The sequence below is a fragment of the Pleurodeles waltl genome, chromosome 7 (genome assembly GCF_031143425.1).
Source record: "Pleurodeles waltl isolate 20211129_DDA chromosome 7, aPleWal1.hap1.20221129, whole genome shotgun sequence".
In the NCBI taxonomy this organism is placed as follows: domain Eukaryota; kingdom Metazoa; phylum Chordata; class Amphibia; order Caudata; family Salamandridae; genus Pleurodeles; species Pleurodeles waltl.
In genome coordinates this window covers 641,254,199-641,398,377 of record NC_090446.1, presented here as the reverse complement: position 1 = coordinate 641,398,377, position 144,179 = coordinate 641,254,199, and positions in this window count along the sequence as shown.

Below are 144,179 nucleotides of genomic sequence, written 5' to 3'. Positions count from 1 at the left end.
TCTGAGAAACATGAACACTGTCATGGCTTCCATTGGTGTGGAAGGAAGGGGATTGCTTCTATCAGCAAACCACAGTATCAAAGCTTCACACAAGAAATCCCACCAGAAGGTGGCGGAAGAGCAGCAATTAACAGCGCTATATGCTCAGCAACCTGTTTCCTTTGTCCTGGAGTACAAAATCCACTCCTAGTCCAAACTATGTTGAACGTATTGGCTCGGGGATGCTAATATTTCCCCTCTTACCCTGACAAGGGGGGAAACCAGAGCCAATTTTAGGGCTGCTCTTTTCAAGGCTCAACCACTTTTTTCATATAGGAGAGATACATCTTCACTTTTTGACCAGGTTACCAATGCTTCTGGATCATGGAGTAACTAGCCAAAACACTTGAAACCCGTCATAGTGACAGAGGCCCAGGTGCTTGTTTTCCTGTCTCAATGTAGTAGGTACCAGCCTATACATATTTTATGTCATTTCTGTTGTTCTTGAATTAGTCTTCCCTGTGCTGCTGTGTCTGATGCTCCCCAGACCAATTTTACAGGTTTCCTGTATTCATGTTTCTCTGTTTTCTTATTTCCTTTTTTCCCACAGTTATCTTTGAGGTTTCTTTCACTAGGGTTTCCTGTTCCCTAATTCCTTGACAGATTGACAACACCCTGCTCGACCCTTCACAAACCGGATTCCGAACCAACCACAGCACTGAAACCGCCCTCATCTCAGTCACAGACGACATCAGAACCCTGATGGACAACGGTGAAACAGTCGCCCTCATCCTCCTCGACCTCCCGGCTGCCTTCGACACCGTCTGTCACCACACCCTAATCAACCGCCTCCGCTCCACCGGGATCCAAGGCCAGGCCCTGGACTGGATCGCCTCCTTCCTCTCAAACCGATCCCAAAGAGTCTACCTCCCTCCGTTTCGCTCAGACCCCACCAAGATCATCTGCGGCGTACCTCAAGGGTCATCGCTCAGCCCGACACTCTTCAATGTCTACATGAGCCCCCTCGCCGACATCGTACGCAAGCATGACATCATCATCACCTCCTACGCCGACGACACCCAACTTATACTCTCCCTCACCAAGGACCCCGCCAGCGCCAAGACCAACCTACAAGAGGGCATGAAGGACGTCGCAGACTGGATGAGGCTCAGCCGCCTAAAGCTGAACTCTGACAAAACGGAAGTCCTCATCCTCGGCAACACCCCGTCTGCTTGGGACGACTCCTGGTGGCCCACGGCCCTCGGCACCGCACCGACCCCCGCAGACCACGCCCGCAATCTCGGCTTCATCTTGGACCCTCTTCTCACCATGACCAAGCAAGTCAACGCCGTGTCCTCCGCCTGCTTCCTCACCCTCCGTATGCTCCACAAGATCTTCTGCTGGATCCCCGCCGACACTAGAAAAACCGTGACCCACGCCCTCGTCACGAGCCGCCTGTACTACGGCAACACCCTCTATGCTGGGACCACCGCCAAGCTCCAAAAACGCCTGCAACGTATTCAAAACGCCTCGGCCCGCCTCATCCTCGACGTACCCCGCAACAGCCACATCTCGGCACACCTGAGACACCTGCATTGGCTGCCAGTCAGCAAAAGGATCACCTTCCGACTTCTCACCCACGCACACAAAGCCCTCCACAACAAGGGACCGGATTACCTCAACCGTCGCCTCAGCTTCTACGCCCCCACCCGTCTCCTCCGTTCCTCGGGCCTCGCGCTCGCTGCCGTCCCTCGCATCTGCCGCTCCACTGCGGGTGGGAGGTCCTTCTCCTTCCTGGCAGCCAAGACCTGGAACTCCCTCCCCACCGGTCTCAGGACCACCCAGGACCACTCCGCATTCTGGAGACTCCTAAAAACCTGGCTTTTCGAGCAGCAGTAACCCCCCCGCCCTTTTTCCCCTAGCGCCTTGAGACCCGCACGGGTGAGTAGCGCGCTTTATAAATGTTAATGATTTGATTTGATTTGATTGACATGAACCAGTCTATCCAACAGGGACATCTTAAGGATTTTGGGGGCCCTGATCAAACATATTTTGAGGGAATCTGTTTCCAACAACTTTGAATTTCTGATCCATTTTCAGATAATTCACGGCCATTAAAATATGCATTAGAATTTCAGAAACACTAAAAGAAAGAAGGCTAATGATGGGCATATATTTATATAAATTCTGCCTGGTCTCACGTATGCTCTTTAAGATCCTGCCTGTTCTTGATCTGACCTTAGACTACCTTGATTCACACATAGCACACCATGGGGCACCATGAGGCAGCCCGTTATGAGACTATAGTATATTTGCAACATTTTACGACCAAAAGACGTTTTTTAGTTTTCAAAATGAGAATTTGCATAACAATGGCATCACAGTAAATTACATCACAAGACATTTAACATGACAATCTGATCACATGAAATGGCTTTATGACACATTACTTGGATAGTGTGGTCTTTGATTTCTGAGAACATCACAAAGAGGTTTGAGGGCTAGGCTAAACTCATAGACATATTTCATTTTGCCCATAGAAACATAGTAGCATATAGGGGCTGCAAGCCCCATCTAGTCCCGTAATTTGCTACCATTGTTTATTTACCAGCCTTAACCATGTCTTTTCCAAAATATTTCTACCCAATACATGTGGGCCATTGGGTGTACCCTTTCCAGTATTTCCTTGATCTCAAACTCTGCTTGGTCTCTGGCTTTAACCGTCTTCATACAAGTACACCAGCTTTATTGTAATTTGCTTGTGACAATAAGAGGAAAGAAAAAAGAAGAGAAAGAAGCAAACAGAGAAACTGATAGAAAGAAGAAGGGTGTAAAAGGAGAGGTAGGATGGAAAGGAGAGTATGGGGCAGAGTAGACAAGCAGAAAAAGAGAGAGAAGTAATTGAAGAAAGCAAAGTGCGAAAGGAAAGAAGAACAAGGATAATGAGAGAAGGAAGGGTAGATGAAAAAGCATTAAACAGGGTAGGAACTAAGTGAAGAACCTTTGGTGACCACATAAAATGAGATGTAGAGGGAAGAGTGAGAGGCGAGGTGAAGGAAAAATTTAAGTAAGAACGAGGGGGGAAAGTATAGAATGAACATGGGTGTACAAAAAAGGAGGGATGAGGATGATAAGAAATGGGAGAAAGGATGAGGAAGCATAAAAAGTGAGTAAAATCAGAAGGCAAAAGAAAGTCTTGAAAAGGGAGCATTAAGGAAGAGTAAAGTTTCAGGGAGAGTGTAAGTATGAGGAGCAGAAGTGGAAAGATAGGAAAGATAGTGTGGAAGTAGAGAGAGAAAGGACTACTGAGGGAAACAAGGATGATCTATAGAGAAACTGTGAAGAATAGAGAGAAGGTGGAGAGGGGGATAAATAAATAGAAATGAATAGAAATGTGGAATAGAAGTAGAAATGTGATTGTTAAGAGTTTGAAGCCATGTGCCAAATTGTTACTGTTTCGTCCAGACCTCTGATAAAGAAAAATCCTGCTTCTTAGGGAATCAGGGTATGCATGTTGTTCATGCGCTCTACGTACATAGTAATTGTGAAGTGTACTGCTTGTGGTATATGCCCAGTGCCTGTATACTGAGCTCCAACCAATATCTTCCTACAATATAGGAACCATCAATATAGAAATACCTGTGTTATCATAAAGGGAAGACTTCACAGCTGCCTGAAATTCAGATTGCACTGTGAACATTAAGAAAACTGGGCCCAGATGTACAAAGCTATTGAAATTTGCCTTTTGCGACTGCAAAAATGCATTGTAGCATGTACCATCCTTATTTTGTGAGGCAGTAACCTGTTACCGATCTGCAAAATAGGGATTGTGACTCACTATTAGGAAGGGATGTTCCAAGGGCGACCCTTCCTAATAGGAACTCACAGGCCCTTGTATGATTGTTTTGTGATGGTGAATGCGTCGCAAAACAATCGCAGTTATCACCAATTTCAATTTCAACTTGGTGGTAACCCATTTGCAAACAGCACTCAGAGCATTATCGCAGTCACTTACTTGTTTGCTCATTTGTTTACTCGGTCAATACTGTAATACATAACATGCCTTTATATTGGTCTTTGGTCAATGGTGCCAGTTAAGAGATATATTCCTATCTAAGTGCACGTTTGCAAAGTGATCCGAATTACAAGTTGTGTGATAATTATGACACCTTTGCTGTGTTCCCCTGATAAATTCCAGCAGGTCAATCCTTCCGAAATTCCCTGAAAAAAGCAAACGCATAACTCTATGGCGGTCATTCTGACCCTGGCGGTCATGGACCGCCAGGGCCGGGGACCGCGGGAGCACCGCCAACAGGCTGGCGGTGCTCCCAAGGGCATTCTGACCGCGGCGGTATGCCCGCGGTCAGAGACGGAAAACCGGCGGTCTCCCGCCGGTTTTCCGCTGTCCTGTGGAATCCTCCATGGCGGCGCAGCTTGCTGCGCCGCCATGGGGATTCCGACCCCCTCACCGCCATCCTGTTCCTTGCGGTTGTGACCGCCAGGAACAGGATGGCGGTGAGGGGTGTCGTGGGGCCCCTGGGGGCCCCTGGGGGCCCCTGCAGTGCCCATGCCAATGGCATGGGCACTGCAGGGGCCCCCGTAAGAGGGCCCCACAAAGATTTTCAGTGTCTGCCATGCAGACACTGAAAATCGCGACGGGTGCTACTGCACCCGTCGCACCCTTTCCCACTCCGCCGGCTCCATTCGGAGCCGGCTTCCTCGTGGGAAGGGGTTTCCCGCTGGGCTGGCGGGCGGCCTTCTGGCGGTCGCCCGCCAGCCCAGCGGGAAACACAGAATAACCGCGGCGGTCTTCTGACCGCGCAGCGGTATTCTGGCAGCTCCCGCCGGCACCGCGGTTACCGCGGCCGGCGGGAGTCAGAATGACCCCCTATGTGTTAAAAACCAAATCTATATGTAATTGCCCCATTTTCCATGAAAAAAAATCAAAACTGGAGGTGTTTACCACACGTGGTAAATTCTGCACCCTGTGTATTGGTATTTATTAAGTGTGGTAAATAACCCACTCTATTACAACAAACCTGTAATGAAGACCTTAGTATTTGGACTTTGCATTGTCATAAATTTGATTGTAATGTGCTAGGGTGACAGAATCTTCATATGCTTCTATGCAGTGTAACGTGGGGAAAAATGCTGTTTCTCTGCATGGCAGGCCTTCCCTACCAGCAAACATGCTATGCTTTTCACACTGTATAGTGCCACTGTGGGGATTCTTCTTCATACTTAAAGAATACTAAAACACCCAAGTTGTTAAACTGATTACCGAATGTGCTTAAAGTAGCTAGTTTATAATAGACTGATGTACAGCACCACCTGTCTAATTCAGATACTGAGATTTTTGCAAATGCTTTCTTTTAAACAATATTCCCATACATTCTTTTCTTGTTATTTTAATTTTTGTATGCAGTAGTAGTCAGCTTAATCTTCAATTCCACCTCAGCCATTCTCTGTTACTGCCACTCACTAACAATGTCTGCAGCAGGCACCATTCTCCCATTTATTAGTCAAGCACTTCTTCAAAGTCAAATTCAAAGTCAAATTACTTTATTTGCCAAGCACCCCATAACTGAAAGGATCTCCGAGGCTCCCACACAATATATAACAAGAAACAATGTTTTTTGTTGCAGTTCTACACTTTGAACCACCATTAGTTTTAAGCATTACATAAATAGGTGGTTGCATTTAAACATCTGTGGAGCAATCTGAACTTTCATTGAAAACACTAAGGGCCTGATTACAACCTTGGCGGAGGGGATTACTCTGTCCCAAATGTGACAGATATTCCCCCCTTATTACAAGTCCCATTATATCCAATGGAACTTGTACTGCGGCGGACGAGATATCCGTCACAATTGGGACAAAGTAATCCCTTCTGCCAAGGTCATAATCAGGCCCTAAATATTAAAATGTACAATCCAGATTGTACCTGATTAAGCTTGTTTGGCATTTACTTTTGTTTGACATTATGACTTGGATAAGATGATGAAAGGCTGGGAGAAGTTGCCAGTCCCTCAATATGGATGGTTGTGTATTTTTTATCCAGTTGTTCTTCTTTTTGAAAAAGAAGATGTTTTAAAAAAGCATGGGTAGAAGCCAGATAAAGATATTTTCAATTTGGCTGAAAGTACTTGCTCAATTATTGAGGGGCTCCTTTGAAAGGTGGGGCCCTGGGCCAGAGCCCACTTTTCCCATACCTTAAATCATTTCTGCTACTCAGGGATATGTTAGAGGAGCAAGGCTTAGCTCAGCTGCTTGTAACTAATGATAGATAGTTCTGCTGTGAAAACATGTGCTGTCTGCGACATGTGAGATATAGTTTTGCTTTTTGTATTGAGAAACATATCAGCCAGTAGAGCAAGAAAATAATTTGCCAAATGTGAAAGATATGTCACCCATCATAGGCAACTTAACTGTAGCTGTGTTGACTGTGGCAAGTTGGAAGTAGTTCTCCTGTCAATGGCAGGTCAGCGATAACTTTGCTGTATGTGATAAATGAGGACTAAGCCAGCTAGAGAACAGATGACTCTGCTGTTAGTGGGAGGTACACAATTGGGGTATCTCACATTCCTCTGAGCAAGGGACAGTCTATTCCGTGCCACAGAGCTTATATATTCTTAGATCTCTGCTTATGATGACTGCAAGGACAGAGAGGCAAAGAAGCTCACTTTTACTGGTGGAGACTTTTAGGAGCAGATTTAAGAGCCCCTAGTGCCTCCCTGCACCACATTTGCATCACTTTTTATGCTAATGTGGCCCAACGAGGCCAAATTTGCCCGCAAAATTTACAAAGTAGGGCAATGCATGCCTGACCCAGGGATAATGTATGCAAAGGGGGTGTTCCCCCATTAAGGGGGCTGAAAACAAAGAGCAAAGAAATCTAAGCGATTTCTTTGGGTCATTTTTTCCAACACTTTTAATGCCTGCTCAGAGCAGGTGTTAAAAGGAGGCACACCTTTTTTTACAATGGGCCTCAATGGGCTTTGCAGGATTGATGTAAACAAAAATTAAGCTCATGCTGCAAAGCTCTGAACTAGCACCAAAACATTTGACGCTAGTTCCCTAATTACCACCACGGTGCGCCGGCGCAAACATGGTGGTGTTAAGGAGAGCAAGAGAAGTGGCCCTTACATTCTCCACCAGGTCTCCTTGCTGTCTCCTGTGAATTTACACATTTATCTGTACAGCACAAAGTTGCAGAGACAGGTGAAACTCGTATAAATTAGGAGAACACGGTCAATCATTTCCCAAAAGAATTTCGGCTTGTGGAATGAGAGGGAAACCACAGTGTCAAATAATTAAGAAATGACAAAACCATGAAGTTAGTATTCATGTTTACTTAAACGCTATAGCTTTGGAAGGTATGATGGTTCTTTTTCTTCATTTTTAAAGCTTAGGGCCCCCTTAGACTTGAATGAACCAAAGCTATCTTGTCAAGTTTTGTTCACCATTGAAATAGTCTAACTGTCCCTCTATTTCATCCCCGTTTTGCTATCTAGGTTTCTGGCCAGAGGAATTAGGGAGAATGCCTAATTTCATTTCATGTGTGAAAAATCTTGGAGCCAAGATTGTCAGTGTTTTTTCTCTGTCTCAACAAATTGAGACAGTGATAAAATCTTGTCTCTTTCAGCTATATTTTATTTAAAGTATATTATTTTCCTGTTTAATGTCACAAAAATCCTTAATGCATTTGTGTCCTCTTGTCATGAATTATGCAATTCAATTTTTTGGTTCTCCCACAATATCAAATTCAGAAATTAAAATATCCAAAATTCTGTCTTATGGTTAGCTTTAGGTTTGAAAGCCATATACAATTTGTTTGGTGCTCTTGCTTCCTTGCATTGTCCTCCTTTCAAGCAACTGGTCTTCATTACATTAATGTGCTTGATCCATAAGATCCTACATAACCCCCTGTCTATCTTGCTGTACTCAAAGATATGTCTATATGTAGCTTTCAAAGCCCTAAGATCTGGTAATCAAATGCTCTTTGTAGTACCTACAGCAAGATGCAAGACCGAAGGTGGCAGAGCATTCTCAGTGGCAGCTTCGAAACATGGACCACACTATTATTAAAGTTATGTTTAGAAACCAATCTTCTTGTTTTTCTCAAAGCTCTGAAGACCTGACTGTAAATGCTAAACAGTTTTTCACCTTTATTCTATCCTTCTGTGTAGCTCAAATATTTGTCAATTCTATAAGCTCCAACAGACCCAACATTTAATGTATGTTTACCTGCACTGGCTCCCAGTCAACAAGAGAATCACCTTCAAACTCCTCACCCACGCTCACAAAGCACTGCACAACACTGGACCAGGATACCTCAACAGACGACTCTCCTTCTACACCCTGACCCATCATCTCCGCTCCGCTGACCTCACCCTCTCAACCGTCCCACGCATCCGCAGAACAACAACCGGCGGTAGATCATTTTTGCACCTCGCTGCCAAAACGTGGAACACTCTTCTACCCACCTGCACCAGACCAAAGACCTCCTTACCTTCAGGAAACTTCTCAAGATCTGGCTGTTCGAGCAGTAGCAGCACCATCCCACCCTCCTTTCTCCCCCTCCCCTCCTCAGCACCTTGAGACCCTCACAGGTGAGTAGTGCGCTTTACAAATTCCTGGTTGATTGATTTACGATTTACTAAACGTCAAATGAATAAATAAATTAAATGTACTGGATTTGATTATACCCCCAGTTGAGATTCAATTAATGCAGACCTTACAAACCATTTTTCACAGGTTTACTCTGTTTTCTTGTTGCACATTTAGGAAAGAATGTAAAGTATGTGGTAATTAGCTAGTTTGTGATATTATTTACTATTTACTTTCTATATTTATTATTATTTACTTTCCAATTCAACACTTTATTTGTGCTGGAAAACTGCCTGAATATAATGCCTTATGTTTGCCTTACTTTGTGTCAAGGAGGTGATATATGAAAGCTCCTATGATTTTGGACACAAAGCACTAGCTACTAACATTTATAGACAGGGCTTTGAGGTGGGTACAAAGGAGGATAAGATATTTTTCTCTCTAACCTTTCAAACTTTGCACCTGTGCTGCACTGTATGGCACACATAAAAAGTGAGAACAGTTTCAAAGTATGTGTCAGCATAGTTTTTTGTACTAGATGAGTAATATTCCTGCACAACACATATACTAGAATTCACACACAAAGACACCTTTGCACAATGGCTCAAAGGTGTGTGTATGATGGAAGGCAGCTGAAAGTGAGCTACTGCTTGGGAAGAGAACAGCAGTGCCACATCTTAGGACATATGGCACTTTCCAATTCCTTCCCTCTTATGTAATGCAGATTACTGTGCAACTTTGCATGGCATTAATAAATCTGACTCTACATGTTTTATGACTTGGCTACGTGTTTTATGGCCTTTTTTGCAGTTTTATGGAGCACGATCGTGACCGAAAGTATTAAAGCACTCACAAGAGAACTATTTACCTTACACAAGGGCACATTCTTCTGTTTTTTTAAGGCAGGGAAAGATTAATTTGTTTGGATGTTGGGCCATGCGAGACTGGATCCTAGTTTGCCAGTTCCAAAGTCAGCAGCTCTGGCCATATCGCCACGTCCTCCACTGACAGAAAATAAAGATTTGCTAGTGATAGACAATTGCAGAAAGTGAATGTGGACTGGCTTTTGTAGTGCCTGGGGACCTCCTAGTATCTCTGATAAATTTCTAGGACTTTGGTGGAATTAGTCACATCTGATGCACCAGCACTTCATGTGACCATCACTACCACATTCCCACAGGCACCAAACGATAGGGCAGTACCTCTGTTCTCTTTCTGGCAGAAAATCAACGTACCCTTGTGCATTTAGATGTTCTTTTAATATCAACCCACGCCGAGCGTTTGAAACCCACAGTGCTGAAATGCTGTCTATTTTGTCTGCACAAGTGGCTTCCATTTTGGCACATCTCCACAGCAAACAACCCTTCAGGGCGTGAAATGACTGCCCAGAGCAGTGCACACAAAAACATCTCTATATAAAATCCGAACAGAGGTTAACACTACTGAGTCACGTCATTGTCTCGTCTGGAGCTCACTCCTTATCTCAGCATCGCTGCAATGCAAGCAGATGCCACGAGTCAATGTCGTTTACTCTATTTTTTTTAATTGTGCAAGGGAAGTTTTGTTTCAGCTTCCTAGGAGCATCAGTAACTAATTACGTTGTTTCACAGCACCTCACGGCATAACATTAATTTACAGCTCCTGGTGTGAAAACGCAACTGTTTTTCTCTCTCAGCGGAGTTGGACAGCTCCAGCCAAGTTATGTAGATTAGGAACTGTGTAGTCAGGCCTATTTTTGGGACCAAAAGTCAACATCTCTATCGACTAATAGCGAGTTTGGTTGGTTATAAGCGCACCTTACCCAGTTTGCCGTCTAACACGGTTACCAAGTATCCTATTATGAAAGAGTCTGGTTGAGCGGAAGAAAAATCTTCACAAGGTATGCGAAATTGCAACGCTTCCATGGTAATTGTTCTAAAATTTAAAAAACTCAAAATATCTACTTCCTGTTAAAACAAAATGATCTGGCAGAGTACTAGGCCAGTTGGAGTAGAAGGTACATAAGAGAGAGTCAAAGCTCTTTGGATAGCTCGTAGTCAAGACACCATCTCCCCAGAGACGTTTTTAAGGATTTAAGGAATGAGCAAAGTGGGCAATTGCCCAGGAGAAACAGCCTTTACCGGGAGGGCCGGACCTCGCGCTGCAATTAGAACCCAGTCATTACATCAGATGCGTCTTTACCACGCATTTCTTTACCACGCATGTCGTTACAACAACATGCCTTAGGGAAAGCAGCATTGGGCTTTAAAGTCCAACGATTTCCCTACTGTTGCATAGACTGGAGATGGAATAGTAAATTTTTCTGCTCCAAAGTCCAGCTCTTTCCCTAAGACATGTTGCTGTAATGATATGCGTGGTAAAGAAAGGCATGTGAAAGACCCATTCATTGTAATGACTGCGGAGTAACGGCATGCGTTCAGGGGCCACACCTTCCTTGGACTCCGTGAAAATGATTTTTTTCTGTGTCTGATGGCTGTCTATTCCTCTATCCCAACCTTTAATGTATAAGTAAATATTGTTTGGCACTATGGGGTTTGAATACTAGAAAATGGATAGTAAATCTAAAAGTTGTTCTAAACAAGGGCCCCAAAATATTTCTTGCCCCGGTCAGCCAAAATCCTTAAGAGGAAACTGTTTCTCCCTCGTCTGCAGTAAAATAAGACCATGAGCCATCTGCAGACCTTCAAAGTGCCAGCGGCTTGAAGTCAATCAAATGGTTAATGCAAAGGGTGGCATGAATAAATAGAACTAAAAGGGGGTCCTTGCAAAACCATACTCCCTGACCCATTTGCACCAGTGAAGGATTTTGAGACCATGCCACAAGAGCAGTGGATGGCACTGAAAAAATTCAAGAACATTGGGGAATTGTGGCCGGCCAAATATGTCCATTTGGGCGCATGTCAGAATAGTGAGCATAAAAAATCTGTGCTATCAAAACATCATCCCCTAAATAGTGACTTCTAAAATATCATGAGGGTATTTATCTATAGGTTTACTGTTCTTAACTCCACATCCATGTATAGTGAGGATAAGGATATTGTCAAGGACTACAGATAAAGAGTTAAGTATAGGAAATATATAGTTACCTACATACATGTACCTTCACAATATTTTGGTATTTGTATTCTGGCTACAGTAATTTGGTAGTACAATATTTAAAACTAGATATTCAGGTAGTTTACCATTCCTTTTGTGGTAGCTGAGCAACAATGACAGGTGGTGCAGAATTTACATGACAAACAATGTTTCAAAGGACAACCACACTCTGGAGAAGGACCTATGCAACATCACTAAAGTGGTATCTTTCGACTATGCAGAATTTCTCCGACATCTTACATTTTTCACAAGACAATATCAAATAGGCGTTATATTTAAGATTTAAATCACTGTGTCCCCCACAGCAGTTGCCGGTGCCATCAGAGTTACACCTTTTTATTGTTTACATGAATAGTTCAGCAGCTGAATTCTCTATGTGAAAGACTGGAAGAAAGCATGCTGAAAATGGCATAGAAACCCCAATTCCTGCCTATGATTCCCTCAAAACGTGTAATTACCAGTAAGGGTAGTTCCGGAGTGGGGAAACAAAAGAGATTGATCAGAGGCACTTGTAATTGAAGCTATAGATTGTGCCATTCTTGTGTATTTCCAAAGATAATACTTTAAAAAAAGACACTGATTGGTGGGAGAGGCTACTATTTTGGAGTTTTTTTCAAAAATGTTTTGAAAAAGAAATGCCCCGCAAAGCATTATGGGACGTATTTCCCAAGTGCAGTAAATATTGTACAATCGGCTCTCCTGCTGTGCCGAGAGAGCCATGTTGAGGATTTCTGTGTTTTTTTCTGTTTTAAATGCACCAGTTTGAATATTTTTCAACTGCTTAACTTGTCTGTAAGTGATACTCATGTAAAGCGCTAACCCAATCAAGTTTCCTCTATATGAACCTTTATGTATGTCAGTGGTACTCATGTAAAGCGCTCCCCTGATTGAGTTTGCTCTATATGAAACTTCAAAAATAAATTAAATAAATAAAAAAGACCCCCACCTCTCCAGCTTGGAGCGTTTGGGCGCAGACACCACAAAGAAACAGGGGCATGCTCACAAACAAGGAAGAGGAAGAAACAACATTCAGCCATGGAACACATAGCGGAGAGGCAAAAGAAAAAAGTAGTGCGCCACACTAAGGTATATTGTCGATCGTGCAATAATTCATGTAACAGGGTCAGTCTCCAAGTCAATAACAAAGCATCCTAAATGCGGGACAAGCGTGAGCATTTACCTATGAAAATCAAGGGAATTTTGAAAGGGAGGCAAAGGAATAAATTAAAGTGATGGGCGTGGTGAAAGCCCACAGAATTAAATTACAACATGCCGAGAGTCAGCATTTGCGCGCTGCCTAGGCTCGACCTAAAAACAGAGGCAGTTAAAAACAAGCATTTGCAATGGACCTTTCTTGGCACATAAATTGAAAATTAAAAGTAAACAGTTGAAATAAGCAAATCAATTCAAAGCGCTACCGCCGCCATGAGGGTGAGCGCACAGGAGAGACACAAATGAAAAAAGAAAGTCGCTCGCAGTCAAACATATCGGCAAACCTGTAACTACCCATGTAACAGGGTCGGTTCCCAAGGCGGTAACAAAACCGCCCAAAGGCGGGACGAACGTAAAGCATTTACCAATGGCATTAAAGGCAAGCCCACCAACGAGTGATAGTGATGAGCGTGAGGTGGGCGTGGTTAAAAGCCCATATAGATACCAACATGTCAGAAAAGCAGCGGTTGCTCGCTGCAATGCTCGACCTAAAGATCAGCGGCAGCATCTGCTTGATCTCCCTCAAATTTTTTGGGACGAGACCCCAATTTGTGGAACATTTCTGGCTAAGCGAAGGATGGAGATACTCCTCTCGTACCCACACTCTGGCACTACTATGGGCCATGCAAATAAACACCCCATTGTGTGGACACGGGAAGCTGCCATTGGTTTGTAAATATTTATAGTTTGGAACTGAGTCTACACTACAGCAATAGTGCCCAGTGATTGCCACACAAAGGCATGTAAAGAAAATTATGCAAATGTATGTGTGGCACTTTCAGAAAGTTAACTCGCCAGCTTTCGTCTGTAGATTACTATATTTAGACATCTAAAAGTCTGGCTATTTTTTTCAGACTGATAGTGAAGATTCATGGACAGGGAGAAGGGCTTTTGTCTGCAAGAGCAAGCAAAATCCATAAATATGTAAATGCACTTTAGACAGGGTGGAAAGAACAGTTCCTTATTTGTCATGGAAAATTGTGTTTAATTATTTATTTAAATGCACGTTTGCATCTTAGGGAGTGCCTTCAAAACTACAGTTATTTCTGTAGGTCACACGAAGATGAGTCCCACATATGTTGCATGTCTCTCTAATTTCTAAGCTCGTCAATCCTAAAGAGCTTCTAAGTGGGGTATGTACATTTTAACTATAAATGTGCTAAATAGTTCTTTCATGCTGTTACTCAACGGAAGGAGCCTACAGATATTCCAAACAGCAAACACAGTGCACAGCCAAATTTGAAGACAAACGTTCAAACATCCCAGGGACGTGTCAAATAAATGATGCGCACTTGCAAGATGTCTGCACAGCTAGGCGTATTTATGCCAAATTCACGATTGTTGCATATGGACCTTCAATAAAACTGCAGGTCTACGTTTTAAGCAACACAGTATTTCTATTTGTTGATAAATAACATTTGAAGTTGAGTTTACTGGGAGTGTTTGGTCTGCTTTTTCATAAACGTATGTTGTTATGGCAATTATATGTTTTTGTTATTATAGCAGTAAAATGTGGAATAGCTACTTAATAATTCCAAAGAAAGTTTCGGACTTCCCTTTAAGTTGTATAATATACCTCATTATTAGCCTGTCTCAGATGCATAAAGTGCCTGTTCGTAACATAATTCAGTAAACTCTGCCACACAGTTTAGATATCTTCTGCTATATGGTGATCCTCTGACAGTATGTGGGATTTGTCGACTTCGGGGGAGAGTTCAGTTATAACAAATCACCAAATCCAGGCAGAGGGGTTCTTACTAACTGTTCTGGGGAGGATTGCTCTCACAGTCGGGTAAGAGAGCTTAGCAAGTTGTGACCGCGCTGCTTAGTGGGTAGCAGCTTGCAAGTTCAAGTTCCACCTAGGTGATCTCGGCCTCTCATCCTTCCACGGTCGATGCAATGAGCACCTCTTGAATTTTTACATGTTAGATTATTGTCTAACCTCTATTTGATCCTTCTTCCTCTACTTTATTTCCTCTTTATAACTCACCTTTTAAGTACCTCATCTCTCTCTTTCTCTTTCTCTCACTCGATGTCTTTGTTCGATTCCATATATGTCTCTGCACATCTCTCTTGCTATCCCACTATAATTTCTCTCCCCATCTCAGTATTTCTCCCTCCATTCTTTCTATGCTCTACCTCTCTCTCTAGCTGCATCATCTTTCCCTCATGCTATCTTTACTCTAAATCTCTCTTTACACCTTTTATTTTTATCTCAAACCTCAAGCTCTTCCTCTCCTTTCTTACTTTCTCTCTACTTCACATCTCTTTCTCACTCCTTCACCACCACTATCTCAGCCTCAACTCTCTCCCCTTTGCCCTTTTTCTGTAGATCACATTCCCTCCCTCTTTATCCCATGCACATTTCTCTTGCCCTCTCTGTGTACTACTTCAAAACGTCTCCCTACCATTCATCTCTGAGCCTCATCTCTCAATTTACCTCATATCTCATTCTTTCTCCACTTCCCTCTACCTTTTCCTTTTCTCCCTCACCTCTCTCCGTCATCTCTAGCTACCTCACAACATTTTCCCCACTTCAACTATCTGTACCTCTCTTCCTCTATACACTTCTTCCTGTCTGCATCACTCTATCACCCTTGCATTCTCTCTCCTCTCCAGTTTTCGTACATCGCTCACCGTAACGCACCTCTGTTTCTCTGTCTCACCTCTCTATTGTCTGATTGTACATTCATATCTGCAATTCACTTTTACCTGCCCTTAACACTCTCTTCCTGACACTACCTTTCCTCACTCTCAACTTCACCACTATTAAACTCGCCTCTCTCATGACCTCATCTCTCTCTACCTCTTGTGCGTATCTCTACAGCTGTACCTCTCTCCCACCTCTTCTTTCATGCTTTCACGTGTTTTTTCGTTCTAACGTCCTCTGCCTATTTTAGTTGCAGCCATCTTCTTCACTCTTCCTCTTTTTTGTTGTGCCTTCGCCAGCTACCTTTTGCGCCTTCTTTACTTCTCATCCTTATTTTATCTTCTGCTTTCTTTTTTCTGTATCCTTTGTTTTCATTCTTGTTTGTTTCATTTTTGTTTTCTATCTCATTATTTCTGTTATCTTTCCATTAATGTAGTTCTTTCCTCTTTCCATCTCCATTCTTTATTTTCATTTCTTGTTTCCTTCACTTTTCATTATCTCTCCATTAGATTCTCTATTCTTTTCTTTCATTTCAGTTCCTTAAATTTTTATTTTTATTCTCTCATGCTTTCGCCTGTCTTTCTTTCTTCTTCTTCCTTTTTTCTCTCATCCATACTTTATTTCCTCTCATTGTTTCTTTGTCTTCTGAATCTATTTCTAGTACATTTTGCATGTTTTAGAAGTTTTTTTTCCTCTTACGTTCATTCTTTAATTTTCTGATTTATTTTTTCATATTTGTCCTTGTCCTTTTCTTCTTGCTTTGATTCCTTCTTTCCACTCTTTTTTTACTGTTTTCTTTGTTCGCAATATTTCTTTTTTTGCCTTTATATTTTTTTCTCATACTATCCTTTCTTCTAATTACCTTTCCCTTCATTCTTTCTTTTGCTTGGCGTTCTTGCTGTCATATTCTCCTTTTTATTTGCTTTTTTCTGTCTTTTGTTTTTCTCTCACAACTCTTCATTGTTTTTTTTCTCTTTTTTACTCACTCTTGCTTCATTACTTTCATCCTTTCTTATCACATTTAATTGTATTGTTATTAGATACTTCTTCCTCTTTTTTCGCCTTGTTGGATTTCTCTCTTACTTGTTTTGTCTCCCTCTCTCTCTTTCTTTCCATCTTCCTTTTATATGCTCACTCACTTTCTTTAATTCTTTATTTCTTGTCATTGTTTTGTGCATCTTTCTTTCATTTTTTAATTTAGTTATTCACACGACTGACATTTTATTTATTTTCTTCTCTTTGTCTTCTCATCATCCTTTTTTCTTCCATTGCATTTTTTTCCTTCACTGCTCTCACATTTACTATCTTCCTTCTCGTTTTAGTTTTTTTAATTCTCTCTCCTCTATGATTTCCATCTTCCTCCTCCTTCTTTTGCCTTTCTTTGCCTCTTACTTTCGTCTTCCCTTTTATTCTTTTTCTTCCCTTGCTTCACTCTACTCCTGTTTCCTTCTCTCATTTTTTTCACTTACCTTTGTCGCCTCTTTCTTTCTACTAGCCCTATTTTTTTCACCCATCTTTTTCTCTTTATCCTCTCCTTTATTTCTTTTTCTCCTTCCTTTTCATTCTCTTCATCCTCCACGTCCTTATTTCTTGTCGTACGCCTCTCTTTTCTTTCCTTTTTTACTTTCCTTTCACACACTTTTTTGTTTTTAGGGCAAGTCGCAGGTGAGATTGCAAATGATTAATCATATGGCAATTAGTCGAGATACATGCATGCTTAATAAAAAGTTAAGTGCTCTCTCTGGCACTCTGGTAGGTAGCATAACACCCGTTCAGAAGAATCAGTGATTGTACATTCCCCTCACAGTTCCCAAACTAACTATGTTGGACGAGCAAACTTCGGGTCATATTATAAAACCTAAACACAAACTAACTTTAAATTTGCCCTCAATGAATATCAAATCTTAGATGTGAGGTCCGTTGTCTAAGTCACCTTTCTAGCATGATGGTGTAGTACGACCAGTAGAGGGATTATTAGGGTTTTTTTCATATGGCTTTATTGATTTTGCAAAGTATATACGCGATGGTAATTAGTCTACATACATTCAACACTGTTGGGTGGAAACAGCAACACGGGCATCATGTGTCTGTCGCGAGAATTCTATTGATACATGACCGTACACATGAAACCTTTTCAGGAACAAAATCAAACAATAGCAGTAGGACTTGTGTTAATCAAAACTAACACCAGGTAAGCACTATTTCTCCCTGTAGCTCCCACATTACATCCAATATCTTAGCACTAGGAGCGCCTCCCAGCCAACGCATCAGCCATTGCAATTGTGCTACAGCGTAATGCATTTGATAGTTTGGGCCAACCAATCATCCTTCTGTCACTGGGTGCTGCATCCTAGGTACAGGAATTCTCTTCCTGCCAAACCCCCAGAAGGGATACCATGGTATTCCTTGAAATATGCTTTGCATAGTGCACCAGCAGTGTCGCAAAGAAGTACAATAACCACCTTAAATTTACCATTTTAGCTACCCTCACTCGGCCCACGGGGCAAAGGGAGGGCAGTCCAAAAGGGAAGCGACCGACAGATCAATGTGAGGGACCTTCCTAAATTGCCCTCTGCAAGGTCTTTTTCTGCTGTTTATATGTCCACACCTAGGTATTTAAACATACCACAGTGCCATTCCGGCATGGCTTCCATCACATTACCTCTGCGAATGTTCTGTATAGAGCACAGCTGGAACAAGCAGGACTTGGTCCCATTAATTGTAAAACCAGATATTTCTGCAAACTCTTCTAGCAATTCTATATTCTCGTACTTGTCGTGATTAAGTGTGCATAAAGTATGCATGTAGATTCGATAATAGTCAACAAAAGCTGCATTAATGACCTCTTGTTAGTTGACCTCCCTTCCCTCTGAGGATTTAATAGCAACTATTGTGACCTATGCTGTTTAACCTCTCCTTTCCCATCCGCATGGTGTCAGGCTGTGTGTTGCCAATAGTCAAGCTTCCCTATCCTGTCACTTAGCTCTGTGCAGTTTCTGCTAAGGTCTGAAAGTAGCACCACCTTCCACCTGGTCCGCCTGTGCTGGTGTTATGACTTCAGTCTGTTGGCTATCCGTTTAATGTCAAAGCTAACCCATGTTGGCACCTCAGGTAGTGTTGATGCAGAGGCCCAGTGCATCCACTTTAAAGACCCCCCACTCCATCAACCTGGTCGGGGTTAAGCCCTCATTTTGGGTTAGGTATTGTGTAATATGGGCTCTTAGGGAGTCTCTAAGCGTTGCAAACTGTAATGCCTCTCTTGGCGCCTCCAGGTAAGTATCACTGCTCGCCCTCTCCCCCACTGCATCACCATTTCAATGGGCAGTGATCAAAGATGCTGCTGGCCAAATACTCTGCATCAATTCGTTTTGAGCAAAGTGTTTCACTACAAAATACCAGGTCTATTCTTGTGTGAAGATAATGTACTAGAGAGTAGAATGAATACTCTCTTTTAGTGGGATGCCTCAGTCTCGAAATATCACGTAGCTGCCTGCTGTCTATCCAGCGTTGAAAGGGCTGTGTCATTCTACAGCATGTAGCTTCCAACAGAGGAGAGGGAGCTCTATCCATCTCTATATCGGACACACAGTTAAAGTGGCCTCCCCATTTGCATGGCACCCACAGGTCATGCATGCGAGCCGGCGCCAACTTGTCTAGAAAGGCTGAGGGGTTAGTGTTAGGTGAGCATATTACTATTAGAGTTAAAGATTTCCCAAATTTTGTCCCCCTGGATCTAGCCTAATGCCCTCCAACATAAATGGGACTCCCAGTGAAATTCATATTAGCATGCCCCTTGCAAACGCTCAGAAGGTCCACCATTAATCTGCCTCCCTCCAATTTTTACACAGGTTCCTGCCTGTGGCAAATGTGTTTCTTGTAAGAAGGGCAAGTTGTTTATGTCTGCACTTAAGATACATCTATACATTATGTTATTTCCTGGCTGTAGCCATACCTCTAGTGTTCCATGTCAAAATATTGTAGGAGTTACATCTCCATTATTCTCTACCACTGTATGTTCTCTACAGGTTTAACATTCTTAATCCAGGTCCAGTGGTCTTAACAACATTTTCCAGCCAGTATATTGCTAGCTGCATCCTTGATTTACCAAGAATGATCTCAACATTGGAATCAACCTTTTCCCCCTGGCTATGAGCTCGGTGGACGTTCTTTTGTATCCCAAATTACACAATACCAGAACAGTGAAACCAAAACAATAACATTTTCAACTTCCATCCCCGTCAAACCATTGTGCATAAATTCTGTTATCACATTTCAAAGATTGCAACTGTGGATCAACATCAACTTTTTCAAAACCGATTTCCAAGCCAGAATTTGGGAGCATGCCACAGCAACTATAATGCTCAAGTGTAGGAGGACCCCGCATGACCAACCATCACTACGAGCAAGCCCCTACAGTGTTACATATTGCCTGTTGAGCATGTTAATGTCAGCAACTGGGTACTGTGCATCACCCTTCGCCTGTCAAGACGTATCATCTGCCAGCCTGAGTGTCAGAATCGGCTCATGCTGTGTCTCTCCTCCAGAGCTGCAGGACCAGTTAGTCCCTGTTTCAGAATCCAAGCCTTGATATGATGCCAACACCTCAAAAGATTTTTACTTTGGTTGTGGAACGGCAACCACCAATTGTGCCCCTTCCAAAGCCGCCTGTTCATCAGTAGTATGACTGATTCTTCAGCCCGCCTACTTCTCAATCAACAACGCTCCCATCCCCCTCCCATTCTCCTCTGGATGTCTCATCACTGCCCCCTCCAACTACAACTAGGACCAGGCTTCCTCGGGTGACTGAAGAAATGTGTCACCTCCCTCTTCACCACTCGTAGCTTTGTAGGGAACAGAAGAGCATATTTCAATCCTATTAGGCACAACTGATACTTAACAGCCATGTAGGAATTAGCCTGCCTAAAAACCATGATGGCAAACACCATGAAACCATGAGCCTTTGGTTCTAAAAAGCTGCAGGAGGAGGTCCCTATCTCTTTTGTTGAGTAGCCTCGCAATTATGGGACACAAACCTACCCCAGGCTGCGGGGTCTGCCCTGGGATCCGATTTGCCCTTTTAATAAAGAATAACATTCTGACCCTGCCTGACAGGATTGTATCCACCAGCCACTGCTCAATGAACAGCTCCATTATCAGCCCCTCTGGGTATTCAGATAAGCCAATCAAGTGAATATTATTATGTGTAGACTATCCCTTGGAGCCTTCTGCTCGAAACTGGAACTCTATCACTTTGGGTTTCAGGTTTGTATTTGGGTTTTTATGTCCTGCGCACATCAAAGTTATCACTGATTCATTGTCATAATCCATATATCCCAGGTTTCTGTGATCCATTCTAAGCAAGTTCACCTCTATTGTGAATGCATCAATCTTCCTTCCACTGTCCCTTTAGTATCAAGGATCGCCTGTAATATCCTGTCAAATTCCCACATGTGAAGATTCTAACTGGCTTAGGGGGGCGCCTCCCCGTGCTAGTGTTGACAGCATTTACATTATATCCTTGGAGATGGGGCGTTGCCTTTCTACTTTAGGTTTAACTATCTTCTAGCATGGGCTGTCAGAGTTGTAAAGCTAAATCATGCAGAGGACACAGTTAAGTGTCAGCTCTAAGGCATTCCTCTTCGACATGTACTTAGCTCTGACCTGTCTTGTTCTCAGGCCCTGCCGGGTGAGAGCTTAAGGAAGCAATATATCCACAGCAGTCAATGTTCCCATCACCACTTTGAGTCCCACTGGGTGGGCCAATGTATCCTAGGTAGACGAGGCAGGAGTCGTTTCTACTCAAGCATCCACTTGGAACCTCCCGCCCTCAGCAAGATGTATGTCAATGGAATGTTCAAAAGAGGGGGGGTTGGTGCCAACTTGGTACGCTCATAGGGGTCTCTCTTGGACCCACTGTTGGTAATATGGGCCCCTATATCAGGTAAAGTGCAGTCCTCAGCAATACAGGAGTGGAGTAAGGCAGGGCAAGCACACTCTCACATTCAGCAGGCCAACTCTGGTCCACCTTGACCACCAACACACATGGGGTCCCAACCCATCATGTGTGTCCAAGCGGCGATGTGCACACTCCTTTTCTAATTACTCAACAGCTTGCGCCAGCTCTCCTGCACCACTGCCCGATTCAGTGATCAGGCCAAGGCCTAGTAACAGCCCTGACAGCTTCTGTGCTATTGGCCTAGCACCAGCAGGTCGCCCTCCGGCACTGCTTCTTTAGGGCTGCACAGTGCGGATTGGGTCTCTTGATTGGTACTGAGGGTGCAGCATGTTGTGCACCTCCTGCAGTCATTGGAAGGGAACCCATGGTAACAGGCTGCCAATGTACAGGATTCTGACAGGATTTTCTGGGGCCTCACCCGGAGCTCAGCACAGTGCGTCTAGTGGAGCCATCATTAGGTTAAGATTTTTATTTTTTCTGGTTCGTATTTTAGTTTTCATTTTTGTGCTCCCTTTTACAATTCTGGATTTATTTTCCTACAAACTAATCTGGTGCATGAGTGTGAAATGCGATAAAATATACACTTAACTGCAAATTTGAAAATCTTATGTTAGTTTTACTGATTTAAAAAAAAAAAAAAAACACAAACTTAATGAAAGCCTTCTGCCGATCTGAGCACCATGTTCTAAACTCCCTTCTACTACACAAATTGTGACCATGATAAGAATCTGGAAAAATGTGATAGTACATATGGATCCTGGTTTAATATGAAGCAAGCTTGTGTGTTTTCATAGATTTTACTGCAGATTGTTCAGCAGTCTCCATACACATCAGTAACATAGACACAAAAGAGCACTGTAAAATCACATTTATACTTTTAGACTATTGAGGCAAATTAACTTTAGAGAGGAGTGCCTTTCTTTAATGAGAGTAAAAATAATTGGGATATTGCACTTGCTACTGATGCATGTCTATCTAACTATCCCACCTATCCAGTTCTGCCTATTAGTGAACGTACGAGCTGGTTTTTGGAGAAAAAATCAAGTTCTAAACATCAGGAGACAGAAATATCGGGAAAAAATATTGTGATACAAAAATATTGTGATGCAGAAATATTGTTGTCAAGAATATTGTTTTTTCAGTAAGTAGTATCTTTGGTAAGAATATTTTTGCTGGTTTTATTTTTTTAAAAACTGGTTTTAATTGTTTTGATACACATAGTACAGACGACAACAATGCCGTAAATAATTGGTGAATAGTCATATGCCACAACAGAAGTATACCATTAAACATGCAGAAATAAGACAATGTTCGGAAGATCCTGAGGGACAAAAATATTGTTGCTGTTAATATTGTTGTCAATAATATAATTGTAAAGAATATAGGGGGTCATTCCAACCCTGGCGGTCGGTGTTAAAGCGGCGGCCAACCCGCAAACAGGCAGGCGGCCCAAAAAATGGAATTCTGACCCTGGAGGGAACCGCCAACACAGACCGCCACTTTAACACTCCGACCGCCATGGCGGGACAAACAAACAGCGCGGCGGTCACCGCCAACAGACAGGCGGCAGACAATGTACCAACCACCCTATCACAACTCACCAATCCGCCACCTTTTCCGGGGCGGGAGCCCCGCCGATAAAAACACGGCGGAAACAGACTACGAACGGGAAAACGCTCACCCTACACACTCCACGAGGAATCTGGACAGCATGGAACCAGAACTACACATCCTACCAGCAATTGTCTACCTGCTCCTCTACCAGGAGCACGAACGCCAGCGCAGAAGACACCGGTGAGTACTGCACCTACGACACAGGGGAGGGGGGAGGAGAAAAGAATACGGGCACACACATACGCGACACACCCCCCCCACCCAACTACCTACACACCAATGCAGAGCAACAACTCAGAGTGACACCCCCCAAACCCCCCGGAAGAATGCAAAGTAAGTCGAACATCCCATAACTATATACACATATGTAAATTGTCCCGTCAAAATTGGCTTTCTGTCATTGTACGTGGGCCAATGGTCCTCAACACATGGGAAAAGCCCACACATGAGACCCAAATCCATTGGAGAGAACACTGCAGGGGCATCAGATAGGAAAACTACAGGCACCTCAGGGGGAAGGGAAGGGGGGGCACCTCAGCCACATGAGTCCATGACGCCAGATCCACGAGGGGCCTCCATGCCCACTGTTCAATCCTGGGGAGTGAAAAGCCACAGTCTCTCAAGTCCCTACAGTGGGTGGCTTGCCCACTGTGCCCTCCTGGGGAGTGCAAAGCCACAGTCTCACAAGTCCCTACAGTGGGTGGCTTGCCCACTGTTCAATCCTGGGGAGTGCAAAGCCACAGTCTCACAAGTCCCTACAGTGGGTGGCTTGCCCACTGTGCCATCCTGGGGAGTGCAAAGCCACAGTCTCACAAGTCCCTACAGTGGGTGGCTTGCCCACTGTGCCATCCTGGGGAGTGCAAAGCCACAGTCTCACAAGTGGATGACAGACTCCAGCGGTACTGGAGGAGTCTTGGTGCCCCGAGTGTATCGTGCAGCCCTGTCCGACACTGATCGCCTGCCCCTTCTGCCAATGTGTCAGCGGTGCTTGAGTTGAAGGGCCCAGCGGAGCGGTGCTTGAGTTGAAGGGCCCAGCGGAGCGGTGCAGAGACGGCGGTGCCCAGCGGAGCGGTGCTTGAGTTGAAGGGCCCAGCGGAGCGGTGCTTGAGAGGAAGTGCCCAGCGGAGCAGTGCTTGAGAGGAAGGGCCCAGCGGAGCGGTGCTTGAGTTGAAGGGCCCAGCGGAGCGGTGCAGAGACGGCGGTACCCAGCGGAGCGGTGCTTGAGTTGAAGGGCCCAGCGGAGCGGTGCTTGAGAGGAAGTGCCCAGCGGAGCGGTGCTTGAGAGGAAGTGCCCAGCGGAGCGGTGCTTGAGTTGAAGGGCCCAGAGGAGCGGTGCTTGAGAGGAAGTGTCCAGCGGAGCGGTGCTTGAGAGGAAGTGCCCAGCGGAGCGGTGCTTGAGAGGAAGGGCCCAGCAGAGCGGTGCTTGTCTTGAAGGGCCCTGTTCAGCGGTGCTTGTCTTGAAGGGCCCTGTTCAGCGGATCTTGAGACGGCGGTGCCCTGTTCAGCGGTGCTTGTCTTGAAGGGCCCTGTTCAGCGGTTCTTGAGACAGCGGTGCCCTGTTCAGCGGTGCTTGTCTTGAAGGGCCCTGTTCAGCGGTTCTTGAGACGGCGGTGCCCTGTTCAGCGGTGCTTGTCTTGAAGGGCCCTGTTCAGCGGTTCTTGAGACGGCAGTGCCCTGTTCAGCGGTGCTTGTCTTGAAAGGCCCTGTTCAGCGGTTCTTGAGACGGCGGTGCCCTGTTCAGCGGTGCTTGTCTTGAAGGCCCCTGTTCAGCGGTTCTTGGGACGGTGGTGCCCTGTTCAGCGGTGCTTGTCTTGAAGGGCCCTGTTCAGCGATTCTTCACATGTGTCTCCAGGGCACCAGATCTGGCCAATATATGGTGTTCACTCGCCATCCGACTTCTCGCTTGCGGGGCCCTCCTGTGCTGGTGTCCCGTGCCCGTGGGTGTACTCCTTCACCCCCGGAATGGGGCTGGTGGGGCCCTCCTGGGCAGCTCGCCTGCTGCCAGACTTGTCAGCCGTGCTGCCCTTGCCATCCTTGCCTGATCCTCTGTGTCCCTTGCCTCCCTTTGGAGATGTGCCAGGTGGCACCCCACTTCCTGACGGTGCCAGGGTGGTGCCTGTGGAGGCTGCCGTCTCTGTCCTCTCGCGCTGGCCCTTGCCTTTTTTGGATTTTTTCCCAGGGGGTGGGCTGGCTGTCCCTTTGCTGCTGGCCGATGTAGCTGCCCTCGAAGGTGGTGGACTCCAATATCCCTGGACTATGGTCCTTGTAGGTCCAGGGCTTGTGGTGGCTGAGGTGCTGATTGGACTTTTACGAGATGGAGGGGGTGGGTCAGGTGATGGAAAGAGGTTAATTTTGGAGAGGAAAAACTTTTTAGGAGCAATGGGAAGGGTAGGTGCAGTGGGTATGGGAGTGGAGGAAGAGGATGTGGTTGTAGGAGAGTCAAGTGTGCTGTCGTTGGGTGCAGGTGCTTGTGACGGAGGCTGTCGTGAGGTGGATGGCTGTTGGGTGGGTGGCTGCCTGCGTTTGTGTGGTTTGGAAGAGGGGGTGACAGACACACTGGGAGAGGACACAGGGGACGTGTAAATGGCAGTGGGGGTGGTGACTGCACGTGTGCGGAGTGTTCTGGTGGGTGTGCTGGTGATGGACGTAGTGGCTGATGAAGTGGTGCATGCAAGTGTGAGTGGAGACGTCACAGGGAGGGAGGAGGGAGACGAGGAGGAGGGGGACAAAGAGGAGGCAGTGGCTGTTGGCATGTCTGCATGTGGATGTTGCTTGTGTGAATGCTTGTGGGATGTGTGGTGCTTATGTTTGGATGAGCTGACCTTGGGTGTTGAGGTGTGTGCAGGCTGGTCTGTAGGTGTGTCTGGGATAGGCAGAGGAACAGGGGAGTGGGACTGGGTGGAGGGAGTTGGAGGAGGGAGGCAGGAGACAGGGACAATGGCTGCCGTCAGTTCTGAGGCCAGAACATTGAACGATCGCTGATGGGCAGCCTGACCCGAATGAATGCCCTCCAGATATGCATTGCTCCGATGCACCTCCCTTTCCACCCCCTGGATGGCATTCAAAAGGGTAGACTGCCCAACAATGAGCGTCCGGAGGAGGTCAATGACCTCCTCACTGAGGGCAGCAGGGGTAACTGGGGCAGGGCCTGAGGTGCCTGGGGCGAAGGAGATGCCCGCCTTGGTGTGCGAGCGGGCACGGGGCGAACGCTGAGGGGCTGCTTGGAGGGCGGAGCTGGTGCGCTGGGTGGCGGCTGTACCTGTTGTTGCGGTGGGCACGGATGTTGCCGCCACCACAAGGGAGCTCCCTTCCGAGGACGTGTCGGTGTCGCTGATGTCTCCACGTGTCCCCGTTGTGGAGCCACCCTCGACCTCCGTCTCACTGGTGAAATCAGAGTCCGTTGCATGGCCCTCCGGGGCCATGTGAGATGCAGCTCCCTCGTGCTCCAATGCCACTTCTCCTCCGCCAGATGATGCTAATGCACACATGAACAGGAAGAGCAGACAAAGAAAGGGGGGGGGAGAAATAAAGACATGTTGAGTACATGCATTGGCAACACAGTTGGCAGAGAGGACAGACACAGAAGCCCCCTGCACTACGCTGCGCACTTGGGGTACACTACTCAATCAGTGAGACTTGGCCTTCAAGCCAGTGGACGACATCTGCACACATAGGTGACACAAGGCCATGGATAGCTGTACTTGGCACCCTACAGAGGTGGAGGGCGGGGGCACAGGGCCATGCCTTACGGAGGGGACTAGCCTACAGAAATCGCCCTGGCCTAGGGATACCCACATCCCTCCTCCCCCACCCAGACACCTCCACTGCGCGCTAAGATAGCAGAATGTGCTTGTACTCACCCCCTTGTGTCTGCTGGGATGTCCTCACGCGCCCATCCAAATCTGGGTAGGCCACCGCCAGGATCCGAGACATCAGGGGGGGGTCAATAGACAAGTGGCACCCCTCCTACGTTGGGAGGCCATCCCCAGCAGAGCCTCCGCGGTCTTTCTGCTCCCGCGGCAGATGTCCTCCCACCTCTTGCGGCAGTGGGTGCCCCGTCTGTTGTGGACCCCCAGGGTCCGGACGTCCTTGGCGATGGCACGCCAAATGTCGACTTTCTGATGGGCGCTGACCTATGTGACACGTACAGGGAGAGAAAATAAAATATCAACATTTTCTGCATGCTCGATGTGAGTGTCCCCCCATCCCCACCCTTGCCATGTGGCATATGCTCTCATCTGTCGTTTGATGCATGCCTCATACGCTCCCCTCCGCACCTTCGTTCATTCACCCCACTCAACCCAGGCATTGCCCACAAAGCATGGTCCCAGTGTACTAACCAGTGCGTCTGGAGGACCGTAGAGTAGCGCATACTGGGGGAGGACCCCATCCACGAGTTTCTCCAATTCTTCAGAAGTGAAGGCAGGGGCCCTTTCCCCAGTCGCAGCAGCCATTGTCTCTTCCAGACCGAGGTCACAGCAGCACTTGCAGTATAGGTCCTCTCCTGTGGATGATCAGGTCTCGAGTGATTAAGCTGATAGAAAATGGCGGTCACGCCCGCGGCGGTGCGTACCGCGGCGGTGCGTATCGCGACCGCCGGCGCACTTCGTCATTGGCTCCTGAAACCCATAGGGTTCTATGTTAACCAATGCGGCTTTGCACCGCGGTCTTCGACCGCCTACCGCCACGGTGTGCCACGCCAGCGCATTGACCTCACATCCCATTGTCACACTTCACAGGTCAGGCAGCCGCCATTTCAATGGCCCACATGGCTTAATTTCTACTGCGTCACACAGGCCTAGGCCTTGCATTGCCACTCATACAAGCCATTCAATGCATAGCGAATCGTGTACTGTGCAAGCTGTGGGAACGTACCTGTGGTTTGCTTGACTCTGTGCTCCATGTTGTCCTTCCTAGGCACCGTCCGCTGGGACTTGCGAGGAGATGGAGGAATGTTCCCGTGTACAGACCGCTGGTGGACCTGTCGACAATGGAAGAAAGACATGTCATACTGACATACAGACTTGACCGAGCCACTATACAGGAACTGTGTGCCCAGCTGGAGCCAGACCTGATGTCACCCATTTGCCAACCCACAGGGATTCCCCCTCTGGTGCAGGTTCTGTCAGTACTCAATTTTTTGGCAAGTGAATCCTTCCAAACAACAGTGGCCATTTCATCAGGGATGTCTCAGCCTATGTTTTCTAAGGTTTTGTCCAGAGTGTTGTCTGCCCTGATGAAATACATGCAGAGCTACATTGTTTTCCCTGAGGTGGGCGATTTGGCTACAGTGAAGGGTGATTTCTATGCCCTTGGACATATTCCCAACATCATTGGTGCCATTGATGGGACCCATGTGGCTTTGGTTCCCCCCAGTGAAAGTGAACATGTGTACAGGAAAAGAAAAAGTTATCATTCTATGAATGTCCAGGTGGTCTGTTTGGCTGACTAGTACATCTCCCATGTAAATGCCAAGTTCCATGGGTCAGTGCATGACGCGTACATCATGCGAAATAGCAGCATCCCTTATGTGATGGAACAGCTACAGAGACACCGTGTGTGGCTAATTGGTGACTCTGGTTACCCCAACCTGTCGTGGCTACTGACCCCAGTGAGGAATCCCCGGACCAGGGCAGAGGAACGGTACAATGAGGCCCATGGGCGGACTAAGAGGGTGATCGAGCGGACCTTCGGCCTCCTGAAGGCCAGGTTTAGGTGCATGCATATGACAGGTGGATCCCTAATGTACTCACCGAAGAAGGTGTGCCAGATCATCGTGGCCTGCTGTATGCTTCACAACCTGGCTTTGCGACGACAGGTGCCTTTCCTGCAGGAGGATGGTCCAGAGGGTGGTGTTGTGTCAGCTGTGGAGCCTGTGGAGAGTGAAGAGGAGGAAGACGACGGGGATGACACAGACAACAGGGACACAGTGATACAACAGTATTTTCAATCACACACAGGTACGAATCAACACCGCCATTTTACATGTACTTACAGTCTCCTGCCTCTCTACTGTCTGAGTTTCCCCCCAGTTTATGTTAACTGAGTTGTGACTTTCCCTTCCGTTTTCAGAGATGTGGGCCCCACTGCGTGACCTCTGCTTTGTTTGCCCATGGACTACAGCTGTGTGACAGTGGTATGTTGTCATCACAATGTAACTGAACATTTTGGCACCGTTATGTCTAATACATGTGTTCAAAATACAAGCAGACTCCAGATAATTTTAGTGCAATAAGTGATTTTATTTAAGTGCTAAATTTAGGGACATGCTTGAAAATCGGTGATGGGTGATGGTGGAGTAATGTCCATGGCAGAGTCCAGATTTTCAGTCTCACAGGTGCATTGTCCATATGCCTGTGGAAGGATGGAGCAGGGGCAGTTCAAGGTTGGACAGGGTGACAATGTGGGACAGTGGGATGACATCAGGGGGTATCCTTTGCTGGCGGGGTCTTGGCATCCTACTCTGTCTTCTTCCTAGATCTCAGATACCGCTTGCGGGGTGGTTCTTCTTCTGCAGGAGGTGGGGTTCTGGTGGCCTGTTGTTGTGTGGGGGCCTCCTGTCCACTAGCGCCGGCGAAGGTGGTAGCCTGTTCTTGGTCCATGCTAGTGACAGGGGCCCTTTGTGGTGCCACATGGTCCCGCAATGTGGTGACAATCTGGTTAAGAGCCACGACGATGGTCCCCATTGCGGAACTAATGGCTCGGAGTTCTTCCCTGAACCCCATGTACTGTTCCTCCTGCAGTACCTGGATCTCCTGGAACCTGGCCAGTACCGTCGCCATCGTCTCCTGGGAGCGGTGGTATGCTCCCATGATGGAGGAGAGGGCCTCGTGGAGAGTGGGTTCCCTGGGCCTGTCCCCCCCCTGTCGCACAGCAGCCCTCCAGTTCCCCTGTTTCCCTGGGCCTCTGTACCCTGGACCGTGTGCCCACTACCACAGCCACCAGGTCCCTGCTGTTGTTGGGGTGGTGGGTCAACCTGGGTGCCCTGTAGTGGTGGACACACCGCTGATTGACGTGTCCTGGAGACAGAGGCATGGGCCCGCTGGGTGGGAGCTGTGCTGGTGTTCGCAGAGGGGGGTAGGTCTGCTGTGGCCTGTGGCTGTGTGAGGGGAACCGACTGTCCCGAGGTCCCCGATGGGCCGGGCTGGTCATCTGGGTCCAGGGAGACAGAGCTGCTGTCATCACTGGGGGCCTCTTCTGGGGGTGGGATGGACATTTCTGGACCCTCGTGGGCGGTGTGGTGGCGTTCGGGTCCTGCAGGGGTATAAGAGTATGGTTATTGCTTCTGTGTGTGCCATAGCGTGCAATGGGTGGGTGGCCATGTACCCCAGTGCTGGCATTCCCTTGTGGGGGCTGTTGTGACGGTGGCTTGTGGGAGAGATGGGTATGTGCAGTGGGCATGCTTTGGTGATGGGTGTCCATGCTTTGTGGACGCATGCAGGGCTTGGTGTTGGGATGGGTGGGTTGTGATGGTGAGCCATTTGCAAGGAGTTGGTGTGATGGGGGTGGGGGTGAGGGTGGGGGTATGATTTGGCATGCAGGTGGGGTGGGGGAATGAAGTAGTGAAGATTTGACTTACCAGAGTCCATTCCTCCAGCTACTCCTGCGAGGCCCTCAGGATGCAGGATGTGCAAGACTTGCTCCTCCCATGCTGTAAATTCTGGGGGAGTAGGTGGGGGTCCGCCGCCAGTCTTCTGCACCGCGATGTTGTGCCTTGATACCATGGAACGCACCTTCCCCCGTAGGTCGTTCCACCGCTTCCTGATATCGTCCCGATTTCGTGGATGCTGTCCCACAGCGTTGACCCTGTCCACTATTCTTTGCCATAGCTCCATCTTCCTGGCAATGGTGGTGTGCTGCACCTGTGTCCCGAAGAGCTGGGGCTCTACCCGAACTATTTCCTCCACCATGACCCTGAGTTCCGCGTCAGAAAACCTGGGGTGTCTTTGGGGTGCCATGGGGTGGTGTGGATGAGGTGTGGGGTGGTGTATGTGTTGTAGAGTGTGGTGAGTGTGGTGGTGTGTGGTGTTTTGTGCGTGGATATTGTGTGGGTGATGTTGTGATTTGCCTCTATGTGATGGTGTACTCTATTCTGTGCTGTCTCTCTCTGGCCTTCAGTCGCAATTGTGGTCGTAAGGGTTTGTGGGTGATGTAGGTGTGTGTTTTATATTGTAATGGGTGTGTGGGAGTGGTGTGTGTATGTGTCTCAGGTGTGTGTATTTTGAATTGTCCAATGTGTCTGTTTTTTGTATATGTGTGTGTATTTTGAGCGCGGCGGTGTGTACCACCAATGGAATACCGCAGTTGAAAGACCGCTGCGGGGATTTGTGGGTCGGAATAGCATGGACGTATTTCTGTTGGCGTGACAGTGGAGGTTTGGTCATCGCCAGTTTTTCGCTGGCCGTTGGTGTGGCGGACTTTGGTTGTTGTCGGGTTTTTGGCGGTTTGCCAGTTGCGGGTCAGAATGACTGTGGCGGTTTACCGCGACCGCGGCGGTGTTATGGCGGTCTTCTGACCGGCGGTAAGCGCCTTTTACCGCCGAGGTCAGAATGGCCCCCATAGTTTTTTTATTATTTTACTGTGATTTCCTATATTCATTTTATGTGTTACAATTATTTGTATAATTGTTCATTTGTTAAAATAAAGCTTGTAATTTTAAGTGATTTAGAATTTTAAATGTAATTGCTAATAGCAACTTATAGTGTTGTAGCGGCTTGTTGGGTTTGTAGAGGGATAGGTTAGAAAGGTAATTAAGTAATAATAAATTATTAACTAGTTAATATTTTTAAGTAAGTATGTGATTGATATCAATAATGTATATTATGTAATACTGATTTAATTTACTTATATTTTATGTGCAGGATGCTATGTTTGTATGTGTATAGGGTGGGAAATTAAGTAGGTATTAATTAATTAACAATTAATTATTTATTAATTTTAGGTGTGGGCTGCTGAGTTTGCAGGGATATAGGATGGGAAGTAATGTGAGTAATAATTCATTGACATTTAATTATGAATGTATTAATGTATTATTAATTATTTAAGTGATTAATAATTATATACATTATGTAATACTGAGTTATTTTAGCTATGTAGTTATGTAGTTGTGTAGTTGTGGGTTGCTAGGTCTTTAGGTTAAAAGGTGTGAAGTTAATTAAGTAAAAAATTAAAAAATGTATAATTATTAATGTAAAATTAAATGTTTGCTTAATAATTATTCAAATTGTGTAGTAATTAATTGTTTTGGTTAAATTTTAGATGTGGTAGTTGGGTTTGTAGGGTTGAATGGTGGGAAGTTAATTATATAATTATTAATTAACAATTAATTATTAATTGTTAAATAATTATGTAATTAATTATCAGTTGTGTAAATTGTTATACTTATTTATGTATTTACATTTTAGGTGAGAGCTGCTAGGTTTGTAAGGGCATAAATAACCATTACTTAAAAAAAAAAAAAAAATGATTACCTTACTTATGAATTTTGTAAATTGGTTATTTAAAAAAATGTTTATTTTATGTTAAGTAATAATTTTTATATTAAATGTTTTACATTTTTTTTTAAATAAATAGGATTATTCAAATAGGTAATGTGTTTGAAGTGAAGTAGTTTACCTACTGTTGGTTAGGTAGGAGTGAGAGTAGCAAATTTAACCCCTCCGAATTCCAATGCTTTCCCTACTGCTGCATAGAGTGAAATGGGAATGGTAAATCTTATTCCTCTGAAGTACAACGCTTTCCCTATTGTTGCACAAACAACTACAGTGGGAATAGTACATTTTACCCCTCTGAAGTCAAGGGCTTGCCCCAAAAGTTGCACAGACTGGAGTGGGAATAGTAACTTTAACTCCTCTGAAGCCCAACGCTTTCCCTACTGTTGCAAAGACTGGAGTGGTAACAATATGTTTCACACCTCCGAATTTCAACGCTGGTCCTACTGTTGGTCAGACTGGAGTAGGAATAGTAAATCATATGCCTCTGAAGTATAATGCTTTCCATATTGTTGCGCAAACTTGCGTGTGAATAGTACATTTAAGATCTCCAAAGGCCAATGCTTTCCCTACTGTTGCACAGACTGCAGTGACAATAGTAAATGTATCCCTCCAAAGTCCAACACTTGGATGGGAATAGTACATCTTACCACCTCCGAAGTCCAACATTTTCCCTACTCTTGCACAGACTGGAGTGGAAATAGTAAATTTAATCCCTCTGAAGCCCAACACTTTCCTTACTATTGCACAGACTGGAGTGGGATCAGTAAATCTTACCCTTTCCAACTATGATAACGCCTTCTTACTGCCATATTAAGATGTTCCCACAGGGCTGGACTGCGCAGACAATGTGGCAGCATTGGCCTTGGCTCTAAGGGAGAGCCGAGGCCAATGCTGCTACATGGTCTGCACCACTAGCACAGTCGGAATGTGCACTGTTGCCATTGCAAACAGTACCCATTCCGACTATGCAGGGGGGCCACTGCACTGCCTACGACATGGGCATGGGTGGTGCAGGGTCCCCCCTGTGACCGTTTCTCTTCCTTTCTGCTGACCTTTTCATGGCAGTGTCCCGTCATGAAAATGTCGGAGGAAGGGCAAGCTGTGATCAGCACGGCGGGGCCGACATAGGCACCGCTGTGATTGACAATGGCTTTCCGCACAGCCACAACCGGGGGATCTATGGTCCTGGCAGTTGCAGGCATCTTGTGTCAGTCCGACCGCCATCCTCCAAATCTGGCGGTCAGACTGCTGAAGATGCCGTGGTCGGACCGCCACTGCGGACACGGTGGCCCCAGGACTGCCGTACTCATAATCAGGCTCTTAGACCAAAAGTCTAACTTTACTCCCAGTAAAGTTAGACTTCAGTTCTAAACTTAGACCTTTAGTCTAAACTTAGACATTTGGTCTAAGTTTACCTTTGTGAATCGGGCCCGATATTTTTGACACAAAATTTGTGTTACACAATATTGTTGTTTCTGATATTGTGTCAATTATCCATGCCAGCTGTCACTCTCTGTTTCAGTTCGTGTTAACCACTCTCTCATTTTGCTTCACTCTTTTTCTTTACTCATCTCTCTTCTTTGTTCTAAATGTGTCTCCTACCTTCCCGTTTGGCCCTATCCTTCCCGTTGGTTTTATCTTTACCTTACAAATACCTCCTTTCAGTTCTCCACTGTCTCCTATATTTTCCTTTTATCACAAAATGTTTCTGAGTCCTTCTTGTAACTCTTGGTCTTCACAGTATCTCCCACACCTGTAACACAATAATTCTCCACCATTCTGTCCTTCTCCCTCTGTCTCCTCACATTCTTTTGCTATACCACATCTATAACGTTATCTTCATTCTTCCCTCTTTTTATTCTATCATTTATTTTTTCACTCTTTTTCTGTCCATTCCATTGTTCCACACCCTATTAAATTTGGAGAGAACTGAGGCTCACTAGTTGGGTGGCCTCACATGGCAGACCCCTACAAGTTGCTGACATTTAAAGGTTAAAACTGACGGCTGGCAAAATTGCATATTTTTCCCATGAAATTTCACAAAATTCCATAAAGTTAAACAAAAATTATACTTCTAGAGCGAAATGTGATTTGTCAGCATCTGTGCACTTAGGGTTCAAACGTTTTAATGTGATACCAGCAGGAAATTCGTTCAAGTAATAAAGCCTCTTGGTGAGATACCGCCTGTGAAAATTAGTCACGCACATGCAAACATTATGCAAAATCATGAATTGAATGGAATTGCGTAATGTGAACTTTCAAGTAAAATCAACAGTTATGCAAGTTTTGCCAGTGTAACTAACATTTCCCCCAGGCCTACTTAAGTCCATCCTTCCAATAAAACTTGAGAGGAAGCCCAACATGCCTATGATTGGGCAGTGATTTGATCTATGGTGTGGTTCTTAGGGCTGTCATCATCATATTTCACATGGGTGCCCTCTCATTTTGCGTTATAGCACATCCTCTTCATCACATCATACTCTTCTTTCTGCTGATTTCGACCCTTTGGTATGCTTCCTACACTTTTGATCATCTCCCTTCCTCTACCACCTATGTCTCTTTCTCCATCTCGCTTCCTATATTGACTTTGTGACCTTTTTTGATAGCTTCTTTGCTCACTTTTTCCATCCCACTTCCAGCAATGTGGGATGTGGTGAGTGGGCATCACAGGGCCCTTGTACAGCCACATGCACCTCTAATCCATGTGATTATGCAGGAGATACTCTCTTATGAGAGAATTAGGTAATAAAAAAAACTGAATATGATCATATCTGAATTAGTAAGAGTGCTAAGCAGTGATGTAGTGTTGTATAGCTATTTTAGCCATATTTTAGACATGTTATTCTAGAAAACTAGGCCTGCCGTTGTGCCCTTTAGCCCAGTTACACTTTATTCAGCATCGCTTTATTTTTCTAGCATTAGCCACATTTGCGATATTGTTTTATTTTTCTCCATATAGTTGTTCTTTCGCCTATAGCATAGGTGGGAAGGATAGATATCACTCCTAGTGACAGTATGGTAGGAATGTTTTTGTGTTTCACTCTCCTTGTCACAATCGTGCTCCTATTGTGTTTTATCATCCTAGTTATTGCAATACATGCCATTTTATCCAAGATGCATTTACTTCAATAAACCCTTGTTGAACTATATTCTGCCTCTGTTTGTCTTTGCCTGCGTGAAACTAATGTAACTGAGAGAAAGGAATGAGATGTTACTTAGCCGTAAAACCCAGATTAGGCAGACAGGCATCACATGGTGTGGAATTGTACTTAGTACCCCACAATCTATGCAATTCTGACACCCAAATTCATTAGCCTCATTAGGATAATGAGAACCTACGTGACAATGTGCCACCAATGTTTGGTCAGGGACTCATTTTCGGATCCTCCTAAGTATCTCAGTCTCGCTAAAAGTTAAAGACACCTTGCTGCTATATACGGAGACGTCGGTGGTATTGAGGAGTTTCCTCCTCAGCTAAGTAGGTAGTACCCATCTAACGCTGTAGGTTGTTCAAGCCTGAACCTTAAAAGGATTAATCTCCAGTTGGTGTCCTCATCTCTGAACAAACACTTTTACCATTAACATGGTGAACACACAACGAGTAGCAATTGCAGTAAATATGCGACGCCACTTACTGGCAAATGACCTAACGGCCCGGGGGGGGGGGTCAAATCACATTTGTTGTTGAGGCTCAGCCAGCCTATAGAACATAAACACTTTATTCTTGGGTCACTTTTCCAGCAGTTGATGGGAACACAAACACATTTCATCACTATACACCTGCAAACATACCTGCAGAATACAGAGCTTAAGCATATTTAGAAATTCCTTTATCTTATCAAGAACATAATAATTGGCTTGATGACGCCTTACCACATACATTATGACCCGTTAGGTTTGGTCCCCTGAGTAATGACTGCTCAACCTGGACTTTATTGGCTACATATACACCACACGCTGATGCAGCAACCTTAGCGGTAGCTGAGGTTCGCCACCTTTATACAGATCTCACTGGAATATAACGACTGTTAGTACATTTTGTAATGCAAACATTAAATACTAATCCAGCATGTACTGCCCCAGTGCAACCACATGCAGTTACACCTGGCATTAACCCTGCAGCGGTACATTTGATCATGGGTAAGGCACCCACCAAGCAAGCGGGAGGAAATTCCATTTTGGTTAGCTCAAAAAATAATTGTGCTGGAAGCAGTCTTTCCCCATACGGGTCCTCAGGACAAACTTAGAATACTCAGTAGGTGCTTGCCATTTGGGATGGTTCCCACAGTAGATAACTGCAACACATGAGGCACGATATTTGCCACGCTGTATACTACTACTTGCCGATCTTCTGAAGGTGTTAAAAAAAATTCAAGATGAATACATGGCTGCCTCAGCCCTGGGTTTAGGGATGCAATTAATGGGCAATTTTGCCACTGTGTCTTCAATCATATTACGTAAGCTTAAAGGGGAAGCAGTTTCACTAGTAGTGTGCATGCGGCTCTGGGATGTTGCTGTACAGGATCAAGAGCGTGAGCTGGCAAATATTATTGCTGAAAACTACTCTAGTATTGGTTGAGATAGTTTGGGAGCCAGACCAATTAAACTACAATTACAAGGTAGATCTAATAAAGATTCTACTAAGCAAGCACCTGAAGTTTTGAAAAAGCGCTGGGATAAAAAAACAACAAACACCTAAAAAAGAAAGGGGAGAATCTCCACATTCAGAGACCCCTCAAAATAGATATAACCTTATAAATGGAGATAATATAAAAACGCCTGACAGATATCAGTATACTTATACACGCCAATCTAGTTCCCTTTCAGGACTCAACAGAGAAATGCAGTGAGAGAGGTGAGCGGTCAGAGCAGTTAACAGAGTACATGAAACCGAGAAAGGACTCACAACGCTCATCTGAAATTTCTGTTAAGAAAGAAGAAAAACTTCCCCAACAAAAACCCCAGTTAAAAAAAAAAAAAGTGGCAGCAATTGCAATATGACATGCCACTCAGGAAGAGGGATTTACTGAAGAACAGGAAGTGGGCACTGGCACTGCTAGAGAGTGCAGAAGAGTTCACTATAGTTCGCTGGAATCTTCAAGAGCATCTGGAGGTAAAAGCAACTGATGACTTCTTACAAGTTGAGACTGCGGACATGCGTGTCTCCACACCCAACAAGGTGTATAAGGTAGCTATATAGTTAGAAGGAGACATTGAACGCACAGTCAAAGCTATCCTTTGAGACCGTGTTGTCACTATTTATGGTATTTTACTGGCCGAAAAAGATTGACCACAAGAATTTGTCTGTAATCTCCCATATGGAGAAGAGATTATTGAAAAACCTTTTGCACCCCTTGTTCCCAGAAAGCTCATAGAAATACATGCTATTGATTGGGCAGTGGCGCAGGCACCTGCTTTATACTGCAACCAGGTAGGGTGGGATAAAGATTCCCCTTAACATGTAATTCCAATTAAATCCCAACCTCAACCCCAATATCCAATTAAACATGAAGCTAAAGCACCCATGAGGGAAATCCTCAAACAAGTAGAATTCTAGGGTGTAATTGAACCCTGCGTCTCACCAACGAACAATCCATTGATCCCTGTCGCTAAACCGACCAGTCCTACAGAATAGTTTTAGACTACAGACATTTAAACAGCCACACTCGCACCTTTTCTATACAAAATGCACACAGCCCAGCACTTATGAACAATATAGGGTGCAAAAAATACAAAACTACCCTAGGTATTTCCAATGGGTTCTTCTGCAAAAATATATCACCTGAAAGTAGGGACTTAACAAGTTTCAGCGCTTTAGGCTCTCAGAAAAAAAATCTGTTGACTCCCACAGGGTACAAGAACAGTGCAGGACTGTTTTCAGCTCATGTTACATCCTTTTTACAAGACATTGACCCTGAGGCATTGTCATATGTGGATGATATCTACCTTACAGACGACGACCTCATGCAACATATAAGAGTGGTAGCCCGCATTGTTGTAGGATTTTCCGAATTTGGCTAGGAATTCAATTTTAAAAAACAAAATTAGCCATCCTTAGTGTCCTGTTGCTGGGATTTGAATTGTCAGAAGAAGGCAAGAGCCTCGAGCCCCAATTTTTTAAATAATGCACATAATTACAACCTCCAAACACAATAAAAAAGCTCCAGTCTTTACTGGGCTTTTTAAATTGTGGCAGAACATGCATTCCAGATTATGCACAATGCATTACACCATTATATGACTTAATACATCCTGACTTTACCAGCAAATACTTGACAGTCGAACAGACACGCATTCTCAGAGCTTTACAAAAAGACATACTCGAATGAAAACACCTACAAACAAAGGACAACAAAAAACACTTGGTCATCAGAGTAATTGCTGGTGCCATTGATTTCACCTATGTAACATTTAATGAGGGTTAGACCATCCCGATTACATACAAATCACATTTGTACTCTACAGAAGAACACCGCTTTGCTCCCACTGAGGAAATTCTCACTGATGTTCAGATGGCTGTCTTCAAAGAGAGACCACTGGCCCAGGGGAAACGCATCATTGTCATATCCCCCATCCCAGCCCTTAAGGCTGTTACCAAAGCTAACGTTCCTAATGCTAAAGCATTACATCCACGTTGGAACCATTGGACAATGTCTCTGATGGCCACTGATGTTGACTATATATTTGACTCAAAATTACAAACCGAAAAGTTTTTGCATTACAAACTTGAATACCCTGTTCCAGCAAACACATTGCCTATTGAACAATATCAAACAATTTTGTATACTGTTGGTTCAGCCCAACCAGCAATAGGCACTAAACATCAATATTCCGCCACTTGCGCAGTTGTGAGTAGGTATATGAAAGATGGCAGGTTCCATCCACAACATACTTCCACGCAGACCTTAGGGAACTGCACCGCACAACTAGCAGAGCTTAAGGCTCTAGTGATGGCACTGGAACTTATTGATCCTGAACAGATGACGCTGATTGTCTGTGATTGGTAGTATTGTGTCCAGTCATTCAATGAATATCTGCATTACTGGTGCCAGAATGCGTTCAGAGATTCAAAAGGAAATACCATTAAACGCAGACTTCTATGTGGGAAAGTAGCGGATCTGAAGGAAACGCTACCTAACGACCACATTGTACATACACTAGGACATCAGCATGTTGAAATACATGTTGCAAGCAACACCTTGGCTGATGAAGCAGCCAAATCAGCAGTAGCTACGGTTTCTCCTGCTGCAGTAACTCGTTCTAGAACAATATTGGATGACGAAACACTGGCAGCTGTGAAAGTTTCGGCTGACGGCACGCTCTTACCAAAAGCATATCCTGCTTAATATTCCTACTCCATATCATCCTTCAGTACAGCCCCAGCAGGAATACCAGGGGTGGGAAATCGTGTGATTCCCAATAAAGACCAAAGACCAGAATTGATCAAAGCAGCACATGAGGGGGTTGCTTCTGCCCATGCTGGTGAGGTGGCTACAATATCATTGTTACAAGCATGTTACTGCCAGGTCGCTACAAACAGACCAAGCTGTATGTCCTTTGTTGTGACATCTGCCAGCAAATAAAATGATCCATCGTCAAACGCCCACCGCAGACACCACTCCTAATATCCAACAAACCATTCCAATTTGTGTACTTGGACCATTGTGGTTCCCTGACACCTGATAGTGCTTACAAATTCATCTTAGTCGCTGTTGATTCATGCTCCATATTTCTATGGGTTTGGCCACAACGCTCGGCTGACACTCGAACTGTTATTTAATATTTGCAAGTCTTTATCGGCACATATGCTGTTGCGGCTTTCCACTCAAACAATGGCCCTGCTTTTGACTCAGGGGCTTTCAGCAACACAATGGCTTCATTAGGGGTCCAACTGCATTACTCGTCTCCAATTCATCCCGAGGGAAATAGTGTTGTGGAGCAACAAAACCGAGATTCGAAGCAATCCTTAACAGCAAGAGTGTTAGGTACAGGTCGTAGTTGGCTTACACACCTGTATGGAGTCCAGAGAGCACTTAACAATCTGCCAAGGAGGTCCCTGGGGGGCATACTTCATATGAATACCTGTTCAGAACACAAATGTATGTTCCAGACCTTGATGGTCCTGGCATGGAGCCGGCAGATACACCTTTTGACATAAATGAACTTGTCACTGTCTTGCAGGACTTACAACAGTTCTGTGATGACAACGCATCTGCCAGTGCCACCTCCTTGGGAATAAGGGATGTACCAATAACATCTACCAGCTGGATTCCAAAAGTTTGGGATCTAGTGTGTGAAAAGATTGCGATTCCAGTCCTGGGAATACACGGTACCAGAACAGTCATTTTACCACCGCTGCCTGGTTCTAAAGAAAATCGCTTTGTCTCCATCGACAATGTCAAGCTACACAATATGGCCGATCCTGCACAGCAGACCAAGAGGACTCCTGGTATCCAAATCCCTCTCACTACATCCAGGATGTTCTTCTACAGGTTTTAAGCAGCAACGCTGAAACCTCTCTGAGCTTGGGGAGAGTGGAAAATGAGCTTTCATTGGTTCCACTAACTTCTACTACTACAAATAACACAAATAATATTGATTGATTTAATTCAAGCTCTACACAAACGGATGGCATAGTCTACTATGAACCACCCAAGGAGACTTCTGCTGGCTCTTTCTTCCAAACAAGGCTCCAGTTTTTGTATGGACTGCTTCTGGATATTTTGCTGACATCAATGACAATTTTACTGACTCATCTGACTCTACTGTAACAGAACTGACAAGAGCATGTAAGCTGATAATTTGGCTCAAAATGAACTATTTCATACTTCCATAGAATTATCTATGGTTCTTATTAACCGCACTTGCCTTTGTCCTTGGAATTGGGTTTGCCATTGTTTTCTTCTTATACATGGTAATTACCTTCTTGAACGCTCTACAGTTGAATGTGTGGATGAGGTCATAAAACCACATTTTCCTTCGCACAAAGTCAGCAGAGCCTTGTCTCTGGTGAACATTTCTGCTATACCAATTCCTGATGGGATTGTTTGGGACAAAGTATTATTTGATATATATGGCCCCATAGAGGTCATTCAAATTCCATATGTATTAAAACTTTCCATGAACTATGTAATTACACCCGGAGTAGTTTCTGATGATTCGAGTTGTGAAAACAATTGATTCTATGATGTCTGATTTGCAATATTATGCCTTATCTGAAAAGGAGGATGATTATCAATCCAAAGAGAATTATGGAGATATGTTCTGTTATAATTATTATGGACATCATTTAATTCACAGAGCAAGTAACCCCCCAAAGACCATTTTTAATTACACACAGTGGGAACAGTGTTCAACTCCACCAGTGGGGAGTTCCAAAACATATACTGAAGAATTTGCATATTTCTCTGGGCATAGTGTTAAAAATGCTGAGTTGTATTATTTTAAATTGCGAGACACAAAATGTATTTATTCTGATTTCTTTGTTTCCCAGTTAGCTATTGAAGGCTATGAATATTGGTTGAAGTGGATAGACTTGAAAAGTGTCTGAGGAGCTAAAAATTGTCAAATAAGGGGAAAGGAAGCTTTGTTTAGAGCATGTCTGATACCTGTTCAAATGATATTTTTAAATGAAACTGTACAACAAACCAGTTGTTTAGGCTTGGCTAAAATTAAGTAATTGAATACACCCAGTATTCCTACACCTGCAAACATTTTACAAATGGCAAAAGTATATAAAGGCATCTGAAGATCAGCTCAATGAATGGATGCAGAATGGAACATTTAATACATCACTTTCACATTCAGGTCAGCAGTTATTGTGGTCTGTAGACATCAATGGATGCCATACACTTTTTTGTAAACTTCATGGGGGGTTTAGAACAAATAGGCCGGACCCCTGCTATGTGTCATCGGAACACTCTGGTATCGTGACAACATATAGTGTAGGAAAATCATGCCAGCAATGGTTGAAAAGTTCCTCACTAGATGCTGTTAAAGAACACCTTAGTCTCCTGTCTAACGAAACAGATTTCCAGGACTTCCTATTAGGCCCCAGAAGACAAAGCAAAGAAACCCTTCTTATATGCAGTATATAATGAAATTTGGAAACTTTCCCAACAAGAATAGGCTGTCCGGTTAAGGCAGATTGATCAGGAAAATTTACAGAAAGCATTAGCTGTTGTAGATAGTGGTATTAACACCTTATCCGTCCGGATATACACTTTAAATAACATTGTACCCTAAGCAATAGACATAGTACAGAGTGACAAGCCATCATTACACCATGGACAGAGTCAGCTAGGTCTACTATGCAGTTAGGTTGGACAGTACAAACACTGAAAGCAGGTGGTGTTCCCTGGCCACACGTTAGCGCAAGGGACATATTTTCAACATTTAATTTAAGGTGACAATAACAAATAATGGCTAAGAAGAAAGCTACTTAAGTCATGCTAAATATTGAAAAATTGGAAAAGTTGCCTTTTACTGGGACAGAAATACCATCTGCTGAATGGCTAATACGCTGTGTTATAAATCTGCCTATTTCAACACTCCAATTCACATCCTGATTGAAACCCATTCCAGTAGGCAGATATAAAAAGCTAGGCAATAGTTACATACATGAGGTGTGGGAGCTTCCCTTTTCGTACAAATGCTTCAGTGGCATGAAAGAGGTCTATCCTTAGAGGTAGTAAATTCAAGACTTCTGTGAGCCATTCGATGGTTTGTAAACAGCTGTCCTTGCACGGGGCATGTAATGCCTCAGCAGCGAACTTGGCTTGTTATCTGAAGGGAGTTCCAGTTCCCTTTATTAGACCTGCGTACCCCGGTGCTCTCAAATGGTAGCTATGTGCTTCTTAACAGTGAGAGCTGTTGTGGAATGCGAGCCGGAATGCTGCTGCCTCAGCAGGAGCTCAGGCTTTGGGTCACGAGTGCTCTATGTTTTTCCTTTGTAACGATTTGGATATTTTACCATCTGAAAATATTTCTTGACTTCAATTGTCCCGAACATAATTGGCAATTTTAAAAATGAAACTGACTTTTGAGGGTTTTTTTTATTTATTTTTATTGGCGCCACTGCTGAAGTTTTCAATAGTCTTTTTTTTCCTTCATGCTCAAGTGTCTTTTAACCTTTCATTATTGGCATTTATGTTTATATGCTTTTATAAATAGTTTTTACTATGCATTATTTTATTTAAGGCTTTAAACCACCTTTGAAGTGGCAAGGGGATGGTGTTGCATAGCTATTTTAGCCATATTTTAGACATGTTAGGCCTGCCATTGTGCACTTTAACCCAGTTACATTTTATTCAGCATTGCTTTATTTTTCTAGCATTAGCCACATTTGTGGTATTGTTTCATTTTTCTCTATCTAATTGTTCTTTCACCCAACAAAGAATTACGTTTTTAACAGGACATTCATTTCACTTTGTGCTTTCCTCAAGGCTGCAGTCAGATAGTGTTGCCGGCAAAAGTGGTATGCTGTGGCTCCAACATTCACATAAACATACACATTGCTACGTGGGACCCTTTCTTAAAATGTCAAATGTTTTATCATAAAAACACTTCTTAATCCCATACACATTAGAGGGAGATTCCAGCCAGATGACCATGACTGCATGCTGATTGCGGATTGCCTTCGCTACAGCTGCTTGCTAAGACTATCGAATCCCTGGCCTATGTGGACTATATGGTGATGGTGTCTCTCTAGACTACAGGCTTCCTTTCTCAGGTATGGGGGATGTCTTCCCAGGGGGGAAACCAGAAGGGCATATTAGGCTCATTAATCTGTGCTCTAACATAGCATAGGTAGAAGAGAGATAAATAACACTCCTAGTGACAGTATGGTGGGACTGTTTTTGTTTCACTCTCCCTGTCACAATCTTGCTCCTATTGTGTTTTATCATCCTAGTTATTGCAATACATGCTGTTTTATCCAAGATGCAGTTACTTCAATAAACCCTTATTGAACTATATTCTGTCTCTGTTTTTCTTTGCTTGTGTGGGACTAATGTAACTCAGAGAAAGGGACGAGATCTGATCGACCACGATTCCCCTGAGGAGTCTTTCTTTTCATGCGCTGGTTGCCACAATTGTCCCTACTCTTGGGCAGAGATGAGGTGCTTCTAGTTAGCTGGAAAACACGGATTAGGCAGATAGGCATCACATAGTGTGGAATTCTACTTAGTACCCCACAGTCTATGCGATTCTGCTGCCCAAATCCAGTAGCCTCATTAGGATAATGAGAACCTACTCAACAGTTGAAAGGGTTCCCTGTGTCATAATGAAAGAAAGGTAAATGACTTCTACTATAATAGTGAAAGACAACTGTAAATGGGGTGCAAAGGGCACACCAAAGCCCTTTGTCCTGGTGCCATGGCACTTGCTGCACACCATTACCCCCGATGTAGTGTTAAGTCCTAAGGTGAAATACATGAATCACGCCAAATTTTGTAATACACAAACTAAATTTCTCACTATTTCACTTCAAAGAGAGCACATTGGGCCCGATTTAGAGTTTCATGGAGGTATACTCCATTGCAAACTTGACAGATATGCCATCCATCTTTTTACAAATGCATTATGACCAGGGCTGCTGGAATTATGCACTTGTGCAGCATTTCTCACATAATTATGGATCTGTTGCATTTGCCACAAAATCCATTATCTTCTGCATCATTTGCAGATTTTAGGAAAAAAAATAGTTTCTAGATCAAACAGTTCCAAAGTCATTAAAACACAGCAACACTTTTTCCTCTGAAGACCCTTTGCAAAGGTTGACAGGGCACATTTTCTTTACTTATGACTATGGTTGGGTGTTAAAAATGTAATAATGAGGGGCAACCATACCCAGACAGTACTAACAAGTGTGAAAAATGATAAAATAATGAAGTTATACTACCAGGAAATGTGCCACATATGCCACATAATTTGATTTTTCTTGGCACACAGTTTTTTCAACCATGCTGCATAATTTAGCCCTGTCCTGCCCCATAATTCCAGTGTCCTCGATTATATTGTATGGCACGTGTAATAGAGCCAGCGGGTTGTCTGTCACATTTGTGATAAATACTTGTCTGCCAAACTCTAAAACAGGTCCAATGTTACTGTTTCTCTTAAGGGCAGTGTACCCGTCTGCCAAACTCCAAATCAGGACCACTATTGCTATTTTTGGAACTAATTTACTTAGCCTGCCATGGATCCAGTTCTCCCAGATATCTCTGAAATAAAACGTATGACACACGTACCTGCCATAGAGAAGTTGGAATCTATTTGAGGATCAGAATCAGTCATTTTCTTTTTTTCACTGCGGAACACTTCATCATGCTAGGTCTAATATAGAAAGCCATGCGTTTTGTGCATAGATTATATTCCTTTATCAGGTTTGCTTTAAGCAGGGAGCCAAGTCTTCGATACAATTTCCTTAATATATTTAGCACTGTTTAGGGACAGCTCTAGCTGTGTTATACTTTTTTGTAATAAATCTCAAATAATATTGATGTTAAAATAAAAAATAAATGTTATACAGTACGCACCTCTGCAGCAGGCACATTTGGCCCTTTACCAATGTTTTTTTCTATTTCTGGCCTACGCGAGAGCAAAACAGATAGCATACCGTTTAAATTTTTTTTGTAATTGTTTAATAAGGTATAAGCCTTTAAAACACAATGCAATATACACTAGTAAAAATAGGATTACAGGCTTAATGCAGTCTAAAAGCCACGCCCACATCTCGTCTAAAAATCTCAATTAAATTAAATTAAAAGAAGGTTCTAATGGGAGTCAACACAATGGCCTAGATTTACTAAGGGTGCCACAGGTGCTCGCTAGACGCTGCTAGATTTTACTGCTCCGTGAGCTTTTTTACGCTTTTACTCAATGCTTTGCGGTGCTTTTTGCCACGTCAGCTTATGTGCAAAACCTTATTAAATAACCAAATATTTTTCAAAAACAAGTCATTAGTTCTGCCTTGCATGCAGTACAACAGAGGACATTCGAATCCCAAATATGGCATCGAGTATTTGCAGTTCGTTTAAAAAACAATCTGTGATATTTTGTATGCCTTAAAGCCCACTTAAAACTCCTAACACACATGGTATTCGAATTAATTTGCGACATGTGATCCGAAGATATTCTCTCTGCTTAGAAGCCTTAGACCCTTGGCTCTGGGTCGCCAGGGTGGAACCAAGGTGCTTTTCGGGGTGGCGTAGAAACCAGATGCCTCAGCGCTGACTCAAGCTCATGCCGATTATTTGTCATTCATTGTTTGAAGTGTCGTTGTTCAATGTAGTCTGCCGCCAATAAAACCACCTCTAGAGCGAGACAGACTGGGCTCGGAAGGGGAATCCCCAGGTGTGATATCCATAACACCTATCATTAGCACTGTTGTAGCGCCCCCTGGCAATTGGCCAAAGAACTGCAGGAAGGTTAAACGCCACGAAATATTTGTAACGTACGCTCATTTTAAGAAATGGTAATTTTAATGTATCAAATCACATTGCATTTTATTAATGACCAGTTTCTTCAACGTTCTATGTTTAATTTGCTTCTCAGTGCTCACAATGTTGGCAGAGCAGGAAACTAACTGGGTGATCGGCAGTTAGGGCAGGAGCAGTGCTTTAAATGGAAATATAGAAGTGCAGGTACTCACTATTTAGAGTACCTGTTTGATCTTTAGTAGTATTGGTACTCTCCCAATAAACCTAATGCAGAGAAGAGCACTTAGGCCCTGATTTATCCTTTTTGTGCCGCATTAGCATCATTTTTTGACGTAAAGCGTCATAAACTTACAAAATACAATGGCATTTTGTAAGTATGCTCCGCTTTTGCATCAAAATACGACGCTAATGCGGCGCAAAAAAAAGTATTAATCAGGACCTTAAGCTCTCTTTCAAATTAGTGACGTGCAAGTACTCAGTTCCCGACAACACCTGCCTAATAAAAATCACTAATCACAAGGAGCAAAGGATTGGGGATCTTTATAAACAACTCTAGGTCCGGGAGTGATTTTAATTCGGCCAGTTTAATCAGAATAGTTTAGTAATTCCGAGTTACTCTCTGAAGCAGAATGACCAATAATTATGCAATTACACCCGCTTTTATGAATAACAGTAATTTGGGGGAGGTAACTAGCACAGAAGCAACAAATTTAGTGAGCTGCTGTTTGTGACGTTTTGTATCTAGCACTTTTGTTGCACAAAATTCATCATAGTGCCCATTTAGTATGTAAGGTGCATTTTGCACTAAGAAACTAGTGCTAATTCCAGGAATACATTGGAGGAAAATCCTACTACAAGAGAACATTTACTGGGCGTAAGCTGCTGCTCATGCTGCTATTTGTGTTCTGTTGTATTTAGTGCTATGTTTAGAGAAAAATTAATCCTCACATTCATTTTGGATGGAGAGGGCAGTTTTGTGCTGAAAGAATCACTCTTTTATCTACACAGAATTCTGTGAGTTACTCCCACCCCTATACAACACATGGCCCTAGCAGTGTGACTTTTAGCCTCTTACCTTGCTGTTCTGCTAGTTTATGTTATCAGAAATATATAGCACCTTTTATCATTAGCTGGGCCACTGGAATTATGCTACTGCACGGCTGCAGCACTTTTTGCATGATTATGTGTGTGCTGCATTTGCCACATAATCATTCATCTGCTGTATATTCTGCAGATTTAGCAAAACAAATTTGTTTCTTTCTGAAACGGGTCAAAGTCACTAAAATTGCAGCAACTCGTGTTCCGGCGCAGGGGAAGGCCATTTGCAAAAGTTGACTGGTCACCTTTTTGTTGCTTATTGCTATGTTTGGGTGTTAAATTGGTACTAATGAAGTGTAACATATGCCCAGACAGTGTTAACAAGTGTAAAAATAACAAAACAAGGAAGTAATACTACCAGAACATGTGCCACATTACGCTGCATAATTTGTCTTTTCTTGCTACATAATTAAATCAACCCGGGTGCATAATTTGGTCCTCTCCTGCTGCATAATTCAAGTAGCCCTATTCATTAGTAAGACATTATAGCACTTTATAAATCTTGGTGGCCCTGAATTTCCATTGGCCAGTTAAATTTGCATAGCATTTTGAACCTTAAAAAGCTAGACATGTGGGGCATGATACACAGAGCAATCAATTTTGCAAATGCAAACTCCAAAATCACTCAAAGGCAGTGCAAATTTATAAAAAAAGAGCCATGGTTCAACGCTTATGATTGTTTGGGCTCCAATTCCATTTGCAAAAATTAAAAGTCAACTGCAATCCCACTATGTAATTCGCTGTTGGCATAGCAAAATTGCAAAGTTAGCATAGAGTGCTAACAACTGCAAAACGTACACAAACTTTGTACCCACCCAACCAAGGTGCAGGAAAAGGCAAAAGTGTTGAAGGTGGACCCCAGTGCATCCCAAATTTAAAAAAAGGCAGTTTCTTACCTGGGGCCATGTGACAAAAGTGACTCTGGATAACCACATAGATTTGCATCCACTGATTGCGCCAAGGCCAATTCAGCATGACTGAAGGAGCAGCAGACGATTGTGTGTGCTTTTCTGAGGTACAGGTAATTTGTGCCTGCATTTTGGGCCCATGCATTCCGGAGGGTGCAACCCCTCATTTGCAGGAGTAAATAGGCGCATGCCATGAGCTAATGCCTTTGCATTTGTTCCTACTCCGAATTACCAGTGTGGGCATAGAGGCCGTCAGACATTTATGGGCGCACAAACTATGCAGTTACATCTAACAAAGGGTGCTCCCATAGTGCGCTTATAAGACGTTGACACAGTGGTTGCTACACGCAGGTGGTTGAAGTTACAAATTACACCTGCTAAGGGCAAGCCAAGCTTTCAGTATGCATGAAGTGGACCCACGCTCAGGGCCCTGCCCTTTAGAGATGCAGCAGCTGCTTCCAATAGTCTCTCTTCGACCTAACTCCAAAAAAAGTGAGCTAAAACAGTTGTTAGGATGACTGCTAGTTCATGTGTCCTCGTATGTTTGGTTTTCTTCTTTTGGAGCTCCTTAACCTTGCCCACCCCATCCACCTTCCTCTTACACTTGCAAAGATTTCAACACATAGAAAACTAAAGAGGAGTGAGAGAATGTGCCAAATTTGGTTTCACCCCGGGCACTAGCGTAGCATAGGCCAGCTCTGGCTAGGGGGATCCTCGTTCCTCTCCTCAAAGTTAGGTGACACAATGCTGCAGTTGAAAGTGGGGTGGTGGTCTTAAAAGGTTGCTCTGTATGTCATTGTTGTGCAGTCCCCTTTGCAGCACTTTTTGCCTTCACTGGAGCCGATGCTTCTTTGTGTGCAGTGGGACAGGCAGTTTCTTTCTGTGTGGGGGCATCTAGTGCAAAGTGATACTGCATGCACCATTAGAGTAATACAGCCCTTGGTGGTAAAACACAAGCACTCACAGACAGCAAAGAATGAGCTGGGAAGTGTAGGAGGCTGGACTGGCTTGTAGTGAGTACCAAGGGGTACTTGCACCTTGCACCAGGCCCAGTTATCCCTTATTAGTGTATAGGGTGTCTAGCAGCTTAGGCTGATAGATAATGGTAGCTTAGCAGAGCAGCTTAGGCTGAACTAGGAGACGTGTGAAGCTACTACAGTACCACTTAGTGTCATATGCACAATATCATAAGAAAACACAATACACAGTTATACTAAAAATAAAGGTACTTTATTTTTATGACAATATGCCAAAGTATCTTAGAGTGTACCCTCAGTGAGAGGATAGGAAATATACACAAGATATATATACACAATAGCAAAAATATGCAGTATAGTCTTAGAAAACAGTGCAAACAATGTATAGTTACAATAGGATGCAATGGGGAAACATAGGGATAGGGGCAACACAAACCATATACTCCAGAAGTGGAATGCGAACCACGAATGGACCCCAAACCTATGTGACCTTGTAGAGGGTCGCTGGGACTATTAGAAAATAGTGAGAGTTAGAAAAATAACCCTCCCCAAGACCCTGAAAAGTGAGTGCAAAGTGCACTAAAGTTCCCCTAAGGACAAAATAGTCGTGTTAGAGGGAAAATGCAAGGAAAACACAAATCAGCAATGCAACAACGATGGATTCCTGACTGAGGGTACCTGTGGAACAAGGGGACCAAGTCCAAAAGTCACAAGCAGCTCGGAGATGGGCAGATGCCCAAGAAATGCCAGCGGTTGGTGCAAAGAAGCTATTACTAGGCTGAAGAACTGTGAATACTGCAGGAACGACAAGGGCTAGAGACTTCCCCTTTGGAGGATGGATCCCCCACGCCTTGGAGAGTTGTGCAGAAGTGTTTTCCCGCCGGATGGACGCCAACAAGCCTTGCTACACGCAAATCGTGCGTTTGGCGTTTTTGGACGCTGCTGGGGCCCAGGAGGGACCAGGAGATCGCAAATTGGACCTGCAGAGAGAGGGGACGTCGAGCAAGACAAAGAGCCCTCACTGAAGCAGGTAGCACCCAGAGAAGTGCCAGAAACAGGCACTACGAGGATGCGTGAAACGGTGCTCGCCGAAGTTGCACAAAGGAGTCCCACGTCGCCGGAGACCAACTTAGAAAGTCGTGCAATGCAGGTTAGAGTGCCGTGGACCCAGGCTTGGCTGTGCATGAAGGATTTCCGCCGGAAGTGCACAGGGGCCGGAGTAGCTTGCAAAGTCGCGGTTCCCAGCAATGCAGCCCAGCGAGGTGAGGCAAGGACTTACCTCCACCAAACTTGGGATGAAGAGTCACTGGACTGTGGGGGTCACTTGGACAGCGTCGCTGGATTCGAGGGACCTCGCTCGTCGTGCTGAGAGGAGACCCAAGGGACCGGTAATGCAGCTTTTTGGTGCCTGCGGTTGCAGGGGGAAGATTCCGTCGACCCACGGGAGATTTCTTCGGAGCTTCTGGTGCAGAGAGGAGGCAGACTACCCCCACAGCATGCACAAGCAGGAAAACAGTCGAGAAGGCGGCAGGATCAGCGTTACAGAGTTGCAGTAGTCGTCTTTGCTACTATGTTGCAGGTTTGCAGGCTTCCAGCGCGGTCAGCGGTCGATTCCTTATCAGAAGGTGAAGAGGGAGATGCAGAGGAACTCGGCTGAGCTCATGCATTCGTTATCTAAAGTTTCCCCAGAGACAGAGACCCTAAATAGCCAGAAAAGAGGGTTTGGCTACCTAGGAGAGAGGAAAGGCTACTACCACCTGAAGGAGCCTATCAGCAGGAGTCTCTGACGTCACCTGGTGGCACTGGCCACTCAGAGCAGTCCAGTGTGCCAGCAGCACCTCTGTTTCCAAGATGGCAGAGGTCTGGAGCACACTGGAGGAGCTCTGGACACCTCCCAGGGGAGGTGCAGGTCAGGGGAGTGGTCACTCCCCTTTCCTTTGTCCAGTTTCGCGCCAGAGCAGGGGCTAAGGGGTCCCTGAACCGGTGTAGACTGGCTTATGCAGAATTGGGCACATCTGTGCCCAACAAAGCATTTCCAGAGGCTGGGGGAGGCTACTCCTCCCCTGCCTTCACACCATTTTCCAAAGGGAGAGGGTGTCACACCCTCTCTCAGAGGAAGTTCTTTCTTCTGCCATCCTGGGCCAGGCCTGGCTGGACCCCAGGAGGGCAGCTGCCTGTCTGAGGGGTTGGCAGCAGCAGCAGCTGCAGAGAAACCCCAGGAAGGGCAGTCTGGCAGTACCAGGGTCTGTGCTACAGACCACTGGGATCATGGAATTGTACCAACAATGCCAGGATGGCATAGAGGGGCAATTCCATGATCATAGACATGTTACATGGCCATATTCGGAGTTACCATGGTGAAGCTACATATAGGTAGTGACCTATATGTAGTGCACGCGTGTAATGGTGTCCCCGCACTCACAAAGTTCAGTGAATTGGCTCTGAACAATGTGGGGGCACCTTGGCTAGTGCCAGGGTGCCCTCACACTAAGTAACTTTGCACCTAACCTTTACCAGGTAAAGGTTAGACATATAGGTGACTTATAAGTTACTTAAGTGCAGTGTAAAATGGCTGTGAAATAACGTGGACGTTATTTCACTCAGGCTGCAGTGGCAGGCCTGTGTAAGAATTGTCAGAGCTCCCTATGGGTGGCAAAAGAAATGCTGCAGCCCATAGGGATCTCCTGGAACCCCAATACCCTGGGTACCTCAGTACCATATACTAGGGAATTATAAGGGTGTTCCAGTAAGCCAATGTAAATTGGTAAAAATGGTCACTAGCCTGTCAGTGACAATTTGGAAAGAAATGAGAGAGCATAACCACTGAGGTTCTGATTAGCAGAGCCTCAGTGAGACAGTTAGTCACTACACAGGTAACACATTGAGGCACACTTATGAGCACTGGGGCCCTGGGTTACCAGGGTCCCAGTGACACATACAACTAAAACAACATATATACAGTGAAAAATGGGGGTAACATGCCAGGCAAGATGGTACTTTCCTACACAACCCCCCCCCAAACGAAGGACAATAAGACTAGCCATTACCTGATGAGTCTTCATTGTCTAAGTGGAAATATCTGGAGAGTCCATCTGCATTGGAGTGGCTACTCCCAGGTCTATGTTCCACTGTATAGTCCATTCCCTGTAGGGATATGGACCACCTCAACAATTTAGGATTTTCACCTTTCATTTGTTTTAGCCAAAGTAGCGGTTTGTGGTCTGTCTGAACAATGAAGTGAGTGCCAAACAGGTATGGCCTCAACTTCTTCAGAGCCCAGACCACAGCAAAGGCCTCCCTCTCAATGGCAGACCAACGCTTTTCTCTAGGGGTCAACCTTCTACTAATAAAAGCAACAGGTTGATCCTGGCCCTCAGAATTAAGTTGTGATAGGACTGCCCCTACTCCTAATTCAGATGCATCAGTTTGGACATAGAATTTTTTAGAGTAACAAGGGCTTTTCAGGACAGGTGCAGAGCACATGGCCTGCTTCAGCTCCTCAAAAGCTTTCTGACAGTTTGCTGTCCATAATACCTTTTTAGGCATTTTCTTGGAAGTGAGGTCATTAAGAGGGGCTGCAATGGAGCCATAGTTCTTAATGAACCTCCTGTAATACCCAGTGAGGCCTAGGAAGGCTCTCACCTGAGTCTGAGTGGTAGGGGGAACCCAATCAATAATTGTTTGGATTTTCCCCTGAAGTGGTGCAATCTGTTCCCCACCAACAAGGTGTCCCAGATAAACCACCTTACCCTGCCCTACCTGGCACTTTGAAGCCTTGATAGTGAGGCCTGCCTTTTGCAGGGCCTCCAAAACTTTCCAAAGGTGGACCAGGTGATCATCCCAGCTGGAGCTAAAGACAGCTATATCATCCAAATATGCTGCACTGAAAGCTTCCAGCCCTTGCAGGACTGTGTTCACCAACCTCTGAAAAGTGGCAGGTGCATTTTTCAAACCAAAAGGCATTACAGTAAACTGGTAATGTCCTCCAATGGTAGAAAATGCAGTCTTAGGTTTAGCATCTTCTGACAATTTGATCTGCCAATACCCTGCAGTCAAATCAAAAGTGCTTAGATACTTGGCAGATGCCAGTGTATCTATGAGCTCATCTGCCCTGGGTATAGGGTGAGCATCAGTTTTGGTTACCAAGTTGAGACCTCTATAGTCTACACAAAACCTCATTTCCTTCTTTCCATCTTTAGAATTGGGTTTTGGTACCAGTACCACAGGAGAAGCCCATGGACTGTCAGAGTGCTCAACCACTCCTAGTTCCAACATTTTCTGAACTTCTTGCTTTATGCAGTCCCTGACATGGTCAGGCTGCCTATAGATCTTACTTTTGACAGGTAAACTGTCTCCAGTATCTATAGTGTGCTCACACCAAGAAGTGGTGCCTGGCACAGTAGAGAAGAGTTCTGAAAATTGTCCTAGGAGATTTATGCAATTATCTTTCTGCTCAGCAGTAAGACAATCAGCCAAAACTACACCTTCCACAAGAGCATCTTGTTCTGTGGAAGAGAAGAGATCAGGTAGAGGATCACTGTCTTCTTCCTGTCCCTCACCTGTTGCCATGAGCAGGGTGAGATCAGCCCTGTCATAGTAGGGTTTCAGGCGGTTGACATGGAGCACCCTAAGGGGACTCCTGGCAGTGCCTAAGTCAACCAAGTAGGTGACTTCACCCTTCTTTTCAACAATTGTGTGGGGTCCACTCCATTTATCTTGGAGTGCTCTTGGGGCCACAGGCTCCAAGACCCACACTTTCTGCCCTGGTTGGTACTGAACCAAAACAGCCTTCTGATCATGCCATTGCTTCTGGAGCTCTTGGCTGGCCTGAAGGTTTTTACTGGCCTTTTTCATGTACTCAGCCATCCTTGATCTGAGGCCAAGTACATAATCCACAATATCCTGCTTAGGAGCTTTTAAAGGTTGTTCCCAACCCTCCTTTACAAGTGTGAGTGGACCCCTGACAGGGTGTCCAAAAAGAAGTTCAAAGGGGCTGAAGCCCACTCCTTTCTGGGGTACCTCCCTGTAGGCAAAAAGGAGGCATGGTAGAAGGATATCCCATCTCCTGCGGAGTTTTTCAGGGAGTCCCATAATCATGCCTTTGAGAGTTTTATTAAATCTCTCCACCAGTCCATTTGTTTGTGGATGATAGGGTGTTGTGAACTTGTAAGTTACACCACACTCCTTCCACATGGCCTTTAAGTATGCAGACATGAAATTGCTTCCTCTGTCTGATACTACTTCCTTTGGGAAGCCCACCCTGGAAAATATTCCCAGGAGGGCCTTTGCCACTGCAGGAGCTGTAGTGGTCCTTAAAGGAATAGCTTCAGGATATCTTGTGGCATGGTCCACTACCACTAAGATAAACCTATTGCCTGAAGCAGTAGGAGGGTCAAGGGGGCCAACTATGTCAACCCCTACCCTTTCAAAGGGAACCCCAACCACAGGCAGTGGGATAAGGGGTGCCTTTGGAGTGCCACCTGTCTTGCCACTGGCTTGACAGGTTTCACAGGACTTACAAAATTCTTTTGTGTCCTCAGACATCCTAGGCCAATGAAACAATGGTACCAATCTGTCCCAAGTTTTCATTTGACCCAGGTGCCCAGCTAAGGGAATGTCATGTGCCAGTGTTAGGAGGAACTTTCTGTACTCCTGGGGAATCACTAATCTCCTGGCAGCTCCAGGTTTAGGATCCCTATGCTCAGTGTATAAGAGGTTGTCCTCCCAGTAAACTCTGTGAGAGTCACTGACATCCCCATTAGCCTGTTTGACAGCTTGCTGTCTGAGACCCTCTAATGTGGGACAGGTTTGCTGTGCCACACTCAGCTCCTCCCTGGCAGGCCCCCCTTCACCCAAAAGCTCAGCAGTGTCTGCTTCCAGCTCCTCTGGTGTAGGTTCTGCACAGGGAGGGAATTCTTCTTCCTCAGAATTAGAATCCACTGTAGAGGGAGGGATAGTAGGAAGTGGTTTGCTTCTACTAGCCCTAGCTTTAGGGAGCACTTGGTCCATTGTTCCAGGATCCAAGCTTCCCTGTCCTTTTTGCTTTTTGGCCTGAGCCCTTGTCAAAGCAAAAATATGCCCTGGAATGCCCAGCATTGCTGCATGGGCCTCCAACTCCACATCTGACCAAGCTGATGTCTCCAAATCATTCCCTAATAGACAGTCTACAGGTAAATCTGAAGCTACCACAACTTTCTTTGGACCAGATACCCCCCCCCAGTTGAGATTTACAACAGCCATGGGGTGGCTTTGTGTTATGTTGTGAGCATTGGTTACTTGGTACTGGTGTCCAAGTATGTGTTGTTCAGGGTGCACCAGTTTCTCAATCACCATTGTGACACTGGCACCTGTGTCCCTGTAGGCCTGGACCTCAACACCATTTATTAGGGTTAGTTGCTTGTACTTCTCCAAGTTATGGGGGCAAGCAACCAAAGTGGCTAAATCAATAGCCCCTTCAGAGACTAAAGTAGCCTCTGTGGTCTCCCTAATCAGACCAACCCCAACTAAATTACCAAAAGTGAGCCCAGCTACTCCCTTGGATTGGCTATTAGTAGGTGTGCTCCCACCACCAATGCTATTAGTAGGGACACTAGGTGTAGCAGTAGGGGTTGTAGTGGTAGGAGCTGTGGTGCCTTTCTTTGGACAACTGGGATCTGTTGTCCAATGGCCTTTTATTTTACATAAATAGCACCATGGTTTCTTTTCCTTGTTCTGATTAAAGGAGGATTTGGACACACCACCCCCACCAGAGTGTTTTTGTGGGCCTGATGAAGACTCATTTTTAGATTTGTCCCCACCCTTGTCAGAAGACTTACCATCCTTCTTTTTGTTGCCATCTTTGTCACCCCCTGTATGAACTTTTCTGTTCACTCTTGTTCTGACCCATTTGTCTGCCTTCTTTCCCAATTCTTGGGGAGAGGTCAGATCAGAGTCCACCAAGTACTGGTGCAACAAATCAGACACACAATTATTAAGAATATGCTCTCTCAGGATCAAGTTATACAGGCTGTCATAATCAGTAACTTTACTGCCATGTAACCACCCCTCCAAGGCCTTCACTGCCTGGTCAATGAAATCAACCCAGTCTTGTGAAGACTCCTTTTTGGTCTCTCTGAACTTTATCCTGTACTGTTCAGTGGTTAAGCCATAACCATCCAGGAGTGCATTCTTAAGAACTTGGAAATTATTAGCATCATTTTCTTTTACAGTAAGGAGCCTATCCCTACCTTTTCCAGTAAATGATAGCCATAGGATAGCAGCCCACTGCTTTTGAGGGACATCCTGTACAGCACAGGCCCTCTCAAGTGCAGCAAACCACTTGTTAATGTCATCCCCCTCCTTATAAGGGGGAACTATCTTGTGCAGATTCATGGAATCATGCTCTTTTGCAGGATGACTATGGGGTATACTGCTGCTGCCACCATGGGTTTCTAAACCCAACTTCTGTCTTTCCCTCTCTACTTCTAAAGACTGTCTATCCAAATCCAGCTGTTGCTTCTTGAGCTTCAGTCTGGTTTGTTCCACTCTCAATCTATTGAGCTCCCTTTCTAACAATCTGTCATCAGGGTGGGTGGGAGGGACATTTCTAGATACAGAGGTATGATGGGAATGAACAGAAGGAGACCTGTCCCTTACAGAGGGCACCCTAACAGCTTGGCTACCAGTATAATGTGAGAGCACACCATTAGTATGGTGTGATTCAACCTCTGTACCAACTATGCTAGACTGTCTAGTAATGGGCAGGCTGAGAAGTTTCTTTCCTGAACCTTTTCCTGGGGGAGTCCCTGGATCAGATTGAGAACCATTAGCTACTTTTTCTACAGATTGGGCACTTATGGCCTTATCCTGTACTCTAAGCATATTAATTAACAGTTCTAAGGAAGGATTCTTCCCTACACTCAAACCTCTTACTATGCAGAGACTCCTTGCTCCTTTCCAGCTAAGGTGATCATATGCAAGTTTGGACAGTTCAACTTTTTGGCCTGTGCCAGACATTTTTTAGAGAGAGTTAAAGTGATAGAAAAAGAGAAAAAAGTTTTCAGAACTTTTTGGAAAGACAGAAAAAAACCTTTTTAAACTTTTAAGAACTTTTCGAAAGTTTAGAAGTACTTTTCAGCACTTAGAAAAGAGTGAAAAGTGGAAATGCAAAACTTTTTGGCTATGTGTATATACACTGACCTCGTTTTGTATATTTTTCTCTTATGAAAAGTACAATGACAAGAGTGGTAAGTAGTCTCAAGCACTTATCCCACCACTGCACAACCAATGTAGGAGGCTGGACTGGCTTGTAGTGAGTACCAAGGGGTACTTGCACCTTGCACCAGGCCCAGTTATCCCTTATTAGTGTATAGGGTGTCTAGCAGCTTAGGCTGATAGATAATGGTAGCTTAGCAGAGCAGCTTAGGCTGAACTAGGAGACGTGTGAAGCTACTACAGTACCACTTAGTGTCATATGCACAATATCATAAGAAAACACAATACACAGTTATACTAAAAATAAAGGTACTTTATTTTTATGACAATATGCCAAAGTATCTTAGAGTGTACCCTCAGTGAGAGGATAGGAAATATACACAAGATATATATACACAATAGCAAAAATATGCAGTATAGTCTTAGAAAACAGTGCAAACAATGTATAGTTACAATAGGATGCAATGGGGAAACATAGGGATAGGGGCAACACAAACCATATACTCCAGAAGTGGAATGCGAACCACGAATGGACCCCAAACCTATGTGACCTTGTAGAGGGTCGCTGGGACTATTAGAAAATAGTGAGAGTTAGAAAAATAACCCTCCCCAAGACCCTGAAAAGTGAGTGCAAAGTGCACTAAAGTTCTCCTAAGGACAAAATAGTCGTGTTAGAGGGAAAATGCAAGGAAAACACAAATCAGCAATGCAACAACGATGGATTCCTGACTGAGGGTACCTGTGGAACAAGGGGACCAAGTCCAAAAGTCACAAGCAGCTCGGAGATGGGCAGATGCCCAAGAAATGCCAGCGGTTGTGCAAAGAAGCTCTTACTAGGCTGAAGAACTGTGAATACTGCAGGAACGACAAGGGCTAGAGACTTCCCCTTTGGAGGATGGATCCCCCACGCCTTGCAGAGTCGTGCAGAAGTGTTTTCAAGCCAGATGGACGCCAACAAGCCTTGCTACATGCAAATCGTGCGTTTGGCGTTTTTGGACGCTGCTGGGGCCCAGGAGGGACCAGGAGGTCGCAAATTGGAACTGCAGAGAGAGGGGACGTCGAGCAAGACAAAGAGCCCTCACTGAAGCAGGTAGCACCTGGAGAAGTGCCAGAAACAGGCACTACGAGGATGTGTGAAACGGTGCTCGCCGAAGTTGCACAAAGGAGTCCCACGTCGCCGGAGACCAACTTAGAAAGTCGTGCAATGCAGGTTAGAGTGCCGTGGACCCAGGCTTGGCTGTGCACGAAGGATTTCTACCGGAAGTGCACAGGGGCCGGAGTAGCTTGCAAAGTCGCGGTTCCCAGCAATGCAGCCCAGCGAGGTGAGGCAAGGACTTACCTCCACCAAACTTGGGATGAAGAGTCACTGGACTGTGGGGGTCACTTGGACAGTGTCGCTGGATTCGAGGGACCTCGCTCGTCGTGCTGAGAGGAGACCCAAGGGACCGGTAATGCAGCTTTTTGGTGCCTGCGGTTGCAGGGGGAAGATTCCGTCGACCCACGGGAGATTTCTTCGGAGCTTCTGGTGCAGAGAGGAGGCAGACTACCCCCACAGCATGCACAAGCAGGAAAACAGTCGAGAAGGCGGCAGGATCAGCGTTACAGAGTTGCAGTAGTCGTCTTTGCTACTATGTTGCAGGTTTGCAGGCTTCCAGCGCGGTCAGCGGTCGATTCCTTATCAGAAGGTGAAGAGGGAGATGCAGAGGAACTCGGCTGAGCTCATGCATTCGTTATCTAAAGTTTCCCCAGAGACAGAGACCCTAAATAGCCAGAAAAGAGGGTTTGGCTACCTAGGAGAGAGGAAAGGCTACTACCACCTGAAGGAGCCTATCAGCAGGAGTCTCTGACGTCACCTGGTGGCACTGGCCACTCAGAGCAGTCCAGTGTGCCAGCAGCACCTCTGTTTCCAAGATGGCAGAGGTCTGGAGCACACTGGAGGAGCTCTGGACACCTCCCAGGGGAGGTGCAGGTCAGGGGAGTGGTCACTCCCCTTTCCTTTGTCCAGTTTCGCGCCAGAGCAGGGGCTAAGGGGTCCCTGAACCGGTGTAGACTGGCTTATGCAGAATTGGGCACATCTGTGCCCAACAAAGCATTTCCAGAGGCTGGGGGAGGCTACTCCTCCCCTGCCTTCACACCATTTTCCAAAGGGAGAGGGTGTCACACCCTCTCTCAGAGGAAGTTCTTTCTTCTGCCATCCTGGGCCAGGCCTGGCTGGACCCCAGGAGGGCAGCTGCCTGTCTGAGGGGTTGGCAGCAGCAGCAGCTGCAGAGAAACCCCAGGAAGGGCAGTCTGGCAGTACCAGGGTCTGTGCTACAGACCACTGGGATCATGGAATTGTACCAACAATGCCAGGATGGCATAGAGGGGGCAATTCCATGATCATAGACATGTTACATGGCCATATTCGGAGTTACCATGGTGAAGCTACATATAGGTAGTGACCTATATGTAGTGCACGCGTGTAATGGTGTCCCCGCACTCACAAAGTTCAGTGAATTGGCTCTGAACAATGTGGGGGCACCTTGGCTAGTGCCAGGGTGCCCTCACACTAAGTAACTTTGCACCTAACCTTTACCAGGTAAAGGTTAGACATATAGGTGACTTATAAGTTACTTAAGTGCAGTGTAAAATGGCTGTGAAATAACGTGGACGTTATTTCACTCAGGCTGCAGTGGCAGGCCTGTGTAAGAATTGTCAGAGCTCCCTATGGGTGGCAAAAGAAATGCTGCAGCCCATAGGGATCTCCTGGAACCCCAATACCCTGGGTACCTCAGTACCATATACTAGGGAATTATAAGGGTGTTCCAGTAAGCCAATGTAAATTGGTAAAAATGGTCACTAGCCTGTCAGTGACAATTTGGAAAGAAATGAGAGAGCATAACCACTGAGGTTCTGATTAGCAGAGCCTCAGTGAGACAGTTAGTCACTACACAGGTAACACATTCAGGCACACTTATGAGCACTGGGGCCCTGGGTTACCAGGGTCCCAGTGACACATACAACTAAAACAACATATATACAGTGAAAAATGGGGGTAACATGCCAGGCAAGATGGTACTTTCCTACAGGAAGGACAAGGGAGAAGATGCATAGGCCAATGGAAGCAATTCCAGCCAAGTGATGAACTAATCCACACACAGATTCGCTAGGGAGGTCTTACTAGAGGTCAGTCAGTTTCTAATTCCATTACAGCAACATGACACAAAGTGAGAACACATGCTACTTCTGCACGTACAAGTACTCACTTCACTCCACCTGGTTGCCTCACATTCACATCTTCTGATGTTGGCAGGTGACACTTTAGAGAGTGCAGTGTTGTGGTTCTGCAACAGATCCTAAGGACCACACTGCAGGACATTGAGAGATACATGGCAGGTGGCACCTTATAGAGTGCAGTCATGTCTTCTCAATAGAGTCCAATGGGTCATCCTTATGAACATTGAGCAGTACATCTACCTCCCTTACACTCAATGATGCATACAGCACGTAAAAGTGAAGTCTGTTAGCACAGCAAAACACACGATTGTAAATGTAGCATAGATGGTTCAAATGTTTCAATATGGTCACCATCAGCCACAAGCACATACATGAGAACAGAAAGTTACAGTGAGCATTGAATATGGAGAACATCACTATCACTTTACGTTCCTGTTCTGGTTAAAGAACGGCAGTCCAAGGGCAAAAACGAAACAAATGTTGTCTCACGTGGAAGGTGGTCCCTAATACCAGACACATTGGTAAATGTCAAGTAATTAGAGGCGTTAATAACAGATTATGATCTGAACTTTTTTAGTGAAGGATCAAGGAAAATATTGTTGGTCAACATACATTTTTTGGCTCTTAATTAATGGACAGCAGGACAGTTGACGAGATTAGCGGTATCATTATCAAACATTTACGGTTCACCTTACTAGGATTAATATTAAACAACAGATTCTAGCAGAGTTACGGCTATGCCTTGTGGGGAGTACAGTCAGAAATTGGCCACATTGTGAGTTGGTATTGGTGTAATGTAAGGGTTGATGAAATCTCAGCGTTGTGTTACAAGTGTACTGTATGTGTTTTGAATAGGGTTTTGCGCTTGCTGTGCTTTAGTTAAAACGCAGTGAAGTGTGATGTCTGAGTGAAGTAGGGAGTTTGCATGCTCCAAGGTAATTGTGAGTGTGGAGTTGGCATAGTCCAAGTAAATGTGGTGCTTTGTGCTCAAACATTGCCCACATGGTTGATGTTGGTAACGGGCTCTGCGTGACCTAAGACTCCAGAGTATTTTACAAGTGGATGGAGACACTTGATTAATTTATTGTCTGCATGTAAGGTGTTGGTCGATTGAGCACTGTCGAAAACACTAGTTACATTTCCCCTGAGTGTGTGTTGTTGTTTAGTATTAGGTGAATCCTGTGTGTACATAGAGGATCCATACTAACCAGAGTGAGCTTTGCGGGTCAAATCTTAATTGCGTTTGTGAGAAAGCCACAGCCAGAAGAGTAGATATTTGTGCGAAAGGCCACAGTTGAAATTTCCATATAGCTTTCGAAGTGTTTGAATCCTACTTGAAGTGAGCAGACAGGTTTTTTGTTTTTGTGCTCGCAATATTTGCATCTAGGTTTTGTGTGAGAGATGTATGAGACGGCTCTGAAGTGAGTCGCAGCTGCAGCATGGAGTGAGTCTGATGTCATTTGGTCCACGCTGGGATAGGTCGGTTAGTGAGAAAAGCTGCGCATGGATTGGTGGACAAGTCTGTGGAGCTATAGGTTGAGAACAGCTTGTGAATAGGATTGTGGGACTGAAATTTACAACCTGGGTTTAGTAGATTTTGTGTTTGTTATTATTATTTGAAATTAGAATTGTGTAAAAATTATTTTTTTCAAAGCTTTCAGGAGTGCGTTGAGTGGAGATGTTTTTATTCCAGTTAGGGAGGGTGAGTCTACTCCACCCAAGGTTACACCAGCATTTGATGTAATGGAAGAGAGAGGAGTTTCAGCATGCCTTTGGGTAAATCAGTGGTGCAAATTAACTGAGAAAGAGGGTAACTTAGCTTTTCCTAGTTATGGAACATTTAATTTGAGAATTTTAGAGAATTTGAGGAGGGTGATGTATGCATCAAAGCCCCTTCCTAGACCTGCACAATTTGAAGCACTTGCTATTCAGGAATTGGTTGTGGGGCAAAAGAGGCTCAAGAATTTGAAAGGAGAATGAGGAAAGCAAAAAAGACACTAGCAGAAGCAGAGAATGTGGAGAGCAGATACATGACAGTGAAGTCATTTCCAGCAATCAGTGAGGAAGGCAATGGATGTGTTAAACCTAAACTAAAAATAAATCTGAGGAAGATACCGAACAGAAATCAGGTGAAAATAAAAGAGCAGCAGGTGCCAAGAGTGATTCAGATGATGAATTTATAACACAGTTATTGCAGAATCATCCCTCATCCTATAATGCAGTTGAATTAGTAGACCAGAATGTAGTCCCGAATGTTGCCACAGCTCCAGTTGTACAAATCCCGATTCAGCTAATTCCAAATGTGCCTACTGCTAATGTTGCACAGGTGCCAGAGGTTTATCTGACAGTTCCAAATGTTAACACAGGTCAGAATATCCCAGCTCAAGTTTTGCCACAGCCGAAAAAACACAACAAAATAAAACGAGCTTTGAGCAAGCTAATAGGCTGCAGTAATGCCTGACATAATGGCTTTAACAATGCTTGTTTGCAAAGTATTCACATCTTGACTTTGTCACATGCTGGTCACATAGCCTAGAAAGTTTAGCTGATGTCCCAGGCGATCAGATTATCTTTCATGAGTCACAGCAGATATTGTTGTGGGTTTCTGCTTCCTGACATCCTGCAAACCGACATTGCTTGAGCTGGTAGCTAAAGGGGTGATGTCCTCTACTGGACGGGTCACCCTGTCATAGCCTTATCCTCCTGCACTAGCGCACAAAATTGGCTTGGAAAAATCACAACTAGGAGCGTCACTTCAGTAACACACAAGGTAAGAAACGCCTCCAAGTATATTTACAGTGCAATAGGTGGGTTGTCACGATGTGTGTATATAAGCAGTTTTGTCTTACCTTACATATGTGTAGGACTACATGTAACAGAATGAATTGCTTTGGTGTTGTTGCAACTTGGACTGCGCACATCATGATGCATTGTGGTCAGTCATAGGAATATTGAGGCTATTGTTGGCTGTATGTGCAAGGACATCAGTACAGATGAGCGAGCCCAAGGCCAGGGTCTGGCAAGGTTCTAAGTACCCGTGCACAAGCCAATCCCTAAAAATTGTTGATACATAAATCCTGCTATAAACATCATGTGAAAAAAATTATAGTATTTTTAAGATTAAAAAAGGGTATGTATTTAACGTGCAGAAGAGTTTCACTTTAATACATCAGATTATTTTTGTACAGTGCACATCCTGAAGGCACTCTTATATGTGGTAATGAAAAAAAAGGGTGTTCTATAAAATAAAATATTTGCTAGGATCGCACAATTTGGTCAAACAGGGAAGGCAGGATTGGCCCCGGGTATTCTATCTTCACATTAGGCAATTGACCCACTAGATGGCTACCTCCTTCTCTCTGTTTTAACACCAAATATTTTTTGTTTTTTTTTAATTGTTGGGGCTTAATGGTAGAGCGTGAGTGGCTGGCCGAAGCCACATTAAAGCTCAGCTCCTTTTGGGCTCTGGGGTCCAACAAGACTTCAATCTGTGGCAGATACAGGGTTCTGGCTTGAGCCTGACTCCAGCGTCAAGTGGCCCCTCTACCTCTAAGGATCAGTAAAAGTACTTACAACTGTTCCTGTACCTCGGTCACTTCTACACAGTGAGTGGCAGCTGTGCACACACCGCTCGACTACACACACCTTCTCCGATGAGTTGAAGTGAGGGGGACTTAGTCAGAGGGACAGCCACGGATACAAGTGTCTTGGTAATCATTAGTTACAAACTCTTCCTTGGTACACCTCTTGATGTCATACCGCATTATTTTCAGCTAATCGATTTACAGCTGCGTCACCTGCCAAAGCATTCAGTTTATCCAGATCTGTCTCTTGGTGCTCTGTAACATATTTACAGCAGAATCGTTAAACATATTTTCATGTCCCTGGTGACCCCTTCCACCAGGAAATTCAATTCTTTCATGCTGTGAATATTACACAGTGTCACTGGGTCCCCCTGATGCCGTGGTGGGACCAGGTAGCAATGGAATCTCTAATCCCACTGCAAATACTACTCTTTGCCTTCTTGCACTCTGGGAGTGACGTCACCATTGCCTAACGTGTGACTTATCAAAACAGCAATTTTAGCGAAATCCCAAATTAGTGATTCCTTAAACTCTTGAGATTCTGTATGAGCTGCCATTTTGAGAAATATACCTCTGTGAATATGTTACAAAGGAATAGATTGGGTAAATCGGAACAGTCGATACTTTAGCAAAAATAAATAATTTTTTGCATATATAATAAAAACTATAGCAACAATAACTAGCACACAAATGTACATAGTAAGGCAAGCAAATCACTAAAACCTTAACTTTAAAAAAAAACCTATTAAACTAGCTAAATAAAATCTATGCTTTGAACCAATTATTTTAGAATTTAAAAATCAGTACTGTGCACAAGCCACTAATTGGGAACATGAAAGGAACTAAGGTTCTGGACAGAATAACTGGTTCTTCTCTCTACATATAATATTTAGGGAGTCTGCACAGTAGATTTTCATCAAACTACTTTTGCATTGACTTTGTGTAGAGGTGTGCTGAGTTGCAAAGATTCATGAATGCAACTCTGTGGTTGTAACAGAATGATCCTTGGGGACCCTAGTGGTATTTCCTTTTAGCATGTGTCATTTTTAGGGTGAGCCTGTGATAGCATGTGCTAGCGCATGTGTCTAGCTTTGAAGGCACTGTTGTTAACAAAAAGGGCTTGGAGCCCGCCCATTGTTTACCATTTGTTGGCTTGTGTGGCACTCTTCTTTACAGCCTCATGATTGGTTACTGAAGGCTTATTATAATTTCTGTTCCTTTCTGTGGAGAAAGGACCAAGCACTGATTAAATCAACTTAGTCAGTGCCAGTCCGCTTCACCTGACTTGATTGAGGTACTATATTGTTCTTTTTAACTTCTGGTGCCCTGCAAATAGAAGGTGTGTGAAGTGCAAAAATGTGCCCAGCAGTACAAACAAAATTGCAAAGTTAACATTATTTTTTTTTTCCAAGTCTTATATTCTCATTTTGCATTCATGTTTTGTTTTATTTTTGCACATGGCTTTTGTTTTCAAAAGATGACGATTATCTTGTTCCAAATATTGCAAAGCAACACTTTTTCTTCCTTATGTGTAATTTCCAAAATTATGCTTTAACACATAATCGAGCAGTACACCCCAATCCACCCCACTGCAATCAAATCTGCCTCTGTCAAATCTACACCAATCCACCCCACCACACACCAATCCACCACATTCAATTCAAACCACTTCACTCAATCCAGCCCACCCCACGTCAGTCTAAACCACTCACCCCAATCTAATCCACTTCAATCCACCACACTCCAATCCAATCCACCTCACATCGGTGTGCCCCACTCCAATCTGCCCCACTTCTGTCACAATCCAAACTGCCACAATCCAATGTGACCCACTCCGAATCCAGTCCAGTCCAACCCTCCTCACCCCACACCAATCCACCCCACTCCAGTCTAATCCGACTGCAGTCCAATCTACCCCACTCAATCCAATCCACCCCACTCCAATTCAAAACAATCCACCCACTCCAATCACGCCCAATCCCATCAACCACACTCCAATCCAATCCACCTCACGCCAATCCAATCCACCGCACTCCATCCCAATTCACCCTACTTCAATCCACCACAATCCACCCCACTCCAATCCAATCCACCTCACGCCAATCCAATCCACCGCACTCCATCCCAATTCACCCTACTTCAATCCACCACAATCCACCCCACTCCAATGCAATCCAACCCACACCAATAAACTCCACACATTCCAATCCAATCTACCCAACTCTCCAGTCTACCCCACTCAAATCCAGGCCAATCCATTCCAATCCAATCCAATGCAAACTACCCCAATCCAATCCACCTGGCCCCAGTCCAACCCACCCACCCACTCCACCCCAATCCATTCTATTGCACCATAATCCACCCAATCCAATCCAATCCACCCAGCACCAATGCAATCCACCCCACTCCATTCCAATCCACTTCACTCCAATTCACCCCACTCCAGTCCAATCCACTTTGCTCCAATTCACCCAACTTCAGTGCAATCTGCCCCAATCCAATCTAATCCATCCCTCTCCAATCCACCCACTTCAACACATCCCATTCCATTCCAATCCAACCCAACCAACCCTAATCCAATCCAACCCAATTCACTCGACTCCAATGCACCATATTCCAGTTTAATCCAATCCACCTCACTCCAACCCACTGTACTCCAAACCACCCACTCAAATACATTCCACCCTATTCCAATACAATCCACCTTCCTCCAATCCAATCCACCACAACCCAATCCATCCCGGTCCAATCCATCCCATTCCAAACCAATCCAGTCCACCTTAATCCGCCCCACTCCAATCCAAACCACTCCAAACTACCTTAATCCACCCACTCCAATCCCTTCCACTACACCAAACTCCAGTCCAATCCACCCCACAACAATCCAATTCACCCCAATCCTATACACCCCATTCCACCCTAATCCTATCCAATCCAACACACTCCTGTCCAATCCACCCCACTCCAATACACCACAACCCACCCCACCAAAATCCAAATTCATTCTATTCCAATCCACCCCAATCAAACTCCCCCAGTCAACCCCCCTTCTCCACACCACTTTAAAAAATCCACCTCACTCCAATGAACCCCAATGCAATCCACACCAATCCAATACACCCCACCCCCATCCAATCTACTCCACTCAAATCCACCACACTTTAGTCCTCCTCACCCCTCCAATCCACTCCATCCCACCACAAGCCAATAAACCCCATCCCAAGCAATCCACCCCATCCTAATCCAATTCATCCCACCCAATCAACCCCACTCCAATCCATTCCAACACCAATCCAATTCACCCACTCAACCAAATCCACCACACTCCAATCCAGTCCACCACACTGCAATCCAAACCAACCTACTCCAATCAACTTCACTGCAATACAATTCAATGTACCCCACTCCACTGCCTAACACCCCACTCCATTTTACCCCATTCCAATTTACCCCACCCCAATCTACCTCACTCCAATCCAATCCAGCCCACTCCAATTCACCCTACTCCAATCCAATCTCCTCCAATTCACTCCACTTCCAATCCACCCCACTCCAACCCAATCCACCTCATTCCACTCCAACCTACTCCAATCTAATCCCCCTCACTCAATCCAATTCATACTACTTTATTCCAATCCACCCCACATCAATGCAGTCCACCCCACACCAATTCACCCCACTCCACTCAACCACTCCCCAATCTGCCCAATCCAATCACTTCACCCCACTCCAATCCATCCCACCCCATTTCAATCCACCCCACTCAATCCACCCCAGCTCACCCCACTGCAATCCAATCCACCCCAGTTCACTCTTCCACCCTACTTTACCTCAATCCAATCCACCCCACTACTTCAATCTACTCCAACCGACTCCACCTTATTCCACACCACTCCACTGCACTCTACACCACTCCACTCTATGACACTGCACTCCACAACACTCAACCACTGAACCCTACTTCCCTCTACTCAAGTCAACAACACTCTACTCCAACAAATCCACTGTAGGACACTCTAATCCCCAATCCACTCTATGACACTAACTTTTAGCTATGCTGAACAGCAGCCACGCTGCTGTACAACATGGCAAACACATATTGCAAAGCCAATAGCTCTCATATAGGTGAGACCCATTAGTTTTGTCAATGCTTGTTTACCTACGTTGATGGGAACATTTACACTAGAAAAGGTAATCTCCTGCACCCTATTCCCTAATGAACCAAATACATTTTACTGGCTTCCTACAAGAACCCAGAGGATCAAAAACAGAAAGACATTTTACATTACAATTTACAAATTGGTACAGTCAAACTGTGACTGCATACCCAAATGTAAACTCCATAATTGCCAATGGGTCACATGACATGCAAGACAACTATAGCCAGCTCTAGATACTTGGTTATGACATTCCGGGACCACACCCTTCTTTCATAGAAGCAGCAGAGTCAGGTGTGCGGCTGTGCTTCAAGAGCCAAAGCATAAGTTCAGCTATCAAAAAACCCATCATGGAAACCACACAGTAAATGACATACAATAAGGTTGCTTCCATTAAAAAAAAAAAATCCTCACATTATTGTTTGACGCTTGTGTTTCAATTTAATGCATTTTAATGAATTATTCATGCTCACACAGCCTAAACAGGTCGCACTTCTTCACCCAGGCTTCAAAACCCTGCTCTACTAATAAATTGTAATCATATTCAATTGCAGATAAACTCCAGGCACTGCTTACATTTGCTCAGGGACGTACTGATTCCAGCCTAGCAAATGCTCAACAATGCTACAGCTACTGTTCTTTCCACTGTGTCATGGGTATGGCTCCTTAATATTGAGTCCAGGATATTGTGAAACACTAATATCTTGGACAAAATATTGAAAGGTAATTATGTATAGATTTTCTATACCTAATACCACATCTATGTACTTGCCAATATATATCAAGTCACCGATCTTGGCTAGTTTTGGCTTATTGACCATTACGCCCCACAACTTACTAGGGAAGCACTCAAATAAGAATTTTGGGGTTGGAAGTGGGAACAAGACTTGAGCATTATGCTTCAAGGATCCCTTTCTGGACCCTTTCTTGATATCAAACCCAATTCTGAATTTCAGCCAATATCTGATTGCACTGGCTGCCAGACAATTTTACCTTAAGTTCTGATATGGTACATTACCTCTTTTATCTTTTTGTTCTAAGTGGAAATCTAATTCCGGTAAAAGTGATGTGTGCTGAGGATGACTGCAGGTGGAAGAATCCTGGCCACATTTTATTTTATTTTGTCCTGGCTATGCCCCACCAAGGAAAGCTGGATTGTCCCGATCTGCAGGCAGATTGGGTGTAGACAGGACCTTCGGATGCTTAGGCTCCTACGCACAGAAACTAGGGAGTTGATTGTCTGTTCTGTTTCTAAATATCTCCACTGTAGCTGGTCTATCAGAGCAAAAGCACTGGGATAGTTTCAAGTGGTGTCTGGTAATACCTAGATCTTCCTTTAGCTATCTTCTTTCATTGCTGCTATACAGACCATCCCATTACAGGAAATACTGGGTTTGGCCTTGTTCTTACTTTTAAACTGTGTGCTTCTGAACCACACAGTGGCACTTATTTTGTTATTACAACATTTTGTGTAATAAGTGTTATTTATGAACAACCTGAAGGTTTCTCTTATAAAATTATTTTAACTATGGGTGTTAAAATTGTTTTATAGTCATGAATGATTATTACATGTATTTATCAGTGCTGTACTGTCTTGTTTTATCAGTTTCCATGGTTATTCAAACAATGTTACCATTAACAAAGCATTTTTCGGCTTGTCTATATCTTTGGCGCCGTTTCACAAATCTTCATAACATTTTCCAAAAAAGAGTTCCAGTGAATCTTGTTGTACATGGAACGTTTTGGGGTGAACCGTCAAGCAAGGGTCCAAGAAAAAGGGAGGGTCAAAAACAAGTGTTTCATATTATAATTCCCATAGGGATTTTAGACACAACTACAGTTCGAACCGGTAGATGGAATTGCACCAAATGTGGGACTGCCACCGCCCCTTGGCTAAAAAATTAAATAAGGGGGCCACCTGGCCCCCCTGCCACCCTGGGGAATGCCACCTCCCAAAAACTAATAAATTAGGGGGCATATTAACTAGAAGTGGTGCAGCGCAGCTGCTGTGCCAAAATTAGCAGCGTCCCACTGCATCACTTATACAATGAAGGAATGCACCTTATTTAAAAAGAGTATGGTACATCCCTGTGTTTCTCCCCTCAAAATCTGTGGGTTGAATGCCATAGCTAAGTCTGGAGAATGCACACGTAAGAGCCCCCTCTGGCCTAGTGGTTAAGATCTCAGACATGCACACTAAAGGTTAAGGATTCTATTCTAGGTGAGTCTGTTGTCATTTCCTGCTTTAGTTTCTTTTCAACTATAAATATTCAAGTTACATACTGAAAGGTGATCTCACTCTTTTTAATTGACAAAAACATTTTTCTTTTAAATTTGTCTGGAAATATCTCGATCTAAGTATAACATTCATCAAAGCCTAAATCACTCTCTCTCACTTTCTCTCTCTCTGTCTCAGGTTTGGGTGCTTAGGGGAGTTGACTGCGGGGGCTGGCTGCAGGCTAGGCACTGCGGCCAACCCCAAAACACATGGTCGAAGGCCTTGCGTGGTAGAAGGATTGGTGTTTATGGGGGTTGACCACTGGCCAGGCCCAGTAGGCAATCGCCACTGTGCACAGCCTACTGCCTACTGGCCACTGCTAGTAGGATATATATATATATATATATATATATATATATATATATATATATACTATATATATATATTATATATATTTATATATATTATATATATATATATTATATATATTTATATATATATATATATATATCTACACCTCCATATATATACATATATATATGAACCGTTTGATTAATCTTCGCAAACTTTTCCCAAAAAAAGTGTTGCAGTTTGCAGTTATTCTTGTTGCAAACAGAAAGTTTCAGTGTAAAGCGGGGGCCGACAAAAAGGGGCGTCAAAAAAATTGGGTTTCACATCTTAATTCTCATAGGACCCTTTAGACCCATCTACAGCCCGAACCACTGGACAGAATTACACCAAATTTGCAAAAAGCTAGTTTTCGGTTCGCAGATTGATCCTCTGCTTATTTGGTGTAAATCCGTTCAGTAGTTTTTGAGAAATTTGGGGAAATCCATATTTGTATATATCTGGCTGTGAAGTATTCATGAAAAAAGACGAGCTTGTGCAGGGAAATGCACAGCTTTGATTGGCTGCCATAACTTCAAACCAGAAAGTGTTGGCAGACAAATAAATGCAAAAATAAAGAAAAGGGGCCAGGGTAGGGACACCATGCCCTGACCACTTAGCTCTGGTGGTGGGGTTCCAGAGGGTACAAAACCATGGAAATTCAACAGGTATAGTTAGAGTTCTTTCAAGCAACTATAACTCGTGCCCTAAGGTACCTATAACTTGTGCCCCCACCAAGCACAGTTTTTTTTCAATAATTTTACTGCTAATGTTTCATTTACTTTTTTAATAACGTTATAGAAGTTGTCATAAGTGCTACAATATATGGGTAATTAGCAGTGCATGACGAGGTTGCAAGTTGTAGTTACCTTATGGCAGGAGATATAGTCGCTTGAAAGAACTCTAACTATAACTACTGAATTTTTATGGGTGTGTACCAGTAAGTTCAGAATCTACCTATAATGGCCCTGTAACCTTAGTTTTTTTCAGTGAATACATATATATATAGTTAATCATAGTAAACCTTTACTTCCTTCTGTGCACTTATTTTTGGATGTTTTGTCCCCAATATTTTGTCCATGATATTAGTGCACCAAGATACTGTTACACTCTGTATTCAAGAGTGCAATCCCTCCCTCTCGCCGGAAGTCCAGAACAGGCTGGTTAGAAACACTTAATGAACCCCCCAAACAAAGAAATATAATTCAAAGGGGCACATTTATAAGGAAGTCATGCATCGTCTTCAATGCACCAGTTTCCTTGCATCGCCCTGTGCCCCCCTAATGCTACCATGGTAGTGCTGTATTTACAATACACTGCACCATGGCACCTGTTAGCACAATGGCATCAGAATTTTGGACGCTATCGTGGTGCTTTGCTGGATTAGCACCAAGCATGCTGACGCTAGTCCTGCAAACCTCAGGGAGACCCACAGGAAATAGTCTAGCATCACTATAACGCCTGCCCTGGGCAGGCGTTAAAAAAATGATGCTAAAATGGCAGAGTGAAATCTTGTAAATTTCACTGCCCACTTTTTTTGGTCCTCCCTGCGGAGGAACGCCCCCTTCAATACATTAAACCTGGAGAAGGTATAATGTGGCTCAAGGGTTTACAAAGTGGTGCAATGCTGTCATTGCACCACTTTGTAAATTTGGCATGGGGTGAGGACCTGTTTAGCGCTGCTGTAGCTTAAAAAAAATGGCACTACAGCAGCGCTAAGGGGTTCAAGGGGCTTGTAAATATGCCCCATAGTTGCTAAACGTAGAAAGATTTAAAATAGAATGCTTGGATTGCTTCCCAATGGACTGAACCAAGAGAAGGCTAGATTTTTGATGTGTACTGTATGAATGGCTAATGTCACATTTGGTGCAACATAACACACTAGTGAAGTATTAGAGACTTTTTTATGGAAAAGGCTGACTATGTGCTGGCCTACCTCTCAAGACGTCCTCATTTTTGGAGTTTTGGACTATGAGGGACACTGATTTGGAGATGTTTGCACAGGATCAAGCACTTTCTTACATGTTTTCTATAGCTTTGCAGTAAGTTCGCACAAACATTTGGCTTAAAGCTTAGAAAATATAGGAGGAAACAGTTTTCTGAGAAAATGAGTTTAATTTTAAAAGGATTTTAACAGGAACAAATGAAGAGCAACACTTTTTTTGCACTATGTTGCAAGTTGCCGAATTGTAACTCTGAGAACTGAAAAATGAAAAGTTTCTCAAGAAGCAAATTGTGGACAGAAATCGTTTTTGTCTAAAGCAAATGTCACTGACATAAGTAACAGGCAAAAATGCCCGACTCGAAAGTTTATCGATTTCTTAAGAGTTCATTGGATCTAAAAGTGAGATTGGTTAGAAAAACAACTCAGTCACATGTTGGGCACTGGCTGGCTTCAGACTTGATGTACCACGACACTTCTAGCCAGTGAGAGGCACTAACAAGTCTGAAAACCCTCAGATTGTTGTGTTAATGACGAATCACAGTTATACAGTAATGGTGGGCTGCATCACAAATGACCACTCCCATTAGAATCACGTCACCATTACCTTTAAGTAATGTTTGTGCATGTTTCCACATTACTAGGCCATCTTTCGGCACATAGAGCACTTGCTGTTGGAGGTGAAACTGTGCTGGGTTTTACCACAATCACTAATTCCTGGGGTGGTGGCAACTATCTAACTGTATTTCTGTTCTGGCTGAAAGCTAAACGTTTTGGCCGAAAATAAATTACAACACAAGGTGTGATGGTGTCCTCGGTGTAATTTTTGTCTTGTCAATAAATACGTTTATTTTGAGCAACATCCTTGCCCGGGAGATCGCACCCGTTGTGAAAAAAAATATCTGTAGTATGAGCACTCTGACCCACCAGGGGAACCAGAAGCCTCCTCTGGATCTTGAGAGTGCCTGTGTCAGGGACATCTCAGGGACATCTGCCAAACGGAACTAGCCTAGGATAAGGAAAAGAAAGGAGGGGACTTACTCTGGCACCCGAGTCTGCGGCCGGCCTGTTTTGTTATGAAACCCGGAAAGTAAGTTGAGATGATAAGAGCTGGGACCTCTTGTCTCTTCCAGGCTTACACTGGGGACTTTAAAGTTAGATAAACAGCAGGTTGGCTGCACCCAAACCCCGGACAAGCAAAAACCGACAACAAACATGTCTGGCTCACAACTGTTAAGTCTAGAGTTTGTTTCCCAATGGCTGCCGTTTTGTAGAAACAGCACTCCTACTATTTATCCCCCAGTTATTGGCCAAGAACGAGGTATGTGAGTTGCAGGAAACTATGTGCCTTTTTAATGAAAACAAAATCCTTCGGCAATCTGCAGCTGCCTTGTAAATAGCACACATAGCAGCAGGCCCCCAATCTATAGTAAAAAAACTGTATATGAACCTTAATTAATGTGGTGGGTCTATTCTGTTCCTGGGTGAAATTTTAAATATGTCAGTGAAATTCATAAAACCTGTGAATTTCCAGTTATGAGAAATTCGTGACTTTATCAATTTTTTTCCCCATTTTACAATCTCAATATTCAGACATACTGGTTTGCAGAGAAAATATTTTACTTGAGAGCCTTTTCTGTGCAAACCATTGCATTGATATTGCATGTAACATTGCAAACTTTCATGAAATTTTACAAGAAAAAACACAATTTTGCACACCCCAAGTCCACTTGAAATAGGGAAGAATTTTTAACAAAGCACACTGTGGAATGATGGGAAATGTTTATCAGCAGTATGGGAAGACAAAGTGAGCCTGAACAGCATTAGACTCCTTGAAAAATGGGAAGGCATTATGGTGGTCATTACAACCCTGGCGGTACAGGACCACCAGGGCTGAAATGACGGAAGCACCGCCAACAGGCTGGCGGTGCTTCCCATAGTATTTCTACTGCGGGGCCGGCGGTTTCCCGCCACAATGGCCCAGGCGGTAGTAATCCGCAAGGGCAGTGCTGCTAGCAGCGCTGCCCAGTGGATTACGAGTCCCCCTACCGCCAGCCTTTTCCTGGTGGTTCAAAGCTGGCGGTACGGTGAGTCGCGGGGCCCCCTGACTGGGCCCCATGCGGCTTTTCACTGTCATTGAAAAGCGCGACGGGTGGAACTGCACCCGTTGCACGGCCGCAGCACCGGCCGTGCCCAGCGGGGATGCAAAATGGGCACCGCAGGAGTGCGGCCACATTGGCGGCCGCGCGGCGGTTACAACTTGGCCGGCGGCGGTTGTCGCCTGCCAATGTTGTAATGAGGGCCTATATTTTTTAAATTAAAGTCAATTACAGTAAAACAAAATGGGGAAAATAATGGTATTACATGTGATTAGCACAAAAAAGCAAAACTGCTGAGTGCAAAACGTTTGGAATTTTAAAGGCATAGAATATAACAGCAGCTTGAGAACAGAAAAGTATCTCTGAGGTTTCCAGGAAAAACAGGAAGGAGAGCAGACACGTAAGCAGAGGAGATAATAGTGAAATCAGTCAAGTCAGACAACGGAACCGCCTTCCTGAAAGGAAGCTAGAGAAAAAAAGAAAGTGCAAAAATGACCTTCGGAAAGAGAGAAAGGGAGAGTGGCGGTACCTTCGGCTGGAGAGAGCATGACCAGGCTCTGCCTGGGAGCGCCTTGGCTGGGTGCTCCCAGACAATCCTAACGCTGCACTGAGCAGTGTCAGGATTGACCGAAGGGCAGGCTGAGAGCCTGTGCCTGCACTGCAAGACGGAGGAGCGGCAGTGCCGCAAGAAGCGGAACAGAGGTACATTTATTTTATTTCTTTTTTTAATTTATTCAAAAAGTCCTTCCCCTCACATCCCACCCCAACCCCTGCGCGCTGCCCCACCCCCTGTAACCCAGGCGAGCCACGACTGGAAATGGAGAAAAATGATCAAAAAATAACTGCAGAGCATTCAGTCCCAATATTGTTGTGTCTGATCACAGTTTATTGCATAGCTATTAAAACTATCCCAATCCATAAAAACCTTAATAATCTTTTAAAATACAACTAAAATAATAATTGAAAAATACTATTGCAAGAAGTGCTAATGAGGTGCATTCCAATGGATACAGTAAGGAAAACATTAAAGTGACGGGTGGAGTGCTTGAATTAATCTGTCACTGACAATTACTCAGGGTCTCTTAACAGACCATAATTTTTCTGCCACCACAGACAGGAACCAGGTGTATACAAATCAGTGTTAGTTGTGCTGACTCTAGCTATACCTCAATAAAAGTGCAAAACTAGGCCGAATTTGGTGGGGTTAAACAGTGCTTTATGTGGGCAGGTTCTGCCCAATACTGAGTATCTGCACTTCTTTAATTTGAAAGGGAGTGTACCCGCACCTCTCAGCACTGCTGCAATATGGTTAACAGGAGGGCACCTGCGCATCTCAGAAGCAAATGGGTGCTCTGTATAGTGAGTACCTGCACTTCTGTGTTTCCACTGAAAGCACAGGGGTTGTGTTACTTGTTTTCCCATTCACAGGGAACCTGGTCTGGCAGTTTGAGCTGGATTATTCCTAATGTACCAGTATCTACGTATGGTTAGTTAATCTTTGAGGAGGCTACGTAGGATAGAACGATAATAGTTCACGTGGCAGAGATTATTTCAAGCATTCCACCCATCACTTTTTGGTTTTATTCTATCAACGAGATACAGAGGTGTGTGCTGATGGAGTTCCTGATTTACTCCCTTTTCCAACGGCCTACAGAAGGCTTGTCTCGGCAGCCTCTTCCCTGAGTGGAAGCGATAACCCTCGCTCCCCACTTAATAGTCTCCTCTCACCTCAACCCCAGATCCCTTCTAATCATGACTTTCATACCTGACTCGCCTGTGATTCATCAGATCCCTCTAGGACTCCCGGACACGCGCTACAAATTCTACTCTTCCCAGATTGTTTTTTTTTTTTGACACCTCAAACTCGAATGCTGATTAGATGAAGGTTTTTGGTCCACTGTCTATGTAATTACCTGCCGGTGCATCTCCTGTTATAATCCCGGGTTTAACTGTAACATTTGCACGCTCGGTGTAAGCGCTTGGCACGCGGCCGACTGTTTGCACAGCTTCCGTTTTCGGCCATTTTGTCAGTCCCCAGGGAAATTCTGCAGGCCGTGCCAGATGCGAAATATCTTTCTGCAGCTTGATAACAGCACATAAACAGAAGAGGGGGCGTTGTTTATTGAAGATGATGTCATGTGGTAGCAGGCGGGGGTGGAGGGAATACAGTAAATTTCATGTCCTGTAAATTCCTCAGTACTGTGGTCCTTGTAAACTGCGGTTTCAAGGACAGAGTGAAAATAACTTTTATAGTGGACCCTTAGCATTTTGAAGGGCTACAAACATTAATAAGACTTAAGCGATGTGAGCAGGGGCAGAACATTGTGGATTTCTTTACAAATGTACTGTACGTGTAACAGACAGGAATTATCCCTGGCAATGCAAATCCATGCAAGTACAATATCTTGCATCTGATTTACAGAAGTAAATCATCTGCCTTACAAAAGTGTTATAGCAGTGTTAGAATAGTGTTCGAAAAGATCTAAAGTTGTCCTCTTTAGCAACCCTATGGCTTGTTATGGACTGTTGAATGCTCAGCAGGACATGACCCCTCCCTGCGCCCCCTAAATCCTTGATCAGCTTTGATGACCATTCCTAGCTCATCTGCTTGGGCTACCAAAGTGCGTCTCACATAGGTGGATTTATTTAGCAGGAAACGGGGAGGTGTTTAAAAAAGTTAGAGGTTGGAAAAAGGGATGGGTAAAATGAGACAACAAGCCTTAGCACCTATAGCCTAACAAAACTATATGTATATTTTACGAAGATGTTGCAACCATAAAACTCATCTTCGTTGGGTGAGGGTATCAGAACCTGATAAAGGATATATAATTACCAGCTTGAATATTGTATTTTTCATATAGGAAAGGTGTTGAAGCATGGCCATAGGATGTCACAGATGAAGAGTGATTAAAGGCAAGTGTTAAATTAGCACATCCTGGCTTGGACACATCGTTGTAGGACTGCACAAAGAACTCCTCACTAATGAGCCAGTTTGTTAAATACATGCTAGGGTAAGAGATTCAAAAGGGAGGCATGAAACATTACTGTAAATAATACAATGGAACAATAAGTAAAACTCAACAAGCCAGAAATCTGCAAATTAGGAGGTAAATTATGCCTTGCTCTGCAAAATCAAAAACAACAATGAAAACGCGTGGTTCATTAGACCCTCATTGTTACCCAAGAAGACCTCACAGAGGACACTGTGAGCTCACCTGCTCCTTAACACAGAATGTTCTTCCATTGGAATGGTATTTACATCAAAGCTTCTTCTTAGTGACTTTTTGGCCCAAGAACAACTCTGTTACAGCTGGCATAGGCTCTGCTACCTTTGTTCTTAGATAAACTGGGTTGTTGGAGTACAGACAAAGGGGTCTGGTACAGACGTCTTGTGCTCATTGCCTGAACAGGGATAGAACTGTTACTTGGACTTTGGTCGTGACACAGCAAGGTTCGGGTCAACCAATGGGCCCTTTGGAACAGGTTACATTAAATAGTTCCTACGTCTTCGGACTAACACACATTTGGGTGGTTTCAGACCCATCATGCATAGTCAAAGAGGACACTCTGCTCATCTTGCTGGCATTCACTTGTCTGTTGTTATTCAGCTCTTGGGCAGCAGCTTCAGTCATTTGAATGATACATATAGCACTCAGTTTCAGTCTAACTCAACAGAACTCTACGATCAATTCCAGAGTAAAGTTGCCGTCTGCCCATTTTTGACAGTTGTATTTCACAATATGGAGTTAATATTGTCATGTCATATTATCGATTCCAGAATATCAGCTACCATTATACTTTGAAGGTACGTATAGAAAGGAAACATATATTTACTTTTTGTAGCTGCACATCTATGCACCCTGAAGTCATTTATTTATTGTCAAGGTACAGATATGTGGAGTTAAATTTTGTAAATTTGCACTTAACTTTAATCACTTATAATCACGAAATTGTGGTAGTTGATATCCGGAAGTCAATGTTTTGTCAGGTTGGTATTAAAAGCTCAATAATCTGATGGAACACTTTTGACTGGGGAGACCGTTTACACTGCAGAATTTGGTTGTCTAGACAGCTTTCCAGTACAAAATAGATGTGTGACTAGTTTTTGAATGAAAGGTCTAATGAACGGCCTCAGCACTGATTTTGCCTCCCGTTGGTGTCAAAAGTCAGCACAACTGGACATTTTGCGTCAAGACTCAGAAGGCAGTGAGGTGAAACAAAGATTCACTTTGACCACAAGTTACTCTAGAAATAGCCAGTTTAAAAAACAGTTCTAGTTTTCAACCTCTGTATGAAATGCAAAGACTTTCTAAAGGGAAAGATCCGCAACAACACGTCCGGAACCACGCCTGCATTGTTCACGCAAGCAGAACAACGCTTGCCTGAACAACGCAGGCCGTTTTCTCTGCCTTAACCACGCATGTGCTGAACAACGCACAAACGTGGTAAAGGCAGAGAAAAAGGAAGATCCATCGGGAGAGGACGCAGTCAGATAAGTGGGGCTGGGGCAGGGATGGGGGTAGTTTTTAGGGGTGGGGCGGGGGGTGAGGTGGTTGGGGTGGTTAGTTTTTTTTTTTTTTTTTAAGGGGCGGAGTTGGGGGGTCGGTACTTTGTTTTTTAGTATGGGTGGGGGGGTCAGGTTATTTTGTTTTTAGGGGTTGGGGTGGGGGGTCAGGGTAATTTTGTATTTAGGGGTGTTGGTGGGTTTGGGTTTTTAGGGTTGGGGGTTAGGGTAATTTTGTATTTAGGGTGGGTGGGGGGTTGGGTTTTTAGGGGCAGGGTTGGGGTCAGGGTAACTTTGTATTTGGGGGTTGGGGTAATTATGTTTTTAGGGCGGGTGGGGAGGTGGGTGGGGTGGGGGTCAGGGTAATTTTTTATTTAGGGCGGGTGGGGGGGTCGGGTTTTTAGGGGCAGAGGTTGGTGGTTGGGGTAATTTCGTTTTTAGGGCGGGTGGATTATTTGGGGTGTGGGTGTCGGGTAATTTTGTATTTAGGGCGGGGTGGGGTTTTAGGGGTCGGGTGGGTGGTCGGGTATTGTTGTATTTAGGGTGGGTGAGAGGGTCAGGTTTTTAGGGGGATGGGGTTTGGGGTAATTTTGTATTCAGGGCAGGTGGGGAGTCAGGTTTTTAGGAGCAGAAGTAGGGGGGTCAGATAATTTTGTTTTTAGGGGTTGGGTTGTTTTATTTTTGGGGTGAGGGTCGGTTTTAGGGCTCAGGGTTGGTGGGGGGTATCAGGGTAGTTTTTAAGGTTGGGGGCTCGGGGTACTTCTGTTTTTAGGGCAGAGCGGTGGCATGCAACAACCACGCATGCCGTTTCCACACATGCCTTTACTAGGCATGCCTTTACAATGAAAAAGCGTTGTAAAGGCATGTGTGGTAAAGGCATGCGTGGAAACAACGCGGTCGTTGTTCCGACTGCGTTGTTCAGGCATGCGTGGTTGCTGCATGCGTGGTTCCATCATACAACCCTTTCTAAACAACATGTCTGTGTTAGTATCAGAAGAATACGGCCAAAATGCAACAATCTCTTGCACCTAGCTGTAATATATGTTGCATCATGTCTTCAATATGTGTAAAGAAAAGAGCATGCTTTTCAATGCAATGCAACATGCATGTTCTATTTATTATAATGTACCATAAGCACGTTTGAGTTTATGTATATTTGTACCATGTACTTCATTTGAGCGGGTTAGGACAGTTTGTATTTATCTGAGAGGCCCTGAATGTCAAAGGTTACAAGTAAACAGAAATTGAAAATAAGGTTCTGTTATTCTACTAGCACCACCTTGTGACTGACTTAAAAACTGCAACCAGTAGTGTCAGAGACGAGGCATTCAACTGTTCAGTAGGAAACTTTATATCGTGACTGATTGTATTAAGTACTCTGAAGTAGGCCACAGACTAAGTACCGCAGTCACAATAAGTGAAAGCTCCTATGAACTAAAGATCCGCACCAGTGGTGGAAGTGGGCCGCTCCTGTGGTAAAAGTGTGTAGTGGGCATCCCAAAAAGCAAATTGGGCACTCGCACTTATTTGTTTATTCATTTATTTTTCAAGTATTACTCTTACAAATTAAACCCTGAATTTACACCCTTAGTGACATTTTAGTACAGCAACACATTGAAGTGAATTATTTTGGCTCTAAATAGATGCAAATGATTACCAAACTCAATAGTGCTATTTTTATCAACTTCAGAAGAATTACATATTGAGATAGACCTTCAAAGTTTGAAACATTTGCCCTGCTGATTGATAATAGATGTTTGCGGCTGGCACAGAAACTCATAAACTTTGTACTCGGATGAACATTTGTGCTCTCCATGTTTTAAAACAATTTCTGTAAAAATGCTGGGATCTACTGCCCTGTGTTATTAGGATTCAAAGGTTTACAGACTTTGGGGCATATTTATACTCTGTTTGCGCCGGAATTGCGTCGTTTTTTTGACGCAATTCTGACGCAAAACTAACTCCATATTTATACTTTGGCGTTAGACGCGTCTAGCGCCAAAGTCCATGGAGTTTGCGTCATTTTTTAGCGTGGACACCTACTTTGTGTTAATGATATGCAAGGTAGGCGTTCCCGTCTAAAAAATTGACTCCGAGACATGTGCGCCGTATTTACACTCTCGGGCAAAATTCACGCCCGGGAGTGGGCGGGTCAAAAAAAATGACGTACGGCCGCTTTTGCGCTGTTTTTTAGCGCCTGGACAAGGCAGGCGTTAAGGGACCTGTGGGCTCGGAAGGAGCCCAGAGGCGCCCTCCCATGCCCCCAGGGACACCCCCTGTCACCCTTGCCCACCCCAGGAGGACACCCAAGGCTGGAGGGACCCATCCCAGGGACATTAAGGTAAGTTCCGGTAAGTTTATATATATATTTTTTTTGTGGCATAGGGGGGCCTGATTTGTGCCCCCCTATATGCCACTATGCCCAATGACCATGCCCAGGGGACAGAAGTCCCCTGGGCATGGCCATTGGGCAAGGGGGCATGACTCCTGTCTTTGCTAAGACAGGAGTCATTTCTATGGGGGTTGGGAGTCGAAAAAAATGGCACAAATCGGGTTGAGGCGAAAAATTTGCCTCAGCCTGACTTGCCCCATTTTTTGACGCCCAAGCTCCATATCCCCCTACGCCGGCGCTGCCTGGTGTACGTCGTTTTTTTCCACGCACACCAGGCAGCGCCGGCGGCTAACGCCGGCTAACGTCATTGATTAAATACGGCGCCCGCATGGCGCTTCAGAATGGCGTTAGCCGGCGCTATTTTTTTTTACGCAAAACTGCGTTAGCGCAGTTTTGCGTCAAAAAGTATAAATATGGCCCTTTATTTGTAAAAACAAATAAGTGTATATTCTGAAACTGCTTCATAGGTGGCGGCCACTTAGCGCCGCCCAATTTTCTAACTAACAGCACCAATTGACTGCATGTAAAATGTCCAATGTTAGAGTGTAGTGTTCCTTTTCCAATAGAAAGTTTGAGGTCAGGTGTGTTCTACCCCGAGAAAAATGTGAAAAAAATGTGATAAAATAATGCATTTTGCGGTATAATTTTCACATACATTTTCTAAAACTCCACAGGCTCTGGAAGGGTACTCTGAAAGACACTCATAAGTTATTATAGTCCTTTCATGGTTCGGTACAAGAGGAAAAAGGTTTTGTGAAGAGTTGACGTGTATTTTGTTCCACTAATGCCAGTTAAAAAAAAAAACACTTGTTCATTACATCACAGTTCAAATAAAATAATAAATTCAGATGTGGGTGACAGTTCGGAGCACCTTAAAATTCATCAGTTCAAGACGTGCACTGTCCTAAACCTTTTCTTGGACATGGTATGTTACACTATAATGTTGTTCCATAAATAAAAAGTAACCAAGGCCACAAATATGGTGTGCATTAAAAGAGACTTGCCTCTCACTTCAATAAGCATCTTTATCAGGGCAGAGGGGCTCAGGATCTTTCAGCAGGTTAGGGAAGCATAAAAAAGGCATCCGCAACTCCCATGAGGGTTTTACTCCAAAACCTTCATGACAGCAATAATGGCCGCTTTTTTAGTATTAACCTTAGCATTTTTGACAATTACCTTTAATCACACTGCCCCTGCCTTAGTATATGGACAAATGTGCTGATTAGGAGTTTGGCAGACAGGTCACTCCATCGCAAATTCCATCTTGACTCACCTGCCTAATTTAGAGATGAGCAGACAGTAATCTTTATGTCAGTGGAGCCCCTGTTAGCTCTGTCCATGAAAAGCTTACCTGAAGAGCCCAATGAAGAAGGGGCCTTCAGAGGCACAACTCCCACTGCTTTGTTTAAAATGGGTGAACAATTCCACAGTAAGGAGTTCATTTGTTTTTTTCATTTTTCAGATAAGAGCTCTCACTTTGATTTTTTTTTTTTTTTTTTAATGGTGGCAAAAAAGCCGACAGCGGACACAGCATTTTTAATATCTTGAAGAAGACTTCTGTGACTGTGGTTGGTCTCAAGGTACAAAGATGACTGCAAGCCTGGTGGTCATTTCTAAATTTGATGGACGGAATACCACCGGTATGGCAGATATAGGGGGTCATTCTGACCTCGGCGGTAAAAGGCGCTTACCGCCGGTCAGAAGCCCGCCATAACACCGCCGCGGTTGCGGTAAACCGCCACAGTCATTCTGACCCGCAACTGGCAAACCGCCAAAAAGCCAACATCAACAAAAGGCCGCCACACCAAAGGTCAGCGGGAAATTGGTGATGACCAAACCTCCACCGTCGCGCCAACAGAAATACGCCCATACCATTCCGACTCACAAATCCCCGCAGCGGTCTTTCAACTGCGGTATTCCATTGGCGGTACACACCGCCGCGGTCAAAATACACACACCTTTACAAAACACATCCACATTGGACAAATAAAAATATACACACCTGAGACACATACACACACCACTCCCACACACCCAATTAAATATAAAACACACACCCACATCAACCACAAACCCTTACGACCACAATTGCGACTGAAGGACAGAGAGAGAGAGCACAGCATAGAGTAGACCATCACACAGAGGCAAATCACAACATCACCCACACAATTTCCACGCACAAAACACCATACACCACCACACTCACCACACTCTACAACACATACACCACCCCTCACCTCATCCACACCACCCCATGGCACCCCAAAGACACCCCAGGTTCTCTGACGCAGAACTCAGGGTCATGGTGGAGGAAATAGTTCGGGTAGAGCCCCAGCTCTTCGGGGCACAGGTGCAGCACACCACCATTGCCAGGAAGATGGAGCTATGGCAAAGAATAGTGGACAGGGTCAACGCTGTGGGACAGCATCCACGCAATCGGGACGACATCAGGAAGCGGTGTAACGACCTACGGGGGAAGGTGCGTTCCATGGTATCAAGGCACAACATCGCGGTGCAGAAGACTGGCGGCGGACCCCCACCTACTCCCCCAGAATTCACAGCATGGGAGGAGGAAGTCTTGCACATCCTGCATCCTGAGGGCCTCGCAGGAGTAGGCGGAGGAATGGACTCTGGTAAGTCAAATCTCCACTACTTAATTCCCCCCACCCCACCTGCATGCCAAATCATACCCCCACCCTCACCCCCATCAAACCAACTCCTTGCAAATGGCTCACCATCACATCCCACCCATCCCAAAACCTAGCCCTGCATGCGTCCCCAAAGCATGGACACCCATCCCCAAAGCATGCCCACTGCACACACCCATCACCCCCACAAGCCACCGTCACAAAAGCCCCCACAAGGGAATGCCAGCACTGGGGTACACGGCCACCCACCCATTACACGAAATGCCACACACAGAAGCAATAACCATACTCTTATACCCCTGCAGGACCCGAACGCCACCACACCGCCACGGAGGGTCCAGAGATGTCCATCCCACCCCCAGAAGAGGCCCCCAATGATGACAGCAGCTCTGTCTCCCTGGACCCAGATGACCAGCCCGGCCCATCGGGGACCTCGGGACAGTCGGTTCCCCACAGACAGCCACAGGCTACACCAGACCTAACCCCCTCTGGGAACACCAGCAGAGCTCCCACCCAGCGGGCCCATGCCTCTGTCTCCAGGACACGTCAATCAGCGGTGTGTCCACCACTACAGGGAACCCAGGTTGACCCACCACCCCAACAACAACATGGACCTGGGGGCAGTGGTAGTGGGCACACCGTCCAGGGGACAGAGGCCCAGGGAAACAGGGGAACTGGGAGGGCTGCTGTGCGACAGGGGGGGACAGGCCCAGGGAACCGACTCTCCAAGAGGCCCTCTCCTCCATCATGGGAGCATACCACCACTCCCAGGAGACGATGGCTACGGTACTGGGCAGGTTCCAGGAGATCCAGGTACTGCAGGAGGAACAGTACATGGGGTTCAGAGAGGAACTGAGGAACATTAGTTCCGCAATGGGGACCATCGTCGTGGCCCTTAACCAGATAGTCACCACATTGCGGGACCATGTGGCACCACAAAGGGCCCCTGTCACTAGCCTGGACCAGGAACAGCCTACCACCTCCGCCGGCGCTAGTGGACAGGAGGCCCCCACACAACGACAGGCCACCAGAACCCCACCTCCTGCGGAAGAAGAACCACCCCGCAAGCGGAACCTGAGATCTCACAGGAAGACAGAGTAGGATGCCAAGACCCCCGCCAGCAAACGATACCCCCTGATGTCATCCCACTGTCCCACATTGTCACCCTGTCCAACCTTGAACTGCCCCTGCTCCATCCTTCCACAGGCATATGGACAATGCACCTGTGAGACTGAGAACTGGACTCTGCCATGGACATTACTCCACCATCACCCATCACAGTTTTACAATCATGTTCCTAAATGTAGCACTTTAATTAAATCACTTATTGCACTTAAAAAATCTGGAGTCTACTTGTATTTTGAACAAATGTATTAGACATAACGGTGCAAAAATGTTCAGTTACATTGTGATGACAACATACCACTGTCACACAGCTGTAGTCCATGGGCAAACAAAGCAGAGGTCACGCAGTGGGGCCCACAGCTCTGAAAACGGAAGGGAAAGTCACAACTCAGTTAACAGGAACTGGGGGGAACTCAGACAGTAGAGAGGCAGGAGACTTTAAGTAAATGTAAAATGGCGTGGTTGATTCGTACCTGTGTGCTACTGAAAATACTGTTGTATCACTGTGTCCCTGTTGTCTGTGTCGTCCCCGTCGTCTTCCTCGTCTTCACTCTCCACAGGCTCCACAGCTGCTACAACACCACCATCTGGACCATCCTCCTGCAGGAAAGGCACCTGGCGTCGCAAAGCCAGGTTGTGAAGCATACAGCAGGCCACGATGATATGGCACACCTTCTTTGGTGAGTACATTAGGGATCCACCTGTCATATGCAGGCACCTAAACCTGGCCTTCAGGAGGCCGAAGGTTCTTTCTATAATCCTCCTAGTTCGCCCATGGGCCTCATTGTAGCGTTCCTCTGCCCTTGTCCTGGGATTCCTCACTGGGGTAAGTAGCCACGACAGGTTGGGGTAACCTGAGTCACCTATTAGCCACACACGGTGTCTCTGTAGCTGTTCCATCACATAAGGGATGCTGTTATTTCGCATGATGTACGAGTCATGCACTGACCCAGGGAACTTGGCATTTACATGGGAGATGTACTGGTCAGCCAAACAGACCACCTGGACATTCATCGAATGATAACTTTTTCTGTTCCTGTACACCTGCTCACTTCCACTGGGGGGAACCAAAGCCACATGGGTCCCATCAATGGCACCAATGATGTTGGGGATATGTCCAAGGGCATAGAAATCACCCTTCACTGTAGCCAAATCGCCCACCTCAGGGAAAACAATGTAGCTCCGCATGTATTTCATCAGGGCAGACAACACTCTGGACAAAACCTTAGAAAACATAGGCTGAGACATCCCTGATGATATGGCCACTGTTGTTTGGAATGATCCACTTGCCAAAAAATGGAGTACTGACAGAACCTGCACCAGAGGGGGAATCCCTGTGGGTTGGCGAATGGGGGACATCAGGTCTGGCTCCAGCTGGGCACACAGTTCCTGTATAGTGGCTCGGTCAAGTCTGTATGTCAGTATGATATGTCTTTCTTCCATTGTCGACAGGTCCACCATCGGTCTGTACACGGGAGGATTCCTCCATCTCCTCACAAGTCCCAGCGGACGGTGCCTAGGAAGGACAACATGGAGCACAGAGTCAAGCAACCCACAGGTACGTAACCACAGCTTGCACAGTACACGATTCACTATGCATTGAATGGCTTGTATGAGTGGCAATGCAAGGCCTAGGCCTGTGTGACGCAGTAGAAATTAAGCCATGTGGGCCCTTGAAATGGCGGCTGCCTGACCTGTGAAGTGTGACAATGGGATGTGAGGTCAATGCGCTGGCGTGGCACACAGTGGCGGTAGGCGGTCAAAGACCGCGGCGCAAAGCAGCATTGGTTAACATTGAACCCTATGGGTCTCAGGAGCCAATGACGATGTGCGCCGGCGGTCGCGGTACGCACCGCCGTGGTACGCACCGCCGCGGGCATGACCGCCATTTTCTAACTGCTTAATCACTCGAGACCTGAACATCCACAGGAGAGGACCTATACTGCAGGTGCTGCTGTGACCTCGGTCTGGAAGATACAATGGCTGCTGCGACTGGGGAAAGGGCCCCTGCCTTCACATCTGAGGAATTGGAGAAACTTGTTGATAGGGTCCTCCCCCAGTATGCGCTACTCTACGGTCCTCCAGACCAACAGGTAAGTACACAGGGAGCACGTAGTATGGGCTATGCCTGTGTTGAGTGGGGTGGATGTAAGATGGTGGGGAGGGGAGCGAATGAGGAGTGCAACGCACGACAGATGAGAGCATGTGCCACATGGCAAGGTTGGGGAGGGGGGGCCACTCACATCGACAATGCAGAAAAGTGATGATATTTCTTTTTCCACCCTGTACATGTCACATAGGTCAGCGCCCATCAGAAGATCGACATTTGGCGTGCCATCGCCAAGGACGTCCGGGCCCTGGGGGTCCACAACAGACGGGGCACCCACTGCCGCAAGAGGTGGGAGGACATCCGCCGCGGGAGCAGAAAGACCGCCGAGGCTCTGCTGGGGATGGCCTCCCAACGTAGGAGGGGTGCCAGTCGTCATTTGACCCCCCTGATGTCCCGGATCCTGGCGGTGGCCTACCCCGATTTGGATGGGCGCGTGAGGACATCACAGCAGACACAAGGGGGTGAGTATCAGCACATTATGCTATATTAGCGCACAGTGGAGGTGTCTGGGTGGGGGAGGAGGGCTGTGGCTATCTCTAGGCCAGGGCGGTTTCTGTAGGCTAGGCCCCTCCGTTAGGCATGGCCCTGTGCCCCCACCCCCCACCTCTGTAGGGTGCTATGTACAGCTATCCATGGTCCGGCCTCACCTATGTGTGCATTTGTCGTCCATAGACTTGTAGGCCAAGTCACAATAATTGAGTAGTGTACCCCGAGTGCGCGGCGTAGTGCAGGGGGCTTCTGTGTCTGTCCTCTCCGCCAACGGTGCCGCCAATGCATGCACTCAACATGTCTTTCTTTCTTCTCCCCCCCCTTTTTTTTGGTTTTCCTGTTCATGTGTGCAATAGCATCATCAGGCGGAGGAGAAGTGGCATCGGAGCACGAGGGAGCTGCATCTCACATGGCCCCGGAGGGCCATGCAACCGACTCCGAGTACACCAGTGAGACAGAGGGCGAGGGGAGCTCCACAACGGGGACCCGTGGAGACGTCAGCGACACCGACACGTCCTCGGAAGGGAGCTCCCTTGTGGTGGCGGCAACATCCGTGCCCACCGCAACAACAGTTACAGCCGCCACCCAGCGCACCAGCTCCGCCCCCCCAGCAGCCCCTCAGTTTCGCCCCGTGCCCGCACTGCCAGGAAGCCGGGCATCTCCTTCACCCCTAGCACCTCAGGTCCTGCCCCAGTTACCCCTGCTGCCCTCAGTGCGGAGATCATTGACCTCCTCCAGACGCTCATTGTTGGGCAGTCTACCCTTTTGAATGCCATCCAGGGGGTAGAAAGGGAGGTGCATCGGAGCAATGCATACCTGGAGGGCATTCATTCGGGTCAGGCTGCCCATCAGCGATCGTTCAACGCTCTGGCCTCAGCACTGACGGCAGCAATTGTCCCTGTGTCTAGCCTCCCCCCTCCAACTTCCTCAACCCAGTCCCACTCCCCTGTTCCTCTGCCTATCCCAGACACACCTACAGACCAGCCTGCACACACCTCAACACCCAAGGGCAGCTCATCCAGACATAAGCACCACAGATCACACAAGCATTCACCCAAGCAACATCCACATGCAGACATGCCAACAGCCACTGCCTCCTCTGTGTCCCCCTCCTCCTCGTCTCCCTCCTCCCTCCCTGTGACGTCTCCACTCACACCTGCATGCACACCACCATCAGCCAGTACGTCCATCACCACCACACCCACCAGAACAGTCCGCACACGTGCAGTCACCACCCCCACTGCCATTTACACGTCCCCTGTATCCTCTCCCAGTGTGTCTGTCACCCCCTCTTCCAAACCACACAAACGCAGGCAGCCACCCACCCAATAGCCATCCACCTCACGACAGCCTCCAGCACAAGCACCTGCACCCAAAGACACCAGACTTCACTCTCCTACAACCACATCCTCTTCCTCCACTCCCATACCCACTACAACTACCCGTCCCTGTCTTTCTAAATTGATTTTCCTTTCCAACCTTGACCTCTTTCCAACAACTGACCCACCCCCTCCATGTCATAAGACTCCAATCAGCACCTCAGCCACCACAAGCCCTGCACCTACTAGGACCATCGTTCAGGGCTATTGGAGTCCACCAGCTCCTAGGGCAGGAACATCGGCCAGCAGCAAGGGGACAGCCAGCCCACCCCCTGGGAAAAGAACCAAAAAAGGGAAGGGCCGGCGCGACAGGCCTGAGACGGCTGCCCCCAAGGACACCACCCTTGCACCGTCACCTGGCCCATCCACAAAGGGAGGCAAGGGCCCCAGACATTCTGCCAAGGAGGGCAAGGGCAGCAGGGCGGACAAGTCCGGCAGCAGGCGAGCTGCCCAGGAGGGCCCCACCAGCCCCATTTGGGGTGTGACGGAGGACACCCATGGGCCCAGGACTCCAGCACAGGAGGGCCCGCAAGAGAAAGGTCGGATGGCGACTGAGCGGGATTTATTGGCCAGATCTGGTTCCCCAGGAACACAAGACAAGCACCGCTGAACAGGGCCCCGCCGTGAGAAGCACCACTGAACAGGGCCCTGCCAAGACAAGCACCGCTGAACAGGGCCCCGCCAAGACAAGCACCGCTGAACAGGGACCCGCCGTGAGAAGCACCGCTGAACAGGGCCTCGCCGTGAGAAGCACCGCTCCGCTGGGCCCTTCCTATCAAGCACCGCTCCGCTGGGCACCGCCATCTCTGCACCGCTCCGCTGGGCCCTTCCTGTCAAGCACCGCTCCGCTGGGCCCTTCCTGTCAAGCACCGCTCCGCTGGGCCCTTCAACTCAAGCACCGCTCCGCTGGGCCCTTCAACTCAAGCACCGCTCCGCTGGGCCCTTCCTGTCAAGCACCGCTCCGCTGGGCACCGCCGTCTCTGAACTGCTCCGCTGGGCCCTTCCTGTCAAGCACCGCTCCGCTGGGCCCTTCAACTCAAGCACCGCTCCGCTGGGCACCGCCGTCTCTGAACTGCTCCGCTGGGCCCTTCATCTCAAGCCCCGCTGGCCCATTGGCAGGGCCGGATCTGTGTCGGGCAGGGCTTCACGAAGCACTCTGGGCACTCCATAACCAGTGGAGTCTGTAATCCACCTGATGGACTGTGGCTTTGCACTCCCCCGCATGGTACAGTGGGCAATCCACCCACTGTAGAGACTTGAGAGACTGTGGCTTTGCACTCCCCAGGATGGTACAGTGGGCAACCCACCCACTGTAGAGACTTGAGAGACTGTGGCTTTGCACTCCCCAGGATGGTACAGTGGGCATGGAGGCCCATCGTGGATCTGGCGTCGTGGACTCATGTGGCTGAGGTGCCCCCCCTTCCCTTCCCCCTGAGGTGCCTGTCGTTTTGTTATCTGATGCCCCAGCAGTGTTCTCTCCAATGGAATCGGGTCTCGTGTGTGGGCTTTGCCCATGTGTTTATGCACATTGGCCCACGAACAATGGAATGTTGACAATATGTGCCGGACTTTTGGACTATGTATATATTGTTCATGTTGTAATATATTTATTTTATAGATTTCATATTTCACTTAACTTCAAATATGCTATAATATACTTCAATTTTAATGATCTTTTTATTTTGTCTTTGCATTATTCCGGGGGTTTGGGGGGTGTCACTCTGACTTGTTGCTCTGCATTGGTGTGTAGGGATTTGGGGGGGGGGGATTGGGTGTGTCGCGTATGTGTGTGCCCGTAACCTTTTCTCCTCCCCCCTCCCCTGTGTCGTAGGTGCAGTACTCACTGTTGTCGTCTGCGCCGGCGTTCGTGCTCCTGGTAGAAGAGCAGGTAGACAATAGCTGGTAGGATGTTTAATTCGGGTTCCATGCTGTCCAGATTCCTCGTGGAGTGTATAGAGGTGAGCGTTTTCCCGTTCGTGGTCTGTTTCCGCCGTGTTTTTATCGACGGGGCTCCCGCCCCGGAAAAGGTGGCGGATTGGTGGGTCGTGATAGTGTGGGCGATACATTGTCTGCCGCCTGTCTGTTGGCGGTGACCGCCGCGCTGTTTGTTTGTCCCACCGTGGCGGTCGGAGTGTTAAAGTGGCGGGCTGTGTTGGCGGTTCCCGCCAGGGTCCGAATTCCATTTTTTTGTCCGCCTGCCTGTTGGCGGGTTGGCTGCCGCTTTAACACCGACCGCCAGGGTTGGAATGACCCCCATAATGTCCCTTCCATTTAAATTGACACTTCTCTGTCAGCCAACCTCTAAATCAATCCCTAAGCCCTTTTAACCAGAGCAAATCGGATCAGTGGGTCAGACGGGTTGGTGCAGGGTTTAATTCGTGATCGTTGGCAGCTTCAAGGCAGGCCAGCACGGTGATGATGATGCGAGGTCGTGCCCTGGGCAGGTAGGCACAGTACCACTGGAGTTTCAAATGCAGGGGCACAGCACAGCAGTCTAACCCTCTTCTGCTGCCCTTGAGCGAGGCCTCACCTCGTTCCACTTCATCTGCAGATGGATCTTGACCTGGACGGAGTCCAACCTCTGCTGTACAAGCCTGTCGATGTGGTGGTGAAAGAAAGAAAACATCTCAGCCTGGCTTGTGCATGTTTGCAGGAATGCGTACTTTGTACAGGAAAACACCAGATGACTCGCAGATGACTCACTGCGCACAGAGTAGTAAAATGCTGAGGCCTAGGCGGGACATCAGACAGACCTCTGTTGGGCCACCCAAGACGCACTTATTTATAATGATTCAGCTTAGTGTCCAAACAAGGTTGTTACTCGCGAGAGGGGAAGGAGAGATCAAGGCCCTGATTTGTACTTTTTTTGTGCCGCATTACCGTAATTTATTGACGCAAAAGCGGCGTAAACTTACAAAATACAATTATATGTTGTACGTTTGTGCTGCTTTTGCGTCAAAAAATGACGGTAATACAGCAAAAAAAGTATAAATCAGGGCCCAAGTCCCCAAAAAAGATTGTAGCTAGAGTTCACCTGCACCCACAAGACAAATTATTCACTGATGACAAGAAGGCCACATGCAGTCTATTATAATTGTAATTGTATTTATATAGCGCTTATCAACCCCGACGAGGCGTCAAAGCACTTTTCGTGGATTATCACGCTACTGTGGAAACCAAAAGGATTAGTGGTGAATTAGTATAGGGAAATATATTATATTATAGTATTAGTATAAGTTAATTTGAGCGGAGGATATGTGAGTTTGTTAGTTGTATTGACAATAGTAATGGAGGGATAGAGGAGAGAAGAATCCAGAAGTGCTAATTGGGAGTTCATAGTAAGAGAATGAGGCTTGAGATGAGTAAAGGAGAGATGGAGGAGGGAAGAGTCTGTAGAAATTGGTTAGGGAGATCATAGTAGTAGAAGGGGTTTTGGATGAGTCAAAGATGAGATAAGTGAGGGAGAATTTAGTAGGGTTGTTTGGGAGATCTTAGTAGTAAACTGAGGTTAGGGGTGAGCCATAATTGGTAGAGGAGGGAAGAGCTTAGGCAGGGTTATTTTGGAGATCATAGTAGAAGAATAGGTTTGGGATGAGTCAGAGAGTGGGGATGGAGGATAGATTGATAGAGGTATAGGGTGATGGGGAGGCAGAGTAAAGCTCACGAGAGAGAACTTTTTTTATATTTATGTATATTCTTTTCCTCTTGTATAGTAGGACTAAACTAATAAATATGTTAACCCTTTGAGATATCCTACTTTGATTAAAGCCTTTAGTTTTTACATGGATCCCTGAAGCAAGTACACTAACCACTTGAGCTCTCTTGCCGGTGTTATAGTCAATCGAGTAGGTGAATACACTTCGTTCTCTGAGCTGTAACCCCTCATCTGATTCACTTGGATCGCAGAAATAGCTTGCAAGGTAGTTTAATGCTTAACATTCCTTCTGTGCTACACTGAGGGTAACCTGGAAGCTACACATTGGTATCAACTCAGCCCTGCATTTTGTTTGTGCTGGGGGATCAAATGTCTAAAGTCCAGATGCGTCAGATCCATGCAAGACTTTCAGAATGTTTATACAAGCAGTAAGACTTACTGGAATTTGTTTCTGAAAATCTGGCATAGACGCATAACTCCTTGACCTACAGGGGACACCGCCTTTCAGTGGACAGGTTTCATGCACAGGTGAAATATTGTTTTACATTTGTGTAGTGCTTTTACTAGAAAGATAGAGTTGGAATTTAGGAGGTGAAATTTAGAGAAATGGCACAAGTGAGCATCACAAATTAATGCTTTGAGTGACAGTAAATTAAAACAGCCTTGGTAGATCACCATGGGACCAATGAGATTGTGTCCTCTTCCCCCTTCACAGTGTCTGACGTATGACCTCTCCTCCAACACTTGCCTAATAAACATCTAGGGGGTCATTCTGACCCTGGCGGTAATTACCGCCATGGCGGAGGTCGGCGGTAGCACCGCCAACAGGCTGGCGGTGCACCGCTGGGCATTCTGACCGCGGCGTTTCAGCCGCGGCCAGAAACGGAAAGTCGGCGGTGTCCCGCCGACTTTCCGCTGCCCTTGAGAATCCTCCATGGCGGCGGAGCGCGCTCCGCCGCCATGGGGATTCTGACACCCCCTACCGCCAACCAGTTCCTGGCGGTTCTCCCGCCGGGAACAGGATGGCGGTAGGGGGTGCCGCGGGGCCCCTGGGGGCCCCTGCAGTGCCCATGCTAATGGCATGGGCACTGCAGGGGCCCCCGTAAGAGGGCCCCAAAAAGAATTTCAGTGTCTGCCTAGCAGACACTGAGATTCGCGACGGGTGCAACTGCACCCGTCGCACCTTCCCACTCCGCTGGCTCAATTCTGAGCCGGCGTCCTCGTGGGAAGGGTGTTTCCCGCTGGGCTGGCGGGCGGACTTTCGGCGGTCGGCCGCCAGCCCAGTGGGAAAGCCAGAATGACCGCCGCGGTCTTTTGACCGCGGAGCGGTCTTTCGGCGGGAACCGCGTGGCGGGCGGCGACCGCCGTCTGCCGCGGTCAGAATCACCCCCCTAGTCCTATGTACTGACAACTGAGGAAGGTTTCAGCATGAGAACTGGGAAACTACACATTTTTCTAGGTGCTCGGGCTTCAGGGAGGACATGAGGTCTCAGGGCCCAATTCACAATGGTAATTTATGAGTAGTGAAGTTACAAGTGCAGAGTTGCCGCACTCTGGGCAGAAGCACCATACTTGCGACGGAATCTCCACACTGTGCACTGTGAGATTCTACACTGCACAGAGTGCGCAGTGTGGAGATTCCACCCTGAGTGTGGTGATATTGCCCCAAGTGCAGAAGTAGCTTGGAAGTCCAATGCTGGAGGGTCTCTTTCCCATTAATGAAAGGACCATTGGACTATGTTCAAGTCAGCTACCAGTCTTTACTCAAATGCAAGTGCACATGTCCATAGTTACAATTTGCTTTAGTGAAATTGTCAGTTCCCCTAATACGTACATTCCTGTTGGAGGACATCACTGTGGCTAAATAAAGAGAAATAGATGACTAAGCTGTATTAAACTTTAAACAAACTGCCCATTACTTGGTAGCCATCTTACATGTAAAGAATGATTAAATCAACATCATTATTGACAGATGTTACAAATAACTAATATTCAAATGTACATACACTGTCAATTGTTTTTGAGCCTCCTTGTTAAATAAAAATAACACAAATCAGTAATAATGACATGCATGACACAAATCTCATCAATCAAGCCCTCTATGGGATAATTCAAATATAGCCAGCAAAGCTAGAATCTGTTTAACATTTTGCAATACCACTCGTATTACACAAGTAGCCATCTTACTTGTACAGGCTGATAATATTGTCCCACAAACGTTTCAGATAACTCATATTCAGTACAACACGTGCCACCTGTTGTCTTCCGGCCACCTTGTTAGATTAAATTAAATTAACAATAATGACATTCATGCACACATTTCACAACTCAGGTTTTGGGCTAGATTGGAGGAGGCTAAACCTCTCTAAAGAGCTATAATAACAAAACTCATGTGAGGGGTTGCTTTTGCTCATTCCAAGTTGGGTTGATGGTATTTTACCAATCTAAAGCTGTAATATAGTGCCAGGAGTAGTGAAAGGCTTTTGCCATTTCACAGTTCAATGTGGATGGTACTGTGCTAATCCTATGCTTAAAAACTTTGCTTAAAAAACAGACATTGGAGGTGAGTATATTTAGAGTGTTGCTGGTGTTGTAGGGTGCTCTATATTGTAGCTTCTGTCCACCTAAACTTGGGAACTACCTTGAGTTTTCTTTTCTTTTTTGCATAGTTTATACATCACTCTAAGCCTGAAAGTGTATTGTTTTGCCTTATACTGGGTGCTCCCTTGTGTCTGGAAAAAGCTAAACATCTCTTAAGAGCTATAATGATAGCAAAACACATGTCAGGGGTTGCACTGCAGAGGAGCCCTGTGGCCCCCGGCACTGTGTTTCCACCAACCTTTTCATAGCGGGGTCCTTGTCATGGGTAGACTGTCGGAAGCAGGAGTTGTGATCGCAACAAGTCCACCCGCCCTCAGCCCGACAGGAACTTTGTTCCCAGCAGTGACAGCAGTCCCTTGGAGGTCTGACCTAAAGTGTTGTAATGTGGCAGTCTAACCACCTGGAGTGCGGCAGTGCGGCCGTCACCACGAGGCTGGCGGTTTCAAGACCACCAGCCTCGTAATGAGGGCCTTTCTCCCATTCTACCTTGGCATGGATGGCACTGTACTAATCATGTGTTTAAAATTTTTGCTAGAAAGCAGACATTTGAGGTGAGCAAATTTAGAGTGTCACTGCTGTTGTAGGGTGCTCTATTTTGGAGCTGCTCTCCACCTAAACTTGGGTACTACCCAGGTTTCTCGTTCTTACATAATTTAGGCATCACTCTAAGCCTGAAAGAGTATTGTTTTGACTTATACGAGGTGCTCTTTTGTGTTTGGACAAAGCTAAATCTTTCTGAAGAGCTATAATGATAGTAAAACACCTGTCAGGGGTTGCCTTTTCTCATTCCAGGTTGGTTCAGACGGTATTTTACCAATCCACATTGTAATACAATAATTGGAGTAGTTAAAGGCTTTCATCATTTCACAACTCGACCTGGATGACACAGTGCTAATCCTGTGCTTAAGGACTTTGCTGTGTAAATGGCAAAGGACTGTGTCCTGTTCTACTCACCAAGGATATCACTGTGCTAATCCAATGCTTAAAAACTTTGCTAGAAAAACAGACATTTGAGGGGAGCAACTTTAGAATGTTGCTGGTGTTGTGGGGTGCTCTATATTGGAGCTGTTCCCTACCTAAACCTGGGAACTGCCAAGAGTTCTCTCTTTTTTTGTTTTTGCAAAATGTATGTGCCCCTCGAAGCATGAAAGGGTATTTTCTTGACTTCTACTGGGTGCTCCCTTGGGTCTGGACAAAGCTAAATATCTCTGAAGAGCTATAATGATAGCAAAATATGTATCAGGGGTTGTGTTTGCTCATTCCAGGTTGGCTATGATGGTATTTTACCAATCCAAAGGGATAATACATTGCCTGGAGTGATGAAAGGCTTTTGTCATTTCACAGCTCACCGTCGATGGCACTGTGCTACTCCTATGCTTAAATACTTTGGGCCTCATTGCAAGGCTGGCAGTTGTGGTGGCGATCAGGACCACCACTGCTATGGCGGTCTGACCACTACATTAAGACCCTGGCGTTGAGACCATCAGCGTACTGCCATCACCTCCGGGATCCTTGATCCTGACGGGCTGGCAGTTCCAGAGGTCGGAATCATGCAGCAGCGCTGCCCGGCTAATTACGACCCTGTTCTCCACCAGCCTTTTCATGGTGGCTTTACCGCCATGAAAAGGCTGGCAGAGAACAGGTGCAGGGGGCCACAGGGGAGCCCCAGCACTGCCCATGCACTTGGTATGGGCAGTGCAGGAGTCCCCCTTCCCAGCACCCTGCGGCGGTAGCATGGTTGCTGGCTCGGTTACGAGCTGGAGTCAATACTGCTGCCAGTTTAACACTGGGCTGGTGGGGGGAAACCTCAGTTTCCTCTCACCAGCCCAGCGGTAAACTCATAATGGGTCTGGCAATGTGGGAGCAACCTCCCCATCAGAAGTTCAGCTGATGGTTCTGCTGAACTCCCAGTCAGGCCCTTTGTTCTGTTCAAGCTTGGCGGGGACGGCACTATGCTTATCCGATGCTTAAAAACTTTGCTAGAAAAACTGATATTTGAGATGAGCAAATTTGAAATGTCGCTGGTGTTGTAGGGTGCTCTAAATTGGAGCTGCTCTCCGGGAAACATCCTTTTTTCCGACTTTTTTTTCTCCGAAAGTCATGGTTAACGAAAGCGCAACAACGCTTTTTTTAACCACGACTCCGGTTTTTTGTGCCTTAACTACGTATGTTCTGAACAACGAACATGCGTGGTTAAGGTACAAAGAAGGGAGTTAGCAAAGGTAAGTGGTGGGTTTAGGTTTTGGGGAGGGGGTGGAGGGTTTTAGGTTTTGGGGTGGGCTGGGGGGTGGGGCGTTTTTGGTTTTGGGGAGGGGGTGGGGGGTCAGGGGGTTTTAGGTTTTGGGGTGGGGTTGGGGGGTGGGGCGTTTTTGGTTTTGGGGAGGGGGTGGGGGGTCAGGGGGTTTTAGGTTTTGGGGTGGGGTTGGGGGGGTGGGGTGAGGGATGTAGGGTGAATGGTGCCTATTACTAATGCTTTTATCAGGAATGCCTTTACAACAAAATATCGTTGTTAAGGCATTTCGTGGTAAAATCATTAGTAGTAGCAACGAGGTCGGTGTTCCGACCTCGTTGTTAAGGCAGTATTTGTTTTTGAAGTCGTTGTTTCGTCGTACAATCCTGCTCTCCACTTAACCTGAGAACTACTGGGAGTTTGTTCTCCTTTCTAACTGCTAGTGCAGCGCTAGGGTTAAGACTATGACCCTCATTATTTCCATCACAATGAAAGATGACACTGCACTCCCGGGGGCTCCATTAGACAAACTCCATTTATTTGTCACACAGTTTCACATTGTTATCGTGCATGGTCCTGATTTGTAAACAGTTGTAAGTATAAAATTTACCGTTAGTCCCACAGAGTAGATGTTTGGTGGCAGTTTGTGCTTTCATTTGTAACCAAAGAAAAAAAAATTGGGGGTGCGGTCCCCAGAGCCATCAGTAGCTCCTCGAGGGGGGTCGCACGGTCCCCCTACAATGAGTATAGCCCCAGGGAAGTGGAGGTCCCTGGGGATGCGGTGGTCCAAAACAGACTCCCCTTCACATTTTTACTGTAGCCCCGGGAGGTGGTGGTCCCTAGGCCAAGGGGGGGGGGCGTATGCCCCCCAACACATTGTTTGTCTTTAGTGCCCTGGATAGGTAGTGATCTCCAGGGCTGCAGGCAGCCAGGCGGTCCCCTCCACTGTTTATAATTACTGCCCCCGGGAGGTGACAGCCCCCGCATTGAATTACATTTAAGCCCTGGGGAGGTGGTGGTCCCGAGGGCTATGGGGGGGGGAAGCGCAGCTCCTCCACATTAAATTACATTTAAGCCCTGGGCATGTGGTGGTCTCTGGGGCTGCAGGGAGCCAGGTGACCCCCCCCATACACATACTGTTTTTAACCCTGGGGAGGTGTTAGTTCCCAGGCTGCAGGGCTGGGAGCCTTCGCCACATTAAAATGAACAACGCCCCCCAGAACATGGCCCAACCAGGGGCTTGAGAATGATGAAGTGCTTCAATTTTTTTTTTTTTGCCAGAGCCGGGGATCTGCCTCAAATCACAGCGAAAATTTTAAAAACATGCTTTTTTGCTCTGGAGGGTCCCTCTGGGACTGAAGCACCAGAGCTAATGGGTCAGGGTGTCTGTACCCTGCCCCTTTTTTTTTAACCTTTTTTCTGGGACTCGGCTGAAGCCGAGACCTAACATGGCTGCCAACACTTCCATGTTGAAGAGTTGGCAGTCAATCAGATCTCAGCACGAGAAGGGAAGAGGTCGCAAATCATTTGCATCACGATATATACAGATTTTGATTTTCGTTAGTTTCTCAAAAACTACTGAATGGATTTACACTAAATAACACTTTCTGTACCAATAACTACCTTTTTGCCGAATTTGGTGTCATTCCCTTCCGGTGGTTTTGGCGCCATTGCTGTTCAAAATCCCTATGGAAAATGAATGGGGAAAACGTGTTTTGGGACCTCCCCTTTTCCTCAGTCCTTGCTTGACGGAGCACCCAGAAACGTTCCAGACAGCAGCTGAAGTGAGCACCATTTATTTTGGGAAAACTCTCATGAAGATTCATCAAACACCACCAAAGTTATTAGAAGTTATTAGCAAAACTATTTTTCTATAGAAACTACCTTGAAATCGGTTCCAGGATGCTTGCTTCCGGTCCAAGAAGGACCTGGCTTGGCAGTTCAGGCTGGACTGTTCCCAGTGGGAGCAGGACCAAGACTGATTTGCATATGGCTGGGTCCAAACTTGGGTGACAGGGTGCGCAAAATAAGAATGGATTGTGATGGTACTATGTGCACCCTAAGTGGTCGGGGTATGCTCAGACATGAGTCCCACGCTCATGGCACCACTGGATTCAAGCTACCTTGGCTGATGAGGGGTGGTACCGTGAAACCAGTCCCAGGATGATTGTTTCCGGTCCAGGAAGAACCTGGCCTGGCAGTTTGGGCTGGACTGCTCCCATGGGGAGCAGGGCCAAGACTAATTGGCATAAGGCTGGGTCCAAACTGGGGTGGCATGGTGGGCAAAAAAATTATGATTAGGATGCGACCTGAGCGTTTGCCAGTGGCTGAGATTAATTCAAGCATTCCATCCATCACCTTGTTGTTTTTGCATCTGCTTTGCCGCCTTAAGTGGCTGAAGCTGAGTCCCAAAATGGCTGCCAACACTTGTTGTTTAAAGTGTTGACAGCCAATTAGATCTCCCTGGATCCTCAGCCCTATGTATACAATTTTTTTTCTCCCTATAATATCTTGAAAAGTATTGAATGGATTTATACCAATTAAAAAAGGCTACATTTTTGTCAAATCTAGTGTAATTCTGTCCAGCGGTTCGGGCTGCATGTGTGTCTAAAGAGTCTATGGGAATTAACATGGGAAACACTCTCTGTGTGACCCCGCCATTTTTTCTCGCCCCTGCTTCACATATCATCTCGCAACTTTCCATTCGAGTTTTAAGTCAAGTTTGGCCTGACCCTTTTCCTTATGAATGAAAGACCAACATATAAAACTGAAATGAAGGCCTATAATTTCAGACTAAGGACCTCTTTACGAGTTTGGCCGCTACTTGACCGACATGTTGGCAGTGGCTGTCCGACCACCATCAGTCTGGCGGATCGGACCGCCTTATTACGAATTTGGCGGTGTTACAAACAGGAGACTGCCAGTGGTCCGCCGGCACTGCCAGGCAGCACAGACCGCCACGGACACAAGAAAGCACAAACAGGTCAGCAGAGACATTGTTTCTGCCAGACCCATTACGAGGTTGAACACCGCCAATGTGACTGTGGCGGTGCAACCACCATGTACAAGTTGGCGGGAACGGACAGTATATAGGGAGACACTCAACTGCAGGCAGCTTTACAGGTCAGGGGCCGCAATGGAGCCATTCACAAACATCATGCCGCTGCTGCTACTCGTCAAAAGACAACATCATCGTTGACGTGAACGGCATCAACCGCAAGTACACAAACCTATCTATATCATTAACCTTTAAAAACATCTTCTAGTGCCGGCAAACACATCATGGGGGAGTACGCTACGGGCAGAAGGTACACGTCTCATACAACACATACTCACTGACATACATCAACACGGACAGGTACACACACACAATACGCACACTTTGGCCAGCACACTGACACTGCACTGCAACACTACACAAATACACACAGACACACAGCTCAGGCACAGGGACACTGAAGGCTACACAACATTGTCATACACAGCAACAGCAACACACTTACAGCACATTTACAAATACAGCTCACCCACTCACAATCCACACTGGCCAGGGACTGTCCACACATAGAACACACATATCTATCAATGTGGCATGGGACACAAAGAACACCACCAGTAAACCACCCTGCAATGGACACACACATCACAGCACAATGGAAGCACATTGGCATGCATAAAGCTGAGAGAGACAAATACACCAAGAACAACATAACAACTATGCCTTGGATGGGACCATCTCGGACAGGGAAGGAGACTGCACTGAAACATATAAAACTTTGAACAGGACCCTCAAATAACATATCTACAGGAAATGGCCCTACTTGGGTCTCAGGGCCAAACAATACCGAAATCAATTGCCATGCACATCTAAACAATGGGGAAGGGAAGGTCAACAAAGCACATACAACTACAATTTCCTGGGACATAACTCTACAGGAACCATCTGCAAGGGACACACACCTAAATGGACACATGCGCAGGCAAATGGAAACAAAGAACAATTCATCACATTCCATGTCTCCACATACAAAACTCAAGCTGACACACATAACATGTATACATAAGCCAGATCAGAGAGACACGTCTAACACCATACATGGTCACATCCCAAAAATAATTACTTACCATACCAAACAGTGCACAAAGCCATGACACCACCATTGTATTTACACGCACATGCCTATACACACAGCATATATCCTTCTCCTGAGGGTCAAAAAGCACTGTACACAAACTCACATACTGCTAACAACAGCAACGGGAGCAGAAAGCATTCTCAAACACACACCTCGAGGCACACAACCAAAGTCAATCAGAGGCAACAGAAAGCTAGAAAAGGAATTGCAGGACAAAGTTGTACCCAAAACAAAATAACTGTTGGGTTTATTAACTCGAACAGCTATGGTTATCCAAAGGCCAGTGGCCAGTCCATGAAAAACTCCAATACTGACACACGCCTGTGCCCAAACTTGAATCCTAACTGCCATGTAACCTCCACAGGAAAAGACATCAAGGGGACAGGCAAGAACCTCAGGGATTTTCCGAGGGGGGGAATCGGATTTGGGAGGGGGGGTTGGAGTGGGGAGGTGTAGTCTTCTTCTTGGAAAGGGTGGGCATTTTTTTGAGAGGGGTGGGCGTCTTCCTGGGGGAAGAGAAATTAATATTTGGAGGGGGCAGGGGAGGCCTTAGAGGTGGAAGGAACAGACTCTGAGCTGGGTTGGGTCCTTCTGGGTATGGGATGGGGGTGGAGGAAATAGGGCAAAGGCTAAAGCTAAATAAAAAGAGTTTTGGGGGTACAGAGCATGGTTGTCAGAAGGGGGATGGGATTTGGAGGTGGAGGGAGTGGTTGTAGGCTGTCTAGGTGTGGATGTCTTGGGTGCTTGCCTATGGGAGATATGCTGGTATGTGGTGGGTGTCTGTTGAGTGGGTGAGTGAGGATGTTTATGTTTCTTGGGCTTAGGGGGTGGAGGTGCTGGGGATGCCATGGTGGGTGTGCATGTGTTGGTATGGTAACTGCAGATATGGCAAATGTGGTGGATGTAGGTGTATCTGTAGTTGTATCTGCAGGTTTGGTGCTTGAGGTGGATGTCTGGGGGTCTGCTGGGGTGATGTCTGTGGGTAGGATGGATGTGGTGGCTGTGTTATTGACTGTTGCAGTGGTGTCTGTAGGTATGCTTGATGTTGTGTGTGTGATGCTGGGGTTTGTGGGGGTGTCAGAAGAAGTTGTGACTGTTGCTGTGTCTTTAGATGGATGTTGTTTGTGTGCATGCTGGTGTGTCATGTGGTGCTTGTGTTTGTGTGCACTACCTTTGTCTGCTGAGGTGGATGCATGAGGATCTGTTTGTGTTCTTTGGGGAGGTAGGTGAAGGGGGGATTTGGACTTTTGGACTGGGAAGAGGGAGATGGAGGGGGGACGGAAGGTGGGGGGTGACTGGCTGCTTCAGTGTGGAGGCCAAAGCCTGAAAAAATGTCTGTTGACCAGACATTGCACCATGAATGCCTTCCAGGATTGCATTAGTCTATTGGAGTTGACTTGCCCATCCCTGGATGGCATTCACAATGGCTGCCTGACCCACCAAGGTCATTCCCAGGAGGTCAATAGCCTCCCCACTGAGGGCAGCAGGGGTAACAGGGGCTGGAGCAGAGGTGCCTGTGGCAAAGGAGATGCCCACCCTGTTGGGTGAGTGGGCATGGCCAACTAGGTGGGGAGTAACAGGGAGGACGGTGATAGAACAGGGGGTGGCAGACAAGGGTCTGCCACCACTACGGAGTGGTCACTGGAGGAGGAATCCGATGATGAGGATGTTGATCCCGTCTCCCATGTGGCACTCCCCTCACCCTCCATGCCACTGGGTCCCTCTGTGTCGATGGTATCTTGGTCCGAGGTCCTGTGGTAAGATGCGTCCCCACTCACCTGTGCCCCATCTCCTTCACCTGCCTGTGCTGATGCTGCAAAAAGAATAAGAAATAAGGTCATAACATGTACATGATAACACTTCAATCACAACTCTGTTTGACAAACAATACCATCATGTCGAGTAGGCTCCATCAAAAACTTTAATCTAACTGGCACATTCATGTGCCATAACATATCCATCCAATCTGGACTTACCAAAGAAACCCACAGGCTAATCAGGATCCAAGACAACTGCATAGCTGATGTCTTGCAACCACAATAACCATACAACAACTAGGTAAGCTCTCCATCCTCACAGCTGGGCCACATGCAGCAGACCTCAGTTAACATGTAGCCAACAATAATATCCCTAGGTAAAGTATCTTCCCATATTTCACACACGTTTATTCACACGTCTATTTTGCACTTACATGACGTACCAAAAATTTGAGATGATGCCAATGAAATCCAGCTATCTCAGTTACAAAGGTGCAATATCCTGGAGTAGTTGACATTGAAATACCCATGTAACAATGGATACATTTCAACAATGTACAGCTCAAAAAGTGACACCTGTCCCAATCGAGTCAAGTAGGTATAATCAATGTCACTCAGATAGGCCTCACATGTGTCATTAAAAGGAACAACATTGACGTCAAGTCCAATATATCAGGGAGAGATGTCTCCAGAATACCTACAACAATGAATCAGTAAGTCCAAGGATAGTCACCACTTATGTCTGACATCTGTTACAATTATATCATTTGAGTGTGTCTGTAGAAAACATCTGTACATTGCATGTTGGAGGGAGACAGAACTTTAGGACTAATAGAAGGACCCTAACCTGTTGTCCAATGAGAAGCAACATCACTATCCACATCTTTGACATGCCAACCCTGGGATCTGTCTGTGGATGAATGCCTGAACCTAAACAAATGTGATGTCAACATCACTGCAAGTTACTCCATGATGCATGACAACAGTCAGGGAACAATCCGGAATCATTAAACTTGTTCAGTGCATATTAAGGGCATAGATAAACACAGAGTGGTTCCACATTCTGGGCCTGCCTGTCATGTACCTCATTGCTACTGCAGTCCTACATGCCAAATGACATAATATGATGCATGAAGGTATCTGACAGAAAATAAACAATGCTGACACACTTATGTCTGTTACACAACATGAAATGGACCGGCACTGTAAATGTACTATTCCACTAACAGTTTTCCATGCACATATATGTGAGGGAATACAGACATCATCCCATCAACATGGGTAGAACATGCATGAAATTGCAGAATAAGGATTTATTTCTAAAAAGAAAAGGACTCATGCTGACATGTAGGCATAAGGAGAGCTGACTACAGTCATGGGACATAATTCTACTTAATGGACATTCCCCACTTACCAAAGGAAAGTAGTTCTCTACATCTGCAAACCATTAGCCATGTAAGACATCACATCTGTGCTGGGCAAAAACACATCAAAGAGTGCAGTGAGACACCAGCACACATCATATACTGAAGATAACTTCCTTTTGGTTAGCAGATGTCTACATGCACATATGCCCAGACACATGGCAGAGGACAGTGATCCATACCCACTTACCTTTTGTCTGTGACTTTCAGGGGAAGTGATCTGTGAGTCAGAAATGACACCCACTACAAAAACAAAAAGTACACAAAAGATCATTTTGGACATCCATTTGTGGTCCCTGCAGAGAACGTTGTTTGTGGATTCCCCCAAGGGTTGTACCAGATCCCAGGTCCAGTAGGCAAGGTACACCAGTTTGATACACATGGCATCTCAACACAAAAAATCACCCATCTACTGTGTGACACATGACTCATCCTCATTTGTCAAGGGGAGCAGTCAGTACCCCACTCAATCACCTGACAATGGGCCAGGCAGGACATTGCTGTCTACGCACCCCCTTGTGGCTGCTGTGCTGCCCTCAAATGCCGATCCAGCTGTGAGTAGGCCACCACCAAAATGCGGGCCATTAGGGGAGTCATGATCCGACAGGCACCCCACCTATGTTGGGAGGACCCAGCTAGGCCTCCATGATCTTCTGGACCCAAAGTCTCAGGTCCTTCCATCTCCTTCTTCAGTGGATGCTCCACCGGTTGTGTACCCCAAGGGTCTGCACTGTCTTGGCGATGGTTCGCCAAATCCCTTTTTCCTGATGGACATTGACCTGCATGGATGCAAAAGACAAGACAAGACAAGAAATCATGTCCACAAGTCCCATTCAAAATGGCTGAGTCACATACATGTCAATACACATGCCCAAACTGTCCAAGTGTGCCACAAGCCAGCCACTGAGTACATGGACATGACACTTCCCAATCTGCAGACCAACCCACCACCCTGCTCAGACCCTCCACTGACTAGGTAGGGCAACGGACATCTTATGGGGCATGCTCTAGCAATCTGACTGAGAGCTGAGGAACTAGGGAACACATCACACCTCTGTGGCTTCTGAAAGGTTGACTCCTTATGTATGACTGCATTAAAACATGCATACTCTGTGAGAATGATTCCCTGCATACAGTTCCTACAGGCTACTGCCAGAGTGCAAACTCAAACATAACACATGGGTAACAATGAAGGGACTGGCATGGTGGGTACAGAAGGTGTCTAACCTGTCCATGTGTGGACAGTTGGACTATCAAACGCATACTAATGCCACCTCAGGGCGTGGGGTTCTGTATCATGTACCTGTGCCACAGAACATGCTTCTGGACATATATGTCCATCGTACAGAGATGACATCCAATAAACAAAGGCATACATTGTCCATTTTCTGCTATGTAACCAAACAAATGAGTCACATATCATGGGTTTCCAGGATTCATCACACTGTCTGCCCAGTGGGACCATCATTTATTCAATAAGCCTGTGCAGGACAATTGTGACCTGTGTGATGACGTCAACAGGGCTGTGGGGGTCAGGGACCTGTCAGGAGTCAGAGACACACATTGACAGGGATACCCAGTGTACATTTATCACAGATCATTGACTCTGTACTAAAACCATTTACATACTCACCAGGGAAAGAACATTAATTAGCTGCATTGTATCACAGAGCCTAGATTGGTTCACCTAACAGGTTATACTGGGATACAGGGATGGGCACAGTGTAACAATTGCATTGTCAAAATGACTCAACACCAGCCTAGACATAGACCCATACTAGGAGATACAGCCCTGGTCTCTGCAGGCTGAGCAGACAGAACCTACATGAAACTCCATTCCCATTACTTCCATTCATGACAGTACATCATGTACCCAACAGCAATTTGGCTCTTAGTGTGTATGTGGCAACCTGAAGGGTAGAGCGAGTCTGGATATGCCTTCAGAATAACAGTTTAGTAAGGCCAGATGTGGTTTGAAATCTCAGTGGCAACATACTCATAGCTCGCTTTACACACACCTGACACATACAACATGAATACACAGCTCATGCTGTCATTCAAATACATGTGGTCTCACATTGACAACATCCATGTGTCAATTGATGTATAGGGATGGCCATGATGTCACCTCACCTAGTTATGTGCATCCAAAATAAGGTTCAACAGGTTACACTCAAAACAGACATACACCAAAGTCTAACGACTCTACATCTGGCGGTGAACACAGTTACATGCATATTGACTCTCCCATTGATGCCACATCAACTCCACTTCCATGGCCTTGACTTTACATCCTGGCACACATGGGCACAATCTAGCCTGTGAGGAGGGAAAATATGGTGAAGTATAGTGAAAAAAGTGGACATGAGGTATTGACCTACTCCTCTGGTGCACCATAAAGCTGTCCATACAGGGTAACAACCTCCTCCACTAGACTCCCCAGTTCCGCCGGGGAGAAGGCAGGGGCCCTATCACATGTTGGACCCAGAATGATTGCTCCCAGAGGTGGTACTCAGCAGCGCAGGTCATGGAGGTCTTGCTGGCAGCAGTGTGAGAAATCAAGTGAGGGACTTTTCACACCATTGCGGTCATGCCTGCACATACACAGCCATCACTACCGACGGGCACAGCCATTGGCCTGTGACTGAAACTGGCAACAACCTTAGCCTATGGCTGTGTCCACCACCGTAGCAACCGCAAACCACCATGACAACTTCCGCCAGCGTTTGCGGGCGGTTCCTAATGTCCAATGGAGTAGGTCAGGCAGTCGCCATTTTAGAGACATAATATGCGGTAAATGGCAAGAAAAATGTATCACAACTCAAAAAATGTTGTTTATACCATTGATAAGTGCTTGTCTTGCTCTGTCATATGGGTCCTTCGACTTGGACACCATTTCTGTGCATTGCTAGCCACATATGGCAACTTTCTTTGGGACTCAGCCCCCCCCAACCACCACCACCCCCAGCAAGGGTAATTTAAGTCTTGAGTCATCAAGTCACAGACCGAGTGGCAAGTTCCATGTAAAAATTGTTGTTGTCTTGATAGATGATGTGAACACATTTGTGGCAAAGCAAGGGGGAAACGTTTTTCTGTGTCATTGACAGTGATGATGTGTTCTGTGTTTCATGTCCTCAACTTATGACATGCCTTGTCACAGTTTGTCATTGACATGCATGATGTATGTTGCAAGGGACAAATTGAATGATGGTTAAACTCATTACTTGTCCTACATTAGTAACCAGGGTAGGGAAGGATCAGACATCCTCCTGTCTACCATCCACTGCCAGCGCTTCAGGCCACGGAAGAAAGAGACATTATCCAGATCTACCATCTGAATAGGAAAACAATTGTGGATCTCTGTCATCAGTTGGAGCCCGATCTGATGCCTGCCATTCTTCATCCAAATAGCATACCACCCATTACATAGGTCATGGCAGTGTTCCACTTCCTGGCCACAGGGCCCTTCCAAAATACAGTGGCCCTGTCTGCTGGATATCCCAGCCTACGTTCAGTCTCTGAAGGATGTACCCGCAGCAATGTTAAAAACACCTGGACAGCTACATCTGGTTTCCTCAATGTGAGGATTTCACCCATGTGAAAGCTGACTTCTACAGTTTGGGACACATCCCACATGGTGTGGGAGCCACTGATGGTACACATGTTGCCATGGTTCCATTGCATGGCAAGGAACACGTCCATCGGAACAGGGAGAACTTCCAATCCATCACTGTCCAAGTTGTTTGTTTGGCAGACCTCTACATTTCACAGGTCTGTCCCGGTTATCTAGGTTCAATTCATGATGCCTTCATCATGCGAACAGTGCAATTCCACAGCTGATGTCACAACTGTACCCAGAGAGGGCCTGGTTGGTTGGTAAGTCACATATGTCATGTTTGTTTATATGCAATGTCTGCTGCAAAACTTCAGATCAGATGGACTCATAGTTGCACATATGGCCCATTCCATTACAAGGGACTCTACTGTCCATGGTTGTTGACACCAATGAGGAACCCAGCTACATCAGGGGAAGTCCGCTTCAACTATAACCATGGAAGAACACAGCAGGTCACGTAGCGGGATTTTGGGCTCCTGGATGCCATATTTAGGTGTCTTTACAAGACAGGTGGAGCCCTTCTCTACTCACCTGAAAAAGTGTGTGAAATCATTGTGGCCTGCTGCATGTTCCACAACATTGCCCTGAGGAGAGATATCCCTTATATTCCAGGTGAGGAGGAGCTAGCAATACCACTGGGTGAGAATCCTGATATACCAAGTGAGGATGTCAGTGATGAAGAGAAAGGTGAAGACTTTTGGGCAGATCTCATCAATCACTACTTCATTTGAGTGTAAATATGTACTGTTATGTGATTACTGTGACAGTATGGGGAAGTATAGGGTTCAGGGTGTGTTGAGTAGGGAATGTTTTCCCAATAGACAGGGGATATCATGCTATGCAGTACACAGCCAATGTGAGCCTGCTAAGTCAGACTTGTAAATGTTATTACCTTGATGATCTGCTTTGTTTGTGTCAGTCCCATTGCAATGTGAGTGGAGCTACTGAAGTCTGATATGCTGTTTGGGTCATATGTATAATTGTTCCAGCCTAAACTCCTTGTATTATGATTTATCCAGGTCTCTTCACCATGCCATTCTCATAAGGGCATTTCAGAGTTGTGCCATTGGCAGGTAGCTGTTGCTGTACTAATATATCAAGTGGACATGGATTGATCCAGTCAATGGTGGTCACAGATATGGGGTGTATGAGTCCTGTGCCAAAACACCTTAGACACTGGATGGATAGAATTCTGGAGTGCACAATACACTTGTTTGATGTGGTGAGTTGGTTCAGTTTTCTCATGTGTGTGATCATGTGGCCTTGAACCTTGTCGTCCAGTGCAATCCATGCATTCTCCCTTCACACTGTGTCGACAACGATCCTGTATGACCTTTGTGTAGCTGTCGATGTGTTTCCTCATTGCAGACCACAGAGCCTGTGCTACAACACTGACATAGGTCTGTATCATGCCAACAGATGCTTGCTCATTGTAATAGGGTGGACCTATGATCAGGGACAGTTGTACTGCCCTCTGTCTGTGCCATGACGTATGCTAAGTTGGTAGACACGGTTTTGGTATGTGATAAGGGTCATGCTAGTGACAATATCCACTAATCTGTTAGCCTATTCTACAGGATAAGGTCTGACAAAGCCCTTTCTTCTGTGGTCTGGGGAAGGTACCTTTGGGATATCTAGCCTAACTCAATATGTTTCTGCCATTCTTGGCTTTGACAGTCCAGACATATTAACAGCCAGTGTGCTGTACTGTGCAATAATGTGTTTGGTGTGACCAGACACTTGTGTCATTGTGTTGCTAATTCTCCTCAGCATGACACTACCTGAGACATATCCCTCCTTCCATTACCATCTTATGTCATCCTCATGTGCGTCACAAGAGTTTACAATTCAACCTCTCAAAATGTTGAAAACATGGTGATCGGCAGTGTTTTTGTGAAAGGTGAGGACAAAATTGTGAGATTAAACAAAAAAAGTAAAGTGAAGGGATCAGTTGTGGTGGATCCAATTAGTCAATCCCACAACATTTGAAGTCCAAAGTCCAGTGTCATACTACCATGGAAAATGGAAAGTGGTTAAAAAACAGTCAACAGAGTGAATCTGTGGCACACAAAGGAGTTCCTTCAGGAAGAGGTCACTTACTGGCAGTGGTTGATGTCTTGCCATTCGCACCTCCTGGAGTCTTGGATAGACTTCCCCGTTTGCGGGGGAATATGGTGCTACAGAGGCAGGGGTGTCTGAATCGGGTCCTTCCCCTGACAGGCCCTCCCTTCCAGTGGCTCCCACAGATGGTGATGGGGCTGGTGTTGCTTGACGAAAAGAAGGGGTGTGTTGTTGCTCATAGTTCCTGATCAGGGTACTATTGATCTCCCTGAACACCCCTATTAGGGAGGCCAAGTTGGTGTTGGAGGCCTCCCACTTTTCCATGGCTTCCCAATGAAAGTCCCCCTGCAATTGCTTTTTCTCCTAGAGTTCGGCAAGTACCTGGCCCATCACGCCTTGAAATTGTTGGTAGGCTTCCAAGACTTGGCTGATGGTGTCCTGGCCAGGACTATCATCAGCAGCCTCATGCCCCAAGCCCAGACCATCTCTCCCACGCACCATACCCCTATGTGCCTGTGCCCTTGGCACAGCTTGCCCTATACCACTGGTTCCAGGACCATCATTGTCAGAGGTGTTTTGCTGTGACTCAGGATCCTGGACTGGGGGCACAAGAGGTTTGAAACTGTCCTCGGACACTGGTTTGGGGGCGACTGGCTGCCTGAGAAGTTGAAGATTTGGGGCTGGGAGGAGTCGATGTGGTCACAGTGAGGCTCACTGGTGTCATCTGACCAGGTTGCCTGGATGGGCCAGAATCATCCTCAACATCTAGATGTCCAGGAGTTGTGTTCTCACTGAGGGCTTCATCCATGGGTGTAGTGACAGTCTCTTCAGTAGGCTCGGTATTCGAAGTGGCAGCTAGACCTGTTGAAGTGAGAGATACAATGTTAAAGGTTGTATTGTGCCATCTACCTCCAATAGTAAACAGTGACATTTGGCTAATGCCATTTGGCTAAGGCCATGTACACATTGTATTTCCAGATTCCCCTTATGTGACATGTACACATGCTATCAGTTGTATTGACCTAACATTTTAGTAACATACCAATTCCATTTCAGTCAACTAGCCTCAGAACGTCTGAGTTTATTAGCACTTGTAAGACTGGTCATAGACTCATTTTTTGCCAGCAGTGCAGTCTAAACCGTGGTTTAGCTCATTTTAAGACCTAGTTGACTGTTATGCAAGCAGACCCAGAACCTTGTTGCATATGTGATAGCTGTCCTCATGTGGTCAGTGCATTGTGAATGTGTCTGCTGCCAATACCATTGATATGAGCATTTGATCTGTCTCAAATTGTTTTAGCGCCCAGGTTGAGCTGTCCTTCCTATCCTCAATATTTTCATCTTGGCATAGCTGCTCAAGATAGATCTAGGTGGTAACCACATCACAGAGTGTGCCATGATCTGTATATTGGTCCCTCCCATGTGGGTAACTTTATTTGTGAGTTCACAGACAGATGCATCATGTCTTATGGATACTGGCCTGGTTATTGGAGTTACAGGGACTGGCCATACTGGGATCTACAGTCATGTTACTCCAAGTACTACACACTATACATAGGTCATCCTCTCAGGTGGGTACAGTTTAAAGGCTGAGTAAAGGGAGAAGGGTAATTTGAGCAGAGGACACTGTTGCAGCTGAGTGTAGTGACACAGTAGCAGTCCTCCTGGCCAAAGCATTCCTGTCAGTTCCTGTCCTACCCACACACTATACAGATGTCATCCTCTCAGGTGAGTGAAGTTTAAAGGCTGAGTAGAGGAAATATGACCATTGGAGCAGAGGACACTGTTGTGGCTGAGTGTAGTAACAGTACATGTGCCCCCTGGCATTAGTATTCCTGTCAGTGCCTGTCTTACCCACACACTATACAGATGCCATCCTCTCAGGTGTGTACATTCCAATGGGGAGTTGACAAACAAGGTAATTTTGAGTAGGATACACTGTTCAGCCTGCTGGGAATTGTAGTGCTGTCAATCTCTGTACTACACACACTATACAGAGATGTTGTTGCCAAAGGTAAGTCTAGTTCATATGTTGGAGGCCAGACAGGGGTCTATGGGCAAGTGGACACTGGGCTGTTGAGTGGGTTGACAGTAAAGTTGGCAAAAGGTGATCAGTGAGCATGCATGACAATACATTTTGGTCATATTTTTGTATTGTGACGTACCAGACTCCACTGAACCACGTCAAGCCCTCAGGATGCAGGATGGCAAAGACCTTCTCCTCCCATGATGTGAGTTCTAAGGAAGGAGGTGGGGGACCACCACCAGTCTTGTGGACATGCAGGCGGTACCTGGATGCCCTGGAACAGACCTTGCCCCTGAGGTCGTTCCATCCTTTCCTGATGTCATCCCTTGTGCACAGGGTGGGACCTAAAGCATTCTCTCTGTGGACTATCAATGTGTGTCAGCTTTGTTGTTTTCAAATCCATCCAATGTGGTGTTGTGTATTACTTTGTTGACCACGAACCACAGTGGTTTGGACCACCATGGCCGACCACCACTGCAAGTCTATACTTGTAATAGGTTCAGAGGTTGGTTGACGGGCTGTCGGTGCGGGTGGATGTGGCCTATTTCCCACCCTCCAAAGTACTGATGGTGTTGTTTTTTTTGGCTGGCTTTTGTGGATCCTGCACGTGTAACTTGTAATACAGTGGTCTGTATGGCCGCCAACATGGTGGTATTTTACCAGCTGCCACTATGGTTGTCTGGCGGTCTGACCGCCAAACTCGTAATGAGGCCCTAAGTTGAGAAAATCATTGTTAGGAGCACTTGATCTTGAAAAGGTATGTCCTAATCTCTCAGTAAAAGTGAAATTATGAAAACAATTGAAAATGATTTTTTTTTATTGGAAAGCAAAACATAACACTAGAAAGTAAAGAATGTGAGAGAATGTATATCAATTATGAAAATGCATTTGATGTTTCTCATATCAGATAAATTCTTTGTTTTTGATACTATATGTATATTTTAGGAATTCAAATGAAACTATTGTGTTTTTGCCACACATCCTTGTTTATTAATAGACCCACAAACATACATTAATTTAAAGGAAAGTTTTTGTTAAGAAAGCCAGATTGTACCACATCCAGGGATGCTCATTGATACAATTGGCCTCTTTAGGAGGCTGATGGTACTAGGACCACCAGCCTCGCGTTGGCGGTCCAGCCGGTGTGGCTGTGGCGGTCTGACCACCACATTACGAGTTAGGTGGGTGGACCCACCTATAGACCGGTATCACTGGCAGCATCACAGATCCTGACGGGGTGATGGCAGTCTTGGTTGTAATCATCCAGAGCGGTGCTGGACTCAGCACTGCCCTGCTGATCACAACAATGTTATCCCCCAGCCTTTACATGGTGATTTCCCCATCATGAAAAGGCTGGAGGAGAACAAGTGCAAGGGGCCACAGGGGGGGGCCTGAACTGCCCTTGCCCATGCCATACCATGTGAAGTGCAGGGGTCCCGCTGTCCAGGACACTCGGAATGCACACTGGTGTTGAACAGCTCCCTCTGTGCTACTTTAAGGGAGGCGATTCCTATCTCGTAGCAGAAAGAACACTCTATTTCAAGGTTTCTGCCAGTCAGCCAGGTCAAGAAGGCAGAAACCTTGTAATAGGGTGGGAGGTGAACACAACCACCATGGCGGTGGTGTCTTCCCCGAGAGTTTGGCAGTCCCGCATTTGGACCGCCAAACTCATAATGAGCCCCAGAGTCATCACTGCATTGTGTATGAAAACACTAGTGCTTTTCACAATTGGCAGTGTTCTGTTTTGCTTTCAGCATCACTCTCCTTTTCCATACCCAGTTAGTGCCTTCTGTGAGCTCAATGCACAAATCCCTCCAGCCAAATGGTTGGTACATGTGGATGCAACTTGAACTGGAGCAGCAAGCAACCTCCTGAACATAACAGACTTCCTATTATGACCTCAGTATCTTCGATTATGGATTATCTTTATTTCATCTATCATTTCCAAAGGGTTACAAAATAATATAATCTGAACGTAATGTCCCTATTGATGTAATTTTCATTTGATTTTTTAAAATGTTGTCATTATTCAGTATGTAGCACTGATGCTTTAAATCTAGAGATATATGAAACTTGTAATTTCTATCACAAAAAAGTTTATTTTTCACAAAATTACATGCAATTTGTGAAATACATTTTGTCCTTACCTCAAGCAACATTTCTCCATGAGGGTACGCCTTGCCCCAAAAAAGGTTACATGGCAGCTACCAGGAAACTGAAGTTAGTGCTGCCCTGCTGATTAAAACATGGTTCTCCACCAGCGTTTCCATGGTGGTTTCACTGCCATGAAAAGGCTGGCAGAGAGTAGGTGCAGGGGGTCAGGGGTGCCCCTAAACTGCCTATGCACTTAGCTTGCCATGCAGACAGTGAGCACTGCGAGGGCGCAGGTGCACGGTGCGTGTGGCAGCATTGCTGCTGGCTTGATGATGAGCCAGTAACAATGCTGCCACCACTTTCCTGCTGGGCTGATGGGCGGAAACCAATGTTTGCCTGGTGCAGCTAGAGAGCTTTGTAACTCATTGCAAACTTGAAAGTTATAAGACAAGTTGCAATTGCATATTCATTATTATGGATAAGAACAACTATTCCCTGAACTTACTGTGTCAGCTCCAAACATTGGGTTCTATGACAGAATATCAATATCAACAATATTAATACAATGTAATTTAGAAAAAATATTGATCCAAATATATATTGGTGAAGGGAGTATGGTCAAAAAGGTAAGACTATTTCTTTATAAAATGATGATTTATACCACATGTTAAAAAAAATCCAATTAGTAAAAGTAATGTAATTTAAAATAAATTGTTGTATTACCTTATACTAACTATATTTTCTTTCAAATATAAAAAACAATAATTAACTAATTATTAAACACATTTAATTTAAAATATTAACAGTAATGTAAACTCACATTAAAAATGTAGTAAAAAGCTATACAACAAATCTTTAAATAAATAAGAATATTATAAAAAGTAATTTCAAATAAAAATTAATTAAAAGAATGCAAATGTTTAAAAAAAACTAAATTTGAAAGCATAAAACTTCTAAAATTAAACATTAACAAAAATAATGAATGTAGCTCAAGTGTTACATCTTGCATGTATTACTGTCGCGTGGGCTCTCATTATCCTAAATGAGACTACTGGATTTCTAGGCAGCAGGATCGATAACGGTGTGGGGGACTGAGTCTGACCCACGTGTAAGGAACGCTGTCACCCTAAATCCGTTTTTTGCTCCGGCTAACTAGCAGTGCCTCATTTCTCCCACGGGGAAGAGATGATTGGGCAGCTGAGCGCATGACATCTTTGGAACTTCTCAGGGAAGTCGTGGTCACTCAGATCCAAACCAACTCTCTCATTTACAATATGATCTCATATACAAATGACAAAGGCAGTATAAGTTTTATATAATGTTTTAATAAAACGACTGCATTTTAGATAATAAGGCGTGAGATGCAATAACCAGAACCATACAACACAGTAGGATTGAAATAGTCACCAGGAGAGTAAAACATAAGAACAAAGCTATCATCGTGTCTAATAGTTTCTACTCTCCCTCTGCTTGTTCTATTTCGAGCACAGCATGTTAAGCTTCTAACTTGCCTTTCTGAATCACTGGGAAGACATCAGCCCTCATACCTGAGCAAAGGCCTGTGATCTTGGTTCCGCATCTGCAACGAGGCAGTCAGCGTCTAGTTGTGGTTCCCTGGTCGGAATCTCCCTCTTGCGTGTATTGGGACAAGGAAGTGATTTTATAACTAACATGTCAGCGTAATCACAAAATGTCCCTACGCAGAAATGCCAAAGACTAAACTCCTACCACGTCTATCGGCAATGTACCAGACTGTATCCTTGACTGAAGCACAGAGTAATGTGTTATGGAGAACTCCAGTGCTGAAGTAGGCTAAACAGTGTGATATGAAATAAAAAACAAGACCGTAGAACTGGCTATTTGAAAAATAACAGTATGAAGCCTAATAAAAAGCATTTAGAGCAAAGTGCACAGAGGCGTTAAGCTGCAAGCAAATGAATAAAATACATCCAGGGCAAAATGCACAAAGGCCTAAAGCCTGAAGCTAATGCGCAAAGGATACGTAAAACTAACCACACTACACCCTCCCCTTGTCGGTAGCAAGTGGTTCCAATAATATAAAAGTATGCCCCAAATATAAACAATACATAAAACTATATATATTTCGACAAGGTCAGAAGACAACAAAGTCATAAATTTAGGAAACATGTGACGAGAAAGCCAAATTCAATATAATGTCAATTTTGCAGGAGAGAAAAACAAATCCAATTGTCAGACAGAAGCAATAGAACCTAGGAGCTCCTCCACTTCGATATATGTCAATATCGGAAGATCCACGCCACAAAGTATCATGGAGCAGGTGTGTTCCAAAGCCCCAAAACCATTCAGGGCGGCACCCCGCGCAGGGCCTATGAATGAGACAAAACCATCTTCCTTAAGGAAGGGAATCTCATAAACTGCTTCACGAAGCAAACGCAACCGTAGTGCACAAGTCTGGGAATGAGCCCTAATCGGGAACATCAACAGATCAGGATCGACCACTGGAGGGCGCTGCAGTGAGAGACAGAGAGCCAGTGCATGTTCAAACGAGCACCAAAGGCACCGAAACACGGGTTGCACACAATCCAAAACCGGTCGGAATGACAGAGACCAGTCACACTCCAAATGGCCCAGGAGTGTTGCTCCAAAATGCTGCATCATGCGTTCACGACACAGCTGCGCTGACGGGAGCAGCAACATAGGATCTCGTCGTGGCGGTACAGCCATTGCGAAAAAATAGCAACAACAGCAAGACTCCAGCCAATAAAGCCAAAGTAATCGGGAAACCCCCAAAAATGCTTCCGAAAATAGAGTGTATAGCCGAAGGTATCAAACCGAATATGGAAGAGAAGGTGTGAGCAAAACCAACACCAACAGCTTTGAAATAATGTGCAATACCAGCAGTGCTGGATGCATTAAATATATGTCCCACAAGTTCACTGAAGTGACTTGGAAAGTTAGTATTCAAAAGGGACTGTATTTCCGCCGATGACCTTGCCACCTGAAGTGCGTAGGTCTCGCTAGCAGATGTAAGGGCCACATGCTTCTGAAACAATAAAGCCTTTAGTCGACTCAACTTGCCGAAATTAACCTTGGAAGTAGCAATATGAGGCCAGATGTCCGCTACCTCCCTAATTTGAGTGGGGGGAAACAACACATTCCCGCAGCACGTAACGGTCTTGTTGACAACGACAACGTAAACTATTCCGACACGCATGCCACAGCAGCGTTCGCTGTTAAGAACAATGTAACTGCCGTTAGAAAGCACCTGGAAAGTGTTTTTAATAACCGGGACTGGAACTCCCTTCAGATAACGAGCTAAGTTAGCAATCGAAGCGTTACACGCTCCGTGCAAGGACAGCTGTTTACAAACCATGGAATGGCTGACAGAAGTTTCGCATTCGCTACCGCTAAGAAAAACCTCCCTCAAACCATTAATACATCTGTAGAGAAAGGGAAGCTCCCACACCTCGTGTATGTAACTGTCTCCCAACCGTTCATATCTACCCACCGGAATGTGCTTCAAACAAGAAGTAAATTGCAGAGTGGACATAGGCAGATTAATAACCCCATGAATCAACCACCCAGCTGACGCAATCTCAGCAGCCGTGAAAGGCAGTTTCTCCAATTTTTCAATATTCAACATGACATACGTCGCTTCCTTTTTAGCCATCAGCTGTTGTTGACGAGTTAAATTACAGGAGACAAAGATCTCCCTGGCACGAATGTGCTGCCACGGAACGCGACCTGCCTTCAAGGTCTGAAGAGTCCAACCCAGCTGCATGATGGACCGCGTCTGACTCTGCCCATGATATAAAGAAGACATATCTGATTTAAAAATGTCTATAGCAGAGGAAACAATGCTGTCAATTGTGTAAACACAGTCAGAAAGAGTATGCATGCCATTATCCACAACAGATAAAGCCTGTATCAGGTTTTCCTGATCAATTTGCCCCAACCGGGCCGCTGCCTCCTGTTGTGAAAGCTTCCAAATCTCATTATATACTTCGTATAAAAATTGTTTCTTCCGTGGTACCTTAGGTCCTGACAAAAAATCTTGTAAGTCAGTATCATTAGACAGTAACGTGAGATGTGATTTAACTGCATCCAGCGTGGATGACTTCAACCATTGCTGACAAAGTTTCCCTACGCTGTATGTAGTTATGATATCAGCATGTTCCGGTGAAATGTAGCGAGGGTCTGCCCTACTAGTCCTGAACCCCCCTGAAGAGGTGACAAACGTTGATGACACTTATTAGTGTCTACAGGCCATAATAACCACCCGCCCAGATGTAGCGATGAAGTGTTAAGCGTACCATTCTGGACCCAACGTGTAAATTCACTAAAAGTAGCATTCACATAGTGCTGCCAGTTGTTTAATTTGGAAGGGACAGGTATACTAGGCAAATTTAACTCTCTAATTGTTGCCAAGCCCAAACAGCTTGTCTGTTGTACTGTGTCATTGAGGAAATTCATCTGCACAGGGATAATACATGCTCTAAATAATGTGTCCCTGCCTTGCATCTGCCAATTTTTCGTACCCCAAACACTTTTCAAGTCAACAGTCTTAAACCAGTATTCATACCCCTCGACCGAAAGTTTAGATACAAACAAATTTGAATACAGTAATTTAGTATCGGTCAATAACATTTGCTTATTAGAATACGGAGTAACTTTAAAATAGTAAGACTTAGCATTTCGTTGATTATGCCCAGAAAAATATGCAAATTTATCATAATATGTTTTCGAACTCACTTGCGGAGGAGTCGAGCAATGTTCCCATTGCACATAATTAAATATGGACTTAGGGCTACTAGCTTTATGAATAAAGTGGTGTCCATAATAGTTGTAGCAAAACATGTCACCATGATTATCTCTAAATTGGTAAGCATCTTCATCGTCATAGACAGTGTAATATTGTAAGTCTGTCAGCATAGAATCTACTGTCTTCACATCCCAATCATCAGAAACAATGCCTGGTATAACAATATAATTCATTGATAACTTAAGGACATACGGTATTTGAATCAATTCAGTGGGACCATATATATCAAACATTACTTTATCCCACACAATCCCATCCGGAATCGGTATCGCAGAAATGTTTACATTGGACAAGTCTCTTCGAACCATATGAGTTGCAAAATGTGGTTTTAACACTGTCTCCACGTGTTTAATATCAGATCGTTCAGGAAGAAAATGACCATGTATTACTAGAAAAAAAGTAACCACAAATCCCAACCACAAAAAAATAGTCATTATAGCCATAAAAAGCCACAAATAGTTCCAAGGAAAAGCAAAATATGTGCGTTTAAGCCAACACAGCAGCTTACGTGGACCTCGGACCGAGGACAGTGAGGACGAGGAACCTGACACGGCATCATCAGTGTCGTTGAAGCAGCCAGAGGCAGTTCTTGCAAAAGGTGCAACTGTGAACAAAGAAGCAGATGGAGGCTCTCGCCTGGGCACGCTATAAACCACATGTTCAGAAACATCAGTAGAACGGACAGCAACTTGATCAAAAGATTCCAAATTAATCGTTGTCTGTGGAACAATCGCAAGATCATCTTCCACCATCCCCAAGCTCGGAGAGGAAACAGCGTTGGTGTAAATCACCTGCAGCAGGACTTCTTCCCCAGTAGTGAGAGGGATTCCGGAACTACTGGGTGTCCCTCTTGGTCTGCTGTGCAGAATCGGCCACATGTTGTAACTTGACATTATCAATGGAAACAAAGCGATTTCCTTTGGCCCCTTGCAGCGGCGGTAAAATCACAGTTCTCGTCCCGCTAACCCCTAACACAGGGACAGGTGCTCGATAAGAAGGACCAAATTCTTTCTTTACTGCGACCTTTTCACGCACTAGATCCCCAATCCTGGGTATCCAACCAGTAGGAGTTACTGGCTCATCCTTAATTCCTGAGGAGGCAGCACTTGCAGAAGAGTTATCTTCACGGAATTGTTGTAAATCCTGCAAAACAGTGACACGATCATTTATGTCAAAGGGCGTATCTGCCGCCTCCACACCAGGACCATCTAGATCAGGAACATACATTTGTGTTCCAAACAGGCACTCATATGAAGTACGACCCCCCAGGGACCTTCTAGGCAAGTTATTAAGTGCTCTCTGTACTCCATACAGGTGGGCTAGCCAACTACGACCCGTACCTATAACTCTGGCCGTTAAGGATTGCTTTACATCACGATTTAAACGATCCACGACAGAATTTCCCTCGGGATGAAATGGAGACGAGAATTGGAGTTGGACCCCCAACGAAGCCATGGAGTCCCTGAATGCCTTAGAGGCAAAAGCAGGGCCCTGGTCCGAATGAAAAGCCGCAACTGCAAATGTATCGACAAAGATGCGCAAATCTTTAATAACAGTCCGAACGTCAGCCGAGCGTTGTGGCCAGACCCACACAAATCTGGAGCACGAATCTACTGCAACCAAAATATATTTGTATGCACTGTCTGGGGTCAACGGACCACAATGATCCAAGTACACACACTGTAAAGGTTTGTTTGAAATTAGAAGGGGTGTCTGCTGCGGGCGTCTAGCCGACGAAGCTTTAATTTGTTGACAAACGTCACAACAAAGGACATATTGCTTTGTCTCTTTATAGAGACCAGGCCACCAGTAACGAGCCTGTAAAAGTGAAATTGTGGCAGCCACACCAGCATGCTCAGATGCCGCCCCCTCATGTGCTGCAGAAATTAATCGAGGTCTCTCAATTTTATTTGGTAAATCACGCACACCAATGCCAGGAATATTAACAACAGCATTGAGCGCACTACTCAAGCAGTAACTATATTTAGAAGGAAATCCTTTAGGAAATGGTGTGCCATCAGCCGTAGCTTTTACGGCAGCCGAAATCTCTGTGTCTGGTTTGGAACTCGAACGAGTCACTGCGGCCACAGTGGCGACTGCCACTTCCGACTTTGCGGCTTCATCAGCCAAAGTATTCCCAGCAACGTGTATCCCAACGCGCTGGTGTCCAAGTGTATGCACAACATGGACCTTAGGAAGCATTTCTTTCTGATCCGCAACCTTACCCCACAACAATTTGTGTTTAATGGTGTTGCCCTTATAATCTCTGAACCCATTCAACTTCCAATAGTGTAAATATTCATTGAAAGACTGAACACAGTAGTAGGAGTCACAGACCAGCAACGTTAAAATCGCCGGATCCGCGTGTTCCAACGCTAACAATAGAGCTTTGAGCTCAGCCAGCTGCGCCGTGCAATCTCCCAAGATTTTAGTATAAGTATGTCGGGGGCAGAACACTTCCCCCTCCATAGTGCAGCTCACCACCGCACATGCAGCAGAATACTGTTGTTTAGTCCCAACCGCTGGTTGCGCAGAGCCATCGGTATACATGACCACCTGATATTGGTCAATAGGCAATGTGCCAGCAGGAACTGGGTACTCCATTTCATATTGAAGAAATTCTTGAGTCTGCAGTTTAGGGTCAAATATGTAATCTACATCAGTGGCTGTCAAAGACGTAGCCCATTGTATCCATCGCGGGTGTAAAGCTTTCGAATTAGGAACACTCGCTTTTGTAACAGCCTCTAAGGCCGGTATTGGGGAAACGACAATGATGCGTTGGCCCTGGGCAAGAGGTCTTTCTTTAATCACAGCCATCTGTACAGCAGTGAGTATTTTCTCAGTCTGTGCAAATTGTTGTTCTGCAGCAGAATACAAGTGGGACTTATATGCAATCGGGACTGTCTCACCCTCATTAAAGGTGACATATGTAAACCCAACAGCCCCAGGTATCACCCTGATGACTAAATGTTTCTTATTGTCCCGCGTGTGTAAGTGTTTAACTGCTAAGAGATCAGTTTGCAAATCTCGTAGTATATGTGTATGCTCAATCGTCCAAAATCTACTCGAAAAATTCGGATGAATCAACTCGTATAAGGGTTTTATACATGTAGCATAATCTGGAATGTAAGTTCTGCCAAAATTCAGAAACCCCAACAATGACTGGAGCTTCCGAACCGTATTAGGAGGCTGCAATTGAGCGCATTTCTCCAAAAAATGTGGCGCTAAGCTCTTGCCCTCTCTCGACAACTCATATCCCAGGAAAATGACGCTGAGGAAAACAATCTTCGACTTCTTAAAATTAAACTTATAGCCAATTTCAGCAAACCCCACAACAATGCGTGATACACGCCTTAGATGTTGCAGAATCTCATTGTCTGTCAGATATATGTCATCAATATATGATAACGCTTCAGGGTCCAACTCGTGCAGAATTTCAGTAACACGAGGCGAAAACAGTCCTGGGCTATTCTTATACCCCTGAGGCAAACGACAAAACTTTTTCTGAGAGCCAAACGCACTGAAACTGGTATAGTCCCGACTTTTGGGCGCTATATTTTGGCAGAAAAATCCATTCGAGATATCTAACGTTGTTTTGGATTTTTTACGCACTATATTATTCATGAGCGCTGCGCTATGTGAATTCTGTATTGCATATGTGCGTGTATGACCATTTAAATGTATGTAATCCACCACTATCCTATATGAATGGTCCGGTTTAGCAACTGGAAATAAGGGATTATTCATCGGCGAGACACAGGGTTCAATTACACCCTGGTACTCCAATTGTGTAAGAATATTCATAACCGATGCCCTAGCTTCAAATTTGATAGGATACTGCGGCTGAGGTTCGCCCTTTATTGGAATTACACAATAAGGTGATTGTCTATCCCACCCCACATTATTTCTATATAGAGCGGGGGCCTGTGCAAGAGCCCATAAATTACTATAGGACTCTGCTAGTTCTCTCGGAACAAGTGGTGAGAAGGAAGGTGTAATAACTTCTTCCCCCACTGGACAGTCGCGAACAAAGTCAGGCGGCCAATCTTGTTCGGCCAGCAGAACGTCATATGATTTCACCACATGGTCCCAAAAGATGGCGTGTACAATGCGGTCAATGTCCCCTTCTAATTGCAGAGTCACTTTATATACCCTATCAGGATCAGAGACTCGCATATCCGCCGTTTCGACTTGTAGGAAGTCATCAGTTGCTTTCACCTCCAGATGCTCTAGAAGACTCCGGCGAACTATTGTGACCTCTGCCGCGCTGTCTAACAGTGCTAGTGCCCATGTCTTGTTCGTCAAGAGAACTCTCTTCTTGAGCGGCATGTCTAACTGAGACTGCTGCCACTTTCTTCTTTTTAAATTGCTGTTTTTGTAGCTGCAGTTTCTCTTCCTGTTTAATAGAAACCGCAGTTGAGCGTTCTGATTCCTGTCTCGGTTTCACGTACTCAGTTCTCCGCTCTGACCGCCCACCTCTCTCACTTCTCTTGTCCGAGGAGTCCTGAAAGGAACGAGATTTGCGTGTATCAGTATATTGATATCTGTCAGGCGTCCTCAAATTATCCCTATTTCTGAGATTATACCTATTCTGTGGGGTCTCCGGTTGCGGAGACTGTCCCCCATCTTTCTTAGGTGTTTGCTGTTTCTTTTCCCAGCGCTTTTTAGTACCCTCAGGTTGCTGTTGTTTAGCATTATCTTTATTATTTTTACCCTGTAATTGGGGTTTTTGCGGTCTAGCCCCTAGGCTATCGCGACCAATACTGGAATATGTTTCTGCTATTATTCTCGGAAGTTCCCGCTCCTGATTCATCTGCGGAACATCCCGAAGACGCATACGCACTGCTAGTGCTACTGCCTCTCCCTTGAGATTACTCAAAATAATAGAAGAAACCGCGGCAAAATTGCCCATTAACTGCATGCCCAAATCTAAGGCAGGGGCAGCCCCATATTCATCTTGAATTTGTTTAAGCACTTCCGGTAAATTAGCTAATGTTGGTGTACCGTGTGCCGTAGTATAGAGCGCGGCAAACACCGTGCCCCAGGTATTACAAAGGTCCACTGGAGGAACCATCCCATACGGCAAACACATCGTCGAAATTCTATGTTTATCCTAAGGTCCCATATGGGGAAATACTGCTTCCAGCGTATTAATTTTTTGCGCCAGCCAAAATTGAGTCTTCTCTCGTTTAGCTGGTACCTTACCCATAACTGAGTGCACAGTGGCCGGATTAATACCTGGAACCACTGCTTGTGGGTGCGCTGGAGCAGCACGCGCTGCGTTCGTATTTAGTGTCTGCATTACAAACTGAACTAATCGTCTATATGTAGCCGTTAAGTCTGTATATAAACGACAAACTTCAACCACTGTCAATTGAGCAGCCGCAGGATGTGGTGTATATGTAGCTAATAAAGGCCACGTAGGACCTTCATTACTTAGGGGACCTAACCTAACTTGTGCTACTGTATGTGGGAGGGCGCCATCAAGCCAATTATGGTGTTCTTGATAAGATAAAGGTATCTCTAAGTATGCATAAGCCCAGGGACATTTGCAACAGTATATTCGTGAAAAGTGTTTGTACCCCCATCAACTGCTGGAAATACGACCCAAGAATAAAAAAGTTCCGTTCTATAGGCTGCATGGGCGTCCACCACAAAAGTGACCGGACCCCCTTGGACCGTCAGTCCATGTGCTATCAGATGTTCCGTGAGCGGCTGGCGCATATTAAGCGCTATATTCACTACTTGAGGATTCGCCATTTGTAAAAAACAGCTCTAGGTCAGAGAAGGCACACCAGTATCGGGGTTTTCCTTTTAAAGTTCAAGCTTGAACAACCAACCACTAAGCAATAGGATGTACCTATCCCGTGGCGGCGGAAATCCTCAGCCCCACGGACGTGTCTGCTTACGGAACCGAGTAGTCAAAATATATATGAGACCGAGAGAGTCAGCTGGACCTAAATATTAGAGCCAGACCAATCGTTGGCGGCGCCATGTCGCATGGGCTCTCATTATCCTAAATGAGACTACTGGATTTCTAGGCAGCAGGATCGATAACGGTGTGTGGGACTGAGTCTGACCCACGTGTAAGGAACGCTGTCACCCTAAATCCGGTTTTTGCTCCGGCTAACTAGCAGTGCCTCATTTCTCCCACGGGGAAGAGATGATTGGGCAGCCGAGCGCATGACATCTTTGGAACTTCTCAGGGAAGTCGTGGTCACTCAGATCCAAACCAACTCTCTCATTTACAATATGATCTCATATACAAATGACAAAGGCAGTATAAGTTTTATATAATGTTTTAATAAAACGACTGCATTTTAGATAATAAGGCGTGAGCCGTAATCACAAAATGTCCCTACGCAGAAATGCCAAAGACTAAACTCCTACCACGTCTATCGGCAATGTACCAGACTGTATCCTTGACTGAAGCACAGAGTAATGTGTTATGGAGAACTCCAGTGCTGAAGTAGGCTAAACAGTGTGATATGAAATAAAAAACAAGACCGAAGAACTGGCTATTTGAAAAATAACAGTATGAAGCCTAATAAAAAGCATTTAGAGCAAAGTGCACAGAGGCTCTAAGCTGCAAGCAAATGAATAAAATACATCCAGGGCAAAATGCACAAAGGCCTAAAGCCTGAAGCTAATGCGCAAAGGATACGTAAAACTAACCACACTACATTACCTTTAGTAATATCGCTCCAACTACACAAAAGCATGGAAAGTGTTGAACCTAAGAGAATTACACTTCCCATTCCCACTTCAATCTAACCAACAGTGGTGAAAGTGTTGGACTTTGGAGGAGTTACACATGCCATAGCAACTCATAATTATTTTATTGAAACATTTCAATGCCTAACAACAAAACATTATTACAACTATTTATTTTCTAAAAACACGGTATTGGTATACATTTTTTCAAAACACCACTTTTTAATTTAAAAAAATCTATTATCAGGTAAATTAAACATTAGAATACATTTAAATGAAATTCACTTCCCTACCTGTGACCCAAACAAACACACACTCCAACAAAACACTTAAATTATCAATAGGACACTGTTAAAATTACAGTAGTACTTAAATAAAACAAATTAAAAAATATATATAGTACATTTTACAAAGATTATGAAATATACTTTTGAAAATTGTAAATGCTTTTGTAATTGTAAATATGCATAGAACCTAGTATTCAGAAGGTTTGGGATGAGTCAGAGGGAGCAGGGATGGGATAATAGAAAACTATAGGTAGTTTGTATACATGCACACATGATGGTTGGTAAAGTTTTATTAGCTTCATTAAACCACTCTATATAAATACCCATATGTACATTGAAGGGCAATATCTACATTGTCTGCTGTTCACTGTTATCAATTAGTATAGTTTTTATGCTTTTAAATAACTGTAAATAACATATCTACATAACTATAGAAATGGCACTTACTGTAGTTATTAGTAACAGGTGTAACCCTCTATACATGCACCTATATATACATAGAAGCTGCACTTTTTACATGGTCTGACACACACATGAATCCTCTGGTGAAATGTACAATTTTCCACATATGTATGTATCTACATATAACCAGAGTCATTGTTCAAAGTGCAATGATTTGTACTTTTATAACAAAAGCTCTTTTCCATACCGCGAGAAGTATTGTTTGCCATGCCTGAGTATATTCTTCTGGTACATTCTTGAGCTGCGAGTATAGTTGTCATGAAAAGTAAAGCCAGCATTTGACTAATCTTCATAGGTTTTGTTTTCAACACTTTAAAAAATATTAAATATTTCATATCAATCAAAAATACATAATCAATAATCAATCATAAATAATTATAAATTGAATATTTATATAACTTAAAACATTATTTTAAAAATGATTTTGATTTAAATAACTCCCCACCCTATTTAACTACAAACCCAACAATCAGTTCCTAAAATATAAAGTACAAATACATTTTTTGAAAATAAAACAGTCATTATATATAAATTAAGCATAAATAAGATAAGAATTACACAATTTACCTAATTACTAACCAATTAAATACTTAGTTTACAAATACAAATTAATTCACATTAAAAATGGAAAAATATAATTGAATTAACTTCTCACCCTATTCCCCTACATACCCAGAAACCCACTACTACATTATAAATTACCAAATAAATAAAAAGTACACATTTAAAATGACAAATTATAATTAAAGAAATTATAACAATTACACTAATATAGCTAATACCTAAAATTAAGATACTAACATAAATATTAAATTAATTAAGGAACAGTATTTATTATAACTATATTTAAATAAACAATATTAGAAACAATGATATTAAAAAAACAATATTATGTTAAAAAAATGATAAGATATTCTTAACTTCTATCTGTTTCACAATATTTTTGTAGTAACAATATTCTGGAATCCATATTTGTGGCATTCACCCAAACATTGACCAACATGCAGAATTCTTGTGGCTTTAGGTCAAAAGCGGTCCAGTAGGTAGAGTTAAACACATTTTGGAAAGGTGAAGCATGTCACCTTTTGCTGCTATTTGTGCTATCTAGTACTCCATTTGCTGGTGCAGAAACAAAAGCTCATAGTGGTGTCGTATTGAATCATCTTTCCCTAAGAAGAACAAAAATTAATGATGGAAGGTTTGCATTATTCTCCGGGATTGGCAATTACTCTGGCCCATATTCCAGTTCATTATTGTTTTGCTCACTGTGCCACTATAGACAGCACCCCAACATGTGCAACTCAATGTTGGCCAAACCCAATAGCGATTGTCCGCTGGAACTGCTTTACCACATTCCCACTGTAAGGAACACAAGCACTCCTAGCTAAATTGTGGTCATGCTGAACCTCATACGTGATGTGCATCTTGGGCCTTATTGCACTGTGAAATTTAGATCCAACTCTGGGCACACCCATCATTGACAGAGGTACTCACTTTAAATCCAGCATTTTCAAGTACTTGTATAAGTGACACTAAATTACCTGTTGTTGCATGTTGACAAAACCACCATCTAAATCATGACAGCTAGGTATGGCAATGGTTACCCATTCTTTATGAATTTGTAACACACTGGTATTTTAGTATTTATGTTGAAATATTGTGCCTGGCACTGTGTATGCTAACTCTATTGTGTAGAACCTGACCTGGTTTATAATCCGTTTCTTAGCATTCCAAAGGATAAGCACCCTCAGTTGATTGCAGTTCCTTCAATAAGTATTGCTCAGGTCTATGAAGGTATGTTGAAGAAAACTGTGCAAATGTGTTTTCAGAATTAGTACTGGCTTCCATTACCAGGGCTATGCTGTTGCCAGGGCCTTCACACACAATAGCCGATGAAGACAAGCGTACGGCCACTCATAATAACTGAATATATACCAATCAGGGGGTCTCCCACAGAGACGCTGGTAATGAGAGCAATAGGAAAATCTCAAAGAAAAAATCTCAGTGACTACTGTCAATCAAAATGGCACATGCAAACATAAAGAATTATGTCCAAAGGAGTTCCCACGAATATCCTCCTCAATCCTATTTTTCAGTATGGTCTTCAATTCAGTGTCCTGGCACTTGCCACAATATCTGAGACCCTCCATCGTTCCCTAAATTAAATGGTGTATCAAATATACATATAAGGTACTTAGTACATGGCAAAGTCTTCAGAGCAGCATTCACATTTGTAGAATTATTTTCAGTCTAGCATTAATCTGCAAACTGAGACTTCAGAATGTGGTAGGGTGTCAGTAAGACACAATCTATCAAGTCATCACAGGGGAGCATTGCATTACACATCAAGATTTAGTAGTAAAATATAACACATCATACATCTCAATCAGACATGTTGGTGCTGGTACGTATGTCAGCCATCCAAAGAAATCCTGATTTGGCTGGTATTGTGAGTTACTGACTGAATCAGAATTACAAATTGGCAGTACAAACACTGTCACTGTGTGTTCTCTCTGCATACTTCACTGTGTAACACCTGTAACTACTTCAGTCCAAACTGGCTGAAAATTAAGCATTACAATGGTAATCAGGTGCATCACATTGATTCTTGTAGTAACTGACCATTTTCAGCACTCAGGATCCCACCCAGAATTGATAGGTAATTTCTCAATCTGAAGTTATCAATACTCGCTGGAACTTTGTGGGAATTCTGCACCATTCAAAATGGTGATCTCATTCTCCAGATAAGTATTTTACTCTCTCAGCATTCTCTTAATCAGTTACGGAGGTCTTATTGATCTTGTTTCAATATCCTCAGGCAGTGCCACAGCTACTGCTTAAGACCAACTGTGGGGTGAAAGCCTAATCTGATCTTAAGCTAAAGGTGCTCATGAGCAATGCCCTCTTATATATCCACACATGTACAACAGTTATCAAGTCTCCTAGCCACCAAAATATCCAAACAATCTTTCAAATACACCAGCCCTGCTTTTCACCTAATTTAAGATTATTAGCTCTTACATGCCTCTAGGATTTATTTTTCTCAATCACGTTGACTCTTGTATTTTTCAGCAACTGCAAACTACTTGCACTTCTGATTTCTGTTAATTAGCATGTGACTGTCCATCCGGCTGCTGGTTGGAGCTTCTGGTTGAGCCCAATGCTTTCCTTGATTATACACTCCTTTATAGGCAATTGCTAGACCTGTTAGTTTTAGGGTGGTCTTCCCCCAACGTTTTTGCCTTTTTCCCTCAATTATTACTAGAATTTTTCTTTGTTGGCTTTTGGACTCTGTGCACTTTACCACTGCTAACCAGGGCTATAGTGTTTGTGCTCATTCCCCTAAACACGGCATATTTGGTTTATACCTGGTTGCATATTTTATCTACTTATGCGTCCCTGGTAGAATGGTATACCATATACCCAGGGCATGTAAATAAATGCTACCAGTAGGTCTGCAGCACTTATTGGAAACTCACTTAAGTAACACCTTGAAATATGTTCTAGGCCTGTCATTGCAGCCTAAATACAATTGTAAACTACTAATTCAACTTGGCAAGATAACCCCCTTCCACAGTCTTATACTTCACTTTTATTGCATACAGATAGGCCCTAGGTAGCTAGACTGCAGGGTGCATTGTAATTAAAAGGTTTGATATGTACTTTTACGATTTTCATGTCTTGGTAGTAAAAAACATCTACATTTGTTTTTCACTACTGTGAGGCCTACCTGTCCCATAGGATAACATTAGATTGCCTTATTATTCTCAATAAGTGCTATCCTGTGGTTGGGGGAAGATAAGCATGTCATGTTTGTTATCTATGAAATTGCAATTAGAAATCATCTTTAATGGTAAAGTCGGATTTGAAATAACAATTTTGAAATTTACACTTTTAGAAAGTTTCTTTTTTTTCTGCCCTTAGCTTTTTTGTTTCTTGCAGTCTGTCTTGGGTCATTTGACTGGATGTAACTGGCAGTTAGACTTTGTGAATTCCTCCCAGACAGTCACACAGTAGAGGGATTGGTGTGTCTGGATGGGCCATCTGCTGGCAGGAACGAGGAGGGCTGAGGTAGGCACAGTCCCACTGAATAGACTGTGCTCTGCCTTCACACAAATGGTTCCTACCGCTAGTTTGAGCAGAGCAGACGAGTCAGGAAATTCCAAACACTTCAAGGAGAAACCTCTAGAAACTTCTCCTAAACTTCAAAAAAGACACCCGGTATATAAATGGGCCCCTCAGACCCACTCTTCAGTGCACTTTCTGGACCTGTATAAGGGCTCTCCGAGGACTACCTCCACTGTGGCCTGTTGTGTACTCCACAAGACTGCTTTGCTGCACCTGCAAGGACTGCTTTGCTGCCTAGGGCCTGCCTTGAACCCTCAGAGTCCTGCCCCAATGTTGAGCACCGCTTCTTCACCTGCACCCAGGACTACCAGAGTGACTCCAAGAGCTAGTTTGCTGGCCTCCTGTTCAGAGCTGCAGGGAAATAACAGACTCCCACCATCTGGAATCGGAACCTGAAGTCTGAGCCTGAGTGAGTTCTAATCCCCCAAGTGGTTACCCTTGAATCTTGGACCCTTGTTGGTGGTGCTAAATGTGCCCAGATAGCCAAAATCCAAAACTTGGGACTTAGCAATTTTTTGGCTAAAAACTGCTATGAGAACCGAGGTAAGACTTACGCACCCAAGGTGCATTGCCTCTCTGCCTGACTTTGCAGCTGGCCTGGCTACGTTTTTCTCCGCAGCATCAAATCCTGTTCAGCGGTTCTTTACCAAACAGATATCCGGCCAACTGGAACTGTCTTCAGCTGCAGCCTACAGCCTTGTCCCACTGGAGACTTTTGACTTCCAAAAAAGTGACTAAGTTCAAACATAGACATTTTCACCATGACTTAGTCTAGCAGAACTCTGATGATGATGCTCCTTCCTTGGAAACCACCTCCAGTCTTGTCCCGCCAAAGTTTTACCTTCTCAGAACTTTTTCTTCTAAATTTCTTCTAAGCTTGAAGGTAAGTGATGACCGGGCATAATCCACTTCTTCTATCCGACCAGCACTCCATTGCAGTTGGCCATATTTTATTTTTTACTTTGACCTCATCTCACGTGGCCAGGTATCCGCGGTTGAAACTTTGATCTCTTGGGTGCTAGATTTCACTTATAATTCTAAAAATTCATAACACTTGTTCTACTGATTGGATTTATTTTGGTGTCAAATAATCTATTTAAATGTACTCTATTTTTTAAAATTGGTGTAGGATTTTTCTTGTGTTGTGTTTTCACTTTTTTAATGTTTGTGTGCTGCATAACTACTTTACACATTGACTCTATGTTAAGCCTGACTGCTTTTTGTGCCAAGCTGGCCAGGGTTAAGCAAAGGCTAATATAGTGACTTTTTGTGGTTCACTCTACCAAGAATCGTGGATGCTGCTTGACTAGGGATATTTCTCCAGTCAAACAACAATCCAGTTTTTGGGGTGACAATAGTTTTTGACGCTGCCATAGATTTACGGATTCTTATAAATCCAGGGCAGTGTTAAAAGCAATGGGTGGAATGCCCACAGCAACACCCATTGCACACCCCTCTGCCACAGAAAACTGCGTCGGAGTGCTCCATATTTACAGGACAGTGTTAAACCACAGAAAATGGCTTAGCGCCACCTTGTAAATATGGTGCAGTGCACAGTGCCACTGGAGCACCACAAAAAGTGATGCACTAGTAGCACTAGGGGCATGTAAATATGCCCCTTACTTATTTATTTGTCTGTGCTTAAAATGTACAGAGAGGATGAGTAGATACCTGGTTACTAAAGCTCCTGATTTTGGAACATGGGGAACCAGGTTTGAATCCTGGTCTCGCATCTCCATTCAGTGACTCTGGGCACAGAGTGTGCCCTGTAAATAATTACAATAGAAAAAATGCGTAGATGTTCTACCTGCTGTGCAAATATGGAACACATTTCATGCCCTATGCCAAAAAATGGGTCAAATATGTGCATTTATTGAGCGCAAATGCATTGCTCCAGAGGTGCATTTCTATTAGTGTTTTTGCTCGATTCACATCAACCAGCCTGCACACATTAACTACCTTTGCTGTGTTTGTGTCAGATCAAATCAAGGAAATTTAAAAGTCACCAACATAAGCCATTTGTTGCGATTTTTGGGTTCACTCTTTTAATAATGTGCTCACGTGCTGACTTATCTCGGTGTTTTTACTGGCCAAACTGCTGTGTGTCCTCTCTGACACTTTAGGCCAGCACTGTCTATTTTAATAAAGCACACTGCATTTTGGAAATTGATGTTTCAAAATGTACCGTCAAACTTATTAAATGCAAGCATACTCATTGTTGTCGATATAAATATGGTTAATGGTATTCCGTTTTTTATTTATTATTTACTAGTAGAAACAGTCAGAAAATAAATTGGTTCCTGGCTGTATTTATTTCTAAAAGTTGAAAAATTTACAAATGTCATTTATTTTAGTGCCTTGCCATGCTTTCAGCTATGACTGTGAGGCTGATAGAGAGGCACATTGACGCAGAGGGTGATAAAAATGTTATTTTCTGATAACGTTTTAACAACTTCAGATGTGGGCAAGGTCTAGTACTGCAACATTAGTGTTTTCAGGTTAAAGTATTGTTTTAGTATGTTACTACTTCATGAACTAAAACCTTGCCGACATCGAAGTGTGAGGCCCATATTTATACTTTTTTTGACCCAAAAGCAGCGCAAACTTAGAAAATACAATTGTATTTTGTAAGTTTGCGCCGATTTTGCATCAAAAAACGACGCAAATGTGGCACTAATAAAGTATAAATATGGGCCCGAGTGTCCATTTATTATCAGTCAAGTAAATGTGGAAATATGCTGTGTGCACTTAATATTTTCACCAAGCAAAACCAAATACGGATAAATAAAATGCAAGTAAAATATGAACTACCACAGATAGGTGTATCAATCAAAAAAAGTAAATACCATAAAACTGAGAGTTCTAGTAATAAAATCAAGGGGAGCTGTGTAGGAACAAAACACTGAAAAAAAACAGCTTACAGTGAAATCTTTCTTCTCTTCACATCACTCGCAACCTATTCTATAATTACATAGGTTTTTACAAAGACAAAATGAAGGGAATATGAGGGCAGTGCAAAAACCCTATTATTCCCTGCTGTGTGGTATAAAGGTAAGCAATGAGCTGACTCTTGGCACAAACTATTTGTAGTGCAAACCTACACAAAACTGGTCAGTGCATACAAAAAACATGAGCAGGGCAATAACTCACTAGAGAATAATATGCAATTTTAATGGCGATCCAGTTTACACCACCTAGTTTGCAATAAAGATCACCACGTTTTAACAAATCAAAGTAATAGTTCAAACTCAATGCAATAAAGAGAGTGTTCATTGAAAATGAGGTTTGAATCCCTAGAACTTGTTTTAAATTGTGGCAGTATTGGTTGGGCGTCACTAGCAAAGGCTTTCTTTCAATTATTCCACTATTGTCATACTTACAGGGAGTGGACTATGTATTTTCAACTATAGGTCTCGCTCTCATCCCCATCATGATTTTCTAATTTGTTTTGTTTCATCTCTCAACATATCTCACTCCTGGCATTTTCAGGTCGAGCATAGCAGCGCACAAGTACTGCTCTTCTTGATATGTTGTAATCCATTCTGAGGGCTTTAACCACGCCCATCTCCTGCCCATCGTTGTCATTCATTCCTAGGCCTGCCTTTTAAAAATCTCTAGATGTCGTTGGTAAATGCTTTACATTTGTCCCACTTTGAGGCTGTTTTGTTACCACTTTGGAGACTGACCCTGTTACAGGATTATTGCAAGATCGGCCTGTTAGCTTCCTGTCGGTGCACCATTTTTAATTTTGTCTCACCTCTTCGCTCATGGTGGCATATTGTTTCCTCGTCTCCCTTGGTTTCAGGCATCTTGCTGTTTCTTTGTGGTGTCTGCTGGGCCTTTTTTATTTATTTATTTGCTGTTTTATGTAGCGCAAACACGACACAAAGGTATTGGAATGCTTTTTTTTTTTTTAAATAGTTTTATATAGCGCAATCTTGATACAAAGGTATTACAGTGCTTTACATGAGCACCTGTTACATTACACAAAAACACATTAATTTTTTGAAGGAAGGGAAGATTAGTGATTTGCCCTGAATCACAAGATGTTGAGCCACGCAGAGAATGGAACCGTGCTACCTAGTTCCAAAGTCAGAAGCTCCTGCCCTCACATCACATCCTCTCCCCAAGAGTTCTTTGTCTGGTGCGTATTGGGGCAGTCTGGGAAAAGCTAGTTGTTTTATTTTTATATACCACTTGGTAATACCGGTTCTGCTATTTCATAGCTCTGGAAAGCAGGTGCCATTTTTAAGAAAATTACTATAATTCATTTGCTTCGACCTTGCAGAGGTCAAAAGCTATGTCAGGATTATTATTATTTTTTTTGCAGTTTTATGTAGGTCGAACTTAACACGTACGTTTTGGAGTACTTTATTTATTTTTTATGCAGTTTTGTGTAGCGCAAACACAATACAAAGGTACTACACAGCTTTACATGAGCACCGGTTGCATTACACAAGAACACATTAATTTTTGGTAGCAAGGGGAGATTAAGTGATTTGCCCAGCTTCAGAGGATGTTGAACCATCGCCGAGACTTGAACCATGCTCCCCAGCTCCAAGGTGGGCAGCTTTGGCCCATACGCCACATCCTCTCCCCTATGGTTCTTTGTCTGGTGTATGTTTGGGCAGTCTGGGAATAACTCATTTTTTTTAATATAGTGCTTAATAATACTAGTTCTGCCATTTCATAGTGCCGCAAAACAGGTGCTATTTAAAAAAAAATTGCTATAATTAATTTGCATTGACCTTGCAGAGATGAAGAGGTGAAGAAGCTATGTCAGGATGTTAATCTGTGACATTCTCATTCTGTCAAGATCTCTGCAGTGGGTGAATTAACCAACTGACCTGAGTAAAGCTTAACACTAGGCGATAGCACATGCTCTTGATAACCTTTGGAGGCTCACCAACCAAGCACACAGGTTAGTTTGAGGCAAGAAGATGGTGAATGGTGTTGCCTCCAAAAAGGTGAAAAAGGAGTCAAGAACGTCACAGCCTCAAGCTTGATAGCACAAAACATCCAGCCTTTGGATGTAAATAGGTTCTCTTCTTATACAGTTCACTTAGCGCAAACTTGATACAAAGGTATTACAGTGCTTTACATGAGCACTGGTTATGTTACACAAGAACACATTCATTTTTTGTAACAAGGTGAGAGTAAGTGATTTGCCCAGAATCACAGGATGTTGAACCGCCTCCAAGACTTGAACTGTGTTCCCCAGCTCCAAGGTCGGCAGCTCTGGCCCTTCCACCACAACCTCTCCTCTATGGTTCTTTGTCTGGTGGATGTTGGGGCAGTCTGGGAATAACTTGTTCTTTCAATATAGCGCTTGGTCAAACAAGTTCTGCCATTTCATAGCACTTCAAAGCAGGTGCCCCTCTTAACAAAATCACTATAATTCATTTGCAGTTAATCTGCCGCTTTGGTTATTCTCTTTGTATACAGTCAACGTTTTTAAAAGTTAGGCTGGTATTGTCAATAGAGAGGAATCATTCCTTTAAAAGTTTAACACACAGAAATATGTGGCTGCCCCCTTTTCTTTGCTCCTAACTCTTTTGACCCCCTCATTCTCCGGGTTAGATGCCATGAAGGTCCCCCTTTGCAGCTTGCTTTGTGCTATGAAAGTTTAGGTAAGCATACTAGAAAGGGTTGCATCTCTAGGGTATCACAGCCAGTCTGTAGGAATGGGGTAAAACACCCCCAAGATGGCAGCCTTGTTATACCTCTCTCTTGCAGTGACAGGCCTGGGAAGGTTGCTGTGACACCTAGCATACAGCCACTACAGTCCAATCTAAAACACATAGGTAAAAGACATTGTCATTTACAACACCAATAGCTCTAACTCTCACAAACGCGAGACCCAGTGCATTGGAAATGCTTGTTTGTTTCTCCCATCTCCCCTTATATTCTCCTTTTCTTACTTCGCTTCGCCTTTTCACTCCTCACTCCTTTTCCTTCCTGTGAATATATATATTCTTTTATTTTTCTATCCTTGTTTACTGTCATCTCCTGACCCCTTCTCGTTGTCTCGGGCTGTTTATCTTACAGATCTGCAGTGACATTCCGCCCCATTATCAGCTTCACGGGCTGATAACACAGGGCTTTCACCTTATAGGTGCTTTGAGTCAGAAAGAGACAGACAAACACTTTTTTGAAAAACGTTCAAACACAGATATACCACTTGCCCAATTCCAGGCTTTCAGTTTGTGGTGCAAGGACGATTCCTGAGCAGGAAACAACTAGGGTTCGAAAAGCATCGAATAAAGGTTTCTGTAGATTTCATCACACATTCATATTATCCTACTCATAATGTGTCGTGAAGGAAAGTAGGTGTGTTTCGTGTTAGTTTATGTTACTCTGGTACACCCTATAAAACCTTCCTTAAAAAATCTCTGAAATTGATTTAATGGTCCCTCAACACGTGGGCCTTGGCATTCTTAGACAGACCGATCGACCACTAAAAGGGGCAGTGTTTGTCCACTGGAATCCGACTTAATGTTATCCTTTCAAATACGTGATCTCTTGCCCTCCGAGGATCTACAAAAACCGAAGGAAAGGTCATGGGAAATATCTGAGAGCACCTTATGTGTCCGGCTCTGTTCTCCCAAATCGCCCTTCATCTTTTTGGCCTGCAAGTGTAAAATAACATCTCAGGGAGGAAGAGCAAGGGCCTGATGTAAGACACGATTTTGGGGTCGCAAGGGCGATTTTCACCTTTTGTGAGTGCAAAATGGCCTTTCCTAACGTACCATCCCTAAATTGTAAGCCAGCATGCAAATACTGACTCGCAAACTAGAGACGCGACTCGCAATTAGTTCATCAGTAAGAGTGGCATGTATGATTGTTTTGGGACCACAATTGCGGTCGCAAAACAATCGCAGTTAACACCAGTTTCAAAATGGTGTTAACCCATTTGCAATTGGAAAGGGTTCCCTTTTGTGAATGGAAGCAAAAATATTTTTTTCTGATTTTCAGAACAGGTAGTGGTCCCAGGGACCACTGCCTACTCTGAAAAAATTAAAAGAAATATTTTTACTTCTTTGTTTGAAATGCATCCTGTTTTCCTTTAAGACAAATGGCCTGCATTTTTAAAAAACTGCTTTATTTAAAAAACAGTCACAGACAGGGTGGTCTGCTGGCCCCAGCAGGCCACCATCCCTGTGGCCATTCCCAATGGGGTCACAAATTGAGATCTACCTTATGAATAATTGATGACGTAGGTAATTTGCTTCCCAATTGGGAATCGCAAACAGTGTACTTAACACTGCTGTACATTTAGCTTTGTGACTCGCAATTTGCAATTCTGAAACAGATCGCAAACTGCAAGTCGCAAATCAAAAGTTCATACATCTGGCCCCAAGTGAGCAGATCTTTAGGTTTTATAAGTCACTTTTGATTAGGGCAAGGCAGAGGGTGACCACTCTAACCAGGAGGTTTTCCTGGTAAGGCCTAGTACCTGGCTCACTGTACTCTTTGTGTCTTACTCAGTCACCAGTAGACCCTGATTTTTTTACTGAACCTCTGCTGATGCGGTTTCCTTCTAGTAGCCTTTGCGAGAGAGATCTCACTTTGTAGGCAGAGCAGTACAGGTAAACAAGAAAACATAAAACAAATAAGCATTTGCCATTCCAATAGGTCTCGCCTGTGGGCGAGCTATTGTTGGTTTTGGCAATAGGGTGGGTAATGGAGTGAGGCGTGGGGGCAGGTGATTTGTGGATAAAGGAGGGGATGCAATGGTTGGATAACATAACAGTTAAAAAAGTCAAAAAGTGACCAAGCTTCCTTGGAAGACAGAGCCAGACATTTGACCACTGTCTTTGAATGCACAACGAGTGCGACAAGATGAGAAGGCGATTTAAATGTCTTACACAGAGAGCGAGTACTCATGGAAGAATGAGGTAAATAGGCATATGCTCCACGTAAGAAACAAACTCAAGCTGGACAGGTTAAAACTAATTATGCCAGCAGAATGAAAGCAAACAAATGTAAAGTGCAAAACACAAAGCCAGTGGTAAGCAATTGGAGGAATGCATTCCCAAGGAAGCTTTCAGAATGTCACCAAGAAGTTGTTAGCAAACCAAGCAGCTGCGATTTCTGGTAGGCTTTGACCTAAAAATACTTGTATGAAATGGTTGTAGGACAAAGTCCCTAGGGCTCACTAATATTAATTGAACTTATATAAGGTTGGTTCAGAGGCTAGGTAATAACAGATTTTCTCAGAGAAATCACATATGTATCAGTATGTTGACGTTTTTGGAGTATGATGACTGGGCCTCTTAATTCAGAAAGGTTATTAATGTATTTTCACCAAGATGTTGGCAACAGTGGATGGCAATAATTGAAGGAAATTGTGGAAACGTATATTGTATAATTGGAGGCAAATCTCTTGTCCTTAGAGCTCTACAAGTCTGAGAATGTCTTGGAAGTTCCATAAGGCTGAGCCTACATTTAGACATCCACTGAAATTTGTAAATACAGCCCTTTGCTTATTTATATAGATTAAACTGTCCAGTAAACCAGCATTAAAATGCCCAAATATCACTGTGCCCCTTGTCCTCTCACAATAAGGAATTAAAGACTGATAAACAGTTTCTCGAAAGCCTATGTCGAAAAAGTCCGGTGATGATATTGATAACCTGGGCTGTACCATCCAGTAAGATGAAGGGGATACTCTATTGATGAAAGTCACAGCTGAAGACCTTATTACCAACTTGGTTCATTGCCTTTACAAAGCTGATATCCCTTGTCTAGGTCTCCAGCTCCTATTCAAAATAGTCTAACAGCTTTTGAAACAGTAGGGTTCACCACAACTTTCCACTTCAACACCAAATTTCTCTGAACCATGATGACCAGAAAATTAAACTTCACCAATATGCAGGGTCACTAGAATTATTGAGAGGGTCAAATTATGCAGCAGGGTTGAGTAAATTATGCGGCATGAAAGGGCAAATTGTGCGTCATAATGCAGCTCATTTTCTTATAGTATTACTTCATTATTTTATCGTTTTCAACAGTTCATTTGGTGCTCGCACTGCAGTGACCGTCTCAGCAAGAAAGGCCTTGGGGCCTAGATGCCAGCAAATAGAAGATAACGCATAACCCAGATCTGCCGAAGTGTTAAATGTGTGCCTAACAGGACCTGATATCGCCTTAAATAAAGCGCTTGCCTTCTGAAGCCTTAAAAATCACCTTGATTGTCCTACTTGGATGTTACGCTCAAGAGCTTAGTAGAAGGAAGTCTAAAACCCCGCGGGTACCCTCCTGGATTTTAGGAGACAGCGAAGAGTGAATGTAAATTATTTCATAAATGATAAACGAGAGGCCCATCAGAACTGTGACAGTGACAGGCTGTGTGGAAGACAGGAGATTTGGAGCAGCATGTGCCAACTTTTATTAGTTACATTTGAATCAACATGATATTAAAAATACCCCAGCTAGTGCTATGTCATGTTAAACGAACAGAAACATGTTTTTTACTTGGAAAATAATGAAATCTAGCCTCTCAACATCAAATCATTCGATACAACCTTGTGATACATTATCTGATGCAAAATGTATGCTAATCAGTGATTTACAACGCATTGCTAAATGAAAAGGAGATTAAACTCCTTAGTGATAGTGGCACAGACGAGAGGAGACTGTATGTCAATTATGGTCATCCAATTATACGATTCCTCTTTTATTTAAAAGAAATACCACTCATAAATTTCCCTCCGGTTAGATGAGCGTGGACTTACAGACATAGAAGGTAGTCAACGCAGAAATAATTCAGGAGCTGGCGCCCACCCTGGCAGCCCCCAGAGTAGCTAGGCATGCAGAGTGCACTTGTAGTTGGGGGGCTTTGGGGCACCACATTGACAATGAGATGTATCAACCTCATATGCAGTCCCGACCTCAAAACCAATACCCTGTTCATCACTGAGTGCCAGCCAGAGGTGCACACAGCGTGGCCGGAGATGCCTAGTCCCAACACAGTGTGAAAACGGAATGGACAGGACCATCTTCCACAGACATACGACTGTAGAGAGCAAAGTGGAGTGGATGCAATGCATCACTGCTAATGAAGTGCACTTCTCAATGCCAGCCACACTAGTGAGTGTTCGACTAAGCAAAACAACAGATCCCAACACTTTCGCCTCTGGGGAGCAGTTTGCCAGCCCACTGGTCCCCATCAGCAGCTCGGAACCTAATGAACTCTGTACCTGGAATTAAACGTTGCCTGCAGTGTGGCTGGAAACCACAGGTCATCCTGAAGTGAAATTCAAATCGAGGGGGCAGCCTTTCGGTATGTTCAGCATGGCAGTCTTGGGTTGCGAGAAGCGAAGTACACAGGCACCACACAATCCACCACAGGTGCCAGTCTAAGGTGAGCGCACCTCATAGTAAAATGATTGGGGCCGCTCAAAAAGTGCCGGGTTGCAGAGCATGTCGAGTGGCCCAGACACGCTCTCTAAAGTTGTTTACAAGCTGACATAGTGCTGATCTAATGGGTGCACATTCAAAGAGGCATGTAAGACTACCTCCCGGGTGTTGCGCTGAACCAAGGAAGCACATGTTGGAATCTAAAAAAAAGTTCCTGAACAGAAAGTTAAGTAGAAAAAAGAGGAAGCTGGCAAGTCTTGGGGCGATACTCCAGGGGAGTGAACGACTTGCAAAAAGGAGGGACCAGGAAGGCAAATTACCTATTGGCAAGCAAGGAATTTTAAAAGACAACCGACTAGACAAATCAAAAGCATTGGGAGAAGTCAAGCCCACAAAGAACATACAACAGACCATCCTGACAATGCAATCGCTGTCTAGGCTTGACCCAAAAAAAACAAAAAACTGGCTTTATCAGATGCTTGGGAGGATGAAGTTGTCAGATGTATCACCCAAGTCTCAGTATCATAGCAAGGTTTCCATGGACAATAATACAAGTCAGGATAATGGCATTCTGTCTCCTTTTTGGATAGTAACGTACATATGTAATTGGGGTGCAGAAAGGCTTGGGCCCCATTCATTATAGCCCTGCCCTGTAAACCCAAATCTCCTCATCCAAGATAAACTCAGTCTTTTTGTGCAAGCTGATCCCATTTCACAATTGCAAGTTGCAAGTTGACCTCAATACTCCTGTGCATGCAACACTTGGTCTCTTCTGATATGACCCAAATGTTCTTGTGCAGGAGACCTCAATTCTTTTTTTCGATGTGACACCTTGATATTGGAGTTAGCTGTCCGTTATTCTTTCACACCTGCTGACTCTAGATCTCATGAGAAAGCCAGCTGTACATTACTAGCTTAAAATCGACCAAATTATTTTTTCAAGCTTAAAAACCTTCTATAAAACTTCTGTAGTTATAGTGCAGCTCACTATAGACCTTTATTTTTTCACTCTCAATCCAACAAAGCTCGATTCACCAGGGAACCTGAACACAGGGCTGTTTTCGGGAAACTGATTTCCGTCACCTTATTAGTATTCTCTTTTATGATTTTTGCAATGTTAGCACCTTGTAGCCCTTGTCGGGGCATAATTCGCACTTTATAATTCATATTTCAAATTGAAACTCAAATATTTTGCCAATTGAACTGAATTTATCGCATGTCAGCTGACTGTGGCAATCAGAACCGAAATCTTCCGTGTTAGGTTTTCCCAGTTTCCTGTCCAAGTTGTAGGCCCTGGACAAAGTGTAATGCCTGAGCGAAACTTAGTGTGACCCTATTTAGATATGG